The 112,046-nt window shown below is 35.1% G+C and overlaps 1 protein-coding gene, 2 long non-coding RNA genes and 1 other non-coding gene across 6 annotated transcripts; all 4 read right to left on the reverse strand.

The window, feature by feature from the left end:
* Window positions 1-13,267: 13,267 nt before the first annotated feature.
* LOC106173284 (uncharacterized) lies at window positions 13,268-101,264 on the reverse strand. Of its 3 annotated transcripts, XR_015333835.1 has the most exons (4): window positions 101,049-101,264; window positions 96,692-96,896; window positions 94,956-95,128; window positions 13,268-14,770 (listed from the first exon to the last, which is right to left on the reverse strand). It is a non-coding gene; the product is annotated as an uncharacterized LOC106173284 (long non-coding RNA). The 3 variants fall into 3 exon arrangements; XR_015333837.1 differs by lacking the exon at window positions 13,268-14,770 and having other exon boundaries at window positions 93,735-95,128; window positions 96,673-96,896; XR_015333836.1 differs by lacking the exons at window positions 94,956-95,128; window positions 96,692-96,896; window positions 101,049-101,264 and adding an exon at window positions 15,662-15,864.
* Window positions 27,383-30,329, reverse strand: LOC147762173 (uncharacterized). Its single transcript, XR_015333871.1, has 2 exons — window positions 29,130-30,329; window positions 27,383-28,758 (listed from the first exon to the last, which is right to left on the reverse strand). It is a non-coding gene; the product is annotated as an uncharacterized LOC147762173 (long non-coding RNA).
* LOC147762174 (uncharacterized) lies at window positions 51,433-60,843 on the reverse strand. The gene is made up of 3 exons (XM_087010704.1): window positions 58,815-60,843; window positions 57,952-58,093; window positions 51,433-52,003 (listed from the first exon to the last, which is right to left on the reverse strand). The coding sequence occupies exons 1-3, from the start codon at window positions 60,772-60,774 to the stop codon at window positions 51,988-51,990; spliced, it is 2,118 nt and encodes a 705-aa protein (XP_086866830.1). The 5' UTR covers window positions 60,775-60,843; the 3' UTR covers window positions 51,433-51,987.
* Window positions 101,265-107,080: 5,816 nt separating the features above from the next.
* Window positions 107,081-107,220, reverse strand: LOC112041785 (U4 spliceosomal RNA). The gene has a single exon (XR_002886343.1). It is a non-coding gene; the product is annotated as a U4 spliceosomal RNA (small nuclear RNA).
* Between the last annotated feature and the right edge of the window lie 4,826 nt (window positions 107,221-112,046).

Genomic DNA, 112,046 nt, shown 5'->3' on the forward strand with positions numbered 1-112,046 from the left:
GTTTTCCAGTCTCTCAAGAGGTGGGAAGAATGTCAGAAATTCAAAAGAATGGAAGTCAAAATCATCCCTCCCCCCCAAAAAGACTTCCCAATACTGTCCAAAAATCATTGCAAAGGGCCACTGCCAGACTCTCTCCAGTTGGCCAGTCAGTTTGGAAAGGCTCAATTAGAAAAATTCTCAATTGACATTACCAATAAAGACAGTTGCATTCATGTTGATGGAAAAGCCAGCATAGTGAAAAACATTGTGCAAAAAGATGACAGTATACGGCCGTATATGTTATTTACCAGTGTTTCAAATACTTTGATGATATTTTAACATACCACTACTATCCAGTTACCTTGGCATTGGCAAAGTTTTTGGTTCAGAGAATACCAACGGGTATGAAGCAATATCATAAGTAGAAGCAAAATGTGTCCTTCTGCCATTTGCCTTATACATATAGACCATAATACTTTGTGCGCAACAGGAGTTCCGGTATTTTTTTTCCCATATCAAAACTATAGATGCGCAAAAAAAATGCTGTACAGGTAAGTGAAAAAATGATTATTTAATATTAAATAAAACAGATATGCATAAAACTAATATTTCTCCTCATAATTATCACATTTTGCAATGAAATTGGTCGTTTTTTAATATAGTTTTTTATTTAGACGATAGGCTGACTTGGGGCGCATTTGCGCACCGCTGTGTGTTAGATGTGTTGAGAGGAGATTGCGTTCGTGGTTGTCTTGGTTGACCCATTTTTTAAGCCATGTTGGTTTGTTTTGTTTTTCAGCGAGTTCAATCTGAGTCTGATGTTCATTTTGTATACCATAGCCAGACCAAATTTACCCAAGTTAAAACCTTGAGACACTGAGAGGGAATTGATTTGTCAGGAAAGTCGTATACCCATTTATCTTTATGGTGCCCTAGCTATGTCAGTTGTTACGTTAATCTTAGACCAAAACATTTGTTTTTTAAAACAAAAAGTATATTATAGTAAGACTTAAAAGTAATGATACTAAAATGTACAAGAAGAAAAGGGTAATTCTGGTCAGAACAATATGTCTAATAAAGGCAAATAAATTCAGCGCTCCCACTATCATGCTTGTGGGCTGATTTGATAGTTGTCAGCGCCTCTAGCTTGATTTTTGTGGAACATTGTTTTGAGGCAGTGGACATTGGTCAGGTTAAGTGGCAGTGAAATATCACAGGAGAGCAAGCTCAGTGGCAGAGCGTTCACCTTGTGTGGAAGGTCTTGGGTTTGATTCCAAAGCTCTCCTTATTCCAAAGTTACCAATAGCCTACCAGTAACTGCATGCATTCCTGTCCAATACTGCGCATATTCATGCTCTCAAACAACTATTTTAAATTGCATACAATATTTAATCGTATCTTCTTTTAAATAGCATACATTGCTGAGCTACAAAGCATTTGGCGAAAAATTTATCCATTATATATAAGCATATCTTGGTTAAATATATTTAATACTAAATGTGCTCATCTTTCCCTAAAGTCTACTCTAGTGAAACTCAAAATTATTGCCAAGTTATTGTTTTTTTTTTTCTGTAAACACAGTGTGTTGTACCATCATTTTTTCCATAATTTTCTACAGGGAATAAAGTGATTCAGGTAAATGAAGAAGGCATATGTGGGCGACTACTGCTGTGTGCCTGGATGCACAAACTCCCGTGGGAAATGTAATCGGGAGGAGCAAGCAATAAGCTTTTACCAATTCCCCAAAGATGTCAGACGTAAACACAACTGGCTGTGCCACATACCTGTAGATAAAGATTTTGTGCCTACAACATCCACAAGGATATGTTCTGTGCATTTTGAAGAAGTTATATATATATATATATATATATATATATATATATATATATATATATATATATATATATATATATATATATATATATATCCTCTGTGGATCTGCAAGTTAACTGGTTGGGGAAAGGGGGAAAGTTGGCTTTTTCAGAGCTGAAGCAAATCAGACATTTTGTGGCAAGGAAGTGGAAAATAAGTGTTCAAATAAAATGTACTAGACATGACTATCCAAAACTGCACTTGGCTTCTTTTCTTAAAATTTATTTAATTGTCTATCTTTATTGAATCTATTTTATATTAATTTTCAGGGAAAAGTGTGTTAATGATGCTTCTTATTACTCAATTTTTTATTCTATACACCTAAAAAAACATTTTATGTTTTATTGAAATTCACTGAGTAACAGGTACCTATTTCAATAATTTACTTAAAAATGTTTATTGTACAAACTGTAAAATGTTTAAAACTGGAATGAAATTATTTTGTTTGAGAGTTAAATGCATAATTTTTATTTTAACCATATATTGCATAATACATTCACTGACATTAACACTCTATGACATTTAACTATTTTATTGTTTCAAGTGAACCATGCAGTCATGTGATAAGACATCCCTTCAGTGTTTATATATGTCACAAAGTAGGGATTTCTGGGAAGTTAACATCTTTCATATCTGTAAGCTGGGGTACATTTAAATAAGCAGCTGATATTTGCAAAGATGCATGCTACAATGCAATCAAGAGTTACTGGCAAGATGGGCCAGTTGAAGCATATTACAGAGCTTGTTACCAAGATTACACCAACACGGAACACCTTACAAGGCTGAAAAAGAAAAGGTCAAGAACTGATGCTGACAATTTTACATATTGCATGTTGGTTTCTTCATTGCTTTCCATTTTTAAGCTACATCCTTTCTTTTCTTTGCTAGCTTTTGTCTTGAAAAAGGCTCCACCAAAGTTCGTGCTGTACAACAAACTTGCATTTGCATTCATCTGATCTTTTTTGGGACTTATGTTTCTCAGCATGAGCTATGTTATTTGGCTTAATTGGAAGAAGGTACTTAAACAAAATTTTGTGTTGCACTTGGCCACTTTGATAATAAACTCCAACTGTGATCCATCTAAAATTTTGTTAAAAATGATGAACCACAAGAAAACATTCCAAAAGAACACTGAAGAGGATTCAGCAGCTTTAAAACGTCAACAAGATTTTAAGTAAAGAAAAACAACCTGCAAATGGGGGAAAAATGGTTATTCTGGGAGTAATGCTAAAATTGACAAACAATACTTTACTTACTGTTTTACTTGAAGTCCAAACCAGATTATTATCAATGGCAAAGGAAATTGAAAAAAAAAATCAATCTGTTCTCAATATAGCATCTTTTGACCCTGTCAAATTCAATTTTGAGTTTACAGACCCTTTTGCCTGGAGTGTAATTAGTTTTCTATGTATTACTAATAATGAATTAGTAATACATAGAAGAATGATTTTACCTGTAATTTTTTTGATGATATTTAAGAAACTCAAACAGAATTCTCAGAGTTTACTAGAGAGTTATCCCACAAAATAAAACATGGTCTTTTTGGTTTAATTTTGTTCACAGAAATTGCTTTTTATACATTTCTTTATATCTAATCTAAGAAATTTTTATTTGAAAAACCTATGAGGCAAAAATGAAGGCTAGAAGGTTTGTGCCCAATTTTTTAAATCAAAAGCACTAGAATAGAGGACTTGACTAATGATACATTTAAATCTTCTTATTCTATCCTCCACTTAATTACTTCTTTTATAAACATAGGGAATTACATCATTACGCACAGCATATTGAAGAGAATTGGAAGCATTAATGTGAAGTTAAAGGGTTCTTGGTGAATAATGGAACATACATCGGTCTCTATCTTCTTGCTTGTAGCGTCAACAGTGTGTCCAAAGTTCCCCGAGACAACGCAAGTGTACATAAGAAATGGATAGATTTATGTTCCAAGACAAAACACACAGAAAAACAACGGAGAAAGTATGGGGAAGACAGGGGGCGGTCCCTGCCCAAAGAACTGTCCCCTTTAGAACAAAAGGTATGTTTTAAATATAATTGTAAAAAAAAAAATAAATAAATAAATAAAAATAATGAAAAAGGCAAGGTGTTATAAACAAAACTGATTACCTATTGCTGTATATTACTTAAAGTGAGGTGTATCATTATTTTGTTTATTAAATTTCAGTTAATTGAGATTATAGGGGAATCGGTCCTTGAAGGTGTTGTTGGGGGCCAAGAAACAGAAGAACCCCCATCTACCTGTATGTAATATTTCTTACTAATATATTTCCTTCATCTGAGGAATCACCAAGAAATAATAAGCATTTGTTTACTATAACACATACATTTGTATTTTGTTTGTGTTACATCTATTAGCACATTATTTATGAGAATTACCCTATTGTATGACATATTCCACGTGTTAGATTTTAACATGACATTAACAATTTTCTGTAATCATTGTAGGTAATGAACCTCTAGTGGCCACAAAAACATAAGTCCGATTGTTGCAAGGAAATTGCCTTTTTTTAAATTGCCTTTCTATTGCGGATCAGAGTGGTCTCTTGCAGAAATGTGCAACTTTTTACTCTTACAATTTACATTAGAATTATTTTTACAATTATTGCAATATCCAATTATCCAACCAACTATCCTTAAATTCCAGACAGGAAGGATGTTGATCTGTTCTACGAAGAAGCCCCATTCCCGGGTCTGCTCAACAAAGAGAACTTCAAAATCCATCAACAGCTAGGGTAGAGAGCCTTTGGCAGCGTCTTCTTAGACTCTGAGCTGTCATTGGGCAACTTGGTGGCCATTAAATTCCTCAACAAAATGGACAGCCAGGTGTTAGAAGATTTGTTTTATAAGGGACTACTCCTCTATGGCATAAATGAGGCAGTATCGGGGATCAAGATAGCGACCAGGTTTATTTTATGCCTTTCTACCTACCTTCAATGCTTTTTAAATTTTTTTAACTGTTCAAAAATTTGTTTGTTTGCTTTTTCTTTACTATGACAAAGGCAATAAGTGGCTAATCATTGTTTGTGATCAACATTTTGATCGCTTTATTCTTACATGCAGTGCTGATTAAAAGAAGAATCTCACAATGACTTGAGGATAAAAGATGTTCATTTTTTATATTAGCCCCTGCCTCAGACAAGCTAATTATTCACGGTTGAAAAGACATGAATATAAGGTGAGATATATGTGAAAATCAGGTTGGGCTTGATATCTACTCAAAACTTATGTGGACATTTTCAGTCCATATGCTAGCAGGCGGCCATGTTTATTCCTGCCATAAGGTAGCTGCTACATGCTTACATAGGACAGATAGATGGAAGTGTAACTTTTCTACAAAAAGAACAACTCAAAAGAAAAAAAAAGTATAGGGGTCTTTGAAAGGGAAGCAGGGGTTGGAATTAGTAAAATATTTTCAGTGGCAAGCAGAAAAAGAAAATTCATTTTCATATTATGCATGCTATCAAAAACGGAAAATATGGACGAGAAATGGAGTCTAAATGCAGTTAGTATATTTTATTTCTATTCTTATTTCTTAGGTTTAAATAGTCCAAACAAGAGACCACCAGCCTATAATTAATATTACCAGAAGTTTACCAGTTAAAGGAAGCTAACCAATATACTGATGAGCATCTGCTAGACGGCCAGTTTGAAATCAGTGTATGCAAGGATGCACCCGATTTAATCAGAGCCAAAATAGTTAAGTAAGGCACACATCTAGCCACCAGTACACATTATGGATTCAGACCTCCCATAGCAGATGGAGGGGTCATGTGACATGTGTATGCTATAGACACTAGTGTAAACGATCTGCTGTTTTCTGTAGATAAAATCTCTCCTTGGACACTGATCGAAATAACAAAGTTACAGGTAGACTATAAAGGTACATTGTATCAGGTAACTCACTTCATTATAGAGAAAACGATCATTATAATGCGAAGATTTGGAATCTTTTCATTTGAACTATATATCTATACATATACATATGATTTTTTTGTTGTTGTTACTGTAACAACCTTTTGCTTTTAGCATTTTTTACTATTCCTTAGATCCTTGTACAAAATGTGTATTGGTTAACAATACAATTACTTAGACCAACAAATGCTGGTCTGTGAGAAAAGTTATATAAAATTAATGAATATGCTGAAACAAGTTTTCCTAGTTACAAGACTTTTATAAAGTAGAATGAAATCAGTGATGGTTTCTTTGATAAAATACTGTAATACACCACCCCTCCCTCTCTTCTATATAGCTAGGATTTAAAAGAAAATTACAATTACTTTCCCATTTACTTGTGCCACACCACAAATATTTAACATATAACACGTTATTGTGTAATCGACTGTCTGCTTACCTGAATAACAATAACTTACATGCAGATGAGCAAAATGGTTTCAGGAAACATACATCATGTGAAGATCATGTCTTTGCACTCAATAGTATTGTTAAGAATAACACACAGATAATCGCAGCGTTTATTGATCTAAAAATAAGTTTCGATTACATGGACAGAGATATTATGTTGTATAAGTTATTGATAAATGGATTAGATGGAAATTTTATCGAGTACTGAAAAACATATACTATCAAACAACTGCCTGTGTCAAAATCAATGACACATATACTGACTGGTTCAACTGTCGTACTGGTGTAAGGCAAGGCAACAACATCTCGCCAACTTTATTCTCTATTTTTGCAAGTGATATAGTAAGTGAAAGTCATAATCTAGGAGTTGGAATAACGTGGATAGATCTCTATCAACTACCCAAAATGAAATGATCTTCGAAACCATTGCAAATTTTCCACTCGAAAACCTTGACATCACTCAATAAGCACTATCTTTTCTCTACTTGACTGAACTGATTTCATTTTCTGATTTCATGTAATTTTCTTTGTTATTAATGTAATCCAAATTGTATTTAGTTGTGTTGTATACGTAAATTAGTTACGATCCTTTTCTTCTGCCTTTTATTTTCTTTCTTTCTGTATTTAATTATTTCTGGTAACTTTTGTGTTCCAATACTGAAATCTGATCTCTAATGTTTGTACTTAGTTGTGTACGTTAACTAGTTATGACCTCCTTTGATCTCTTTTTTTTGCTATTATATATATATATATTTTTTTTTTCTGTGCTTCTTGTGTATATGCATATACATATCTGTTTGTTTTATTTATTTACTTATTTAATTTTGTTTTACGTGGAGAGCATCTAATGCTTTTAGCGCTTTGCCTCCATTTCCCTTGAATAAACATTGTTAAAAAAAGTGTTGCAGCCTATCAAAGTTGTTGGCAAATGGGAGACTGTTGGCACTGACCTGATAGGCCCTCTGCCGTTATCAGAGAATGGCAATAAATATGTCCTCACTCTGTCAGACTACTACACCAAGTGGATGGAGACATACCTAATTCTTTTTTAGATCTATTGTATTGAATTCATTTTAAGGTTTGGACTAAGGATAGGCACTAGCCCGCACCATGACTTCTTTGTTCAAGGACTAATTTTGGCAGCTCAATTTTTAAAATAAATCACCAATAATATAGACTCGCCCTTCAAGAAATCGACGCCTTCAAGAAATCGACGAAAACCGGAAGTGCATGTTTTTTGCACTGTTTTTCCTGTCATGCCCATCGTAAACACTGTGTTGTCAAGTAAAACGAAGCATCTGATACAAAGTATCAAACGCGGCATTCACGTGCTTGCTTTCGATGCGTTCAGTACACTTTGTTTACACTGACAAGTCGAGGTCAGGAATGCACAATGTTTTTCTATGTAATTACGCAGTTTCAATTTTGATTAGTGAATTTTCTTTTATCTGCATGGTCATTTTCCGAACATTTGTATAAGCCACGAAATATTTCTCATCGAAAAATCACCCAGCAGCTTTCCAAGTAGAAGCGAGTGACGTCATGACGCACTTCCGGTTTTCGTCGAGATCTTGAAGGGATTAGCGTTACGGTTTGCTGCACATTTAAAGCGTTCTGTCTCAAAATGTACTCAACTGCTTGGATTGAAATTTACAGAACTTATTCTTCACATGATATCACACATATGTGCTTAATTTGAGAGCTTTAGCTGTTATATGTTTTCTACAGTGCCCATTCAAAATTGAAAAAGAGCTATTTTCCGTCGATTTCTTGAAGGGCAAGTCTATGATCTAATGACCTGAACCTAGAAGTAAAACTGATCTGCAATAGGTCATGTCATTATTTTGTTTATTACATTTTAGGCAATTCCTGCATTATAAATCTTATAACTTAAGAAAATTGCACTGTGTAATCATTCAAAAGATAAACCTATACATTATCCTCCCTTGTTGTGATAGATTTGATAAAGTTTCATATCGATAGATATACAGTTTCACTAAAAGAAAAAATGCCCAAAGATCGTCAGTACGGAGCTGTCACCAGCATACTTATTTTCACAGCGTACTTATTTTGGCAGCTTCAGTGCCAAATAGTGCAGCACGTACATATTTTGGCAGCGTACATATTTTGGCACAACAACGGGTGAGAACTTTAGAGGTGTGCATCAGAGGCTGGATGACCTCTACAATAATGGTTTTAACTTTTCATACAAGGAAGAGGATTTGGAAGATTTCAAGAAGAATGCAAGTTCATGTCATACTACTACTCCAAAAAGTGGCACACAACAGGACCTCCAAAAGCTAGAATACCTAAGCACCCCGCACCACACCACGAGGAGGTGAGGAAGACCAAACAGTACATTGCTGGATGTACAGAGTGGGCTTACCACTGAGCTCTCCATGTACCTCTAACAACCCACACCATGAGGAGATGAGGGAGACCAAATAATACATTGCTGGATGTACAGAGTGGGCTAACCACATCAACAGACAGCTGGCAAGGACAGCGCACAAGGTCAGAGCCAGAGTAGACTTCAAAGGATGCCCTGGCTATGTAGAATTGAACAAAGCTGACATGGAGCAAAGTCTTAAAAACCTAAGTCACATTCAGAATCTCAGAGGGTATGAATGACAGCCCAGCAGTGGAAGGAGATGGGAGATACAATAATAGCCTGTTCACCGGAGGGAACAAAAAAACTTACCAACTCAGACTGTTTACACTGTGGCAGAGAATGTGACCAGCCAGAAAGACATCATTGGTGTTTACACTGGTAACAAGTTATGCCATACTGCTCACCTGCTCAGAAGTAGAGGGGAACATGTCTCTTGTCCAGAGCAGTGGAGTGTGCACAGCCAATCTACGAGAAGAAAACTAAGGCAATCACAACCCATTACAAGTCAATAAAACAGCCTAACAAAAACTAAGAAATTAAATGCACATTAATAGTTCTATTAAATCTGTCAAGCAATAATCATGTTATTGTATCATTCTTTAAATATTATGAATATTTCATTTTATGTGTGTGACTGTAACTTTTAATAATTAAACAACTGTCAATACTCTTACTACTATCTTACTTGCAGTGAGAATGAACAACCTAACAGAAGCTGATAATGAGGGCTTTGGTACAATTGACCTAAGCTGGTTGGAGAGAAGTCAAGGTATTTTTTATAATGTGCACTGCATGTTATAATAATAATAATTATTATTATAGCATTGGGGACAAGTTTAACCACTGATGGGGACAGCTGAGCCCAGCTGCATGTGACAATGTTGAAAATCTTTGGAACACATGAAACTTTACCAAAGCTCTGAAAAAACAAATAGAAAAAGCACCATTTTCTGGTCAAGTGATTCCAGCAAAAACAATACACTAGAGACAAAATGCAAAAATGTTTTGCTCAGTGCATAGCAATATGCGCTGCTATTCTGAATTTGATGCTTGTTTTAGAGCAAATAAAGGGAACACAGAGTTGATTAAAAGTACTGAGTTACGTCATTGACTCTATAGTTAATCTTTACAGCAGTGACCGTCAAAATTGTTTAAAGTATTCATATGAATGAAAAGGTGGCTCAGAAACTATTTTCCCCTGTTTTTCATCTTTCTCCAGGAGGCTCTGGCCCGGGAAGCCAAAGCAGATTTTTTCAAGGCACATGGAACTTAAAAGATCCACTCCAGCATCCAACCAACATCCAATGCCACAAATTAATGTACACATACATGGATATGCATTCTATAAGCAAAAGGTGTAACAGCTGTTTTTTTTTCTATTTTATGATGTATATTTTATTTTTCAGAGGACTCCAGAATGGACATGGTGATAGATGTGGAAAATGAAAAACTTTTATGTTTGAATAGACTGGTAGAGATTGAAGAAGAAAAATTGAAATTGAAGAAAGAAGTTTTTTAATTCAGAAAGAGAAAATTGGAGGTAAATTTGCCCAAATCGATTTACAGTCAATTTAAATTAAATGCCAATAAATAGTTAGTTACATGAACATGGCTCCTAGTTGTTTCATTCAATAACTAGCAAAATGAAGGATTTCAAAATCAAATAAAATATCCCGTGACCATTTTACTCAGACAATAAGACCATAAAACCCAATAATTGTGCTCAAGAAAAATAATAATACTTAATAACATCTGTCCAAAGCTGGGGCTTTATGGGGCCATGAACATACGGATAGCAGATCTGGGGCTACACCATTCTAACAGACAGGTCTCCATTGGAAAAACTAAACCTCAGTTTTTGTAAACAACTTTTATCATTAGACCATGCAGTAAGAAGAGAGACTGGAAGAAATCCTGCTCACATAAAGATTAAAATGCAATTATTAAAATTTTGGCTTAAAATATAACACTTGGATGATAACAACCTACTTAAACAAGCATACCTATAGATGAATTACAATATTACAAATTATTCTCAACAAAAAGCCTGTCAAATCTGAAAGATGATAACTTCTCATGGAGTGAAGGTATCATGAAACTCCTATTCGAAACGGATTTGGAGATGTATGGTTAAAACAGAATCTTCACATAAAATTCCCTAGCACATTAAAAAACACATCATCAGTGGTTTTGTACAAAACTTGCACAGTTAGAATGAGGACAAATCTAAATCCAGCACCTATTGCCAATTCAAAAATACATTTAAAAAAGAAAAATATCATGACGTTGTTCAAGATGATGAAAAAAAGAAAAAGCCTTAGTTGTTCTCGTCCATGCAGTGGGCATAAACTCCACATTGAAACAGGCAGATACACTAACACCACTCCTGATGCACAAACACATCTACATTGCTGCTTTAATTTGATATACTCAGGAAATACTGTAGCATCATATTCAAACTGCTTAAGATAACAAAACAATATCATAAAATAATCCAATCATGGAACTAAGATTAAAAAATCCAAAATGCAGTTTATCAGTTATAGTGTAAACAACAAATGTGTCACAAAGTGCTGACTATGGCAATGACACTGGACAGACACAGTGATCAGAATATAGACAGACTGAAAGTGTCTGTATATAATAAATATGTGATAAAATTTGCATAATACAACTTCATGACCTCACAATAACAGAGATCATCTATAACACATCATATATGACCTGAAATATATGTATTTGCATTAAAACATTTTCACAGAAGTCTTGTTCTCTTCAGTGATGGCTTATTGTCTACTACAATCTCACTGTACATGTATATGCTACCTCTACTAGTACTGTAACAGTTTCCATGCATATGGGGAAAATTATTATAACACATCACAACTGAGCTGAAATATCAATTCACTTTTAAAGACAGTCTCAGCGCGTTAAACCCTTAAAATAGCACGAAAATGAATTTTCCTGAAAATCTCACCAATTTCCCCATAATGACCAAGGTATATCCTATCCAAAACCGTTCAGAAAATGAAGCTACCTAATACCGTTTTTAAGTTCCATTAAATAATAAAAGACGACTCGTCTTAAATACTCAGCTACCACCTCACAGTACGGCTTCAGAACGCGCAATTTCTCGCTAAGTCTCGCGGTTTACTATGAATGAAGTACTACGGCTGAGACCCGGATATTACTATTTGGCGCCAAAACAGCAAACATGGAGACGCGTGTCAAGTCTGAAGAGGAGAGCGACAAAAGGGGACGAAAGAAAATAGCCACTCCAGTTCGAAAGATACGAAAGAAAATTACAGACAGACGAAGAAGCACTCAGACTGTGTATGTTGGGAGGGAGGTGGGGCGGTGGAGGACACTAAAAGCTGAGTTAGGAGGCAATGGCGAAACTACTCCTCGACACGTGAGTATGCGCTTCACAGGTCTCAAGTGTGTCTCATTATCATATTATCCTGTTCACAATAAATGACAATATTTGTGCTCATACAAAGTTGGTTACGTGTATAAGAGCGTTTTGGGCTTTACGTTTTCTGTTTTTGATCGGTACATGTACCGAAAAGGTGGACAGGCGGCATTTACATGTTTGACAAGTTTCGCTCTGTAGTCGTGACGTATATCTCATTCTGACTGAAGCCTGCTGTGATTGGTCGTAAGCGTGGGAAAATCGAGGTCGTGACCTTGAGCCGGAGGTACTTCCGGCTGTGCTCCGAAATCATGATAAATAGTTTTCGTTTTCTAATTTTTTATTCTAGTTGTCTAAACAGAACTTTTGTGACCCAGACTTATTAATATAATAATAAACAATCTCACAAAACACAAATTTGACCAAAGTTTTACATAGAACCTGCTTCTATACATTAATCTAACCCACTGAGACTGTCTTTAAACATTTCATTGTTTATTCGTCTTCAGTGACAGGGTATTGTCCAACACAATCTCCTTCCTTTATATACCCTGCCTCTATAGTTTCCATGCATATGGGAGAAATTGATTCTTTGTGTTACCTGGAACCCACATTTGTTGTGTAATTGTACTGTTCCATATAACTGGCTCCACAGGATCTGCTGTGTTGGGAAGTCTTGTTCTGGGTGGTTCTGGCATCACTCTCTCTCACTCAGTATAAAACTGACCTCTTGGTCTGCCAGCAACTCTTTATAGAATTCCAGAAATGTATTTGCTAAAAAATGTAGATGAAATGAGTGTAACTGTTTGCAATGTAACTGGGTCATCTCTGTAATATAGTGCAAACTATTATTTAATAGGAACCATTTAATGATAGATACACTATTCATATAAAGGATGCTTTTGTAAAATGCACCAAATCATTTTTGTATCTTGTGTGTACAAGATGAATTGGTTCAAATTCCTAACAAATGACAGGTGTGATTAATAAAGCACTTGATAAATATCATAATTCAATTTGGGTGGTTCTGGCAGCATATCAGTTGAATGTGCCTTGTAGAAGTATACTTTATGAGGAGTAACATGAAAGATGTGAACATTTTACTTAAATTCAAAGGAAACACAAAATATGATAACTGATTCGTTGATCTTCACGGGAAGTATAGAAGACAAATTATCTATTGTAACACAACTACTAGTACAAAACCAATCAATAATTTTGTGCACTACCTGCAAGGTGTTTTGTGGCATGGTGATGGGTGACGGTGGGTAATGACCACTGCTCCACCTTGGGTTGAATACATATCACCTGTTATTACCAGGTGCCGTGGGTCTCACTCGCCATGTGCTTCTTTCACACTTGTTCCCATTACCACGTCATCCACCAGGTGGTGGCCCCTGTCAAGACGTGCCTGATCGACAGCCATGTATTGGATATAACATTCCTCCCAACCTTAATTTTTTTCTACAACATATAAACTTAAAAAATAGTCTTTGTCAATCATTATCCTTGAATATTCTGCATCCTAATGAATTTTCAGTTTCATATTGTATAAAGTCACATCTCGAGTGCTACATGCTCAAGTTTTTCAGGCCAGTGATCCGCCTTCATCCTGATTTAATATAAATAATCTAAGAATACTTTTTTCAGGACAGCGATCCGCCTTCATCCTGATTACATAGAAATAATCTCAGATTCTTTTTTTTTTTAGGACAGTGATCTGCCTTCATCCTGATTACACATAAATGATTTAACTGTCACTTTAATACATAATCTTTAAAGTAACCTGGTTGTCTGATTGTTCTCTCTGGTCAGGTGTAAATTGGTTCTTCAATATGATCACTGTTTTTCTCTTGCTGTGGCATCTTCTTTTCAACTGAATTCTCTGTATTTACTGCAATATCATCTAAGTTTGGAATATTCTGTGTGTCTGTTGCTGCAAAGTCACTTTTCACTGTAATATATCACTAAGTTGCAATTCACATGCATCATCTCGTCTTCTCATCTCATTTGTGTTTTCTTTCAAATACGAGTCTGCTGGAATTTCCATTACATCATCTGTTGTGTTTACCACATTGTTACACAGTTTGAATTGACTTGCGTCTCTGCAGATTGTTCTTCTGTCTGTAACTCTTCTGGCAGTAACTTGAGAACCATGTATTTCCATGAAGATATAGAAAATTGGTGTTGTGAGTTTCTTTCTTTTGTTCTGTTTAACTAAAACATAGTCACATATAATGAGTGTATTCTCCCTCCAAGTTTGATTAGTGTTGGGTCAGTGAGTGTTTTCTCTGCTATCTCACCGAGAATCGCTGCATTTTTAGATTTGACCATCCATCCGATCATCTTCTCTGTACTATGACCACCCATTTGTGGCAGTGGGTGTCTGGAGAGATAATCTGGGTCTGCATCATTCTTTCCTGGCTCATATACCACTTCATAGTCAATATCTTGTAAGTCCATCACCCATTTTTCTATTCTCGGTGGTAATTTTGCTTGTGCTTTGTTAAACCTGGGTACTAATGGTTTGAGTGCTTCAATAATACTAAATTCTTCTCTCATGTCCCAGTATGGTTCAATGTCCTCATCTTTTCTGTATAGATTGCTGATTCCAATCTCCTATTGAGATTCTCCCTCCAAGTTTGATTAGTGTTGGGTCAGTGAGGGTTTTCTCTGCTATCTCATTGAGAATCACTGCATTTTCAGGTTTGACCACTCTGCCAAACTGTGTGCCTGAGCTGAAAAAAACAAAAAAGAGAAACACTCATTATAAACACTCAACAGGCCTGTAGCCAGCTATTTCAAAAGGTTTTTCTTTTCCTAAAAAAAAGTGGTCATTTTACCATGAAACCATTGTCTACCTAAATAAAAATTTACCCAGAGGGAACCTTTTCCTGGCAATAAAGGGGTGTTTGTTCGCATGTCTAAACTGGCAGTGGTCCTGGGCACAGCAAAGTCAAACTTGGCAGCTTCCTCATATTTGCAGAAATTTTTACTTTAAAACAATTGCTAATGTGCATCTGATGTTTTGCCATGGCTTCATGTAAAAAAAAAAATCCAACTTAAAATTGGCATCATTTTATATTGGCAATTTAAGCTAAATTTAGAGGGACATTTGTTGTGACTTTGCATCTTAAGCGACCCGACATGCCTCAAAATGTGTCACAACACTATATTCAATGCAGGAATGGTGCAGTCCAGATGTAACATTGTAATAATGTGATGTTATACTTGGCTACATACTGGGGTATGTATGAATTCCTAACATGCAAAGCCATTACTTCACTGCAGTTGGAGGGCTATGGCTAAATAGAGAGTTATAAAGATACCTGATAGGACGAAGTGAACACTGCAAAAATCCCCAGAAATAACTTTTTAGACAACATATAGAAACCCTATTGCTCTCTAACTCTGCTAGAACTTTTTACGTTTTACCTCAGATATTTCCAGGAATCCAGATCTACTGAATAACACTTATAACACTCCCTTTATCTATCCTCTAGCTCTTGTATCTGCAGCTCTCTTTCTCTCTCTCCTCTCTCTCTCTCTCTCTCAAAAGCCCCGCCCAACTGTCGCTTTCAATCCCAAGACTTCCGGTACCAGATCACTGCAACAAAGTACTCATGCACCCTTTTGTCATCAAGAATGTGTTTGCATGCATTTAAAAGGATGCTGGAACCGTGGAATGTCCTACTGGTTCAGATCAAACTTTTATGGTAACCCATAAATATATCTTAGCCTTAGTATAACGTTATTTTATAACGTGTAAAATTTTCCCGCTCCGTCCGACTAAGTAGGTCAAAGAAAACCCGCAGTGAATACTGGGTCACATCTCGGTACATCCGGTCACATGAAGCGCGCCGCTGTTTTACTCTGATCTGCTTCCCAGTTATTATATCTTCTGATTTTTTGTTTAGATATGATATTATTGATTGAGAATAAATTATAACAAAAAAGGTAATTAAAAATTCTTTTTTTATTGTTATTATTATATATTTTCTTTTTGCTTCAACTTTTGCTGGATCTCAGCACTGCTAACACAACGTTCAATTTAAAGACCTTCGCATTTAGAGCAATTAGGTCCTACCATTAAAAGTATAATAAACAAGCTTGAAAATATTCTAAAGTCAATTTTGTCTGCACATCATCTAGTACCTGTATTTTACTTTTATAGACTGTGCTAGAGACTACGTACGCTAGTAAGCTTATAATTAGATGCGCGTTAATTTTTTTTTTCAAAACGTCTAAATGTTTCCCTCAATTCCAAGTATATTTTCTCAATGCCTGGTAACGAAGGTTTTTTGCAAATGGCTTTTTAAGAGAATGCAACTTATTCGTGTTTCGAGTAAAACATTTGACTGTGCCCTATTAACATATCGTCCAGCTAATCATGAGGGCCCGCTGGGAAGGGGGGGGGGGGAGGGGGGTAGTGATAACAGTTCAAGGCCACAGGAAATAAAATCATCAAATCACAAATCACATAAATTAATTAAAAACTTCATTCGTACTGTATCTCATTGAAAATTCTAGTCTGGCGAGCTGAAAATAACTATCATTGAGTATATTAATGACTTCGTTCCACTATGGACGAGAGATAGGCCCCTACATGTAGAAACCCGGCCGCAATTCACGATTCACAGGAATGGGGTGCTTCACATCTCGGGGAATGATAAGTGCATGTTACGAGTAAGGAAAATACCCAACGGGGCCTTCAGTCCTTGTCTTAACTAAAATGAAGATTTAATTAATGTCTAAAATATTTTAAAACATTAAAGCAACTAAAATTAATGATCTAGAGCAAAAATACGCCACGTAGGATTTTTCAGCTTTTAAAAGTAGCTGCTAGTTATTTATTGCGTTATTTAAGATGAACATTCTAGACATTTTCTGAGACGTTACACATTATACTTGCTTCCAAACAGGTACCTTATATTTCTACTTTATTTAAAATAAACTTGAAATAAACTCTCTCTCTCTCTCCGGTTGTCTCTGACCGAATTCACAATCAGTTGATCCTCGGACCAGAATCAGGTAACAAACCTCTTTTATGATAATTAACTGTTATGACTGATAAATGAAACTGCATTTTTTCATTCGACAGCATCTTCCGCAACTTTACGAAAAAAATAAAAAATAAATATTTATATTGAAAACACATCTGTAGAGATTAACTCTGAAAGATGAAAAAAATGCCCGAGCTTTTGGCTTGTGAACCTTCTTCAGGTACCAAAACAAGAATAAACAAGCAAACTACAGGGATGCGTGACGTACGATGCATGTAAAAGGGACACGAAGTTAGAAGTGCGTGATAAAGGTTAACGTCTTGAAGATTACATAATAATAAACCAAGAATAATATTCGTTTAGATACTCATTGTCTCTATAAAGTACTTTTTTGAAGTGTCTAATATTTTTATGAACTTCTTCTCGACAATCCGTCTTTGTCTTGTGTCGCGTATGTGTCCATTTAAAATGGTGACTGTTTGTACTGTGGTGGTTCTTGATGCGAGCTTTAAGGGCGTAAGACAGCTTTTTTTTCTATCGTTTTCACTTTTAATTACTATATTAGTTCTATTAATGTAGGCCTACATAGCTACCAATTATCTGCGCTTTAAGCTTGTACTTTTTATTACAGATACAAGCAAGGCAAGCAAAAAGTCTCTGGCAGTGAATTGTGAACTGTTGCTGCTACCACTCCTACATAAAGTAGATATTGCAAACATATATCGGCACATAAATCAATAAGATAGCAGACAACTTTCATGGAAAATAAACTGAAATTAAAGCTGGATATTCTTTTATCTATTATCATTTCGCACGTAAGCCTACGTCTTCATCACCATCATACTTCCGTTGCAGTCCGAAGCGACGAAGTTCAAACAGTGCACATATCCGCATAAATAGGAGATCCTTAGATCCATAAATAGGAGATCCTTACGTAGGAAACCACGCGCTAGAGAACGGCATTCTTGTTGGCGGTATTGTCACTAATTTATAGAATCATGAACAAATCTGGATGACTCTATCTATAACAAAGTAATTATTACGTAAAAATAAAAAAAATACTTTTCAGAATAATACAAGAAAAATTATTGAAAAGAACAAAGGCAAAATAATTTTAAATTAAAAATTGAACCTGAACAACAAATACAGCTTCAAGCAAATGGAAATGAAAATAGAATATAGGCCCTACACACCCTTGACTTACGAGTTTTAAAAGCTACAATTAATTTTTAAAATAATGTCGGTACCTTGTCAATGTATGGCAGGACTACGTGAAAACGACATACACCCTCCTCTACACATACACTAAACACACACACACACACGCACGCGCACACACACACACGCACAGGCTCATCGTCGAAGAGGGGGAGAACCAAATCCAATCATCGAAGTTGTACATCGGTTCACTATTTGTCCTAAGTAAATCATCATAAAATAAACGAATCAGATCAAAATTACAATAAAGCGCGGAATGTGCAGAGCAGCATAATCAACAACTGTGGGTTTGGATACAAAACTGCTCTTCCCCGTTGCCAACGCTCTCAATTAAGTTCTATCTTTTAAAATAAAATGTGTATTGTATATAAAAAAACATGTATAAAACAACATACTTCGGTCGATAATCTAGCAGTGTGTAATACTGTGCATGAACCCAAATATGTTGTAGATGTAGCATAATCAAAATAGAAATACCATATCTTCTTGAACATGAAAAGTCACATTAGAATTCCCCCCCCCCCCCCCCCCCCCCCCCCCCCCCGTCCCACCAATACGCCCCATTTCTATTGATACCATACAAACTCAGCGTGTGTAGGAGTGTGAAAACTAAAGTAAATCAAAGTTCACGGAAAGGATATGCCATGTAATAATTCGTAGGGGAGATAGGTAATCTTCTTTTGCTCTTTTTTGTAACCTGTCAATTTTGAGTAGAAATACAGGGAATCGGTGTCTCTCATTGCACTTAGTCAATATAAATTCAAATATGTAAAAAACATCTTTCCTTTATCACGTAATTCGTCAGATGTAATAAAATACAGCATTTCCCTAGAAAACCTTTACCCCCTCTTGTGAATGCAATGTGCCGTCTGCAGAGCTCAGCGTCTGCTACCTCGCTGGATGCTTCGCGGTTCCCGGGATGTGAACAGTTAACGCGGTCCGAAAAATTTTAGGGAGAGTCAGATGAAATGTAGAGGGACCATGGCATCTATAAAGTTCTACAAGATGAAGCTGGAGATGGGGGCTAGTTTTACTCTTTTCTTTCAAAGTTTGCAATATACTCTGACTTTCAGTACCCGCATGCAACCAAAATATTTTGCTGGTATCTTGATACATCTCCCACTTGTGTCTCCCCCATAAAACGGTCCACACTAAAAAATTCAATAATCGTATGGCAATTTTATACAGGCAATTGACCTACTTTTATACCCGTACAGCTATTGTCGAGTTTTATGGCTATGGAGTGAAAACGTGATACACGTCTGTGATATAAAAATTACTTCTAATTACATAATTTACAAACAGTGCATTTGGAATAAAGGTGTCCAGATTTGTGAGCAAAAGATGACATTGCTATTTGAAAATAATGAAAAAATTGGAGACAAGCCTAAATCAGAAAAAATGCATTTTTTTCTCTTATATGCAAATTAGGTTCCTTGAAGTAATATAAGACTGGCCGGAAGTGATGTTCAGAGATTTGTAACGATGGTGATCTTGATGATCTTAATGGTGGTTCAAAAATATTATCAAAGTTTTCAGTTGTCATCTGGTGAGAAAGAAATTTTCTGCACTAACACAATCATTCCACGAGTGAAAAATAATTAGTACACGCGCCTCAGAGATGCGCTGCAGACGTCACGGCTTTTGGGCGAAAATCACACGCGACATTTCGTCATAATTATTTGATATAGGTAAAAAACTGTGATTGAAAATGGATATCAGCAAAGCATTAAAATTTTGACAACTTTTCTGTTTATTTGTGTTCGACAAGGATGAATTTAATTAGAATACCCCCTCTCTCTCTTTTTAAGCGAATATAAAGGAGAAAGCCGAGCGAAAAAAAAAATAATGCGCATAACCGTCAAAATATTCAGAAGTAAAAAAATTCAGAGTTAAAAATCTTGTTGGCCACTACAGTTCCTCTTCATAGAGGATCACATGCAAAATTTAAAGGCAACTTGTGGCCAATTGACTTACACTTTCACTAACTTCAGATAAAGATTATAAACATTATAAAGGAATCAAACAAGTTAAAGGATAGGGAGTTATTGAGTGTTGCGCCGACAGACAACTCACAACGTAAATAACAACAATAACAACAACAACAATCTACACGCAATATGGTAATGTGCATATCGGTAACGCAGTGGTGGATTAAGAGGTTTCTGAAAAATATATCGCACCAATATTCCCCTCTAGAAATTAAAATTTTGTCTAGCCTTTGTATATTTTTAATTGGAAAATCTACTTATTGATATATTATTATTCCATTTTTTCACAAAAATTATTTGTTTTTCTAATAAAAATTAAAGTGAAAGGGAAAAGATTAGAAGGAGAAAAAGAGCAACAATTGAACATACATATTTTCCCCCCAAATATCCTTTATTACAGTGAAATAATGAAGAACATACATACTATTGGCATGCATGTACCAAAAACAAAAAGACTTTCACTAGTATCTAAAAATGAAAACCAATATATCTTCAAACATAAAGAACAATGCACCACCTCCAAAAGAATTAACAAAATTTCAAGCATGGCATTACAGTATGGACAGACCTCTATTCAAACAAATAAAAAATACATCAATAGAACAATTTTAAATATCTAATTTCCTTGATCTGAAAACAGTAAAGGAACGAATCTGACAAACTACACTGATATAATTTTATTTCCATTTCTTATTCTTTATTTCACAATACACACTAACAGATTTACCATCATTTTAATATAAACAACTAACAAAATTGTTAAGATGCAGAAAATGTCAAAAGAACGTGTTTACATATGCAACTAAAAAAGCACTCGGAGAGCGCAGACCTCTGCCAAGTCAGCAAAGTCTCCACCCAATGCCATTTCACCCCTAAATTTTCATTCTAAAATGATTAAGTCTTTTACTTTTGATTATTGATTGATTATTGTTCCGGATCACCACCAAAAACTATTCATCTGTTCTTTGGCCCATTCTGACAGTTCCTGAAAATTTCATCAAAATCGGCTTTTTGAGTTATGTGGATGACAGACAAACAGGGGTGAAAACATAACCTTTTTGGCGGAGGTAATTAGTTCAATAATGAGACGGTTAACATGCCAAAGAATTGAAAGTAGCATAGGTGACAGCAATGTACGGACATGGCTGAAAATAAAAATCATATTTAAGTGAATGTTGCAATGGTGTGGGACAAATTTTCTTCCAGCCTTAATTTCTTAAAGCTTTTTTATTTGTACAACATTAATGAAATTTCTATCTGAAGACGTCTATACAAATGTCACATGACATACAGTTTAAAGCCAGAAGGAAAAAGCATTATTATGTCTTGTATATTGTAAAATTAAAATTGATCTTCTACCCTTTTCTGAACCAAGACAACAGTTCTTGGAATGTTGAGTACACCAAGGAAGCCAACACAGATGTATTTCTAGGATAATGTATTAAAACAAACTGCAAAATGCTATTTTGGATTTTCACCTGGATTCTTAATTTCAACTCCGCTTTTACATTAACTAAGCTGTATCATCTCCCTCACATTTTTAAATACAACAAAAATATCATTATTACGGGTCAGATTATACTTGTCATGGAACTTTTTTGTTGGTTGTATTTGCCTTAGCACTTCTTTTAATTCAGTCCCTTAATCCAGTTAATATATGTGCTAACTACTATGTAATAATACAGTCTCATGGTTACGTCTTGCAATCTGTAAAGCCTACAGATTAATCAAGATTTTAAAAATCTGTTAACTGATTTCTTGTTGTTAAATTAGCAACAAATAAACCAAATATTGGTATGAGAGTTCTTTGAGGAATATTTTATGTGCAAGCATGTGGGCTAAAGTTTCTGCAAACAGAACATCAGCACAAACACTATATTCAAACAGGAGGACTGACTCTTTAATAGCGTAACATTTTATCTGGAATTGGAAAGCTTCACCCATAAAAGAACAAATATATTATATGGGTTTAATATAACACTTCATAATAAAGTTCTATCATAACTACCAACAACTATTCTGCTTTGTGCGAGACATATTTCCTCTCGACACATGGATAAGACAAAGTGCTGCTCTTGGTGCTGTCTTTCACTGCCTGCTTTTTCATGGTAAGGGTACTCTGAAAAAAGAACAATATAACTGAAAAAACTGAAAATTACATTGGAAAGACTAGCAAATCCAAGGACTAAAAATAGTTAAACGTTAATAATTTTGTCAAATCTTGTCTAATATTTCTGAAATTTGTACAAATGATGCTTAACAATAATAAAAATCTGTGATAAGATGATCTGTTGACTGTATCTAATGAAAAGTGTTTTTTGGGACAATTAATTTAGGACAACTGAAATTTACATTGAAAAGACTGGCAAATCCCATGACTTAAAATAGTTAAACGTTAATAATTTTGTCAAATCTTGTCCAATATTTCTGAAATTTGTACAAATGATGCTTAACAACAATAAAAATCTGTGATTAGATGATCTGTTGACTGCATCTAATGAAAAGTGTTTTTTGGGACAACATATTTGGGAAAACTGAAATTTACATTGAAAAGACTGGCAAATCTCATGGCTTAAAATAGTTAAACATTATTAATTTTGTCAAATCTGGTCAAATGTTTCTGAAATTTGTACAAATGATGCTTAACAACAATAAAAATCTGTGATAAGCTGATCAGTTGACTGTGTCAAATGAAAAGTGTCTTTTTGTGACAATATATTTGGGAAAACTGAAATTTACATTAAAAAGACTGGCAAATCCAAGGACTTCAAATAGTTAAACGTTAATAATTTTGTCAAATCTAGTCCAGTGTTTATGAAATTTGTACAAATGATGCTTAACAACAATAAAAACCTGTGATAAGCTGATCAAATGACTGTGTCTAATGAAAAATATCTTCTATCGACAATATCCTTGAAAAAACTGAAAAGTACACTGAAAAATCTGGCAAATTCCATGGCTTAAAATAGTTAAATGTTAATAATTTTGCAATGTGATTATCAAATAAAATAGCAAACGTGATGATTTGAGGTTGTTTGTGTAGGAGGTTGCAAATTACCTATAACTGTTATCTGAAAAACAATATATACCCATACAAGACTTCTCCTTACTATCAATGCCAGATGCAGCTTACTCCTTACAATGGGTTTCTGGAATGGGTTGTTGCTATCACAGTATTTGACAATGTCCTAAATCTTGCCTCATATCATGTATTGTACACATGGATAAGACATAGTGCTGCTCTTGGTGCTGTCTTTCACTGCCTGCATCTTCATGGTAAGGGTACTCTGGAAAAAGAAGAATATAACTGAAAAAACTGAAAATAACATAGAAAACGCTGGCAAATTCCATGACATAAAATAGTTAAACGTTAATAATTTTGTCAAATCTTGTCCAATATTTCTGAAATTTGTACAAATGATGCTTAACAACAATAAAAATCTGTGATTAGATGATCTCTTGACTGCATTTAATGAAAAGTGTTTTTTGGGACAACATATTTGGGACAACTGAAATTTACATTGAAAAGACTGGCAAATCCAAGGACTTCAAATAGTTAAACGTTAATAATTTTGTCAAATCTAGTCCAGTGTTTCTGAAATTTGTACAAATGATGCATAACAACAATAAAAATCAGTGATTAGATGATCTGTTGACCGTATCTAATGAAAAGTGTTTTTTGGGGCAACATATTTGGGAAAACTGAAATTTACATTGAAAAGACTGGCAAATCTCATGGCTTAAAATAGTTAAACATTATTAATTTTGTCAAATCTGGTCAAATGTTTCTGAAATTTGTACAAATGATGCTTAACAACAATAAAAATCTGTGATAAGCTGATCAGTTGACTGTGTCAAATGAAAAGTGTCTTTTTGTGACAATATATTTGGGAAAACTGAAATTTACATTGAAAAGACTGGCAAATCCAAGGACTTCAAATAGTTAAACGTTAATAATTTTGTCAAATCTACTCCAGTGTTTCTGAAATTTGTACAAATGATGCTTAACAACAATAAAAACCTGTGATAAGCTGATCAAATGACTGTGTTTAATGAAAAGTATCTTCTTTTGACAATATCCTTGAAAAAACTGAAAATTACACTGAAAAATCTGGCAAATTCCATGGCTTAAAATAGTTAAATGTTAATAATTTTGCAATGTGATTATAAAATAAAATAGCAAATGTGATAATTTGAGGTTGTTTGTGTAGGAGGTTGCAAATTACCTATAACTGTCATCTGGAAAACAATATATACCCAAACATGACTTCTCCTTACTATCAATGCCAGATGCAAATTACTCCTTACAATCGGTTTCTGGAATGGGTTGTTGTTATCACAACATTTGACAATGTCCTAAATCTTGCCACATATCATGTATTGTACACATGGATAAGACATAGTGCTGCTCTTGGTGCTGTCTTTCACTGCCTGCATCTTCATAGTAAGGGTAACTCTGGAAAAAGAACAATATAACTGAAAAAACTGAAAATAACATAGAAAACGCTGGCAAATTCCATGACATAAAATAGTTAAACGTTAATAATTTTGTCAAATCTTGTCCAATATTTCTGAAATTTGTACAAATGATGCTTAACAACAATAAAAATCTGTGATTAGATGATCTGTTGACTGCATCTAATGAAAAGTGTTTTTTGGGACAACATATTTGGGACAACTGAAATTTACATTGAAAAGACTGGCAAATCCAAGGACTTCAAATAGTTAAATGTTAATAATTTTGTCAAATCTTGTCCAATATTTCTGAAATTTGTACAAATGATGCATAACAACAATAAAAATCAGTGATTAGATGATCTGTTGACTGTATCTAATGAAAAGTGTTTTTGGGGCAACATATTTGGGAAAACTGAAATTTACATTGAAAAGACTGGCAAATCTCATGGCTTAAAATAGTTAAACATTATTAATTTTGTCAAATCTGGTCAAATGTTTCTGAAATTTGTACAAATGATGCTTAACAACAATAAAAATCTGTGATAAGCTGATCAGTTGACTGTGTCAAATGAAAAGTGTCTTTTTGTGACAATATATTTGGGAAAACTGAAATTTACATTAAAAAGACTGGCAAATCCAAGGACTTCAAATAGTTAAACGTTAATAATTTTGTCAAATCTAGTCCAGTGTTTCTGAAATTTGTACAAATGATGCTTAACAACAATAAAAACCTGTGATAAGCTGATCAAATGACTGTGTTTAATGAAAAGTATCTTCTTTTGACAATATCCTTGAAAAAACTGAAAATTACATTGAAAAATCTGGCAAATTCCATGGCTTAAAATAGTTAAATGTTAATAATTTTGCAATGTGATTATAAAATAAAATAGTAAATGTGATGATTTGAGGTTGTTTGTGTAGGAGGTTGCAAATTACCTATAACTGTTATCTGAAAAAACAATATATACCCAAACAAGACTTCTCCTTACTATCAATGCCAGATGCAGATTACTCCTTACAATCGGTTTCTGGAATGGGTTGTTGTTATCACAATATTTGACAATGTCCTAAATCTTGCCACATATCATGTATTGTACACATGGATAAGACATAGTGCTGCTCTTGGTGCTGTCTTTCACTGCCTGCATCTTCATGGTAAGGGTACTCTGGAAAAAGAACAATATAACTGAAAAAACTGAAAATAACATAGAAAACGCTGGCAAATTCCATGACATAAAATAGTTAAACATTAATAATTTTGTCAAATTTTGTCCAATATTTCTGAAATTTGTACAAATGATGCTTAACAACAATAAAAATCTGTGATTAGATGATCTGTTGACTGCATCTAATGAAAAGTGTTTTTTGGGACAACATATTTGGGAAAACTGAAATTTACATTGAAGGACTGGCAAATCCAAGGACTTCAAATAGTTAAAGGTTAATAATTTTGTCAAATCTAGTCCAGTGTTTCTGAAATTTGTACAAATGATGCTTAACAACAATAAAAACCTGTGATAAGCTGATCAAATGACTGTGTCTAATGAAAAATATCTTCTATCGACAATATCCTTGATAAAACTGAAAAGTACACTGAAAAATCTGGCAAATTCCATGGCTTAAAATAGTTAAATGTTAATAATTTTGCAATGTGATTATAAAATAAAATAGCAAACGTGATGATTTGAGGTTGTTTGTGTAGGAGGTTGCAAATTACCTATAACTGTTATCTGAAAAACAATATATACCCATACAAGACTTCTCCTTACTATCAATGCCAGATGCAGATTACTCCTTACAATGGGTTTCTGGAATGGGTTGTTGCTATCACAGTATTTGACAATGTCCTAAATCTTGCCTCATATCATGTATTGTACACATGGATAAGACATAGTGCTGCTCTTGGTGCTGTCTTTCACTGCCTGCATCTTCATGGTAAGGGTACTCTGGAAAAAGAACAATATAACTGAAAAAACTGAAAATAACATAGAAAACGCTGGCAAATTCCATGACATAAAATAGTTAAATGTTAATAATTTTGTCAAATCTAGTCCAATGTTTCTAAAATTTGTACAAATGATGCTTAACAATAATTTAAATATATGTTGGAATTTACAACAGGTGACTATATACAACTTTTTCAATAGCAGTATATGAATCAGCTGTGCAACAATTTTTGAAATGGAATAATATCTGTAATTTAAAAGCTGGAACATAATTTATATCTTATTTTCTAACACAGAAATTTTAATTTTCTGCATAAAATGAACCCACTACCTGTCTCTCAATCCATGAGTGTGCTAAATTGACAAGCAATCTTTACAGCTTCATGAAGGCCATTACCCAGTGCACTACCTGACAACCCATTTCTTTGATATCATCTTCATTCTAAGCAATACTTACTACACCCTTCCTCATCACTGTTATCTCTACAGTCATTGTCCTGGTCACATCTTTATTCTAAGCAATACTTACTACACCCTTCCTCATCACTGATAGCTCTACAGTCATTGTTGTGGTCACATCTTCATTCTAAGCAATACTTACTACACCCTTCCTCATCACTGTTATCTTTACAGTCATTGTCCTGGTCACATCTTCATGATAAGTTGTTACAGCAGCCATTATCACATACAAACTTATATGGAGGACATGTGTGATCCACAATAAAAAATACATCTTTAAAACAATCTACTTTATTTTCAAGTGTCTTAAAAACTGTTCCTTCAATTTCTTTGACAAAGCAATAAAATATCCGAGAGATTTATTTAAAAATTCTTACATCAGTAGCAACACAAAATTACTCAAATATCAGGTATTACATTGAACAAGATGAAAAACTTGCTGAAAGGCTGTAATTAAGCAGCATTACAGATTCAAAAACTCACTGAAATATGTCAAAAATCTAGAAGACAATGCAATCACCTTATGACGATTTATGAAACTCTATTGTTATCTGACCATCTTGAAAATAAGTCTGGAGTCATTGTGTTTTTTTTTTTATTTTAGTATAGTCCTGTGTCTCCTAGTACAGTGTAGTAGTCTGGAGTCATTGTGTCCCATTGTGGCAGTATAGTCTTGTGCCTCCTAGTGCAGTGTAGTAGTCTGGAGTCATTGTGTCCCATTGTGGCAGTATAGTCTTGTGCCTCCTAGTGCAGTGTAGTAGTCTGGAGTCATTGTGTCCCATTGTGGCAGTATAGTCTTGTGCCTCCTAGTGCAGTGTAGTAGTCTTGAGTCATTGTGTTCCATTGTGGCAGTATAGTCCTGTGCCTCCTAGTACAGTGTAGTAGTCTGGAGTCATTGTGTTCCATTGTGGCAGTATAGTCCTGTGCCTCCTAGTACAGTGTAGTAGTCTGGAGTCATTGTGTTCCATTGTGGCAGTATAGTCCTGTGCCTCCTAGTGCAGTGTAGTAGTCTGGAGTCATTGTGTCCCATTGTGGCAGTATAGTCTTGTGCCTCCTAGTACAGTGTAGTATTCTGGAATCATTGTGTCCCATTGTGGCAGTATAGTCTTGTGCCTCCTAGTGCAGTGTAGTAGTCTTGAGTCATTGTGTTCCATTGTGGCAGTATAGTCCTGTGCCTCCTAGTACAGTGTAGTAGTCTGGAGTCATTGTGTTCCATTGTGGCAGTATAGTCCTGTGCCTCCTAGTACAGTGTAGTAGTCTGGAGTCATTGTGTTCCATTGTGGCAGTATAGTCCTGTGCCTCCTAGTACAGTGTAGTAGTCTGGAGTCATTGTGTTCCATTGTGGCAGTATAGTCCTGTGCCTCCTAGTACAGTGTAGTAGTCTGGAGTCATTGTGTTCCATTGTGGCAGTATAGTCCTGTGCCTCCTAGTACAGTGTAGTAGTCTGGAGTCATTGTGTTCCATTGTGGCAGTATAGTCCTGTGCCTCCTAGTACAGTGTAGTAGTCTGGAGTCATTGTGTTCCATTGTGGCAGTATAGTCCTGTGCCTCCTAGTACAGTGTAGTAGTCTGGAGTCATTGTGTTCCATTGTGGCAGTATGGTCCTGTGCCTCCTAGTACAGTGTGGAGTCAGTGTGGAGTCAGATAATGGACTGGAAAAGACAAAGAAGTCAGTGATCAGGCACAAGATCCAGAATATTAGAGTAATAAAATTTCATTGGGTTTATTACATTAAATAAACTGCAAAGAAATATTTAAAAAAATAAACTTTCAAAAGTTAAGTCAAGGTTGAAGCATACACTGTACCAGTACTGATATTAAAGAGATGGGTTTATGGTGCTTTCTGAAACTCGGGATGGTAGTGCTAGTTCACGTAAGTGGACACGCCATGGGAAGTTTTAGTTGTTCATAGTTAAGTTCATATAATACTATTTCGACAGATGACTCAAAAGAAACAAGAAAAAGGCCCACTTAAAAATTATGTAAGCAGGAATAACATCAGTTCTTCATTTTATTGCCTCACCTTCATAAGGCATTGGGTAATTGCAGATGAAACGGGAATGGCAAAACTGAAGTAGATGACTGCGTGCAATCTTGCTAGATCTCCAAGAGCGCTTTTAATCTGCAGCGTCAACATTCTGAAGCATTTTGTAAAATCTTCACCAGCATTGCATCGTGATGTGAACAATGAACAACTGACACAGTCGATACCATATGTGTCCGTCACTTTAGATGTCTCCTCCTGAATTCACCGATTAAATTTGTCAATAGAATCTATAACAAAACCATCTAAGAAAAGTGTCCTGATGTATGGTGAAACTCAGTGTGCAGAACGTTTGATGAAAATTCCGACTTTTCAGCGTCACCCTTTGCCTAGTCTACGCCATATAAAAATTGTTTAGTATAGATGGCGCTATGCAAGAGGTGAGACTTAGGATTTGTAAAGGACTGTGGCCAGTATCAACAACAAGTTCACCGCCTGCTTTCTAAGAAACTCTTGCGAGGAGGGAGAGAGTTCTGGAACCGCAATAGAAATGACCAGGGTCCAGGCACTGTGATATATATTACGATAAATTGTGAATTCTGTTATGTAGAAAGACTCAAGGTCGAGAGCTTCAACGAAGTGTCAATCTGATTGGTTTAAAGTTAAGGAAACAATACAGGAACTGTCCAATGAAATTCTTTTATACAATAATTATTCCTGTTTATTGTTTTAGTAAACAAAGCAAAGAGACAATGTCTACACAGTCGCTGGTAAGTTTTATTTTTTATTCAAAACTGAAATTCTGTAGCAAGTTCAATGTAAGCCCACACAGCGCCTTTTTACTTTTTCATGATTTTTTATGTGGTTAATTTTTATTCTTAAAAAAATCATGTCACACGTTTTGCTGATCATTCTGATAATGGTACAAATGCAAACATCACAAACTACCAAATAAAGATACAGGGGGCGTATTCTCAAAACTTCGTAACTTACAACAATTTGTAACTATTTCGAGAATACGGCCCCAGAACTCCATGATTTGTATCTTGTTTAAGATGATTTCATTTATTTATTGTACATATTGCAGATGACAGCTGATATGGGAATTGAAATTAATAAAGAAGAACAGTGTGCTCGTAAGTTGTGTGTGTGTTTGTATAATCAGACTGTATATGTTTTATAATACAATATGGGCCAAAAACTACTCTTGCAATTATTTTGTTGTTACTAAAAAAAAAAAAAAAAAAAAAAAAAAAAATTTTATTTGCTCATAATATGAAAATAAGATAGATAGATATCTTTCTTTAGTCACATTTATTAAAGGGATAATAATTAACTCTTTGTATGAGATCTATATTTTACAATAAAAACATTGTGAACAACTCATATATAATATAATATAATATAATATAATATAATATAATATAATATAATATAATCTGTTTTACCTCAAAAACAGAAGTTATAGCTATTATTCTGATATCTGAGCTTGTCAGTGGACCATGTGAACTCCATATATGGCTATACTCTGTAATATGAGATTATAACAAAAAAAAAAAAACAGGGACTAACTCTGAATGTAGAAATGGATTCATTAACCATTGGTAAGTATGGGAAAACTGTTGTCTACCCCAGGAAAATTCATTTTTTGGCCAAGACGAACAGTTATTATCCCAGTGATCAATTTGAATGTCTGTAGTGTAAATATCAAAAAGATATATTGATAGGATTTCTTTCTGTTTTATTTTATTTCTTCTTTTTATTTTTAACAGCCATGGCCACAGTCAGAATTGTTTTAAAAAACAATTTATTGAAAGCAAAAGTGGTGGGCAGGGGAACTGCCCTTGGGGGATGGGACCCCCAGCGAGGAGTGAACCTGTCAAGGTTCACTGATATGGGAGTCCCATCTCTCAGGGCAGAGTATCTCCTGCCCAAGGGCTCAAATATGGTATGGAAATTCATTAAGCCACAAAATGTAAGTATGAAACTTTTTTTTTTTTTTTTTTTTTTTTACAAAATTAATGATCTGAGGTAAAAATGATAACCTTTCAAATTGAAAAGAAAATTTAAAGTCCAATACGTTTAAGTGTTTATTTATTCATACCTTCATTCATTTCTTCTGGTGTATTTGATTTATCATTTATTGTATATATATATATATTAACATTTTACTTTTCATTTTAGACATTAACATATCATCAAGTAATTTATTTGTTTGTTTGTTTGTTTGTTTGTTTGTTTGAGTGTTTGTTTGTTTGTTTGTTTGTTCATTCGTTCATTTATTCATTCATTCATTCAGCCTTACCACCCTGGGTCTGGCTGGACATGGGAGCCTGAACCCTTTAGGAACAGGTGCCTCCAGGTGACCACCAAAGACAGCATGGAAGTGACCTGTACTTGGGGAGAACTGGACATGGAAATAAAAGGTGCTTGATCTTATAATTCTCTCTCATATAACCAATGGAAATCAAAGGTGAATAAACCTTTTAATTTTTTCATGCATAACATATTGAAATAATTATGATTTGATCCAACAATCCTATAAAGTATAACCTATGGGAAGAAATGATGAAATGGTCCTTTAATATTGCCAAATAAATTTTGGACTATATTTTAATCTATATCATAACTTGTGAATAACAAATAAATGTGTCATCCTATTCCAGAGTGGGACTACATGTACAAGCCTGAAGTCCACACAAGTGGTAAGTCCACACCATTGCTCTATTCAATCAACTTGATGCATTTCTTAATCTTTTAGCAAGGATTTATGAAATATAATTACAACAACACCCTGACTCTCAGGGTGCAAGTCCAGACCCTCAGGGGCTGTTGACAATGAATTTGGAGACCTAGCTAATGTGCACTAACTCCATGGAAACTCTCACTGAATACAATCAGATTAACAGACTAACATGCTTCTTTTTGTCTCCAACATACTCCAACATACTCACATAAATGGTATTCCTTAATATTCAATTCTGTTCTTTCAGGTGATACTAAAGAAGAGAATAATGTAGCAATTGTTAAGACCCCAAGCATTGAGGAACTAGGTAAGGCTGGAATCTTAGTAAAATAATCATGAATTTTAATATACTTGCACACACACATGCACTAACAAACACACATGCACATACACAAGTTGCAAGCATGTTGCTCAAGCAATGTCTATTTTTTAAAATACTTAAGAAGATAATTTATTTATTTTTAAGTCAATTAAATCTTTGAATGTGTCTTCATCAAAGTGTAATGGGCCTACTGAATCTTTTTTGAACATGCACAGATATAGAATGTGAAGTTTGTATTTTTAAATATTAAAATATTATTAAAATATCATTTTTTCTTTAGCTGATATCAAAGACACAAAGAGTATGTCAGATGCTGAGGGCAGATAGGAGAGAGGTAAGACAGTAAGATCAATTTAACAGGTGTCCATTTAACACACTTAAAAAATTTACACACACACAAACAGGCTCCCAGGCACAAACAGCGGCAAATTGAGGCCATCTTCTGGGTCTTCTGGAAGATGGTCAGAATTTTACATTGATGGGGATTTAATTTTTTGTCAGAAGACAGTCCACAATGGAGGATGGATCAACAAACATAATTTGCAAGACTGTCAGAAAATCTCTTTAGATCCGCCCCTTACAAACATTGTGTTTTTATTCCCTGTTCAGTGATCTAAATCTTTGAATACATCTTTGACTATGGTATTGAATCCTTGTTGTGCATGGGCATGGGATGTTGAACTTGTGTTCCTTTTTTTCCTTCAGTTGATGTCAAAGACACAACAATTACTGTGACAGAGCTCGTGAAGGAGAGAGGTAAGACAGCAGGGACAATAGAATAGGGATCTATTTATTACATTGATGACACGTATACACACACACACAAAGGTACTGTACTTGCATGCATCTTCTGAAAAATTAAGGCTTTTGCTGTGTGTTGAACACACATAATGTTGTCTTGAAAATAAAATTAAATTCTGTTCTTTCAGTTGATACCAAACTAAAAGACAAGAACAATGTAACACCTGTAAAGACCCAAAGTATTGAGGAGATAGGTACAAGAATCTCAGTTAAATAGTTATGACTTTTAATATACTTATGAAACATGCATGCACACACACATACACTAACAAACACACATACACGCACATACACACCACAAGCATGTTGCTCCAGCAAAATCTTTAGCATACTTAAGAAGATAATTTATTTTTTAAGTCATTTAAATATTTGAATGTGTCTTCCATAAATTGTAATACTGAATCCTATTTGAACATGCACAGATAGGAAATGTTAAGTTTTTATTTGATATCATTTTTTCTTCAGACAATATCAAAGATACAAAGATTGAGTCAGATGCTGAGGGCATCAAAGAAAAAGGTAAGACAATAAGCTTAGGACAATTTAATGGGAATTCATTTAACACACTTAAAAATGTAGACACACACAGATGGACTTTAGAGGGGAGACTCATGCACAAAAACTGAGTTTAAAATTCTCTGTTCAGTGATCTAAATCTTTGAATGTATCTATGACATTGTTAAGTAATGTATTGAATGCTTGTTGTGCACAGGTATGAAATGTTTAATTTGTTTTACTGTTTTTCTTCAGTCAGTATCAATGACACAACAACTGTGAAAGCAGACGTGAAGGAGAGAGGTAAGACAGTAGGGTCAATAGAATAGTAGGGTCAATATTTATTACACTGATGGAATGTGATTGTGCATGTACACACACGCACACACACACACACACACACACTCCTTATGTTGTGCCAACACGGTTTGTGCTTTTGGCAAGTTTAAAATAATATTGGCAGAATTGTTTATTCCAAATACTGGTAAAAGTGTTTCATTGAAGCTTCATACATGAAATATGATGTTGCACTGACTCATTGAACATTTTATACTTTTACCTCTTAGCAAGGAGTTATAACTCCTTGCTCTTAGTAAGTATTATACATTTCAGCTCCAAAGAATCGCCGCCAATCTAGGTGGAGGAGGGTATTGAATCTGTTCACGTCTTGCTTCAGACGGAGGGCACGAACATAAATGGTTACTATTATTATTATTATTATTATTATTATTAATTAAATAATTCTAAACACTTCAGACATTAAGAAATGAAGAAAAGTCAACAGTATTTTTAAAAGAATAGATTTATTATACATTTATAGAGAAGTTCTTTTTGTTTGTCTCTTTGTTTTGATGGTATCATAACTAAGTAAGCTTTCAGTTTTTTAGAGGAAAACTTAGTCAAACAGCTGGTAAAACTGTACATGAAAGCAGTAATTATATGATAGCAGCCAGGAGCTGGTGGTTGTAGAGTTGCTGACAACATCTATTTACACCTAACTGAATGCACATTTTAACTGAATTACATTGTAATATTTTCATCTTTTATTTTTCAGGGTCGTCAGTGCAGAACTATCATTGCCTCTGTAGAAGCCAGTTAAAGCCTGCAAAATGTCATTCTCTTAATTTTACAATATGATATTAAATTTTTGTAATCAGATGAGTTTTGTTTTTATTTTCTTAATTGAATACCATTAGGGAGGGGTGATCATAGTTCATGGGAAATAAAACCATTAATTTACAAATCTCAGTAAACAAAACTTTATGCATATCTCACCAACAATGCTAGTTGAAAACTGTGAAAATTACAAATTACCAGGTATAAGGCTTAGTTTCACGAAGGGCAAAGAATAAAAAGCCACATTTGCGAGTCAGGAATGAGGTGCTTCACGGAATATTGACATTTCACGCATCTCTAGGAAATAAAAAGTGGCTTTTACGGTTAACAAAATACTCAGTGGGAATCTTTTAATTAAAAAAGTTTGAAAAAGCAAAATAAAGCAATTTCTGTTTAAAGGCATTTGGGACTTTTATTGCAATAAATGAAGCACTACAATACGACTCAATTACTGATAACTTCACTTTCGATTTCATATTCCAGTATGTCCATGTTTAAATACATACATATATATATATATATATATATATATATATATATATATATATATATATATATATATATATATATATATATGTAGTTCAAACTCCTATAGGAATTCACATGAAAAGTAAACTTACTTTAGGAAAAAAAAAACTTTTTTTAGATCACTTGCAAATAAGGATCCTGTTTTAGTTTATTTTTATAGATAATTATAATATTAAGAGTATTTTAACGTTTGAGCATCTGGTGGTTACAGTGGAGAAATGGGGAAAAAAACTTCTCAGTGTTATTAACACCGCCAGTAAAATAATTGGGAGAGATCTCCCCCAACTGGATGATATCTTGAAAGACAGAATGGTGAAAACGACAAAATGAATTATGGGGATCCCACCCATACAGGAAGTTCTCTTTTTAAATTCTCACCCAGCAATAGCAGACTGCTGACTTTTAAGGGCAGTAAACGGTTTTAAGTAGGTCTCTCTATGTACAGTATTTTAATTAAACTTTTAGGCCTAGTTCATAATTTTTTATTGTCCAGTGTTTTATTTTAGTTTTATCTCTCAAAGGATAACAAATGCCGATATTTATATTTTAATATTTTTATTGGCTGAATAAATTCTTACTTTGTCTTACCATACTTGTACTATTGCCATAGCCATGTTACATGTATTATCATAAAAAAATATTGTAAATAGCAGGAACAATCCCTTTGTTGTCATTTTTCAAAATGACTAAAGGATTTAAAATATTTTACAGACTGCTCTTCCCTGTTGCCAACGCTCTCAATATTCAGGTCTATCATATAAAATCAAGTATTTTATTGTATAAAATATAACATGTATAAAGCCAAAGACTTCGTCCAATAATCTAGCTTTGTTTAATACTGTGCAAGAACCCAAAATTAAGCTATAGTATGATCAAAATAGAAATATCAAGACTTCTTGAACAAGATGGATCACATTAGAAATCTCCCCCCCCCCCCCCCCATCCTGCCCCCTTTCTACTGATACCATACAAATACTAGCCACCTCTCAAACAGCGTGGGTTGGAGTGTGAAGCAGGTCAAAAGCTCGGATATGCCATGTAAGGGTTCTTAGGGGAGATAGGTGATGTCCTTTTGCGTTTTTTTTTTTTATTATTCTGCCAAATTTGAGAAAAATAACAGTATCTTTCATGGCAATTAGTCAGTATAAATTCAGAAAAGTCGTTTCTTTCCTTTATCACATAATTCGTCAGATGAAGTTAAATACAACAAATTCCTAGAAAACCTTTACCCCCTCTTGTGAATGCGATATGTCGCCTGCAGAGCATCAGCGTCTGCCACCACGCTGGATGCTTCGCGATTCCCGGGAGCTGAACAGTTAACGCGGTCTGAAAAATTTTAGGGAGAGTCAGATGAAATAGAGAGAGACCGTGGCATCTATAAAGTTTTACATGGTGAAGCGGGAGTTGTGAGCTGGTTTTACTCTTTTCTTTAAAAGTTTGTAATATACTCTACCTTTTAGTTACTCTATGATACCAAAATATTTCGTTGGCATCTTAATACATTTCCCCCTTCTGACTCCCCCTAAAACGGTCCACACTAAAAAATCAATAATCGTATGGCAATTTTATACAGGCAATTAACCTACTTTTATACCCATGCAGCTATCGACGAGTTTTATGGCTGAGGGGTGAAGACGTGATACACGTCTGTGATATAAAATTTATTTCTAATTACACAATTTACAATCAGTGCATATGACTCAAAAGTGTCCCGATTTGTGAGCCTAAGGGGACATTACTTTTTGAAAGTAATGAAAAAACTGGAAACAAGCCAAAATCAGACAAAAATAATTTTTTCTCTTATATGCAAATTAGGTCCCATGAAGTAATATATGACTGGCCGGAAGTGATGTTCATATCAGAGATTTGTAATGATGATGATCTTAATGATAATTAATGATGCTTAAAAAAATCTTATTAAAGTTTTCAGTTGTCATCTGGTGTGAAAGAAATTTTCTGCACTAACACAATCATTCCACAAGTGAAAAATAGATAGTAAACGCGCCTCAGAGATGCACTGCATACGTCCCAGCTTTTGGGTGAAAATCGCACGCCTAAGATATTAGGTGATAATTATGATATACATGTTAAAATATGCGTATCTAAGGCTTCCATTAAAATTTTGACTGCATTTCTATTTATCTGGTTCGACAAGAGTGGCTTTTATTGGGATATTTTCTTTCTCTTTTTTTAAGCGAAAACAAGGCATAAAAGTCAAAATATTCAGAAGTAAAAAACGTTCAAAGTTTCAAATCTTCTTGGTCACTCGTCGTGGTGGTTCACGGAGAAATTTTCAGACAACTTACATTGGTATAAATTGATAATCATCCGACTACGCGCTTTTTAATTATGTTCGTGATACACATGTAAATCATGCTCAAAACCGCCTTGACTTGTGTCAAAATTACATTTTACATTAGACAATTACATTTTTGGATTGTGTCAAAATGTGTTTTTTAGTCTTCTCTTACTGTTTAAGTGCGGAAAACAGGCCTGTTTGTTGTAAATAAAGTTTAATATAAGCAACATTTGGATTTTTTACCTACGTAATTTTTTAAACAAAGTCAAGTTGTTCCGTTGTCTATGATCAAACTAACAAATATCATATTCCATACATAGATATACTTTATAAACCTGTCTGCAGCTGCCACCACTTAAATTTCTCTGTTTAGGAAACTCGCTGATGTAAAGCATATGGTACATATTTAAATACAGGTGTACATGTGCTTGTCTACATGTAGATACAGGTAATCTACATGTACAGGAAGAAGAAGGTCTTTTCGATATTTCGGCTACACGTAAGACTTGACGAAACACCCCTTGATGACTTTTATTTTATAAGTTTTTCTGTCTACGTGTACTTTGTGATAGCCCTGTAAAAATGTAAGCATGATTTAATTATGAATTTTCGGAAAAAAACTAGTAGAATACTACGCAAAAATAAGTTAACACAAAAAGGAACAAAAGAAATAAGATGATTGATATATCCTTCCAAAACCTTTGCTGTTGCTTTCAACAGGATTTTTAAAATATTAAAATAGGAGGCGGTCTATCGATACTACACTGAAGGCATAGATCTGTAAATGTTTTTTTTTTTTTTTTTTTGTATCGAAATACTTTAGATGCAGCAGAATCATCATATCAAAAACACCAAAAAAAGTGATAACTCATATCCACCGGAGAAGTGTATTTTCATTTCATTTCCGTTATTAGATCATAAATTTAATTCTCATGCCTAGATTACATTTGAAAAGCGTACTGCGCGATGAAATCCTAAACGAGTTTCCATGGGGTTTTTTAATTTTTATTTTGCATCGTAAGTGGCTACGGGCTACGGCGAAGACGTTTACGTTACGAAACAGTGTTACTTTTTATACAGATAATAAGGAATTGAATCTTGAGATGGTCCAACCATTGTACTTCATATCTGCTCATTAATGACAAACTCCCCGCAATACTACTGGCACACAACAAGTAGACTGTCCTGTAGGTAGCTGCAAATCAGTCAATGGTACACAATGCTTTAAGGACTTCTTTAAAGACTTCTGCTGCTGTTACACAGAGACGAAGTAAATATAAAAAATTGATGCATGTATCAGACTATCTCAAAAATAGATTATTTACCAGAATAAAATGGGGATTGTTTTATTTATTATGACTTTTACATTAGACAGAGGTTAAACTGAACAGATGAACAGGTTCAATAATGCTGTATCATCCTCACCGGTCTTCTCTTGATGGATGACGGCGCCCTCCTTGTGAAAAATATTGAGTTGTTCCCAAAGAAAAACGCAAACCGTGTACTGGGGTTGCCAGACACCTTTTTTTTTCTAGACCTTCTTCATGCCATTTTCTTTAGTTTTTTTTTCTTTTACAGATCTTGTATCAGTGCCCCAACTTGAACATTCCCGGGCCCATCATAATACGTTGATAAAAAACGAATAAAGCAATGAAAGATTGGTGAGGGCACTTTCTACAATAAAACACCAACACTAAAAGTAATTTTTGCTCACTGTTGTCTTTTCCCCGTCATTCGTTTTAGTCTAAATCATCATTTTGTGCATTGTCTTCAAATATTCATGAAGCCCAGATTTTGGTAGAGGAGCAACTGCCGCAATGAAGCCCACGCAATCCTCTAGCTAATTTCATTTACGAGCACACTTACCACATCGTCACCATAATAACAATATAAGCTCTTTCTGTAAAATAGCAAAATTTCTGTCCACATTCAAATGATTTTGTGAGAATGAAAACATCAATTGAATAACATGACTATAAACCAATATCTCATAACATTGGTTTATAGTCATGTTATTCAAATGATTTTGTAAGAATGAAAACATCAATTGAATAACATGACTATAAACCAATGTTATGAGATATGGTATGTTTAACCTGAAGCTAGGGGATGAACAAGGACAGTGAGAAGTCGTTCTCTGTAATGGGTTCCTGACCACTCCTCTAGGCCCAACCTTATCAGCAAAATACGTCAGGGGGTGTTCCATGCCAAGTAAGTGTCTCGTCTGTCAAGCTGCAGGCAAATATGACATCAGTGCAAACACTGAATCGCCGAGTAGGAGAAGGGGTTGGAGGCAACGAAAAAATCACTCACTTGAAGTTGGCCATCGACTGACTGGGGTCTCGGTCCTTGATGCAATGTATCAAGAACTTGTTTATAAATATGTAAAGTGGTAAAGAAATGAACAAGGCCCATCATCCTCTTCTCCGCTAAGAACTGACGTGGCTAAAAATGTAAGGGCGGGGTGGGGGAGGGGAATAGGCTCCTATGGGGACAGGAGTGGGTCACATTTTTTGTCTACTACAAGGCTAGGGGTGGACCCCAAAAATTGAGCCAATTGGGCAACAAGCTAACTAAGCTTTATCTTAGGCACCAACTATGATACACTTGAAGTATAACAACCTGAAAGAAGTCTGTGTTTTGTGTCCGGGTCTTCATTTGTACAAGCATTATTTAGAACAAACAACAAAAATTACTTGTAGCTATTAAAGAATAGTTTTTGAAATTTTTTTTATTTTTTTTAAATTTTTTTATTTATTTTTTTTTTTTATTCACGAAAATTACAACACAATGAGAGACAAAGACACTTTCCACCATTCACGAACTGCAAAAAAAGTTCTTACAAATGATTAAAAATACATGTAGAATTTTTTTAAATAAAGGAATCTTAGTAGGCCTAGGCCATGACAAATGTTCTTTCCTATTCATATAAATATTTTTTCTACACATTCCCATTTTTTCTTAGATCATCTGCCTTTTGAGGACCCAGTAGGTATAAAGACTGAATTCTATTTTCTTTTGCTTTTCCAAATACTTTTTGCAGCATTCCAGAGAGGTGTAATTTTATTCTGTCTACATAGAGTTAAATATTTCTTTATATAAAGAAGTAGTAGATTAATACCTAAGAGGGGGCTGTCATCCAGGATTCCAAATATAAACAGGCAAGGTTGTTGTTGTAATTCAACAGAGTACTGTGTACGTAGGTTATGAATGAGATAAGTCCAAATAGCTTGACCATGTGTACAATCCCAGAAAATATGTAATAAAGTTTCTTTTGGGTCATTACAGAAAGTGCATCACTCATGTCCTAACATATTATATTTAAAAAGCATCGAATTCGTGAAATAAATTCTATGTAAAATTCTAAATTGCAATGTGAGAAGTTGATGATCATTTGTTTCTCGAAAGGACAAAGCATGAACTTGCTTCCACTAGTTTTAGGATTGACAGGCCGCGGATGCGAAGCTAAGCCTCTTAGTCTACCCCCTCCTCCACCCTCATTGAAATATTGTGCTATTTCAGAGTGCGAACGGTGTCATTTGATACGGTTTAGAACTATAATTCAGCTGGTCAAAATTCTAATTTCAATAGTGTTTTTTTTTCAGAAATCAAAGGAGGGTGGAATCAGGACACTGAACTTTCACCTTCATCTTTATTATATTGATATAACCAGTAGAAAAATAACGATATGAAAGGCAAATGAAGTCGTAAACAATATATCGTCAACACAGATTACACAAAAATTACCTTTTTCACTGGAAAAAAATTAAGCTTTGTGCCCATTTACAGTGTAATGTTAGTGTAGCATCTCTCTCTCTCTTTCTATCTGTGTGTGTGTGTGTGTGTGTGTGTGATATATAGAGCTGTATTCTGACATTAGAGGCTACAAAGAAAAATGTCAGCACGACAAAGGTGAAGCAAGTAAATTCAACATTTGTCTTCATCATTATTCCAGGACTTTAATCTCCTCCGAAATTACATTAATCTGCAAAAATTTGCCAAGTTTTGACAATTATTCGAGATTTTTTATTTTAGGCCAGCGAGTTCTTAGTAGGCCACCTTCTTGGCTGGACCCATTTAACCTCCTAAGGGGTAATATTCAGGGAAATTTCAGAAGAATGACTCCCTTTCTTAAAGTAACACATAAAGCCGTGTGAATATCTGTGCCAGCAGAAAAACTAACATTTATCTGTACAAAGCTCAGGAAAGGTTGCCATAGTTACTGTAGGTGCACAGGGAATAGGTGTAGTCTGTCTGTGACTTTGTTGCTTTTGAATGCGAGTACGTACGCGCGCTCGAGAGAGAGAGAGAGAGAGAGTACTTATTTAACGTTAGATCGTGGTATTACACTACAATGTAATATTTTTGACTTTTTTTGAAAAAAGGATGTCCTTTTTGAATGTGGTAGCATCATTTTTGTAGAATGTGGCGTCACTTACAATGACCAGTTCGAAAGAAAGTTGAAATAACAAGATTTTGCAAATTAGATAGATAATAGATAATAATTTATTAAACCAATAAAATACAAATGTATAACATCTGGAATTTTTTGCCCTGTAATAGCACCATTATTGAATAAAACTTTTTAAATGTACTAAAATGAAATTACGTATTAGCGTTAAAAAGAGCTACTGCTGAAGGATAAAAGCTAGATAAAAATCGCTTACTGCCCTTAAAAACTAAAAGCCTTGAGTTACTGTAAAAATTTGAATAGGGTTTGAGCTGGATCAGTCATGATGGAAGCTGTTTTATTTTTAACCCCATCGAGATAAATGGAATGAATGGGAGTAAGATTCGTTCCAGTTACATTACCTGCCGTTTCAACAATCTTTTCTAGTTGTTTTTTATCCTCTACAGTTGCACGCCCATACCAAACAGTTACAGTGTAAATTAAAATACTTTTTCAAAACACATCTATAAAAGTTCGTTAAAATAGACACATTCCTGGTAAAAGCTTTCAATTTCCTTAAAAAGTACATTCGCTGTCTTGCCTTTTTAAATCATTTTGTGAAGACACTCATCAATATAAAATGTGTCTCTCTTTGCTCGGCAAATGTAAAACAGTGTAGTATGACACAAATGAAAAACACAGTCAAAAAATAAGGTATTATACATTGTAAATAATACTTCTTATTGCAGATATATGAACAACTTCATTCTACATTTGTACAGAATGATCTTCTGTTATTTCGGATCGGTAGATGGAGGAACTGACGTGCCAAGAGACGTTCATTAAAAACCTTTTAACGATATTCTTTAGTGAGATAAATGGTGATTTTATGGCCTCCTATATGTTCATATTTACAGTGGCCAACGGCTTGTCACATCAGGACCATTTCCCCCCGGACAGTTCCCCCCTGGACCCCCCCTCCCCCCCCCCCCCCCCCCAAGAAATATATATTTATGTAAAATTATAAAGGAAAGAGTATAAAGTTCATATCTTTTCATTCATTTTATGAATATTTCTTAGTGTGATGATGCAACTCAGGCCCGTAGCCAGGGGGATTCGGGGGGGTTCAAGAGAACCCCCCTTTTTGCTGGAAAAAGGTCCACTCTGGGTAAAATTTGACCTAGGTACATGGGGATTATATGGTAAAAGGTCCACTTTTTCAAAAAAAGACCCCCCCTTTCAAATTGCTGGCTACGGCCTGCAACTCAAGGATAGAGAATGCTAATTTCATTAAACAAATCATTTTCATGGAGTACAAGTACAGAAAATTTCTGATCAAAGTATATTTCCAGGTAAAAATTGGGGTAAACAGATGATCTCACTCATCCAGGTAACCCTTTGATGAATTCACTGTTACTTTTAATTGCTCCCTCTTACTCCCCCTTTGATTAAGTAAGCCTTGAATCTCTAGGGAGAGAAGGGGATTCTCGCTTATCTAGGTATCCCTTTGGTTATCTGTCACTTTTAATTGCTTGACTACTACCCACCTACCCACTACCCACCTACCTGCTACCCACCTACCCACTACCTACTACCCACCTACCCACTACCTACCTACCCACTACCTACTACCCACCTACCTACTACCCACCTACCCACTACCTACTACCCACCTACCTACTACCCACTACCTACCTACCCACTACCCACTACCTACTACCCACCTACCCACTACCTACTACCCACCTACCCACTACCTGTCACACTGAAAATATTCATAAAATATCTGTTTACCTGTTCACCTGCTTTCCCCATCTTTACCTGGAGGATAGGTGGTTATACTTTGATTAGATTTTTGATAATACTTTCTGTACTTGTACTCAACAAAAAAGGAATTTGTTATGAAGTAATTTGTTTAATGATGAAGTTTTATTATCATGCTAAAATATTAATAAATTGGATGAAATGTTTTGAACTTAACACTAATTTACTTTATATTTGTATATAAATATATATATATATTTCTTGGGGGAACAAATCGTCCAGGGGAGAATTGTCCTGGGGGGAAATTGTCCTGGGGGGGGGGGGGATTGTCTTGGGGGAGGGGGAGGAATGTCCTGGGGGGTATTTTCTGGGGGGGGGGATTTGTCCAAGAATCTACTAAAGCTCAGGGTATATCTACCGCTATCGATTTAATAAATATCTCATGAATAAAGGCTAATTATCAAAACCAAGCCAATTGTCTGTTTGATGAGAACAATATGACAACAACATGGCATATTTAAAGACATAAGGGGTGAACTGTTGATGCAAAAAATCAATGCAACTCAATCAATGGAACTTGAGTGAGTTTTGACTCTTTCTTTTCATGTGCAACTAAATAAATTGATAATAATAATTTAAATTATTATTATTTAGAGTCTAAAATCCCAATCTGTTCAGTACACCTTATAATGCAACTTGGATGAATAATAAAAAAGGCCAATAATGTAAAGAAAAATATTAATTAAAACACAATTGTACACAGTGGCAGATTGGTCAGGAGGATCCTTGAAAAAGTCAACACGTGAAAAATGAAAATTTCACAAAAATCTGCATTTTTTCAATAAAAGAATTCTATTACTGATAGGCTGTTTTTTTTAAATCAAGCTGTATATCAGCCCTATTAATCTTTTCTTTGAGTATGAGAATAATTAGTAAGAAGGTTTTCCTTAATATAAATGGTCTTCATTACCCTCTACCAGGGTGGCAGATATTATAGGGACATTTTCACATTTCCAGAGAATCAAATGACCATCTAATTATCTAAAGACATATCTGTGAATATCTTGTGAAAAAGCAACCTGTGGCCCTGGTAGAGGGTAGGTTTTTATAGTGTCAGTGACCAAAATAGGGGTTTTGTCAATTTTAATGTAATATTACAAAATGCTTAACAGCATAATCACCACCAGTTTTAATTATGCACAGCAGGTAACCTAGATATTCAGGAATTGTGACAAGCAAAAGGTCTTCAGGAACACGGAATTTCCAGGTCAAACCTAAATTAGTAAAAAAAATAGGCCAAATAGTTTTTCCTCAAAATGTGTTATCTGTATTCCATTCATGTTGAAACTAGAGGATCAGAGAGGCGATACCGCCTCCGAATATTGTACCACCAGCTGGAGCAAGCGCATTCGTATAGACCCCCACATACACAAAATAAGGGACACAGCCACCAGTTTTGTGCTTGACAAGCTGTAAAAATTCAATCAACAAGAATTTTTAAACTATTGCAAAAAATATATATGGTACAATCAAATTTAAGTTCTTTGTAAGATAGGTCAAGGGTCAATTTCAAGGTCACAGTAAATTGCCAGTATATGACTTCCTATTCAAGTTCAAGAGTAACTATGGACCTATCTCTGTCAAGTTTGAAGTTAAAAGAGAAACAAATTAGCAGAGTTCACTTCATGATAAAAAGTAGGTCAAAGGTCAATTTCAAGGTCACACTTAGATTGCCAGTATAGGACTTCCTATTCAAGTTCAATAGTAACTATGGACCTATCTCTGCCAGTTTTGGAGATAAAAGGGAAGTAAATTTGCAAAATTCAGTTCATGGTGAAAAGTAGGTCAAAGGTCAATTTCAAGGTCACATTTAGATTGCCAGTATATGACTTTCTTATCAAGTTCAATAGTAACTATGGAACTATCTCTGCCAGTTTTGGAGATAAAAGGAAAGCAAAATTTGCAAAGTTCATTTCATGGTAAAAAGTAGGTCAAAAGTCAATTTTAAGGTCACATTTTGATTGCCAGTATATGACTTCTTATTCAAGTTCAATAGTTACTATGGACCTATCTCTGCCAGTTTTGGAGATAAAAGGGAAGCAAAATTTGCAAAGTTCAGTTCATGGTGAAAAGTAGGTCAAAGGTCAATTTTAAGGTCACATTTAGATTGCCAGTATATAACTTCCTATTCAAGTTCAATAGTAACTATGGACCTATCTCTGCCAGTTTTGGAGATAAAAGGGAAGCAAAATTTGCAAAGTTCAGTTTATGATTAAAAGTAGGTCAAAGGTCAATTTTAAGGTCACATTTAGATTGCCAGTATATGACTTCCTATTCAAGTTCAATAGTAACTACGGACCTATATCTGCCAGTTTTGGAGATAAAAGGAAAGCAAAATTTGCAAAGTTCAGTTCATGGTGAAAAGTAGGTGAAAGGTCAATTTTAAGGTCACATTTAGATTGCCAGTATATGACTTCCTATTCAAGTTCAATAGTAACTATGGACCTATCTCTGCCAGTTTTGGAAATAAAAGGGAAGCAAAATTTGCAAAGTTCAGTTTATGGTGAAAAGTAGGTCAAAGGTCAATTTTAATGTCACATTTATATTGCCAGTATATGACTTCCTATTCAAGTTCAATAGTAACTATGGACCTATCTCTGCCAGTTTGGAGATAAAAGGAAAGCAAAATTTGCAAAGTTCAGTTCATGGTGAAAAGTAGGTCAAAGGTCAATTTTAAGGTCACATTTAGATTGCCAGTATATGACTTCCTATTCAACTTCAATAGTAACTATGGACCTATCTCTGCCAGTTTTGGAGATATAAGGGACTAAATGTTATAATATTGGAGTTACCATAATGTGCCTTAAATTTCGTACAGAAAAAATTAATTAAAATAAAGAAAATGTCATTTTGGTCAAAATTCTTGAAATAGGAGGTGCTCTGAAGTTTCAGAAGTTTAAATTTGATGAAATAATGTTATTTTTGAACACAAGTTGTCTGCTTTGCCAAGCCTTGTTTTATTTTTCCAGAGTTCAAAATTTATTATCCATTACCATACTGCACATTTTGCTTTTACCACCAATATGTACTTTTTGATACAGCGTAACTCGAAAACCGTATGGAATACAAAAAAACCGAGACCACTTCCAGTGTTGGGCTTTACATGCTCTACAAAATGCAAAAAAGAATGGGTCTCTAGCATTAACGGTTCCTGAATTAGAGACAGTTTTCAGTTTCGGTATCTTATGGCCGCTACTCCCGTGAAAATGCACCGATTGACCCCAAATTCATGGAGATGAAAGATGACCTGAAGGGTAACACTTTCCAATAATATTATTGGTTAAGTCTGTGTAGTGTCTGAATAACAGGGCAAAAAAATTTTTTTTCGTAAAAAATTTCATTTTTTTGAAAATTTTGACCCATTTGACCTTGAAGTAAAGGTCAAAGGTCAAATCTAAGGGTATATTTGAAATCTACACATATGACTTTTGGAAAGCCGTCTATAGAAATTTTTCCCATAACTCCTTCCGTAGGGTAGATAATTAGCATTTAATTTTGCCATTTTTAGACAAGGGTGCATTGTAATGAATGCCACACCCAGACCCCAATACCGACAAAGCCCAAATTTTACGTGGAACGAGTTGACATTATAGGTGACCTAAATCCATGAGATGGGTACGGGGGCCCTTACCGTCTAGGAGGAGAAGCCGTAACGGTAGTCGTCCGGCGGAGCCGGCAGAGCCAGCGGAACGATCCGGACGGGACCGAAACCATGTGTACCGCCAGCACTAATGCTGGTGGTACAATAAAAACAGAAACCAGCATGATTTTTGAAAAAAATGTAAAATCAAGTGGATTTTCTAACTAGATTTCTCAGTTCCTAAGTTTGAAGACATGAGTTCAAACAGTTTTCTAATAATAATATTTCAGTTAAACCATTACTTGAAATGCACTGCCACTTTTTGTTCAAGATCTTACATTTCCTCTGTAGCTGCTGCTTTAACTGCAACACCTCATGTGAGATGGCTTCAGAATAGATGGTTATTTACTGTGTAAGAAATCAAGAAAGTCTTCTATGTATTTTGTTTCATTTAGTTTTTATGGACATTTTTAAATATGATTTTTTAAAATTATCCTAGTATTAGAAGTAAACAAGGCAGCAAAGCTGTCAAATGTACAGACAAAAAACAGAAAATAAAGATGCAAAAAAGGTCATTTTGTCAATTTTCATGCAATAATAAATAATGCTTATAATAGCACTGTCAGTCAACACTGAATTTTAATCTTGCACAACAGGTAACATGGTCAATAACAGGAGCAGACCCAGAGATATTTTCTGACAGTATTACAAAGTATCTATGTCTTCCAACAGAAAAAAATAGATACCAGTCAATATAAACTTAATAACCTGACTGTCTTCCGGAAGACCCAGAAGATGGTCTCAATCCACCCCTTCAATAAGATTACAGTTTCAGGACCATGAGAGTTCAAATTCACATTATGAAAGTCTCAATATTTGCAAAATGATGACAGTGCATAAAATAATATTACATAATGTTTAAAGACATAAAAAACAATACAACTGCTTATGTAGAAATACAGAAAATGTGCAGAGCCCCAGGCAGAAGAGAGTTAAAAGTCACAAATGCAAGTGTTTGAGAAAAAATTATAAAGGAAAACAACAAAACTAGAAAAGCACTTTGAGAGTGCAGACCTCTGCCAAGGCAGCAATTGTTGATTATTATTGATAATTGATTGATTATTGATCCGGACCACCACCAAAAATTAATCATTGTCCTCTTTGGCCCACTTCCGACAGTTCCTGAAAATTTCTGCAAAATCGGTCCATAACTTTTTGTGTTATGTGGATGACAAACAAACAGGGGTGAAAATATAACCCCCTTGGCAGAGCTTGAGGTAAATATAATTCCAATGAAGATGCTATTCAAACTTTTAATCTCTCAGTTTGATATATATATATATATATATATATATATATATATATATATATATATATATATATAAAACTTATTTGCAATATTAAACAAAATTTACCTGCATAATTATCACTGCTTCCTTATTATTAATCTAGCAGAGAGCTTTACCTTTGGGAGTTTACAGGGAAATATCAACAAGTGTGCTTTACGTAATCTCATTTAATGGCCTATTAAAGCAAATGACTTTATAACTCTGAAATTAATCTACTGATACCCAAGGGTAATTTACAGACTGACCCACTCAAAGGTCTTCAGGCCCATAAGTCACACCTTAAGAAAAGCACAAAACCATAATGCCCAAAATAGGAGACTACCAATCCTGATGCAATAATACATTATGTTTAACTGCACAGTCAACATCAACTTATGCACAACAGGTAAAACAGACGAAAGTAAAAGCATAAGGCTCCAGGCCCATCAGAGTTCAAGTTTATACTTAGAAAGTGCCAGAATGAGAAAAATGAAAATTTCACAAAAAATGCATAAATACAATAAACATGATAATCCAATAGAGCTGGTTTTCTCATAAGCTGAAGGCCAATCCTAAAAATCGTACTTGTAAGTTTAAAATTATAATAAGTAGCACAGTTTTCTTTTCATAATGTTTGCAGTAGCAGTGCAAAAAGATTGTTGTCAATTTTGATGTAACATTACATAATAAATTAGAGAATAATTATCACCAATTTTTGTTTATTGACTATAAATAGGATGGACATGTAGAAAATATGATTACCATTTGGCTTCATGTCCATGGGAGCTCCGAGTCCCACAATGAATATGCCAAAAAGATAATGAATATTACACTAAAATGTATAACTTCCAGAAAAAGAAGCCAATTAGACTGCTTTTCTAACTCAGGCTACATTTTAGTCCTGTGTTTCTTTTTTGAAAGTTTGACAGTCATAAGTAACACGGTTTTCCCATAATGGTCATCAAGGCAGCAGCACCAAAAATTGTGTTTTCTTCTATTTTGATGCAACATTACATAATGCTTAAAAGCATACTGACCATCGATTTTTAAAAATAAAATATAAGTGTCATGGATTTTCAGAAAATGTGACTAGCATGGGTCTTCAAGCCTGTGGAGGTTCTAAGTCACACCTTGGAAATGCCAATATGTGAAAAATTAAATTTTCACAAAAAACTGTTTAATTGCCAGAAAAATTTACCAAACAGACTGCATTGCCTACTGAAGCTGTATTTTAGTCCCATGTTTCTTTCCTGTAAGTTTGAGAACAGTAAGTGACATGATTTTCCTTAAATGGTCATCATGAGAGCAGTGCCCAAAATAGGGGTTTCTTCAAATTTTGATGTAATATTACATAATGTTTAATCATAAAATATTAGTATCATGGATATTCAGAAAATGTGATTAGCAAAGGTCTGCAGGCTCATGAAACTTCAAAGTCAATGAAAGTTCAAAATGTAAACAAGACAGCACTGTTCTGAAATGGGTTTACTTCCATTTTTAACATTTTTTTAACATAAAACAAAATAAACAGTTTGTTGCCATTTTTATATGACCAACTAAGAAAATTGATGAGATGGGAAAAATATCAATAGAACAGTGTTTAATGTCCAATTTCCTCCATTCTGAGTTTCTGAACATAGTGGATGAATGCATCTGACAAACTGCAATGATATGAGTTTATTTCCATTTTTGACACTTTATTACACAATACATGATAACAAGTTTACCATCATTTTTACAAAATCAACTAACAATGTTGTAAAGATGCAGGAAATGTCAAACAAACACTTTTACGTATCTTATTAGTTCAATAATGAGACTGTTAACATGCCTAAGAATTGAATGTGAGGAAATGTGAAAAAACAGCATAACTTCTAAAATAATGGACTGATTATGCTGATTTTCAAACTCAACCTGCGTTTTAGTAAGATTGGCCCCTCCTGTGAGTATAATGACAATTGGCCAATCTGTTTTTCTTATATTGTGTTATCAGTGTTGCATATATACTGAAAACTTGACCTGCGTATTAAGAATTTTCATCAGTTCTGTAAGTTTCAAGCCAAAAGGTAAAATGGTTTTCCACTTATTGTGTTATCGGTGCTGCATATATACTGAAAAAAGTGAAAAAACAGCATAAATTCCCTATAAGTGACCCGATCGTGCTGATTTTCGAACTTGGCCTGCGTATTATGAATATTCATCAGTTCTGTAAGTTTCAAATCAAAAGGCAAAATGGTTTTCCACTTATCGTGTTATCGGTAAAAGTGCACGGCGACGACGGCGACGACAGCGACGACAGCAATGACAGACGCAGATGATGGCTATATGTACAGACACATCTGTGTCTGTACATAAAAATTTAGCTTATAAAATCTTCAAAGCTTAGACAATAACCCATTTCACACTATTCAATTTGGATCATTTCATTTTGTTAGTACATCTTTAGGTTTACTATTTGGAAAATGATTTCCCTATCATATTTGATCTGATGTTTCTGATGTTTCTTGAGTGTACTGTGGGTAAAAGAGACAAAATGTCACAACTACTTAGACCCCATTCCCAGAGATAAGATCGATCTGCATTAGATCGACCCAACTCCCTGGGGGTTCATGCTAAATAGCTGTCAGCGGAGCGGGCACGAAAGTTAATTACCCCCTTACAGCTTGTAGTAGGCGGGACGGACATTTAAGCCGGATTATCTGACAGTAATCTAGTGAGACTCCTCGCGGGGATAGATCGATCTAAAAGCTCTGGGAATACACCCTTAGTTTACCTTTTCAATATAGTTTTAGGTTGAAAATGGCTTTTTCACTGTCGTTTTACTAAATTTGAGCAATTTTATATAATTCTGATGAATATGCATTAAAGAACAGTCATCACCTACAGTGATTAAATGAAATATTTCTAATAAAATATTTTTAACATATTTTATTTCCAGACAACATAAAAAGGTGTACAATGCTTTACACCTCTAATAATTCAATTAGTGAGATAACAAATCTAACATCAGAACATTCAACATAATTCACCATAAACATTTTCCCTTCTGCAAGCATTTGCCTCATTTTCAATTTCCATATTACTGTGATTACAGGACCAACCTGGAAGGGGGTGATTAAGACACCCCTGCACACCCCTTAAACAATCAGAGTGTGCCCCAATAGCTTTAACACTGTCTTCACACCAAATGCCAGTCACTATGTCAGTGCTCAAAGACAATATAAGAAAACAGAATTCATTACTTTTTAAAGTCACATGTGCATATTCTCAACCATGAATATGCACTATTATGATATGGCCTTGTTTATATTACTAGCAAGACCAAGAATAAAAAGGCCTAGTTTACAGCTAGTGAACTTGGTTTCAGATTATTGTTCAACATTCATTGGCTCACTCCATTCTTTTTTTATGTCAGTGGAGAGTTATCAAATCCTCTTCAATGCTGTCAGGAAGCACTCCAAAGGTCTCCTAATTATTGGGTAACCTGTAAAAAAGCAAATGAAAAACTTCAATATTTCAAGATGAAACACTAGAGCCATGCAGTATTCTACAGCAAAAACCTTATAATCTTATTTAAAAAAATATCTAAGTCCACATAGAGCTGAAAAATGTTAATTTTGAAAATATTGTACCTAAAACCCTTTAAACTGGACAGTGTCCTTTCTGCTTCCTTTGCGCAACCATGAAACTGGCAATATTGCTGTGGTCATAGAAAGGAGGCACAAGCATCACTTTGATTGCAAAATGAATGCTCAATGATCAGCCAGTTGTCAGAACGTAAGTTATTTAAATTTTAAACACGGCCGTACTACAGAACACAGAAAGGACTCCACCCAATGTAAAGGGGGCTTAAGAAAAAAGACAGAAAAACTGGCAAATGTACAGGCACCAGTCTTAGTAAAAATAGCCACACAGCAAATATGAAGTAAAAGCAAGGCAGCAAAGCTGTCAAATGTAGAGACACAATAATAAACAAGGCAGCAAAGCTGTCAAATGTACAGACAAAAAGCAGGAAATAACAAAATAGGCTACTGTCAATTCTGATGCAAAAGTACATTATGTTAAACTGCAAATTCAACATCAAATTCTAATTATGCTCAACAGGTAATACCAATGTAAGTAAAATGTGTAACAAACATAAGGCTTCAGGCCCATGGGAGTTCAAGTTCACCCTTTGAAAATGTAAAACTTCCAGAAAAAGATGTCAATTAGACTGCTTTTCCAACTCAGGCTGCATTTTAGTCCTGTATTTCTTTTTTGAAAGTTTGGCAATCATAAGTAACATGGTTTTCCCATAATGGTCATCATGGCAGCAGCACCCAAGATTGTGTTTTCTTCTATTCTGATGTAATATTACATAATGGTTACCAGCATAATGACAATCAATTTTTAATAATAAAATATACGTATCATGGATTTTCAAAAATTGTGACAAGCATGGGTCTTCAAGCCTGTGGAGCTTCAAAGTCACACCTTGAATATGCCAATATGTGAAAAATTAAAATTTCACAAAAAAAATGTTTAACTGGCAGATTGCATTGCCTACTGAAGCTATATTTTAGTCCCATGTTTCTTTCCTGTAAGTTTGAGAACAGTAAGTGACATGGTTTTTCTTAAATGGTCATCATGGGAGCAGTGCCCAAAATAGGTTTTTTTCAAATTTTGATGCAATATTACATAATGTTTAACAGCATAATGACCATCAATTTTTGATAATAAAATGTGACTAGCAAAGGTCTTCAGGCCCATGGAACTTCAAAGTCACAACTTGAAAATGCCAAAATGTAAACAAGACAGCACTGTTCTGAAATGGTTTTTTTTTCTCCATTTTTAACAATTTTTAACATAAAACAAAATTAACAGTTTACTGCCATTTTTATATGATCAACTAAAAAAATTGATGAGATGGGAAAAATATCAATAGAACAGTGTTAAATGTCCAATTTCCTCCATTCTGAGATTCTGAACATAGTGAATGATTGAATCTGACAAACTGCAATGATATGAGTTTATTTCCATTTTTGAAACTTTATTACACAATACACGATATCAAATTAACCATCATTTTTACAAAATCAACTAACAATGTTGTAAAGATGCAGGAAATGTCAAACAAACACTTTTAATATCTTATTAATTAAATAATGAAACTGTTAACATGCCTAAGAATTGAACTTGAGAAAATGTGAATAAACAACATAACTTCTAAAATAATGGCCCGATTATGCTGATCTTTTAACTCAACCTGCGTTTTAGAAGGATTGACCACTCCTGTGAGTTTAATGACAATTGGCCTATCTGTTTTTCTTATATTGTGTTAACAGTGTTGCATATATGCTGAAAAGTGAAAAAAAAAAGCATAACTACTAAAATAGTGGCCTGATCATGCCGATTTTCTAACTTGACCTGCGTTGTAGTAAGATAGATTACTCCTGTGAGTTTCATGACAACAGGCCAATCGGTTTTCCTTGGAATGTGTTAACAGTGTTGCATATATGCTGAAAAGTGAAAAATTAAGCATAACTTCTACAATAATGACCCGATCATGCTGATTTTCGAACTTGACCTGCATTTTATGAATATTCATCAGCTCTGTAAATATAAAGCCAAAAAGTAAAGCTGCCTTCCACTTATCGTGTTTACAATGAAAGTGCAAGGCGCCGGCGACGGCGATGACGGGGACGACAGACGCAGGTGATGGCAATATGTACAGACACATCTATATATATTTACTGTACTGTTTGAGAACAGTAAGTGACATGGTTTTTCTTAAATGGTCATCATGGGAGCAGTGCCCAAAATAGGTTTTTTTCAAATTTTGATGCAATATTACATAATGTTTAACAGCATAATGACCATCAATTTTTAATAATAAAATATTAGTATCATGGATATTCAGAAAATGTGACTAGCAAAGGTCTTCAGGCCCATGGAACTTCAAAGTCACAACTTGAAAATGCCAAAATGTAAACAAGACAGCACTGTTCTGAAATGTTTTTTTTTTTCCATTTTTAACAATTTTTAACATAAAACAAAATTAACAGTTTACTGCCATTTTTATATGATCAACTAAGAAAATTGATGAGATGGGAAAAATATCAATAGAGCAGTGTTAAATGTCCAATTTCTTCCATTCTGAGATTCTGAACATAGTGAATGATTGAATCTGACAAACTGCAATGATATGAGTTTATTTCCATTTTTGAAACTTTATTACACAATACACGATAACAAGTTTACCATCATTTTTACAAAATCAACTAACAATGTTGTAAAGATGCAGGAAATGTCAAACAAAAACTTTTACGTATCTTATTAGTTTAATAATGAGACTGTTAACATGCCTAAGAATTGAATCTGAGGAAATGTGAAAAATATGCTGAAAAGTGAAAAAACAGCATAACTTCTACAATAATGGCCCGATCATGCTGATTTTCGAACTTGACCTGCGTTTTATGAATATTCATCAGCTCTGTAAATATGAAGCCAAAAAGTAAAACTGCCATCCACTTATCGTGTTTACAAGGAAAGTGCACGGCGCCGGCATCGGCATCGGCATCGGCATCGCCATCGCCATCGGCGACGACAGACGCAGGTGATGGCAATATGTACAGACACATCTGTGTCTGTACATAATAATGTTTATAACAGCACAGTCAATCAACACTAAAATTTAAACAATAGGTAACGTGGTCAATAAGATTACAGTTTCAGGATCATCAGAGTTCAAACATTTACCTTTAAACATTATACAAAATCAATTTATGCAATATCACCATTTTTCACATATTGTGAAAAATGAGAAAAATGACAGTGCATAAAATATTTTTGTATAATGTTTAAAGGTATTAACACCAATATTATAGCTTATGTGGAAATACAGAAAATGTACAAAGCTTTGGGTCGGAGGGAGTTAAAAGTCACATCTTTAAGATGCCAGTGTTTGAAAAAAAATTAAAATAAAAAATAACAAAAAATATTCCAATAAAGCTGCTATTCAAACTTTTAATCTAGTTATATTAACACGATATGAATAACCCCAGTGAGTATGAGGATAATAAGGCACTGTTATTCATCTATAGCATTTATGTTCGCATTACACAAAATATTTTTTTTTTTTTGTAAAATTATTTGCAATATTAAGCAACATTTACCAGCATAATTATCACTGATTCCTAATTATGTGACACTGTTAATTTTAGACTTTTACAAACTATATCTGGCAGAGAACTAAACATGTTTACAGGGAAATCTCAACATATGTGTAATGTATGTTTACTAATGTAATCTCATTCAATGGCCAGAAAAATCAACCAATCAGACTTGTTTTCCAGCTGAAGCTGTATTTAAGACCTGGGCTCCGTATCTCGAAAGGTTCGCTATGTTGCGCACGCGTGTTAGTGTCTTGATTCCATAACCGATTCTATTTCGAGATACGGGCCATGAAATCGAGACAATTGTGTACGTGCAAGTGAGTCTCAATTTCATGGCCCCGTATCTCGAAATAGAATCGGTTATGGAATCGAGACACTAACACGCGTGCGCAACATAGCGAACCTTTCGAGATACGGAGCCCTGTTTCTTTCCTGTAATTTCAGTCATGCTGAAACAGTAGGTCTGATCGCTGATGACCAGCCAAAACTTGTCAAGATGGTAAAAAATTGAACTTCGGCAGTCCAAAGGACCAGCAAGATTTTTTAGTGTCACCATTTTGAATTTACAGTCATCATTTGACATACTTCACTAATAAAATTATATATAACCCACAGGGTTTTTTTCCCCCCTCCATTTACTTATCAGGCAAGATATAAAAAATGATAACATTCACAGACAAAGTAAGCTAGCCAATCATAGTATCTGTCTCAAACAAATAGAGTGATTCCCTATGGGGAAGCCCCCTGCTCCCGATATTACTTGCTCCGGCATTGTCTACTGCTCACGACACACAGACAGCTATCAAGAGAGTGGTCCATGCTGCCGAGCATATGTTAACACGGCAGGGCAAATGTTTCCTGATTAACTTTTTTTTTGAAAATAACGTTGTTAGCATAGAAATGAGGTCACCTGATTAACTCAGTAAATTTGATTTCTCAGTTATTGGTACTTCTGCAGGGGCGGATTGAGGCCGTCTTCTGGGTCTTCCGGAAGACGGTCAGTTTTTACGTTTACATTGACGGGTATACATTTTTTCTGTCGGAAGACGGTCAAAAATGGAGGATGGACTAACAAAGATAATTTGGAAGACTGTCAGAAAATATCTCTGGATCTGCCCCTGTTCTGTTTATATTCAGCCTGCGGCATATCACCGTTTTACGTAATGATGGTTTAAAAGTTTGGTCGCTTCTTCGAACGCGATTTGTGGTGAAAGAACATAAGGCCACACTTTTTTTTTATGGATGACATCCTCTGGAGACCCCGAAATCGGTGTGAGAGGGTGAAAAAAAAAAAAAAACTTTCCAAAAAAAAAAAAAAAAAAATACTGCTTAAGTAAAGGAATGCTGTAAGTTTCTTGCTAAAAGGTAAAACAGTTTTCCACTTATCATGTTATTGGTGTTGGATACATGCTAAAAAAAAAAAAAAGCGAAAAAAACAGCCTTACTTTTGACAAAATGGCCCAATCATGCTGATTTTTTAGCTTGACCCACGTTTTATGAATATTCATCAGTTCTGTAAGTTTCAAGCAAAAAAGTAAAATGGCTTTCCACTAATCGTGCTAACGGTGAAAGTGCATGGCGACGACGACAACGACAGACGCAGGAAACTGCTATATGTAGAGACACATCTGTGTTTGTACATAAAAGACTGCTGAGATGAGAAAAATATCAATAGAACAATTTTAAATTTCCAATTTGCACCATTTTGAGATTCTGAACATAGTGAGATTGAAACTGCACTGATGTGACTTTATTGCCATTTTTGACACTATTACACACTACAAGATAACAGATTAACTATCAGTAGTCCAAACAGACTGATTTTAAAACTTGACCTGAATATTCATCAATTCTGTAAGTTTGAAGACAAAAGGTGAAATGGTTTTCATTTTATTTGTATAACCATGGATTAAATATCCCGAATTGACAGCCAACCTGCTATGAATGGATGGCACCCAGTGATGATGAAGTACACTCAATTTATAGAACAATTTTGGGTAAATAGCTTTCAGGCCCAGATCTCAAAACAAGGATGACTTTTATTGTGTTATCAATATCTGCATTCTTAGCTTAGTTATGCCAAAAAATTTTACTTTGTGCAAAACAGGCAGCAAGCACCCCCCCCCCCCCCCCCCCAATAGAAATAAGATTCTATCACAAAGTGTTACGTCTACTTTAGCCTCTTTCACAATATTTTTAAAAAATTACTCTATGACCTCTTTCACAATATTTTTAAAAAATTACTCTGTTCAGAAAACTTATAGTGTTACTTCCTTACCTTATGTGAGGGATTTTTTCCAATTCCTCCTTCAAAAACTTGTACAAACTTGCAGATTTCTCTTTCACCATAAAAAAAGGCACCTCTAGAACCTCTCTGTATCCTGCTTGATATAGGAAGTGTTTCTTTGCCTTTGTTTCACCTGGTGAATAAAGAAAACCAAATCAATGTTAACATAAAACATATTTCAATGTCTTACTGAGAGGAAATGTGTGCCTGAATGCACTGAAATATTAATATTTACACAAAGAAAACCTATTCATGTCAAAACTTTATCACATAGACATATAACACATTCAAATTAAGATGGCCTCTGTTTAAAGTGTGAGATAATATACTGTTACCTGGGAAATATATACCACAACATGTTGAGATTTACTGAGGCAGTGGATTATAGTACTTATTATTTGACATACGTACAGAGAGAAAGTACTCATTCCCCCCCCCCCCCCCATAAAAAATTACCAAAAACCAAAAAAGGTACATAGCCATAGTCAAATAACATCTTTAGGTATTACTGATAAATGCTGATTGAAATCAACAAGGCAGGTGCACAGTTTGCTACTTAAATATGTTGAATTTATATGAGAAGTGTATTATACAAGCGTCAGTTGTCAAGACATTACTCTCTATCGATACACTATTGTTGTCCTTTGTACCCTATTGTTATTCCCAGTACCCCATTGTTGTTATGGCTATCTAAGCTGGCTCTCAGTGCGTAACCAGCAAGTATATAGAAGAAATAGGCTCAGTACAGTGCACTGAAGTCAAGCTTGTGTTAGTTATAATCTAAAGCCACTCATGGCAGCAGGGTGGGCTTACTAAAGCTATCTCTACATACAACAACCACATTTTTAACTCACCAGTTAACATTGGCTTGTTGATTAAGAAATCTTCATCATGAAGAATCCACACTGCTATTCTTCTCCATCTTTCTGGCAAGGCAGACATATTTTCCATTTTGAGGAACCCATTTTCATCAAAGACTCTGGGCACCAGCTTCATGTCTACAGGCTCATTCAATTCATTCAAACAGAACTCCACAATAGGACGATATATGGGAAGTACTGGCGTGACTCTTGCCATGTGGGGACCACCAAGAATCCTCCGTACAGCTGCTGAAACAGCCTGTGTTGAGAAATGCTGACATCTATTTCTCAATTTATCTGCACAGTATTGAATACCATCTGCTTTGTAAAGACTTGGTGGAATCTTCTTAACATACTTGTCAATTTGCTCTATTTCTAACCTTCCACACAACTCCACAATATTTAAAAACCCTTTTGGCTTCATAACATTTAATGATTCCTCCTTCATCAGACCAGACTGGAAACAACTATCAAGTATTCCACTGAAGACTTCATAATAGCCATGACGGCACATCAAATCACAAGAAATGGAAAGCAATTTGAAAGGGGGGATATTTCTCCCTTGGTTTTGCACTAAATCAACCACTTTTTTTAAAAAAGCAATATTTGTATTGCAATCCATTCGTAGGTAAGCATGAACTAATCTATAACCATCCTCCCCATCGATATCTTGTGCATTAGCCACAAAGTTCTCAGCAACTTTCAACAGCATTTCATGATCAGAATAATACATTACACTAAATTGCCATGTAATACCAATTTGCTGTCTCAATGGCAACAAAGACGCATGCTTCTTAAATATCTCAGCAAGTTCTGTAACATATTGTACATCCATGAAACCTTTATTCAACTTCTGCTTTTGGGCTAAGCCCAACATCCACTTAATGCACAGAAATGCACATCTCTTGTATTCTTCAGTTCCATCACAAAGCAGAATCTCCAACCCCTTCCATAAAATGTCAGAGGGCACCAAATATTCAACACTTTTACAGAGGCTGACATACCTGTACACTTCTTTCGGCTCAGAGAATTCACTGTCGAATTTCAGCTCCTGTAAAAAATGTCTTACATCATTTGCATCCACCCATTTTCCACCCAGTTCACAAGAATAGTATATTGCAGATTGTAGAACACTAACAAGCCAGTGAACTTCTTTGCCTCCAAGTTCTTTCCTCTCTAGCTCTGCCTCATTCATCAACTGCTTCAAGAAAATCCTTATCTGCTCTTCAAAGTACTTCTGCTTGTGTAGTAAAGACAGATGTAACCATCCGTGACAGGCCTCTTTCCTAGACTTAACATGCCATTCGGACCATACCTGTGACATGTGTCTCTCCAGTTCCTTATAAAACTGAAGGATTTCTGGAGATGGCTGAATTAAAACCCCAACTAACAACAATCTGTTTAACTGACGTGGAACACTTCCCTCCATCAAACCTTTGTTCATGATGGTTAGCAGGGCTGATGATAACCTGTCATCTTGTAAAAGATGAGTGTTTTGATATCTTGGCGAATCCCTCAAACATTTAAGACTAACAGCATATATATACGGAAGCACTCCGTCAAGGTCCTTTTCAGCTTCCCGAGCTCCGTTCTCGTAATCACTAATAATCTCTCCTTCGCTCCTTCCATCTTGAATGAGGTACCACTTCGCGATTTTTTCAAAACGTATTTTTGTGTCTCTGATGATGGCGTTACATTCATCTTTCATCTTGATGCCCTCATATTCATTGATTGTTTTTGTAGTAGAGTATGACAGCTCAGTCCCAGTGGTAACTCTCCCTAACGACCAACCCCATATCTTGTGAGGGCTTCGCCTTCGTAGTTGAGAGACGGCACATGTAAATCGCAGCGATTGATGGCATTGTGAGGGTTGCGCCAAACACTGAGCTATTCTACCAACAAAACTGTGTCGACTACAACTTCGGTAGACATATCTCAGTGCCGAATAAAACATGATTACATGATTAAAATGTTCCCAGTACTGAACACGTCTCCACCACGACCACGAGGCGGTTGAGGCAAGCTCGCATTTGTAGAAACGGCAGGTCAGGTCACAAAATGGCGGAAAACGGCATTTCAGGCTACAAGAAAAAATGACATAAAAAGCGGAACCTTATACTAGGGAATAAACACCCCTTTCAACGCAATTTGACGTGAACAGCCAAGACCCGTATCTTTTATATCATGTTACCTTTTCTTGAGCATCTTCCCTGCCTATAAGGACACGAGTTCTTGTAAAAACTTAAAGGGATAAGAACTGTTCATTTTGGCCAAAAAATGAATTTTGCTGGGGTAAACAACAATTTTCCCAGTCTTACTAATGGTAAATGAATACATTCCGACATTCAAAGTTAGTCCGTGTTTTTTCCTTAAAAGTTTAGTTTTTTTTAATATTCTCTTAAGCATAAGAGATTATTACAGAGTTTAGCCTTCTATGGAGGTCACTTGGTGTGATGGCAAGCACAAATCCCAGAATAATTGCGTTAACTGCCGTTTTTTTGTGGTAAAAAAGAATTTATTACATTTCTATGAGTTGTTTACAATGTATTTATTATGAAATATAGATATCATGCGAACAGTTGTTATCCCTTTAAAGTAGGTCCTACATGCTGACGCCACAAGATAATAATGAATATGACTCTTGTTAATTACATGTATGTGGACTTTTCTTTTAACAGCAACAATTTCTACATAGAATTGACGTCATCTCTCAGCTGGCCTATGGTAGAAATTAAAAATAAATATATATATATAGAATTGACGTAGAAATTAAATATATATATATATATATATATATATATATATATATATATATATATATATATATATATATATATATATATATATATATATATAGAGAGAGAGAGAGAGAGAGAGAGAGAGAGAGAGAGAGAGAGAGAGAGAGAGAGAGAGAATTGACGTCATCACTCAGCTGGCTCTGGTACAAAGTAATGTTGTAAAGGCACTATCAATTGACGAAAAATGTCTCTTTTAGTTGGAAAGGCATCCTTTAAAAAAGAATTTGTCAGTGGAGATTTTGGGGGGTAGTGAAGAAACAATTAAAACTGACAGCTCATCAAAGGGATTCCTCGATAAATGAGATTATCTGTTATCAATATCTCTACCTGGTGAACATTTTGATCTAAGGCAGGCATTTATAATTTTTCTTAGTGTCACACTGTTTATTCTTAGTATTATATTCATTACAGGGGGAATTGTCCGGGTGTCGGTTGTCCAGGGGGTAATACCCAGAGGTGGAGGATTGTCCCGGGGGGGGGGGGGGGTCCCTGATACCTGCGACCACGACGGAGGGTGTCTTGGGGAATGCGAATATTCTATAACTTTTGGTATAATAAATGATTTGGTTTATGATCTTCCATACATGCTCTTCCATACACATACATACATACACACATGAATATTTAACTACTTAAACCATTGCTCTGTTTTGCACAGGAATGGAATTTGTCTCTTTAGGGCCGGGGTTAACTGGGTGTTTGGATACAGTATCTTAAATACGTAGTGATACATATAGGTAGGACACAAAAAGTTCTAGTAGAAAACAAAATAATTCTCATTTATTGCAATTAATATAACAAAAAATCCACATTTGTATGTTTATGTCAGACGAAATGTCACAGTTACAATCTACACGTGTTTGCAAGGACACTCTTGTTTTTAGTCAATTCCTTTTCCATTAAAAGGAAGTTTTTTTACCCACTAATCTCCAAGACTCCGAAGTTAAACATTGTATTCGGCTGACATAAATTGAAATACAGAGTGTCCCAGTATAAACGTAACCCAAAAATGTGAACGCCGTTTATTTTCTGTTTACAAATTATATACAATTCATATATATTTGAAAACTGCAGAAGTTAGCAAATCTACTGCTACAAACAACATGTCACGTGCTCTACTGGCAAAGATTTTGTCGTCATTTATAGAAAATACTCCAAATATGCTCTGTTATACATTGCACAGTGTCTTTCAATTCAAAATGTAGTTTTATTAAGTAGTAAACATCAGAATGACAATTCGAGGACTAGCGAAAACGTTCTTCAAAGTTGTAAAGTGTATTGAACGAAACTAATCTGGGCACTCAGTCGTATGTATGCAGTCACAGACTACATATTCCTCCGTTTAAATCGCACCGCACGCACAGTCTGTTGTCACGTGGTCTTCTGACCCACCTGTCCATCAATCATCACTGTACTAAATATAAACATATCAATCATACTCTGTAAATCTACAAAGTTCATTAAGTTTCTTGTTATAACCTCTCAGCAAAATTGAACTAAATGTAACGTACACCATCCCACCAAGGAAAATTTCAAAATTTATATTAAAAGAAAAAAAAACAATAAAAAAACAAGGGCAAATAGAAAAGATCTCACGTTGAGCGATCTTTCAATATTTGATTTAAGCTTTCAAGTAAGACAATATTTTTTATCAGTGATAAGACAAAAAGAAGATATCCTCCAACAGAAATAAATATTACTGCAAATAAAAGTACTAAGGACTAAGTCGGTTATAAAAACTTTATTTAATTGGGGCCTACCAAAAGTCGCATGCTTTGTATACATGTATGTGTGGATATAGCTGTAGAAGTAAAGCTATCGCCTGCGTCTGTCGTCGTCGCCCTGCATATTTCACTGTTATAGCAATAAATTGATAGTCGTGTGGCTTTTTTTTTTTAATACTCAAACTTACTGGAGTAATTCACGTTAAAATGGCAGATATAGTGGGTCTTTTTTCCTTAAATTATCCCGCTTTTTTTTTTTACTTTTCTGTTATAGGCCTATATTGTAATGTAAGATTTGTTAACGCAATAAAAGGAAAACCCCGTGACTTACTGTATCATACTGAAATTTACAGAATCACTTTTTATATGAGTATTAAAATACAGGCCAAGGGCAAATGTCAACTTTATCGGACCATTTTTGGCGAAGGTTATCACATGTCCCTCTTTCCTTCGAATGGAATGTGTCGTCTCTCCTGGTCGACGCTCTGCTTTCCGTAGTTGTTATAACTACAGCTTGCTAGAGTCCGTCTTAACACTTTCTTGCAAAAATAATTTGTAATTGGATATACATAAATATTCTGTCGTTAAAGAGTCTAGATTTATGATTTTAGTCGCTACGAGAGAAAATAATAAAGCTTGATAAAAGTATTGATCAAATAGGCCCATGATCATTAATATAAAGCATGTTATTATAAATAGGTAATAATTTACAAATAATTAGCTTCACTTGTTTCGGCTTCTTGATCCTAGACAACGTCTCGACATGCATTCCCAGAGAAAAAAATGTATCGCCTGCAGGGCCTCAAGTACGGTTACCACTGTTACATGGCACTCTTTTTTCATATAAATGAAATTCATGACATTTGGACACTCTTGAAATATGTGCATTCAGTATAAAAAGTTTTGAGTATTTAAAAAAATTATTATGATACTTCGGAGAAATTATATGAAAATGATCATATCAGCGTCCTCTGTCATTTATCGCTGTCTTCAAGACATATTAGACGAGTATGTAAGCTTCACTTTAATTCATTGGGACAACATTTCAGAGGAAGAATTTGATAGAGTAAATCAGCGCTTAATTATAATGTCACGATGATTTTCTAGCATAACGTCAGCATAACATTTGCTGGAACTTATTTTAATTTTAGTTCCTTTCGTAGCGTTGACGCTTTGCCAGTTAATTTTCTAGCGCTGCGTTTTTAGTAATGACGCTCTTTCTCAATAGACGTCATCTTTGAATTCAAAGTCCATCTTTGTGAATTACTATAGTTGAAACATACGGTAGTTATATAAGTAGAAAAGATAAATCTGAACAGGTTTTTTTAAGAGACAAAAGTTGTAAAAGTTTGTATAACCTGGTGTGTTAACGTTTAAGGACAACAGTAAACACCCAAACGCACTCAAAACTCAATTTCCCCGACTCTCCCAAACCTTTTATACCATCATCATACCCTCCCCCCCATAATATTTGTGCCGTTTTATTTCATCATATTTCTTTTTAATCCAACTTTCTCTATTAAAGGGTTCGTAGACATCTAATTTAAACTAAAATAACATATTGTCATTTCCAATGGCTTATTAGGTAATTTATTTCTGAACTTTTTATCCCCCCTCCCCGCCTCGCGTTATGTCTTCACTAACACAATGGGGTGATATTTTGTGGAGTCCGTCACAATCATGGTTGAGACAGCATCAGAATCAAAACACCGCAGTCACTATCGTAAGGTCTAGTTGGTCAAACATAGCAAAAACTGTTCAGATATTCAAATCAGTGAACCACATTGAGTCATGTCAAGAAAGCCAGTGACCTACATAATGTCGTTTCAATTTTATTTGGGGTTGATAAGGATCTGAAGTTAATTTTCGTCTGGCATTTTTTGAAATATACTGAACACAATTAAAAGTCGTCCAATGTATTTTTAATGTTGTAAAGTACAAATGAAGTTTCATCCATAAAATATTGGTTAGAGTTGAGAAGGAAAGGCGGTCACTTCAGCCTGTCACCTCCCCCTACCATGAATGTAATGGGATGGACAGCCTGGAAGGAGACGTCACTACCTCAGTGCTGAGTGATCAGGAAGTGGAGCGAAGGCGGCTTAGATATTAAGTATACGATTATCGTAATTTCAGCCATATCAGTATAACGTTTTAAGAAATCAATGTTAGGTATTTGGTGATAAGTTACTTGTGATTTATTTTTGAAAAGTATTTTGACACCCATTTGCTTAAAAGTGGTTTTGACCATTTCCCAACATTTTCCCCCACGTACCATTTATTTCCTCCTTCACGTCATCTCATCACGTCTCATAAAACAAAGGAAGATGCAGTTGCAATTCATGTTCAGTATTTTGAACTTCGTCGGTAGAAATAATAGTGGCAGACGAAGTTTACCGTGAGAAATGGCCAAGGAGGGGAAAATGCTGTGAAATGTCTTGTGAGAGTCTGGCTATTGGCATGTTGATATTTAGTGAGCGGTTGGTAGTGGAATTATAGAATAAGACATAGGTATAGTAATAAACGTCCGTTTCCTAAGTAAAGAATATAATTCAAGTATTAAGGGGATATAGTAATACACTTCCATTTCGAATATTGGCAAGATTCGTAAATTAAAATTTAACATTTCATTTCAATAAAATGTGTGAGCTAAACTGTGGTTGTATTGATTTCTGCGTGACATGTTATAAGATGAATCCTTCAAGACATAAGGGGCGAACTGATGACCCGAAATGCTGTTCTGAACGGGTTTGAAAAGGCTTTATCCAAAGGTGTCTTTTACGTGTTTCATATCAATATAGCATCACGAATTTGAGGTGATTTACGAATTAAATGTTACATATTTAAAACGTAATCATATATCAGAAAGCATGATCATCAGTTAAAAAAATGCTTTATTGTATTGAAATATCAGGCCTACCCAACTACCAGACTTGGCACCTGAGGATCCTGAATTAACCGGTATATCGGACCACGCTACCCGTTTTCAAGGTGTGTGTCAGATCGCATTTCGGAGTATCATACCCCAGAACAAATTTTGTAGCACGACTGCGGGCTCATCCACGCTCTTCTGAACAACCTTAAACTGTACTCTTACTTTAGAGTACTCTATTTTATTGTCTCTATGGGGATATATGGGGGCTTTACGACATTCGGTTTGAATGTTTTAACCACTTTTGATAGGGCTTTTTTTGCATTGTATGAGGTTAATGTGGCAGTCTAAGGTTCATCTAGGTGGCTTTCAAATTTATGCACCCGGTTTTAAAATCATATAGCGATTTTACGACAATCGTTTACTATCCAATCAAGGTGACAGCCGAGCATGCCAGGGCTCATCCTGTCGGTGTTCTGGCTGATACTCCGAAATGCGATCTGACACACACCTTGAAAACGGGTAGTGTGGTCCGATATACCGGTTAATTCAGGATCCTTAGGTGCCGAGTCTGGTAGTTGGGTAGGCCTGAATATATTGTATACTATCGAAGTTTCAAGATTGGAACAAGTGACATTTGTGAAATGGTACTATATGTGGTATTCTTCAGCAAGACAGCAAGGGATGACTTTCTAGTTTGGATGAGAATTAAGTACGCAAAAATACACAAATTTTATGCCGGTTTAAAGCCAAATATTTTTCTGTAATATTCAACAATTTCATCTAAATCACCAATGAACACATTATCGAATCCATTAATAAATTCTACAAGTCCGGTGTCGAATTCTTAATTTCTGTTTTTACCGGCTGCGGTGAGAGTAAACTTCAGTCTCATTCTCTAAATGTACTGAAATAAAAAACGAGACGACTTACGCTCATTGTGTGTCTTTCAATGTTCAGAAGGGAAAAAAGGATTATCGTCTCTTGAAATTTGAGTATTTGCTGTCTTGTTGATTAAGAGATGCCATTTTACGAATCAAGATCGATCATTTTGTGTCTCAGGTGAAGTATGTAGAATTAAGAAATTTCATTTCTATTTGAGAAAAATCCTTTCTTGAAAAGCTGATTTCGTTCATGTAAATACCATTCATATGACGGAAAAGAAACTACTTTCGTGTTTTACTTATCTCTGAACATAGTTCTTACAATGTAAAATATGTACACGTTTTGTCCTGAAATATAATTTTTTGCCATTAATCTGTTGAACAAATACATTTATGGGAATGAAAATTGCTTTATTTTCCAAATTTAACAATTTCGGCAATTCTGTCTTAACAGCATCATTATCTACCGACCAGATGATACAGATATTATTAATATTTATTCGAATTTAGAACAATATATGTTCAGAAGGTTTTTTTTCGAATTGAAAATGCATGTAGGAAATATGAGAAAATCGTGATCTGTCCCTTGGTTTTTAAGCCAGATTTCATGTAAATGTAATATGTTATCTAATTGAAAATGGATGTAGGAAATTTGATCTGCTCATTGGATTTTAACCCAAATTTTATAAGTGAACATGTAGTTTGTTCTTTAAGTAGTTTTTTCAAGGAATTTTTTTAAAATTTCATATTCATTTTACTATCTTATGTTCATTAGTCTTTCCAGTTTGGCAATAGCTGTATAAACGTAGTATATGTTTTTATGTAGAACTTTTGACACTTTTTTTGCCAAACATAACGAAAATGCGTGTCCGTTTTTTTGCTCCCAACGATAAGTGTCTGACTGAAAAAAGCGTGCAATTTTAAACAGAGCATTTAATAAATATCTCATAATTTTCATTTTTATATAGAGAAAAACAATGGCGGAGCCAGAACATTTGAAAGGAGTCAGATGTTGACATTTGGGGCGAGATGGAGTATTTTGAGAACTTGATCATGTGAATCCAGAATGGGAGAGGGCGGAGACTAGATCCACCATTTTTTTTTCTATTTTAATGAAGAAGTTGAAATATATTGTTTTTGTCATTAAGTACAAACATAACACCGTTAGTATAGTAGATAATTTATTTGTCAAGTCGAATATATTAGAATGTTATATTTTTACACCTATAAGTGAATTTAATAATAATAATAATAATAATATAATATACATCATAATATTATACTATGATAGCATAATATTCTTTAAGATACTAAACGCTTTTTAACTTGTAAAAAAACTGAAGACGATGACATTTTACAGATATATGTTTTATAAATAATTGAATACAAAAAAGCAATCTGTATTGCTCTTAATAAAAAACTTATTGAATATACAAAACGTCTTAGCGTTTTTACTGATGGCTAAATTGCTCAGTGGTAGCCTGGGGTTGGGGTTCGATTCCTGGCTCGGGCACTTTGGAATTACAATGAGGTGCTATTAGAATTTTTCTTTGGTTACTATAAGAAGAAAGTCTACCAGGGGAGGGTGGGTGGGAACATTTAGAGGAATAGGTAACGCGCTTGCCTCTGAGACAGAAGGTCCCCAGTTCGATTCCTGGCGCTTCTAGGTCCTAGCAAATTACCTTTTGCAAAAAATAAACCCAAATGAACAATTTAAACTACTATAAGAGGATCATACGAATGAGGAAAAACGCGAACTGAGATAGTGGCTCAGTAGGTAAGGCGACAGACTAGGAAGTAGAAAAGGGTGAGCTAGGAGTTGAAAACCTAAGGTTCAAGTCGAGCTGAAGAAAAGAAAGTTAAGAATAAACATGTGACATTTTGCACATCATCTATTACAACTTTTATGTACATTTATTATAACAAATACAAACAACTACACCATACAGATGTATGCAAAATCCGAACATTACGTTTTGGCTCTACATAAAAAGTAATTTTCATAACGACTGCACAATTTGAGATATAACTCAATCTTAAATACAACTATCTACAACTAAATGTGTTGGAGATTCTACGCATTTTGAAAAGTGTCGCTCAAGATCAATCGTTTTGGTTTTAATAAAGAACATGAAATCTCCCTTTTTTATATTTTTGCCCAAAGTTAAATGAGAAAGTTGTAGATTCGCAGGGAAGTATTTTACAGCAATCGTTCAAAGTTGACATTGGAGTATTTGTCTTATGAGTGAGCCAAAATTTCACCAAGGGACATTTTTATCCAAAATTCAAGGGTGGTGGCAGTATGGAAAATTCAAAATGCATATGATCTCATGTAATCGTTTCCCCCGCACACGGGTACACACTCATGACCCGTCAACTAACTGTATGTCACCATGCTGATGATCGCGCACAACACCAAACAGCAGTCAAACATTATTCAATTCTGTTAATTTGATGAGTGCTTTTCTTATAGATAAATGGATATGTACCTTATATTTTGCGTCATTTTTCTTCTCTTAAAATCTTAAAATAGGATTTAGGTGGCACAATTTTGAGTGAACACTTAAATTTATGCGTCGTGCGAATCAAGACCAGCATGAAGACATGGTCAGTTTACAACCTTATTCCAGTCATAGTCATTTTTAAGAACAATATGTACACCAAATTAGAAAAGGTTATGCAAAAACAAGTTTACTTGAAATAATTAAGCACATTTACTCAGAAAATGCTAATAAACTCAACGGTCTCTGGTTTTCAGTGGTCAAGAAACACTCAACAAAAATAACCCAACAGCACGTGCAGGACTGGCACCTAATCAGGCCTTTTGTTCTCAATCACTCCTTGATCCCGATCGAAATATAGAATTAAGAAAGTACCAAGTACAAGATCAACATTAAGTCAAACACTGACCTTCCAATTTTGTGGAAATCTTTTACTCTAACCAATCAAAGTGTCATTTTTGAAATAAATTTTTTGTTTTTTCATGTTTGATTAGAAAAAAAAAAAAAAAAATTAGGCGATTAACTGACCAAGCTTTTTTAATTACTAGGAAATACCCATATCCCCCAAATCAGAACTTTGCGACAACTTTAGTTTCGGATTTTTCAAAATTTCAACTTGTAAAAGATTCGATAAATGCCAGTTCTACATGTACATTTTAATTGACGCAAAAGGAAACACTTTCTGCTGATCACAGTTTCTCTTTGTGAGTATTTCCGCTGTGTAATGAAGGTATAAAGTTAATTTCCCTTCTTTAATAAAAAACTTATTAATTGCGAAAAAAACTAACCCAACCCCTGACTTGATTTACTGAAAACGAACATTTCTACCCCCTCCCAGCAATAAAACTATGGGTCTGTCACTGATCAGACATAGTACTAGTATATCAAAATACCGGGAACCCAAGGAAGTTTATTCTTACCATGCGACATAACCGCATATTCACAATTTTAGAAAGTCCCGTTTTAATACGTGTGGGCAATTCTGTAATAGCTCTTAAAAGTGTCATAATTTGGATTACAGCGTTTACAGTTTATTGTAAATTTACGTTTCGCTCATTTCATCCAATGAACCCACAATAAAAGATTCCTGAATGCATTTTACGTATTTTTCTATTCTAGATTTAACTTCATAAAAATTAATATTTGTATTCAATTTTATATGAATAATCATGCATTTTTAAGTGCACAACAAAGCGTCTTATTACATATTTGCCCATACATATAATTTTACAATCAAACATTGAACCGGTCGTACTAGCACTGTGCTCTGCCTGGACTTTACTTAATGATAATTTTACAATTACTTTCATTTTCATAGATCACTTAAGCAAGACATTTTAGTATAACCTCAAAAGTGTCGTTTCAGATTCGAAAACTGGTCGGTATAAACAAAAATTTAAATTACAATAAAAACATCGTGCGAGGATAGAGTGCTGTACTACAACTTTTTTTACACATGTATAATAATAAACCAGCGACGTGCAAGGTTGACGCTTGGATTTAGTCCATTTTATCGGAAGTTTCATGAAAAAACCACTCGTTACAAGCTGCACTTCATTTGATACACGTTTTGATGCAGAATATTACAACCCAAAGCACACATTTCAAACCAAAGCAAATGTCAACCCTGCAAGTTGACTATACGACAAACTTAGGCACACAAGACAGCGTTGACATGGGTGCGGGCGCTGGCGAACACGAATCTGATGTCTTTTCTGGGAGTGCGTCCATTCTCATCGTAGACGGTTGTTATGAGGCACTGAAATTAAATGAAAATGAAATGGATTAAACAAAATTCATAACAATATCTTAAGATTTGACAAAGTGAAATACATAATGATAATAACAATGATCTTGTTTGGTTTTTGACTTTCTTAGTTATACATTATTTTGCGTATTTTGTGGGTAGTGTGATATAAATTCAGGATTTTATTGCTACATGTGCTTATTAAAACCTCTTCAGAATGATTCTACCAATTACTTTATTCCCTTGCATCCACACTTAAATAAATTCGTAATCCGAATTCTGGCACTTTAGCTCAACTTTTTAAAAATCAAATACTTTATGCAAACAATTTATTTCAGATTATAATATCAAGGACGGTATGTAATGGAAATTGCAATCAGAAAAAAAATGAAGTCAAGGGAGGTCGACAGTGTCCAGCAAATATACGTTTGCTTTCCTGGTCGCGGCTAGTTCTCTATAAAATAATTTGTTTATTGTCAGTTAACTTTAATAAACAGGATATATTTGTACAGGTCACTGTCAAAAAATAAAAAAGGCACCCATTGGGAGCTGAGAATGTTACAGTAGTTACCTGCTTTGTCGTCTTGCTTTGTTTAAGACGGAATAACGCGTTCAGACCTTTGGACGGCTGGAATAATCTTCTCACTTCTTCATGAGTAAATACTTTCCTTCTGGAAAAAGCAATATAAAAAGTTATTAAACTTTCCAAGCTCATTTCAGCATTCATGTGAATGAAATATATCCAAGAGCCATTACGCCTGAAGTGGGAAATGCATACTTTTGGATAAAATATCGTCAACATAAACCTATCAGTGTTGCCTTATATCATCTATACAGTACTTACAACAAACTACAGCAGTTCTCAGTGCCAAAATTTCAGTCTACGTGTGGAAATTGTGGCAATGTGGCACGTGAAGCTTCTTCCTCTTCCTTCTGACCTTGGTCCTATCTGAATACCTCTCACCAAAATGCTCACCTGGTTTACATAATAATAGCACTGACTGTGGGATTGTGTTAGAGAAGACACGATGCGGTTTAACGCAATCCAAACGTTATCATCAGGTTATTGCACAAACAAACTATTTTGTTTTGTCCATCTATAGACCTTCATCCCAAATAAATGAGGTTTTTATTATTAAAAAGTATCCCAATTAAAACATGCTATCGCCTATTGCTCTAGCACTGTAAATATTTAACACTAGAGTTGTGGCGACTTAGGTTTGTACATGTATATCTAACATTTTTATTTTTATGCAGCAGTACATATGAACCCAAATATGCTTCTTAGAAAAAATAAATCACATAAGAATCAGTTTACTGAGTTACGCATCATTCGTGAAAGTCTTGTTTCCTGATTTCATTGTTTGTTCTCTGTTGTCGCGACTCTGTGGTTGCGTGCGACGTTGTATATGTGCGCACGCTTGTTTTTACGTCGCTTATTCTTCTTTGTTACGTTAAAATGATACATACGTTACCGATACATACGTTACCATGAAGCGTGTAAATATTTATTCTATTTTCATTGGTTTTTTTTCGCTTTGTGGGCCAACACTTATGTCTTTTATTTGTGTTTCATTAAAATAGTGTTGGCGCACAAAAGGAGAGACAACCAATGAAAATAGAATAAAAAATATTTACATGCTTTATGGTAACGTATGTATCATTTTAACGTAACAAAGAAGAATGAGCGACGTAATAACATGCGTGCACACATATACAATGTCGCACGCAACCACAGACTCACGACAACAGAGAACAAATACAATAAACTCAGAAAACAGTACCTTCACATTATTTGGTACCGTATGTATCGGTGACGTATGTATCATATAAACAATTTCAACAAACGGTTTCAAGACAAGTAATCTTTACTTGCCCTGCTTTTCCTTCTTATTGTAATGTTGTATACCGTAAGAATAAGGCGTTTGCTCACAAAACGGACAACAAACAATTAAAAAATAAAAGTATTTACAAGCCACATGGTAACTATTTTCATTGGTTGTCTTTCGTTTTGTGCGCCAACACCTATGTCTTAATGTTACATAAAAATGAAAGAAAAAGAGACAAATAAGATTTCTTGCCTTCAACTATCTGTGAAAATTGTTCATATGATACATACGTTACCGATATATACATAGCCAAATAATATGAAGGTGTTGTTTTCTGATTCCATTGATTGTTTTCTTTTGTCACGGCTTTGTTAGTGCGTGCGACTTTGTACATGTATATGTGCGCACGTTTGTACGTCGTTCATTCTCTACGTTACCGATATATATGCACGTGACCAAATGTCACGACTTTGTGAGTGGGTGTGACTTTGTACATGTGCGCACTACGTTTTACGGCCTTCATTCTTATTTGTTACGTAAATATGATACATATACGTTACCAAATAACGTGAAGGTATTGTTTTCTGATTTCATTGTTTGTTCTCTGTTGTCGCGACTCTGTGGTTGCGTGCGACGTTGTATATGTGCGCACGCTTGTTTTTACGTGGCTTTTTCTTCTTTGTTATGTTAAAATGATACATACGTTACCGATACATACGTTACCATGAAGCGTGTAAATATTTATTCTATTTTCATTGGTTTTCTTTCGCTTTGTGGGCCAACACTTATGTCTTTTATTTGTGTTTCATTAAAATAGTGTTGGCGCACAAAAGGAGAGACAACCAATGAAAATAGAATAAAAAATATTTACACGCTTTATGGTAACGTATGTATCATTTTAACGTAACAAAGAATGAGCGACGTAATAAAATGCGTGCGCACATATACAACGTCGCTGACTTGATATCTGTAAGATTCTGCAGGGAGAAATGGGAGACATGGCCTACTTTTTTACCTCTCAAAAAGTTTGCAATATACTTTGTCTTTCAGTGGTCCCCGATTCTTTAATATTACCAATGTTATCACTTTGAACCGCATAAAACACTTTTGGAAGTAAAAGCATCATATTAGAAACTATCACTACGCTTTCTTTTTATCATTTTATTTTTATTCATCTTAGTATTGCCACTGACATATCTACTAGTGCCTTAATTTAGGACTCATTCCCAATGACACTATTGATCTATGTAAATCGATCCAACTCCACAGGGACTCTTGCTGAATGCAATTGGATTGGCTCGCCTCCTTTTGTTTATAACATGCTTGTTTTCCATTTTCTACTCAAAACTAGGGGGTGGTATGCTAATCTCTTAATCTGATTACATTCAGCAAGAGTCCCCCTGAATTGATCTACCTAGACAGATAAAGCACTGAATGCACTCTTATTTTTATTGGGAGTGAGTTCTTAGACCTAAATATTCTTACACAGTCATATAAATAAAACAACAACAACAACACACAATAATAATATCATTTAATATTTATTTAAAATAAAAAGTTGGTTGGTACATTTATTATGTTGAAATGATAATTCTAAGAAAAACAAAGGTCAAATAAATGTTCAAGAAGTGCATTAAAATTGAAAGTTATGAATACAGTTGATGAAATCATATAATTACCTAACATAATATGTAAGATTGAAAAATAATGACACAAACTGCATTGTAGACTTTCAATTTAATTTTCAGGCTTACAAAACTGTATTTGTACAACATCTGCACAGTACTTTTTAATTACATTTGTGCATTAAAAAGTAAAGGTATATGAGTCTGAAATTTTCTTAGTATTTAATTTCTCTTTCTCCCTTCTCTTTATCTATGCCTCTCTACAATTTCAACCCCACTTTCTCTTAAATAAAAATTCTGCACTAATGAGCTTAATTAAATAAATAAACATTCTTTGATTACAAACAGCTCCAGAATTACCAGGTGAGAATTTACTAGGTACCAGTACTTATAACAGGCATTAACAATGTGATGATTCAGTCATCATTCTGACTTGCTTAATCCAGTATTGGTTTATTAGCACTACATGTACTTTAGGCAAGCTCAATAAATAACTTTGGATATTTAAGATAAGAAAAAAATTGTCTTTTCATTCAATTTTATTTTTAAAAATCAACATAAAATTACAAAGTAAGCAACAAAAGTAATAATAAGTGCTTATCTTTTATTAAGACTACTATGACATCACAACAGTACTGTACATATTAGTATAAAAGCTTCAATATATTTATTGCCAAAATTTGCTAAATTCTTTATTTTAAAGAAATATTAATGAAATGATTTCCTCCATATTACTTACACAAAATTGCTGCAGGCATCTTTTATACTACTGGCAAACCATAAGATGAGCACTAACATAAGACTAGACAGCAAAGCTGGCAAAATATACAGACACAAAACACAAAACAAGGTGCAACAATAGAGTTAAATATATTTTTTTCTGTGACAGCACCGAATATGGGCCAAGGCCTATGGGTTTGCAAATTCACCAGTTTTACCATTAGTTATATAATAGCTTGTTTCAATACTTATAAAACTGTGCACACGTATTGGTAAAAATAGTCAAATCCTGTTAGTTTTTAACTCAAACAGCTTTTTTTTACTAAACAAAACCTCTCTGCATATTTGATGTAAAACAAAAACATGGTTTGGTATCTATGGTAAGACAGTCACCAAAATACTTGCAAAAAATTAAATAAATAAATAAATAAATAAATAAATAAATAAATAATGATATTTTAAAATTTTTTTACTCAGTCAAAGTGGGGGGAGGGGGGGGGGGGGTGCACCATGTTCAGAATGAACACCAGTGGATGTCTGGGGATGGCTACAGGAACATGGACCCTATCTCCTGATGTCAGGGAGGGAAAAAAATGGTTGGAGCCTGGTACACAAATCTTGACTGCATTGAGACAAATCATCTCCAACAAAAGATTTCAGGACATTATGTCAGGAACCTTGGTTACAGGCACTGCAAAACTTCTAGAACACAGGATTGGGATGAGAAGATCTCCTTATTCCTCATGTCCTACCGCAGCTCACAACACGACAGCACTGGCTAAACCCCAAATCTAATGGTATTAGTTAGAAAAATTGATTTACCGGCCTATATTGTTTCTGGATGGCCATGTTACATGAGGTAGATAATTTTAATTTGGTGATGATTTTCCACTTTTCAGTATTTACAACTAATGGGTGTGAATGAAAATTTTATACCATGTGAGACTCATGAATGATTGAAAAACTTGAGTAAAAGCCTAAATAGATCCTATGAAATGGCTCGAGAAAAACTGAAAAGTGTGCAGAAATGTCAAAAAACAGTTGTATGATGCAAAGTTGAGAGAGAGTGAATATACTTGTGGTCAGAAGGTATATTTGAGGGATGAAAGTCATAAAAATTGAGAAAGTAAGAAACTTAGACCCTTATATAGAGGACCATATGATGTTATCAAAGCATCCCCACCTCTCTATACAATTAAAGATAAAAAAGGAAAAATCCAGGTGGTACATCATGATAGATTGAGAAAATTTGTTGAAAGAGAGAGTGATTTTCAGTTGAATGAACCACAATTGGTGGAACCAATTGTAAAAAGATCAAGATTTGGTAGACAAATTAAGATGCCATCTCATTTAAGAGATTTCGCCTTAGAATGATTATATTGATATATGTTTTGTTTATTAGTTAAGATATAATTGTATATAGATACTTCCTTAATTTTCGGCAGTGCTGAAATAAAAGGAACTTAATTTATTTATTTGTATTTTTTATTTTTTTTTAGACCATGGATGAATCAAACATATACAATATTCTCGCAGAGAAAGAGTATAATTGGTGCAGAAATTGGATCGAACAACCAAACACTCTGCTCAACATATCAATTAACAATATAATACCACAAAATTTACCACAGTCCAGAATGTCAATGTACATGGGAACTCTACTTAATGAAAGAGTGCTATTAGAGAAAGGAATGGATTGGATGATTGAAAATATCTATTCATATCAAAACAATATAACGAAAGAAGAATGTGTAGATATCATACTTTACTTGAGAGATAAATTGTATGGCTATTAAAAAAAATCCATAATAAAGATATATTTAATAAAGTATATTATAGTTTGTACTTCCTATTATATTTCAGGTAATTTGATCAAAACAACAGTCCAAGTTGGTATAGGTTTTTTAAATATTTGTTTGAATTTTGTTGTTGAGCATAATACATTGAGCACTGCATGAATAGGTTGATAGCTACTTTTGTCTTTTTTGGATTATGGTTATTAAAAAAAAACAAGGCAGCAAAGCTGTCAAATGTACAGACAAAAAACAGAAAATAAAGATGCAAAATAGGTCATTTTGTCAATTTTGATGCAATAATAAATAATGCTTATAACAGCACTGTCAGTCAACACTGAATTCTAATCATGCACAACAGGTACCATGGTCAATAACAGGAGCGAACCCAGAGATATTTTCTGACAGTATTCCAAAGTATCTATGTTGATCCATCCCCCATTTTTATGGTCTTCCAACAGAAAAAAAATAGATACCAGTCAATATAAACTTAATAATCTGACCGTCTTCTGGAAGACCCAGAAGATGGTCTCAATCCACCCCTTCAATAAGATTACAGTTTCAGGACCATGAGAGTTCAAATTCACATGATGAAAGTCTCAATTTTTGAAAAATGATGACAGTGCATAAAATAATATTACATAATGTTTGAAGACATAAAAAACAATACAACTGCTTATGTGGAAATATAGAAAATGTGCAGAGCCTCAGGCGGATGAGAGTTAAAAGTCACAAATGCCAGTGTTTGAAAATTAAAAAGGAAAACATAACAAAACAAGAAAAGCACTCTGAGAGCGCAGACCTCTGCCTAGACAGCAATTGTTGATTATTATTGCTTATTGATTGATTATTGATCTGGACCACCAACACCAATAACTAATCATTGTCCTCCTTGCCCACTTCCAACAGTTCCTGAATATTTCATCAAAATCGATCCATAACTTTTTGAGTTATGTTGATGACAGACAAGCAGGGGTGAAAACATAACCTCCTTGGCAGAGGTAAATATAATTCCAATGAAGCTGCTATTCAAACCTTTAATCTTCAAGTTATATATATATATATATATATATATATATATATATATATATATATATAAACTTATTTGCAATATTAAACAAAATTTACCTGCATAATTATCACTGCTTCCTTATTATTAATCTAGCGGAGAGCTTAACCTTTGGGAGTTTACAGGGAAATATCAACAAGTGTGCTTTATGTAATCTCATTTAAAGACCTATTAATTAGGCAAATGATTTTATAACTCTGAAATTAGCTAAGTGATACCCAAGGGAAATACACAATATTACATAATGTTTAACAACATAATGACCATCAATTATTAATACTAAAATAGTAGTATCATGGATATTCAGAAAATGTGACTAGCAAAGGTCTTCAGGACCATGGAACTTCAAAGTCACATCTTGAAAATGCCAAAATGTAAACAAGACAGCTCTTTTCTGAAATGGGTTTATTTCCATTTTTGTAAAATTATGTTTATAATGTAATATGTTAATATTCATTTGAAAGAAAAGATCATTATCATGTATGTTCATTCAAGAAAATAAACCATTGTATTAGTTTATTTCAGATATGGATGATCTAGACATGCTAGATGAAGCCTGTTTTGTCCCGGATTATGATGACACTGATTTGGTGGAAGATCCTACTGTCCTAATTGGTGAAGAGGGGAAGGAAGTTATCCACTCAAATTGCAGAAGGAAGAAACAGAGGAAAGAAGTTCAGTGTGGTTTGTGTCTGGTGTCCAGTGCTGACCTGAGCAGACATCTTGGACGTCATGTGAAATCTGTTCATTTGCCATGGTATATGACTCCAGGATTGGTGTGCTGGTATTGCAGATCGATGGAGAAGGACAATTCGCTTTTGCGTAAACGTCATGGTGATGATCATTCGTATGGAACTGGTGAATTCGAGGAAAAACTGTGGATCCAATTGGTGAATGGATTTATACATTTCCTGATATTAACATTAAATATGAGAAATATATGGGAACTGATGGACTATGTGAAAAGTGAAGGACTAGTAATGTTGCCAGATAACTGTTCCAAGGAGGACATTGACTTTGTAAAAATATACATTTATGGAAATGGTATGGAGCCTAAGACTGAGATTCTGAATTCTTTGTTGACTTTGTTTCACTGGAAAACTTTGTATCATCTGTTACAAAAACTTTCATCAGAGGATCGTGAACTCAGTAGTCATTGGTATCGGCGGATGGAATTTACTTTGCTATATGGATAAAAAATGAACTATATAATGATTTGACATTTCACACTGACATTGTTATCATTACTTATGTTGTTTTGAGCAACTTTGAGTTAAAATCACTTTGTTTGCTTTTAGAGTTGATTTAAAGTGATAATGGATTTAAAACTTTGTTTTGCATTCCTAAGGATGAACATTTATGCTGAGAGATGGACTTGATTGACTTTACTTGTGTTAAAGTTAAATGTTGAATCTTGGCATAACAAGAATGAACTTAATTGCATTACTTGCTCATTTTAAAGGTAAAGTACGATTACATTTGTTAAATTATAGTAATTGTTAGTTTAACAATTTAAAGTAATGGTTTATATTGTAATAATAGGGGGGAGTTTTGTTCGACAAAAGGGGGGAGAGTGTGACGATGTAGTGTGTTAGATGAGATTATTTTATATTGCTACCGGTAGATGTCTCTATAAGTAAAGTGTTACACAGTGCAAGTTTGAATCTCTCTTGTGATTAGTAACCTAAAGGTAAAACTGTTCACTGTATAGTTGGTTCTGATTGGTAAACGTGTACTATCTGAACTTGTATATAAGGTCCGACTTGAAATAAATCGGTCTCTTTGTTGGGACTTTTGGCTCTAGCCTCTGTGTTCTTGGCTCTTTTGGTCCTCTTTGCGGCTCTCTTTGGCTCTTTACTGCTCTTAACTCTGAGATACCAGTAAGTACATTGTTATTTGTACCTTCATAAGGCACTCGGCCGTGAAGGCGTAACAGCATGACTGACGTTGGAAGGCAGCTTGATGTCAATATGGAGAATATATAAGTACCTATGTTGATAACATCATATTATTGCTATCGTCTGTTATTTGGTACAATCATTTTTACAAGGCTTTTACTGGTTTCCTTCAAAGGGACAACAGTATTTAAATGAACAGTATAGGCCAATTCCGTTCATTATTGGAAAGTCTCCGAGGTTGGTAAGACAAAATTGAATGATGAGCACAAGAAAATGATAAGAATAGGAGCCATTGGAAAACAAAAAAGCGTTCAAAAAAGCTGTTCACCAACAGACTAAGTCCACGTCGTAGAAGTGAAATAGATGGAAATGTGATGATTATTTTTGTAGCTGATTTGAAGTAGCAATCTGTCCCCCAACAAAATGATTTAGTTCATGTAGAAGTGAATAGACAGAAACACGCTGATCATTTTTTTAAAAATGTTTTTGCAGCAGATTTGCAGTAGTAACCTATTCCCCAACAAAATAACTAAGTTCACGTAGTAGTATAGTGGTATTAATTAAGTTATTCATGAACATTTCTCTTGCACCCCATTCTCATAGATTAGATCGACCTACATTGGATCGACCTAACTCCCTGGGGGTTCACGCTAAATAGCTGTCAGCCGGGCGGACACGAAAGTTAATTACCCCTTAAAGCTTGTAGTAGGCGGGGACGGACACTTAAGGGAGATTATCTGACAGTAATCTAGTGAGACTCCCCGCGGTGATAGATCGATCTAAAAGTTGTGAGAACAGAGCCTTGGATTACTGCTTATCATTACGGCACAAATGTTACATACCACCTTGCATGATATTAGGTAGTTCTGCATAAAAAAAAGAATACAGAATATTTATATAGGCCAAATTATATTATGGTGATGACATAGAAGTCACTTTTCTTACAGCTAAGGACAAATAATATTCATTTTGCATTACAAATCTAGCTCAACGTCATGCACTTGCAAGATTCAAAGTACAGTTCCTGTATACATGTGACAGCACACTGTGTGTTATGAAGTATGTCATGTAATTCAAAGTACAGTTCCTGTATACATGTGGCAGCACACTGTGTGTTATGAAGTATGTCATGTAATTCAAAGTACAGCTCCTGTATACATGTGGCAGCATACTGTGTCATGAAGTATGTCATGTAATTCAGACAATTAAAATACTTCAATGAAAGGAATTACTGTTTTTACCTTTTAAAATATAGCTTATGTGTGTTGAAATCAGTCCTTATCTTTACAGCAGCAGGCAACGAGACCATAAAACCAAATATTTGTGTTCAAGAAACAATGGAAATTACAGATAAAGTAACACCTGTTCAAATCATGGGCATTATGGAGTAACGACCAGTCATTAAAAACATTAACGCCGTCAGCAGAATCACGTCATTGCTATATTACACCATACACAATTCATACTTTGGGACTTTAGAACCTTTGGACCATGAAACATCAAGCAAGTGAACCTATTGACTAGCAAACCTTTGGAACAACGGTACATTTGCATTATCAAACTATCAGACCAATGAACCTTCTGACCATTGAACCTTTGGAATCATTGGATCTTGGCATCATCAAACTATAAGTAGGGGGGGCCAAAAATTCAAGTCATCGATTCAGTTATGTTTCGTAGATTCACTGCCTTCCCATCAATTCAGTTTTAAGTTTAAACGAGCCTATCATAAATTCAACATCTACTTTCGTCAATTCAATTGTCAAACATTTCTCATCTACGGTGTATTAAAACCAATGCTCTCACTATTTTCGTTAATTGTCTAACTATTCACGTCGATCCCGTAACGTCATTTCATCATTCATCAATCTATCACCGAGGGCGCTGCAGTAGTAACATGTGTTTCCGTCTGTCTGTCACGCGGTAATTTTTAAGTCGGCAGCCATAGCCATTGTCAGAGGTGAAAATTTTCACATACATTTCCATAATTATCGGACACTTCACTGCCCTTTGGCACATTGTATGGCAACCTCACTAGGCCTACTTGGATTTTAACATCTCAGATTACTCGAGTTTCACCTTTTTATTCAACTAGAATATATATATAATGTCCCGCAACCAAACAGAGTCAATAGATAGAACCTTTCTTCAATCTATTGGAGGACTCCTCAACCAAGCGGTGACACTTATTGATGGTGTTGTTGACAGGTCCAGATCCACAACTTCTACTTCTCATGACCAGGAAAACGAGGGAGAGGAGATATGCTGGTTAAGATTTATGAAAATCTTTCTCCTTGTGTTTTGCAAGAAACTTTCAAAAAAATTGAGAGAGGCCTAATCAATGAAAAACCCTCTGCTCTGGCTCTGCTGCTACACTGTCTTCAGACTTATTCTAATTTAAAATTAATTAGCTACACCTAAAAAAATGTAATGAATAAAATAAATGAATGAGTAATATAAGACATTTAAGAAAAAGAATAGGCCTGTACAATAAATCTTTTCATGTTTTGTTGAAAAATTAGGCCAGGTCATTTTGAAAGAGGGGGAGATTATGAAGGTGGGGACAATGAAAGACGAGGGTGAAGAGGGCAATGACAGACAAGAGGGTGAAGAGGACAATGACAGACAAGGGGGTGAAGAGGACAATGCCAGTATGTAGCATGCTGCCTATAGATAGGGCATACATATCCCTTTCAGCAAGAAGCAGACAGAAAGCAGTTATCAAAAGCTTTTTTTTAAATTTTTTTTTTCTAAATCTGTACGGTTTTTGGATTGATCTTTTTTTCTAAATCTGTATTTTTTTATAAAAAGTTTTGAAATATCATAGAGAAGACAGAGTATCGGTGAATGTGGTAACCAATTAGATGGAAGGTTTTTCAGAACATACTCATTCTTTAATTGAATTCTTTTTTTTTTTTCAGAAAGCCAAAAGAAGGCTGAAGGCGCTGCAGATCCTGTCAGCCCAAGGGTGGCAGACTAAGGTGATTCTGTCAGCCCAAGGGTGGCAGACTAAGGTGCGGCGTGCGCAAAGCAAGAGCGCCACTGATATCAAGTACACATCTAGAGATGAAGAGTGTGATGAAGGATTCATCACACGCACCCCTGGCAAAGTGACAAATTTGCCCAGGTTATACGTACCTTAGGTGTTTTATTGAAAACAGCTTGTACAAAAGCAGAAGGTTGCTGCAAAACAGGAAGACTGGAGCAACTCACATCAAATCTGTCCCTAATTGTCCAGAGGATATCTCATGGATTGTAAAAAGAAATTAAACATTTCAACTGTTTTCAGTTTACCTGACCAAATGCTGTGTAATTTCAAATAGTATAGAATTTGGTTATTATTTTTTTGGTTTTATATGAAGTTTCATCACAGACTGGAGGGACGGCTATGTACGTCGAGTTTACACCCGAAATGAAGTTGCAGTTTCATAGCCAGCTGTTTTTTTTTATTGGCCATTTTTTGTGTCACATACGTATTGCCAGAAGTGATTTAATTTGAATATGTTCCAGGAAATGCATCTTATCTGAGAGTGAAACCTATTCATTTGACACAGAATAAATGATATAAGTTGATGTCATGTGTTTTTTGTCTTATCAAAATATGATTTTATGCCTGCAACTAATATTACATTTAATAAGCTACAAAAAAAGCTATTGTTAAAAGACATAAAAAGCTGATCTTTCCTGTGTTAAAAAGGTGTAAAAAATGAAGCCATTTGCATACCTTTTATATAGCGAAATATCACATGTTTGTAGTAAAAAAGATATCTAAAAGTTGATTTTGTGACACAAAATGGTAAGGGAAGTTGGCCGTTCATATGCCTTTCGACGTGCAAAAGTCTTAAGAATGTTGATCTTTATAATGCCTTTTTTGTCAAACAAAAGATCAATTTTGTTGCAAAAGAAAAGTTAACCTTTTGTGTATAAAAAAGGAGAAGAAAAGAGAGCCATTTGTACATCTTTTTCTCTCTATAAAAGCCATAAAAAAGATGCGCTTTAACACCTTTCCTAAAAATTCAAAAAGTCTAGGAAAGGTGTAGAAAGATGGATAAAAGAGGGCCTTTTAGGAACTTTCAGGAAATACAAAAGCCAAGTTTTCATGCAGTGTAAGATACACTCCTCTTGGCCTCTGGTTTGGGGCTGTGAAACAATCTCTTTGCGAGTACATGTCTTACAACATAAGATTTATTTGTTTTACTTAGTATTTTGGTACAAAAAATACATAGCATTTTTATTTTCTTGATTTGTAGGCACACAGAAGTGCTTGGGATAATCTCTTAGCTTGTTTTGGACTGAGAAGAGGCTCTGGTAAGTTAATAGCTTTTCTAGTCTAACAAGCGCTTTGAAGGAGGTAATACTGTATGTTTTAACTAACAGTTGATACTCATCTTATTGTAAACGTTTTAAATGTTGTAACTGCACCTTACCAAGCTGTATACTTTACCTGGGCAGGCCTGCAAGCTGTAGTTACAGCTGGAATTCACATTCATCATGTTGGATCACATTGGGTTGTATCTGCAAGTTTTAGAACTTGTGTATGGCTCTCTAACTCCAAGAATGACACAGGGATATGAACATAAAGAAATACCACAATTACAGGTCCTAGAACCAGATGGAACCCTCATGGACACAAAAAAATTTAAGAAGGACCTAGAAAAGTGTAAAATGGAACTGACCCAGGATAACACACAGATTTTTAGATGATGGGGTAATTTTTTTAAATCAAGAGAAGACTACAAGTCTTCATTTCCTCTACCTCCCACTGTTGAATCTACATGTAAGTTATCATATACACCATTGAATTTCATAAATAAGCATTGGTCATTTAACAGATTTTTACCATCTTCATTTGCCAAAGGACCCACGTATATTAAAGAAAACAACTACCCAATATGACATTATAAGTAAATGTGGTGGAGAATTCAGTGCATATCTGACAATTTTGTTCTTAGCCTCGAAATAAATGTAGATGGGCTACCTCTGTACTAGTCATAATTTCTGGCCTATAATGGGGAGAACTGTAAATATTCCTAACCAAAACAGTAAGCCTTTTATCATTGCATTATATTTAGGCACAGCAAAGCCCAATGATATCAATGAATATTTTCATAATTTTATTGATGAATTTAAACAAATTCAGGGAGGTTTCCCCTGTCATGGGAAACGTTTATTTATTGCTATCCTTTCATTCATTTGTGATACACCTGGACTTGCCTCTTCCAAATTCCTGTCATGGGGCTGATGGTGCACTGTGTGAAGAGATGTATTCTCCACAGAGACAAGTTGGTGGTCAGGATTGTGGCCTATTTGCTACTGCAACAGCTGTGTGTTTAGCTAACAAGGTTGACCTGTATGACATTGTTTTCAGTCAAGAGCAGATGAGAATTCGAAGACACTTGTATGAGAGTTTTTGTAGGGGGAAAATGGTAATGTTTCCATGTGAGGTTAAGACCCAATCAGTAAAGGTGACATATATAACTATATCAAAAAAGTAGTTTTACAATCACTACATGGTTTTAAAATAAAATAAAATAAATACAGGTAGACCTCTAAACAACTTATCTTAGGACCTAATATAATATTTTGGCATTTATTTTAAGACAAGTGTGACATTAATGTTGAAAAAGATGTCCTAACTGACCCTGCTGTTAAAATTGCCAATAGAAACCCATCACTGGCACTGGACATTGAGAAAATTCTAAATGACAATATCCCTGGGTCTAGTGGACAGCCAGTCTTCCTGACAAAGTGGCCAGAAGCAGAAGTAATTTCAAGCAAGAAAGCCTCAGTTATTGCTGTATCTATAATGAAAGTTGTGTGCTGTTATGCTAGTTTCAAGGTGCTAATTTCCGACCAAGGGCGCGAATTCCGTAACCAAGTATACGAGAGATTATGTCAGCAACTTGGCATTGATCATCATGGTACAACAGCCTGCCACCCCCAGGTGAATGGACAATGTGAAAGCTACAACAGCAAAAAACCAAACATGGAATCATGTCAGGAAGTATTTCTCTTGCAAGCATCTCTTTGGAAAACCACAAGCAAAGGATTGGTGGCACACTATAACAAGGAAAAAGAGGAATGACCGAATTCCAAACAGAGTGAAAGAGCAGGTAAGGGAATTCCTCTTCAGCCCTGATATCAGCCGAGAAGTTCCAGCTAAGAGTGAAGCCATGAAAATCAAAGAGAAGATGGTTCAGTTCAGTTACAAGCCAAACACAACCTGGTTTTTACCACTGAAGAAGCTTTCTGGCAGTACAAAGAAACATTTTCTTATGATAAGATTGGCCTCACTTTGTTTCAAGCTTTAATTCCCCCTAATCTTAAAAAAATCTCTGAAATAGGCCATCGCAAGTAAGGGAAGTTGTTCAAGATTATAATGGTTACTTGAATCCGAAAGATTGGTTAAAAGATATGCTTTTAAAAACATTACGGGGATAAAATTGTACTTAAAACAATCAAAGAAAATGCATTTTTGGGGACTTTGATAATAAACTCCAACTGGGATCCATCTAAAATTTTGGTAAAAATGATGAACGACAAGATAACATGCCAAAAGAACACTGAAGAGGATTCAACAGCTTTAAAACATCAACAAGATTTTTATTAAGGAAAAATAACCTGCAAATGGGAAAATATGGTCATTCTGGGAGTAATGACAAAACTGATTCCAATACTTTACGTACTGTTTTACTTAAAGTTCAAACCAGGGCCAGCTTTCACAAAACATTTCACAATCTGCGTATTCACTACAGTTTGCGCACTTGTACTAATTTTTTTGCCTAGCTTTCTCGAAACCATTCGCACTTTTCTTCGCTATAACCGCACGGCGTTTTGCCCGGAAGTAAATATTGTAATCTCAAACCCCAACTCTTTTGGCTGCAGAGAAAAGAAACATAACAACAAATGCTCACGCTCTGTGGGCATTTGCACAGCTGTCACAATGGAGGACCCAATAGGGTTCCCGAAGAAGCGCAATAGATTTTCTGACGAGGAGATTGATATCATCGTGGAAGAAGTGTCTTCTAATCCAACTCTTTTTTACCAACTGTCAAACAATGTTACACAAAAATCGAAGGAGGAGATTTGGAAAAGGGTAACTCGAAAGTTAGTAGCCACTTTCATTTTCATACTTAATCGAAACCCCCTAATAGTACCCCCTGCCCCTTTTAGTGTGGAAAGAGGGGGTGGATGTCTAGCAAGCAAAGCATCCTGTGTTACTTGTGTAATTTCGTCACAGCAAATCCTAACCTAGTAATATTATATATAATAATATCACTTTATAAGATGAAATTTTTATTTGTGATTTTTAATTCCTAAAAAACTGGGGAAAGTTTAAAGAAATAAATTAATTACTGTTATTTATACAGGTATACATTGTTATTTTTTTTAAAATCAGGATCAACAGTGTTTCCTTGAATGTAAGGAAATTTACTGAAGTAAGAATGAAGTGGTACGACTACTCTAGTCGTACCAAAAGAAAAGAAGTGGAGAGAAGAAAGGAGATGAGGAGGACTGGGGGAGGGCCAGAACCTCCCCAGCTTACACTGAGGAAGCAAAAAGTATGTTTATAAAAATTAATTTCAAATTATTATTTTTTTTAAAAAGTGTGTCCTGTTTCTATTATTATAATTATTATATAATTTTTTTAATGTATTTTGTCTAGGTCATAGAGATCATTGGAGATGTGGCGGTGGAGGGTGTTTGGGGCTTTGCAAACGCCAAATTACGCATGCGCAAAGACTTAACGACTGGGTCGGAGCTGCACCAAATATCTTGCGCAAATAGCGCATGATTTTGCGCAAAATTACATTGCGAAATGTTTGTGAAAGGGTCTGTTCGCAAAAAGGGACTTTGCGCAATTGCCCATATTGTGAAATGTTTTGTGATAGCCGGCCCAGATTCTTATTAATGGCTAAGGAAATTGAAAAAATTGATCTGTTTTCAACATAACATCTTTTGACCCTGTCAAATTTAATTTTGAGTTTACAGACCCTTTTGCTTGGAATGTAATAATTTTTAATGTGTTACTAATAATGAATTTTATGAGTTAAAGAAGGAAATGACAGATATGGCTTTGTGGTTAGAGTGTCTGCCTCCAGAGCGGGAGGGTTCAACCCTGTCCAGGCACATACCAGTCCTTTATAAATGGTAATTTTTTGATGATATTTAAGAAACTCGAAGGGAATTCTCAGAGTTTACCAGAGAGTTATCCCACAAAATAAAACCTGGTCTTTCTGGTTAAATTTTGTTCATAGAAATTGCTTTTTATACATTTCTCTATAAATTATCTAAGAAATTTTTGTTTGAAAAACCTATGAGGCAAAAATGAAGGCATGCAGGAAATTACTAGAAGGTTTGTGCCCAATTTTTTTAAATCAAAAGCACTACAATAGAGGACTTGACAAATGATATATTTTTATCTTCTTATTCTGTCCTCCACTTAATTACTTCTTTTATAAACATAGGCAATTGCATCATTATGCACAACATATTGAAGAGAATTGGAAACATTAAATTAATGTGAAGTTAAAGGGTTCTTGGTGAATAACGGAACATACATCGGTCTCTATCTTCCTGCTTGTAGCGTCAACAGTGTGTCCAAAGTTCCCCGAGACAACGCAAGTGTACGTAGGAAATGAATAGATTTATGTTCCAAGACAAAACACACAGAAAAACAACGGAGAAAGTATGGGGAAGACAGGGGGCGGTCCCTGCCCAAAGAACTGTCCCCTTTAGAACAAAAGGTATGTTTTAAATATAATTGTAAAAAAATAAAATAAATAAATAAAAATAATGAAAAAGGCAAGGTGTTATAAACAAAACTGATTACCTATTGCTGTATATTACTTAAAGTGAGGTGTATCTTTATTTTGTTTATTAAATTTCAGATAATTGAGATTATAGGGGAATTGGTCCTCGAAGGTGTTGTTGGGGGCCAAGAAACAGAAGAACCACCATCTACCTGTATGTAATATTTCTTACTAATATATTTCCTACATCTAAAGAATCACCAAGAAATAATAAGCATTTGTTTACTATACCACCTACATTTGTAGTTTGTTTGTGTTACATCTATTAGCACATTATTTATGAGAATTACCCTATTGTATGACATATTCCAGGTGTTAGATTTTAACATGACATTAACAATTTCCTGTAATCATTGTAGCTAATGAACCTCTAGTGGCTGCAGAGTACAGAAATAAATTGAATTTATTAATATATATCATTTACTCTTTAAAAATTATATATTTTGGTTACTCTTTCTTCTTATTTAGACTTATTTAAAAACCCTTTTAACACTTATACCATTACTATGTATGAAGGCAGTGTTTCTAAAATAAGTAAGATGCTGAAGTTGAATAAAATTCAAATCTGAAGATAAACTAAATTTTTCAGCTTGGGGGAGTTGGGGGAATACGATATAGTCGTGCCAGGAGAGGAAGAAACCAGTCATCTGAGAGAGGAACTGGAAGGTACTCTATTAATATCAGTAATCTTAAGGCCTATTTTTTACAGGCACAGATCATTTTTATTACTAATATTTTAACACATTTTTTTTTGTTAGCAAAATAAATGTTTTGTGTATCTGTTTTTTTTTATAAGAAGTCCTAGACAGGTACAACCAAGAAAGGCAACAAAGATACAAGTACAAATTTTTAAATATTATTTCATCTTGCATAATGAAGAATGATTTGGAAAAAGCAAGGTACCATTTTATAAAATTTAATATAGGCCTATACAAACTATATGGGGAGAGGTATTTTACCTTTAATGCACATTGTTTATTGCATTTAGTCTCAAAAGTCAAAGATTTGGGGCCACTGTGGGCACACAGCTCTTTTTGTTTACGAAAACTTAAATGGTGACCTGAGAAAACAATTTCATGGAACCCAGCAGGTAGAATTGCAAATAGTCACAGTGGTGTACATTCAACAAAAATTACCAGAGCTAATTGAACAAGTAAAGGATGGTACTGTGTAGGCCCTGGTGCAGCAGATGACTTAATGGCCAAGTTTGAAATTTTCAGGCAGGATAGGTAATTCCTCTCATATCCTGTTCCAACCACGCAAGGGTTGTTACAGTTAAAAGTGAAATCTAAGGGGCCCGAGTAATTTTTGCGTTCTGTTAATGGGCAGAATATATTCTAAAGAAGAACGCCTTGACCCAATGAGGAACATGGGGGGCTCAAGGACAGCGCAATATAACAAAAGACCAATCTGCCCACAAGGACTAGACTATATAGCAAAAACCAGCGTTCAGAAATTGTATCCATCTGTAATGAACAAGGAGCTATGGAGACCATGTATCTCGGCGATGAACACTGCCAATCGAAATTTGAGGTGTTCACATAAGATCAACGTATAAGAAAGCTAACACGTGTTTCCCTACATTACGCCAAAGGCTTTGTTTGTCTGCAGATAAATGTGATCACATTCTTGGCTGATTGAGGCAACGTTTGAAAGAGCAACCAATTAACTTACAGACCATGGCGCACCGTGGTAGAAAATGAAGAAGAAAAGCAGACAATTATCAAACATATGCACAGTGACATTGAGTGAAATTTACAGATATTACTATTCTTTTACAACCTTTGGATTTATATTACTGTGAATGGAGTGTTAGTGATATGCATATACTGATATTACAATGTACTTCCAGGTGCTTTGTGCTTTCTTGTTGGGAAATGTTGTATGAAAATACAACATTTCCCAACAAGAAAGCACAAAGCACAGTCCTTATAATTACTATTTAATGTTTGGCACATAAGTAAATGATAAAGTAGACCCCATTTTAAAGTAACATCAAGTAAACTATTGTCCTCACTCTCTGAAATACAAGTGGTGTTTAATTCTGAACACTAAGTCCCATATTATAATATTGCCCTATTGAAATGGTCCGTATGATAATCATGTTTTTGGTTGGTTTTAATGCCATTTCATTTTGAATTGTCAGGTGGGGAGCACCAAAAAGGCTCCTGTCAGACCAAGGAAGAGAGTTTGTGGCTGAAATAAATACAGAGGTTTGCCGCTCCCTCAGCATAGAGAGGTCTGTGACAAGTGCCTATCATCCTCAGACCAATGGTCTGGATGAGAGAACAAACCAGACACTGAAGACTCAAATGAGCAAGCTCATTAATGAACACCAGATCGACTGGGATACTTATTTGGAGGATGTGGTGTATTTGATCAGGACACAAAAGCAAACGTCCACAAAGTTCACCCCTTTTTTTCTTATGTTTGGGAGGCACCCTAGGTCTCTGAAGGAGGTAATTCTAGATTAAAATTTTTAATGATTTAGACAAGATAAAATTTGGAACATTTTTATTATGATTTTCTGACATCTCAGTAATAGGTTTGTTACATCACTGAAATTGTGTTTGAAAAGCAGTCTATGTGCAGCCAAAATGTGTATTAACTATGATATGCTTTGGTCTTGTCATTTATATCAAACCTATTTAATCTTTTATATCATGTAGACCTTTTTTTGATTATCAGTTATTTCTATACTGTATATGCTTAAATGGCTGCACTACAAATATTTTATTTACCTACCTATTTTTCATTCATCTGATTATTTTACTTAACAGGCTGTCTGCTAGTCATGCTACTGATCCTGTCTTTATCTTAAATGAAGTAGGAAGCATGAAACATTGCTCCTGTGTTAAAAAAAATAACATGATGAATTTTAAAGAGGTTTTCTAATTTCAATTGTGATTTCCATTTTTAGATGATTGCCAAAGTACTGAAGTTCTGGAAGACATGGTCAACCATAGAGAGGCACTGTTAGATGTCACCAATAAAGTTGTAAGTACAAAGACACACATAATGTGCTTCATTAAAGGGTTCTAGCATGTTACAGTTGTATCAAAATTGTATTTGAATATGAAATACTCTTCTTGTTTTATGACTGCCTATAGGTGTTATATTTGTGTCTCTAATAAGCAACTGTGCATTCATTACTAGGACATAGTACATGTATTTTAATGTACAGACACCGTGTACGTAGCCATCACCTGCCTCTGTCATGGTGCACTTTTTTTCATTGTTACTTCACTAACCTAAATACTGATATAGCTTTTTGCCTCAAAGTTATTAGTTAATTTGATGCCTGTATATGTGCCATCTTCACTGTCTATATTTTTCTTATGTGTTTTTCTTAGGTACAAGAGAATGTGGAAAAGGCCCAAACAAAACAGAAGGAGAATTTTGCAAAGAGAAAGGCAAATGGCGTCAAATCCTTTGACCTTTCAGTTGGAGACATGGTCATGAAAAGGGCTATGAAAAACATTGGAAGGAAGGGAGGAAAAATGGAGCATCTGTGGACTGGGCCTTATCGGTATGTATTTCTGCCAGAACTTTTCTTTTAATGAGTTACTTGCTGCTCTTGATACTGTACACGTGATTTGTGATTTCTAATACTTCCACCATAATACATGTACATCTTAACACAACAAAACAATAATTCAATATCTCAGAAGTAGAGGGGAAGATGTCTCTTGTCCAGAGCACAGTGGAGTCTGCACAGCCAATCTACGAGAAGACGACACCATTGGGGACAAGCTTAACCACTGATGGGGATCGACAGCCGAGCCCAGCTGCATGTGACAATGTTGAAATTTTTTGGGACACATGACACTTTACCAAAGCTCTGAAAAAACAAATAGAAAAAGCACCATTTTCTGGTCAAGTGTTTCCAGGAAAAACAAAATACACTAGAGACAAAATGCAAAAACGTTTTGCTCAGTGCATAGCAATATGTGCTGCTATTCTGAATTTGATGCTTGCTTTAGAGCAAATCAAGGGAACATAGAGTTGACTAAAAGAGCACTGAGTTATGTCATTTACTATATATAATTAGTTGTTACAGTGTTGATTGTCAAAATTGTTTAAAGTACTCAAAAAAATGTAAAACCTTAAGGTGGCTCAGAAACTATTTTCCCTGTTTTTCCATCTTTCTCCAGGAGGCTCTGGCCTGGGAAGCAAAGCAGAAGATTTTTTCAAGGCACATGGAACTTACAATATTCGCTCTGGCACCCAACCAACACTTAGTGCCAATCCTGATATCCTAGAACAAGTCTGGGCTCTGCTCCTTTCTATGAAAGCAAAGACGAAGATAGTCACCTCAATCAAGGTGAAATGCCCAACAGTAGCTATCCTAAAACGCCTTTAGTAAACCTGGACACTGTTCACAATGATGAAAGAAGAAAAAGCCTAAGTCCTTTGGTACCAGTGGGCATTACCTCCACATTGAAACAGGCAGATACACTAACACTCCTCAGCCCTACAGAATATCTTCTAAAGACAAAATTGAAGATGAAAAACTTTCTCCCAACATGCCCTCTATACAACAAACCTGTAACCATATATTGTACCAGGTATTTACAGAACACTATACACACTTTGGCCTCAGAACAATTGATGAAAAATTTATTATCATTATTGTAACATGTATATATATGAGGTTGCGTATGTATGATTGTGGTTGTGTTAGTGTAGAGTAGTGTGTTTGTGCCTTTTCGTTTGTGTTCGTGCGTCTCTGTTTCTTTATATAACATGCCCCTATTTCTTACATGGCACGTTCGTTTCTGGTTTCTGCCACGTCAACTTACAGGTGAGATAGACTTGATTGGTTTGCTTTTAATTTTCTTTGTGTTAAAATTTTATAATTCTTTAAGATATTTTGTTTGATATTTTCAGTGCTTGTAATTTCTTTTCATCCTTATTTTGTTTAGAAGTTTAGTTTAATCAACCTTCTGACTAGCAAACCTTTGGAACAGCTGGGACATCATCAAACTATCAGACCAATGAACCTTCTGACTATTGAACCTTTTGAACCATTGGATCTTGGCAACATCAAACTATCAGACCAATGAACCTTCTGACTATTGAACCTTTTGAATCATTGGATCTGGGTATCATCAAACTATCAGACCAATGAACCTTCTGACTACTGTCATGCAATTGACAAATAATTTAACAATGAACTAATAATAATTTCATAAATTCACAAGATGACAATATTTAGTAATTAAAATAAATATCAGAATCAGAAATTACTTGAATTTGATATACTCAGGAAATACTGCAGCATCATATCCAAACTGCTAACGATAACAAAACAATATCATAAAATAATCAAATCATACAGAGTTTCTAGAGGAATTCAAAACAAAAATACAGTTTACCAGTTTTAGGGTAAACAACAGATGTGTCACAAAGTGCTGACTATGGCAATGACACTGGGCAGACACAGTGATCAGAATATAGACAGACTGAATGTGTCTGTATATAATAAATATGTGATAAAATTTGCAATTGCACCTTAATGACCTCACAATAACAGAGATCATCTATAACACATGATATCTGCATTGAAATATATATTCACTTTTAAACATTTTCACTGGTGCCCTTTTCTCTTCAGTGACAGCTTATTGTCTACCAAAATCTCACTGTATATGCTACCTCTACTAGTACTGTAACAGTTTCCATGCATATGGGGAAAATTAATATAACACATCACAACTGAGCTGAAATATATCAATTTTAAACATTTCCAATGTGTCTATTCGTCTTCAGTGATAGAGTATTGTCCAAAACAATCTCCTTGCTTTATATACCCTGCCTCTATAGTTTTCATGCATATGGGGGAAAATTGATTCTTTGTGTTACCTGGAACGCACAGTTGTTGTGTAATTGTACTGTTCCATATAACTGGCTCCACAGGATCTGCCATGTTTGGAAGTCTTGTTCTGGGTGGTTCTGGCAGCACTCTCTCTCACTCAGTATAAAATTGACCTCTTGGTCTGCCAGCAGCTCTTTACACAATTCCAGAAGTGTATTTGCTAAAAACATAAATAAAATGAGTGTAACTGTTTGCAATGCAATTGAATCATCTCTGTAATATAGTGCAAACTATTATTAGGAACCATCTAATGATACATTATTCATATGTAGGATGCTTTTGTAGGATGCACAAGATCATTTTTGCATCACCATACTTAATATTTATATCTTGATAATGCTCACATGTAATGATGATCAAATTAAAATATAGGGATTCATTTATGTGTTTTGTGTGTACAAGATGAATTGGTTCAAATTCTTAACAAATGACAAGAAATATTCATTTATATGTTTTGTGCATATAAGATTAATGGTTTAAACTAAACAAATGCATTAGTAACAAATGAGAGATGTGGGTTGAAAATGGCATCAGTGACTATAAAGCTGGGGTGCACATTACAATTAAAAGTTTGTTTTAAATAAACATGTGTGGACGATTATAATAAATCATATTTTTCAAGTCATGTTGGTCACGAAATCCAAAAAATAAAAAACTGTGATAATTGGTGTTTGGATCTCTACAAAGATAAGAAAGAGGACCAATTATACCAGGCCTTCCCAACTACCAGACTCGGCACCTACGGGTCCAGAATAAACCGGTATATCTGACCACACTACCCGTTTTCAAGGTGTGTGTCAGATCGCATAAAAGAGTATCATACCCTTTCACAAATTCTGTAAGCCTACCTGTCATCCGGGTATCGCGCCTCGTTTTCGTCAGGTAGGAGTCGTATGAATACAACAGACGACTCCCTCAATCAGGGGGTGGAAACGCGCTACTTATATGATTAAGACGAGCCTAGCCGTCAGTACCGGTTATTGTTTTGTGACCTTGAGGAGCAATTAGGTTTGGTCGTTGCGGCACGCATGAACAGTTGTTGAACTACCACACCTGGGTCTTTTGTTTTTGACGACTGTTCACGACTACAGGCTGATATCTACTAGTACTACCAGTGGCTTCATTAGTAACGTTCCCACGTCCAATACTTAAGTTTTCTGTCCGTGCATACAAACCCTGAAAAAGGACAGCCTCGCTGACGAGAACAATAGACGTTTCTCACCCCTCTCTAGGATTACCCCTGCCCTCAATCTCGTCCATCCCGGTAGTCATGAAAATAATTTAACACAGAATATGCTTCTGCTATCAAAATTAAGTCTACTTTTCTAAATTAATATATAAGTTTGCAAGTTCTTATTTACAAAACATCATTGGCTATGTCCGAACCTAAATTTTATGTTAAAAATTGCGGTACTGTCAGATTTTAGTATAAACAGAGAAAATTGCAGCAGCGCATGAATCTAGATGAGATGCACTACTTTCCAACCCCGCTTAGGATCATTGCTATCACATCGCGCACCAGGCAAAATCGGTGTGGTGGCTGATACCCTGTAATGCGATCTGACACACACCTTGAAAACGGGTAGTGTGGTCTGATAAACCGGTTTATACTGGACCCGTAGGTGCCGAGTCTGGTAGTTGGGAAGGCCTGTATACCCACTGTTACTTGAAAAAGAAAAACCAACTGTTCATTTTGTGTACTACCTGCAAGAAGTCCAGTTACCCGTTTACCATGGCTGTCCTGTCTCTGGCTCTTCACAACTCATTCATCCTTAAACTTTCTGTGTCTTCCACAACTGTGTGAGATGAAGGGATATTCCTGCAGCTGTTATTTCCTGTCTATTTTCATATTAAAAATGCATGTCTCTCATGTCCAGCCAGGTAAAGTCTGTTCATCTAGAAGACACCATGCTGTATGGAGACTGGAGCTGGAAAAAGAGACAAAAGATTATATGAATGAAGTGACATAAATTATCTTAATAAAAAGACAAAACCCTGACAGTGCACAAGAAACAGCAGAATATTAAACCTACAATATACTGCCCAATGTCTACTAAATATGGCAGACATCACAGTTGTAGTGACTGAACAGAGAAAAGTTTAAATGTCTTTTGGAGGCTGCTGGGCGCAATTGTGACTGGTGCAACTGTCACAATCGCAGATTGAACACAGTTAAATAAACAGAACTGCCAAATCTGTGGGAATTATTGTGATATCTGCACACAAATTGCCTATAAACAATGGCTGTAATAATCTGGGATAAGTATATCAGTTGACTGTGCCTTGTTAAAGTACATTTTGTAAAGAGTAACATAAGAAAAGTGAAAAAAACTATTTAAATTTAAAGGAAACACAAAATATGATGACTGGTTTGTTGATCTACAATGGAAGGATAGAAGACCAATTATCTATTGTAACACAACTAGTAAAACAAAACCAAGCAATAATGTGTTCTACAAGGAGGTGTTTTTGGCATGGTGATGGGTGACGGTGGGTAATGACCACTGCTCCGCCTTGGGTCCAATACATATCATCCCAAACTGACCACATCAAGCAGGCCACTACAGAGAAACATGACCCTGTACAACAGCTGTCAAACTGTGTGTGAACTAGAAAAAAAGAAAAGCATTCATTATAAACATTCAACCACTAATGATCAGAAGCTAAAAAATATCAGAATACACAGATGGGGAAAGGTAGCAGACTTTCACTTTACTGTATCCGCCAGAAGATACTCTGTTATCAGACAAGGCCTTCCCAGGCCACGACCTAATCACCCAGTTTAATGCGAGCGTGCATTGCAATTTGGGTTATATTCAAATAGAAGGGCGCAACATACCAATGCAACAAATCGAGTTGCGTGCACAAGACATAAAGATAGCCCAGGTTAGCGTGTCAAGAAATGTGGTAGTACCCCTAAATTCAGCACTTAGGATAACGAGCGAGATCGACGAAAAGTTGGAAAAATACGTCGTTGAAGGTAAAGAAGAAGAGGGACTACTAATACCGAGAACTGTCTTGTCTGAAAATTCAAAACCAGTCGTGTGCCTCGTAAACCCATCTGATCAATACAAAAAATTAAAAAATTTAAGAAGAGGGACTACTAATACCGAGAACTGTCTTGTCTGAAAATTCAAAACCAGTCGTGTGTCTCGTAAACCCATCTGATCAATACAAAAAATTAAAAAGGGGTCATGTAGTCGCTATGGCTTGCGAAGTTTTGGAAATTTGAGAAAACCCTGTTTTGCACTTTGGTTTACAACGAGTGGGAGGGGGGTCTACTATAATTGATCAATCCAGCGCTCGTGTTGTCAGTACTATTGATGAGACAATGACTACCGATCTACTGGTGGGATTACCTGAAATTACGCATGTAAAATCAGCCGTCCCTAAAACCGGAAGGGATTCTACAACACACTTGTGGGATTCAATTTACCAGTGGAGGATTCAATTTACCCTCCTATAACTGGTAAAATCCCTAGAACAAGTGTGCACCCAAACAGGACAAAACTTGTGGTATTAAATTCTACAAGGGTTTGTGGTGTTAATTCCCCTAATTCGTAGAATATCCCTAAAACAAGTACCCGATTTAAAAATGACACAAAAAGTAAACAACCTCTGAAGGTGGGTGGAAGTACTCAGGGCCCTTTAAGTGCCCCATCTGCCGGAAAGGGGTTAGTTGAAGAAAAATTTAACACCGAAATTTTCAAGTCACTTGTAAAGGGGTCACCTCAGGCGCGGAATTTTCAACAAATCGCTGGTGAAGTTCACGCCGGACTAGATTCTTCTGGATGCGTCGCTAGCAAAACATCAGAAATTCCTGATCATGTAAAAGTGGTTTGTGAAACATCTAAGGGGAATTTAAACAAAATTCAGAGGGAAAAATTAAAGAATATTCTATCTGAATTTCAGATAGAACCCTGGCTGCCTTTGGTCTTCCATACTCTGGCAAGTTAGAGGGTCTTAAGGGTTTGCTTCCTGTTTGCTCTGTGAAAGAGGTAGAGTTGGTGGGGATTGTAGCTATTTACTGCGATCCCAAGACATATTCCACTAAGGGGTATCTTTCCACTTTGTCTGGGGACGAGTATGTAGCTATTGGTTTTCACCCTAGGCTGGCCAGCAAGCTTTCTCAGGGCAATCTGGACTTTCGCAGAGTTGGTTAAGATGCTGCTAGTAAAAGCTTTTGGTGAGGTAGGTTTCGACCACACTGAAGCCATGTCTAAATGGCAGGATCAGGTTGAGTTGCTTCACAGACTGCTGCCTTTTCTAGAGGCCAGGCATGTCCTGGTTGTGCACTGTAGGGGAGTGAGGGGAGATTCTGGAGTTCTCCATAAGGTCACTTTTGTTTCACCTGAAACTGTGTGGCGTTCTGCAGTCCCAGAGGATTCATTTTCACTCCTTTACAGGCACATAGTAGCTTAATGAAATTTGGGGAAAGCAGCAACCAAACACCCTTTTTGGTTTTACTCGTGTTGCTGCCACCTTTAATAAAAACCAACTAGCAGCACTTAGGGCAGTACCTGACTCTAAACATTTTTTGGAATCTGATGCTTCCTATTTTGCTTGAAAAAAAGGAACCCTTTCTACACCCTTTACAATCTATGAAACTGCAGAGGTTCTGGAGGGGCACAGAGGGGTGGAAGCAGCTCACATTTTAAAAATCACAACTAAAAATGGTACTTCCTTATATAAAAGGGAGTAACCAGGGATCTGGAAATATATATATATACATGATGAAACTTCTTTAACTTTGGGCAATTCTAAAAAACTATGAAAACTTCTTGGCACTGAATTTAAAAAGAAAAATTCATATTTCCCTGAAGCCCCTCTCCTCCTCCTGATCTGGGAGTTCATCGGAAATATGAAAGTTACCATCAATATTTACAATATTCATTTATTTATTTGATTATCATTCATTATTTATTTGTATATATTATTTTATAGATACACTGATGCACCTGCAGCAGCACGTATATGTATCACTTGTCATGCATTATACACATGTATATATATGTGTATATATATACATATATATATATACACATATATATATACATGTGTATATGTATATGTATATATACATGTATATGTGTATTTCAATATCAGTAGCACTTATTGCATCATTGTGCATTCTATTGCAGGAAGCAATACAGCACCTTAGCACCAGTTTGTTACTAGGTACAGTGTACCAGCACAAGTATTTATTTCTATTTTAAATATTATTTATTTAGAATTTTGGTCTATCACCAAATCCTACATGAAGAAATGTCCCAAACTTTTAAAATTTCTTTTTTTTTTTTTTTTGGCTTTCCAGTATTTATATTTGTGGATAGACTATCACTGTATCACTGTCAGTGATATGACTAACTGCTAAATCAACAGTTGTCAAAGTTAATCCTATATTTTTTTTCTCGACAGACTATCACATATGTTAGAAATAAGGAACATTTTATTAAAGCTGCAATAAGCTCGTATCTGTTGTTTGATATTAAATATATTGTACACATTTCATGCAGTAAAGTTTGCATATGGTCTTCTTATGCAGCTTGAAGAGGGTATTTTGTACTATCAAAGAGAAAGAACACCAACTAATGTAGAAGTTGGTAAAAAAAAAAAAAAACGGTGTGGGGAGAGTGGAGAAAGGTAGTAGAAGATGAGGAGGAAATGACCACCATACAGCAGCTGCACAATTGAAACTGTTAAAAATCGACTTACAATAAATAAATGTTAGTTTTTTACTTATGTCTGACAGAAGATCGTGTCAAACCCTAAAATGCCCCAACTTCAAAATGCAAATTTCTTAAAATAACATAAGCGCATATATAACAGTCTTTAACTCTTACTCCATTATGGTTTACACTTGTTGATAAATAGTGTTATAATATTGTATTATAATATGATCATTTTTCTATTAAACATATGCTTTAATACAAAATTTCTATTTTACAGAACACTGCCAGAAGAGACGAAGATGAACCACAGCCATTTACTAGTGGAATAAATGAAAATTAACCCATTAAGTCAGATTGAATAAAATTGATTGTCATACCGGTACCAGATCGCTACAAAAAAGTACTCACCCTTCTGTCATCAAGAATGTCTTTGCATGCATTTAAAAGGATGCCAAAACCGTGGAATGTCTTACTGCTTCAGATGAAACTTGAATGGTAGCTCATAAATATGTCTTGTCCTTGGTATAAAGCTATTTCATACAAACGTGTAAAAATGTTCCCGCTGCGCAGAACTAAGCCCGACTAAGTAGGTCAACGAAAACCCGCAGTGAATACTGGGTCACATCTCGGCACATCCGGTCACACGAAGCGCGCCGCAGTTTTACTCTGCGTCCAAGTTATTATATCTTTTGATTTTTTGTTTAGATATGATATTATTGATTATTGATTGAGAATAAATTATTACAAAAAGGTAATTATAAATTCTTTTTTTATTTTTATTTTATATGTTTTCTTTTTGCTTCAACCTTTGCTGGTTCTCAGCACTGCTACATGTAACACAACGTTCAATTTGAGCAAATGGAGCATTTAATATCACCTTATATAAAACCTTCGCATTTAGAGTAATTACCATTAAAAGTATAATAAACGTACTTGAAAGTATTCTAAAGTCAATTTTTGCCTGCACAGCAACTAGTAGGGCTACCTGTATTTTACTTTTATAGACTGCGCTAGAGACTAGTAAGCTCATAGGCCTATTAGATGCGAGTTAATTTATTTTTCAAAACGTCTAAATTTTTCACTCAGTTCCAAGAAGGCCTATATTTTCTCAATTCCTGGTAACGAAGCTTTTGCAAATGGTTTTTTAAGAGAATGCAACTTTGTCGTGTTTCGTGTAAAACATATGACTGTGCCCTATTAACATATCGTCCAGCTAATCATGAGGGCCCGCTGGAAGGGGGAGGGGGGGAGTGATTACAGTTCACGGCCACAGGAAATAAAATCATCAAATCACATAAATTAATAAAAACTTTATTCGTATCTCGTTGAAAATGCTAGTCTGGCGAGCTGAAAATAACTATCATCGAGTATAATGACTTCGTTCCACTAAGGACGAAGGATAGAAACCCGCAATTCACGATTCACAGGAATGGGGTGCTTCACATCTCGGGGAATGATAAGTGGGTGTTACGGGTAAGGAAAATACCCAACGGGGCTTTCAGTCATTGTCTCAACTAAAATGAAAATTTAATTGATGTCTAAAATATTTCAAAACATTAAAGCAACTAAAATTAATGATCTGGAACAAAAATACGCCATCTTTTAAAAGTAGCTGCAGGCTATTTATTGCGTTATTAAAGATAAAATTTCTAAACATTTTCTGAGACTTTAGACATTATACTTGCTTCCAAACAAGTACCTTATTTTTCTACTTCATTGAAAATAAACTTAAAGGCAAATGTGAGATGGTGTTGCGAGCGTCAGTAACGAAGGTCTAAAAATGAGTCTGAATTTCGTGTTTGTTAAAAATATGATTAGCACAGGTGCTAAGCTAACTTATGCAGTGATTTTCGTGTGCATCGAAAGACTCACCAAAGGAAGAGCGAGAGAGACAAAATGTTATTATTATTATTAATCTACACAACGTACCTCCGACGAACCAACTCCGACCGTGTTGGGAGTTCGACCCCTTTGAGGACTCAGATGGTAGCTGTCGTCAATAAGTTGCTTTTACATAACGTAATAAACGCGATCGTCCTTTACGCTCAAATCATAAACAGGAATATTTCTTTAAAAATTATTAAAGACATCCTAACATTTTATACATATCTGTGAATATCTAGTGAAAACTGCATCTGTGACTCTGGCTCTCTCTCTCACTCTCCGGCCATTCCTCTCTCTCTCTTCGGCTACCCCCCCCCCCCCCCCACCTCTCTCTCTCTCTCTCTCTCTCTCTCTCTCTCCGGTTGTCTCTGGCCGAATTCGCAATCAATTTATCCTCGGACCAGAATCAGATTACAAACCTCTTTTATGTTAATTAATTGTTATGACTGATAAATAAAACTGCATATTTTCATTCGACCGCATTTTCCGTATCTTTACGGAAAAAGATATATAGGCCCTATATTGATAACGCATCCATAAAGGTTAACTCTGAACTAAGATCTAATAAAGTATATTAGATCTTAGCTCTGAAAGATAAAAAAATGCCCGAGCTTTTGCTTGTGAACCTTCTTCAGGCACCAAAACAAGAATAAACAAGCAAACTACAGGGATGCGTGACGTATGATGCATGTAAAAGGGACATGAAGTGCGTGACAAAGGTTAACGTCTTGAAGATTACGTAATAATAAAACAAGAATAATATTCGTTGTGATATTCATTGTCTCTATAAAGTCCCTTTTGAAGTGTCTAATATTTTTATAACTTCTTCTCGACAATCCGTCTTTGTCTTGTGTAGCGTATATGTCCTTTTAAAATGGTGACTATTTGTACTGTGGTGGTTCATGATGCGAGCTTTAAGGGCGTAAGACAGCTTTTTTCTATCGTTTTCATTTTTAATTACTGTTATTTCTATTACAGTACATAGCTATGCAGTGCGCTTTAAGCTTGTACTTTTTATTACAGATACAAGCAAGGCAAGCAAAAAGTCTCTGGCAGTGAATTGTGAACTGTTGCTGCTACCACTCCTACATAAAGTAGATATTGCAAACATACATCGGCACGTGAATCAATAAGATATCAGACAACTTTCATGGAAAATAAACTGAAATTAAAGCTGGTTATTCTTTTATCTATTATCATTTCGAATTTACGTTAAATCTCGGCACGTTCGTCTTCATCACCATCATACTTCCGTCGCAGTCCGAATAAGTTCAAACAGTGCACATCAAAACCATAAATAGGAGTCCTTAGGTAGGAAACCACGCGCTAGAGAACGGGTTTAATTAAGGCATTCTTGTTGGCGGTATTGTCACTAATTTATAGAATCATGAACAAATTTGGATGACTCTATCTATAACAAAGTAATTATTACCTAAAAATAAAAAATTACTTTTCAGTATAATACAAGAAAAATTAATGAAAAGAACAAAGGCAAAATAATTTTAAATTAAAAATGGAACCTGAACAACAAATACAGCTTCAAGCAAATGAAAATAAAAATAGAATATACACACCCTTGACTTACGAGTTAAGCTACAATTAAATTTTAAAATAATGTAGGTACCTTGTCAATGTATGGCAGGACTACGTGACAACGACATACACCCTCCCCTACACATACACCAAACACGCGCGCGCGCGCACACACACACGCACAGGCTCATCGTCGAAGAGAGGGAGAGCCAAATTCAATCATTGAAGTTGTACATCGGTTCACTATTTGTCCTAAGTAAATCATCATAAAATAAACGAATCAGATCAAAATTACAATAAAGCGCGGAATGTGCAGACCAGCATAATCAACAACTGTGGGTTTGGATACAAAACTGCTCTTCCCCGTTGCCAACGCTCTCAATTCAGTTCTATCTTTTAAAATAAAATGTTGTATTGTATATAAAAAAAAACATGTATAAAACAACATACTTCGGTCAATAATCTAGCAGTGTGTAATACTGTGCATGAACCCAAATATGTTGTAGATGTAGCATTATCAAAATAGAAATACCATATCTTCTTGAACATGAAAAGTCACATTAGAATTCTCCCCCCCCCCCCATCCCACCAATACGCCTCATTTCTATTGATACTATACAAACTCACAAACTCAGCGTGTGTAGGGTTGTGAAAACTAAAGTAGATCAAAAGTTCACGGATAGGATATGCCATGTAAGAATTCATAGGGGAGATAGGTAATCTCCTTTTGTTCTTTTTTTTTTAACCTGTCAATTTTGAGAAGAAATACAGTGAATCGGTGTCTCTCATTGCACTTAGTCAATATAAATTCAAATATGTAAAAAACATCTTTCCTTTATCACGTAATTCGTCAGATGTAATAAAATACAGCATTTCCCTAGAAAACCTTTACCCCCTCTTGAGAATGCAATGAGCCGTCTGCAGAGCTCAGCGTCTGCTACCACGCTGGATGCTTCGCGGTTCCCGGGAGCTGAACAGTTAACGCGGTCTGAAAAATTTTAGGGAGAGTCAGATGAAAAAGAGATGGACCTTGGTATCTATGAAATTCTACATGATGGAGCTGGAAATTTGGGTTAGTTTTACTATTTTCTGTAAAAGTTTGTAAAGTACTCTGTCTTTCGGTAACTTTATGCAACAAAATATTTGGCTGGCATCTTAATACATTTATCCTTCTGTCTCCCCCTAAAACGGTCCACGCTAAAAAAAAAAAAAAAATCAATAATCGTATGGCAATTTAATACAGGCAATTGACCTACTTTTATACCCATGCAGCTATCAACGAGTTTTATGGCTGTGGAGTGAAATCGTGATACACGTCTGTGATATAAAAGTTATTTCAAATTACATTATTTATAAACAGTGCGTGTGGATCAAAAGTGTCCCGATTTGTGACCAAAAGAGGACAGTACTTTTTGAAAAATAATGAAAAAATTGGAGACAAGCCAAAATCAGAAAAAATGCATTTTTTCTTTAATATGCAAATTAGGTCCCCTGAAGTAATATATGACTGGCCGGAAATGATGTTCATATCAGACATTTGTAATGATGATGATCTTGATGGCCTTGATGATTTTAATGGTGATTCAGAGTTGCGATGCATACGGATTTTGGGTGAAAACGAACGCCCTAGATATAAGTTATTATTATGAAATATAGGTGAAAAAACTGCGTGTCTAAGGTTTCCAAGAGTGTAAACGGATATCGACAATCCATTAAAATTTTGACTGCATTTCTATTAAGGCCTATTTGTGTCTGACAATTGTCAATTTTATTGGGATATTTTCTCTCTTTTTTATCTCTCTTTCTCCCTCTTTCTCTTTTTTTACTTTTTTAGAAGCGAAAATTAAGGTGAAAACCGAGAGAAAACGTAATAACTGTAACGCCCCCTTCCACCCAACCACCCACTATCGCCACATTAGGTGAAATGAGCGCTGAAAAATAACGTGGAAAACGCAGGAGGTGGGTTGCCAAAATACGAATTTCTACCCGTTGACGCCATGACGCACTTACTTGTGTGCGCTATTCAAAGTTTAAGTCCTTGAGAGAACGGCAGCCAAGATTAGTATTAGAATTCATTTTTATTTTACATGGATTTTATGCCTTTTACGGGCATTTTCTAAACAGTCCGTCGTCTGCTGACAGTTTCCGCCTTCGAGCTTAGCTTTGATTTTTTTTTACAGGATGGTTGTCTGAAAAAGAAATGAAATATGCCCATATCACTTGTATGTGCACCTTTTTTTACAAATCCATGTCCAGGGTGACAAATTGATTATTCATAAGATATTCACAGATATGTCTTTAGATAAATAGACAGTCATCTGATTCTCTGACTTTTTGAAAATTTGCCTATAATATCTCCCACGCTGGCCTACATCAGTAACAAATATCCGTATTAGAGGGTGATCAAAGAAAAAAAAAACCGGACCCATAAAAATTTCATTTTAATTTTAAAATCCTACAAATATGTATCAAATCTCAAGAAATTTGCTTGACTTTAACTACAATATGTGCATGATCATCCCCCAAAGTTTCAGTTTTCTTGGTCACTTTGGATAAAAGTTATGTTTTTTTTTAAATATGCGCCAAATGGCTTCCGAGGCATTGGATGCTCATCATTTGCATGCGTCGTGAAAAAAATGTAAATTTCTCAAGCACATTCCTCCTTCGGCATTTCCCTGATTTTTTTTATTATTGAGTCTAAAATCCAACTTTGTTCAGTACACTTTATAATAAAGATAAGACACTGTCACGCCTGGCCATGCGTATATGTTACAGCTCTACTCTGGTCCTTATACATCCCCAGTGTAGAAATGTTTATGTACGTTCGCATCCATGTACTCAGTGGGAGATCAAATGCACTGAACATGTTCAAAACAATGTCATGCGCTGCTTATATCTTCATTTTAATACGCTGGAATCGAGTGTTGGGAGATCGAATATAGCAATAATAACGTTGTAGGGATAGGAAAATATTGATAGACCTTTAACTAAGGAAGGGGGATCGTGATACAAGTTGCTGTTAGCCCCCGTAGAGGCGTTCAAAAATTGTGCTACCGTCGGTATTTCACGACGTCAGCACGGGGTATTGGGTATAGTTTTCAACTAGCAATAACCACGCCTCGGATAAACCTCATTGGCTATGGTACCGCCACTGCGCAAAGCTGAATAAATTGGGCTTCATTTACCTATGTATAGAAAAGCAGGCTACCTTTCGCAATGGTGTTTCATGTCTACAAGGTAACAGAAACAACGCGTATAATTTCACATTGTAATCAAACAAAGTAACGGTAATAAATATCTGACAGAAATCAATTTACTCTTAAAATTGATTTCAGACAAAAATTCTTTTAAAACAAAAAATTAGGTAGCCTTCACCTCCATTAAGTGAATGTAATGTGACGTTTGCAGCACATCGCTCCCTGGCGCTCTTCTGACGCACTGCGTTGTATGGCGGTTGAAATCAACTACAGTGTGCTATAGAAAATGATCTGTATCTAATAATAGACTGTGTCAATAAATTTCTATTTTTTTAAATCAAGAGAATTCAATTGGAAATATAATTTTGCTTAACAGGATGTAGGTTAAATTTTTTGTCATTGTATAGGAAGTAAAATAGTATGAAAATTAACCTTATATGACGAAAAATGACTTCTGATCTCTAAGAAAAGCTAGAAATGAATGTGTGAAGACCGACTTGTGATCAGAACTCTTTTATAAGATTGTGCTCTTTTCCACCCAACCACTTACTATTGCCACATTAGATGAAATGGCCACTGAAAAATAACCCGGAAAACGTAAGAGGTGAGTTGCCAAAATACGAATTTCTACCCCTTGACGCCATAAAGCACTTACTTGTAAACGTTGTTTCAAATTAAAGTCCTTGAGAGAACGACAGCCAAGATATTTTAATTTTAAGGCAAAAATGAATTCATCTTTATTTTTATTTTACATGGCTTTTATGCATTTTAGCTAAATAGATTACGAGGAAAAAAGCTCCAGAACAGCATATTTGTATCTTATGATCTACTAGTGTATTCATTATGGACAAAAACGATGCATAAATTCTCTTTTATTTTCTTATCTATGCTGAGTTTTAGTTTCTAATTTTTAAAAGCATTGCAATATGTGATACATGTATGCGGGTTCTCAGTTTACGAACTTTGATTGTGTCAGTTCCAAAAGACTGTTAACTAGAATGACAGGTGAGAGTTATCGTTTGAGTCTGGATTGAGGTCGTCTTCCGAAGAGCGGTACTTTTTACTGGACCAGTCCATTTCTTAAAAGAGACAATTCAATGGCTTGGAATGTACGCAAGAGAGTCACTTAAATTGTGAATAATGGCGTGCATCAGCCCAATGTTAAGTTTTGTTTCCATGTCTGTTTCAGATAACGTTTAGAAGTATATATATATTGATGCACCTTGAAAGATCTACATTATAGTTGTTAAATACAATCCGAGCTTTCGGCCCCTGGGCCTTCTTCGGGGATTATTGATATTTCGGCTCCTGGGCCTTCTTCGGGGATTATCGATAATCCCCGAAGAAGGCCTAGGGGCCGAAAGCTCGGATTGTATTTAACAACTATAATGTAGATCTTTCAAGGTGCATCAATATATATACTTCTATTTTTATCAAGATCTATACGGTGAATCAACATGAATCCTCAAGATAACGTTTAGTTCACGATCCCAGCGACAGATAACCGCAGCTCTGGGATCATGCCCATGGATTCTGCCTTCAACTTGTCCCAAACCACAGACTAATAGGACTCGGCAGCTCACCACGCTGTGTATCTACCAAGAAGATCACTGTCGAAACACACGGAATGCTTCATTTGCACGTACGCTGTACTTTTCCTTGACATCTGACCAAAACGGACAGGATCTAAAGAGAAAATCTGGTTCCTGTGAAGGAGTACAGCATTGATGTGAGGGTGTCTGGAGACAGTGACATTCCATACTGACTGCAAAAACCTGTATGCATAAAGATTAAAATTTTGAATAAAATACGTGCTCTATCAGGAAGCTAGTGCAACTGTTTTAAAATAGGTGTGATATGAGTCTCACTGGGTTAAAATACGCGCTGAATTCTTTTGAAATTGCTGCAGTAATTTTTTTCTTTCTTAGAGTAAAGAGTTGCAGTAGTCTAACTATATTATTATCTTTTATTGCGCTAATATCATTATGCGTATTTCATATTAGAGATATTGGAAAAATGTTTTTTCAAACTTTGGCCTTAATAACGTATCGAACCCCCCAAACAAGGGTGACAGCGGTACGTAAACAGCTCTCATAGTTTGAAGATAACCTATATCTTTACTGTTTTGTCTATTACTTTATTTTTGATAAATCGTTCATCGTAGAGAATCAAATCACCATTTGATTAGAGCATTTGCTAACAAAAGAGAACGCGCGCATGCGTGCGCGCACACATACGGATTCATGAGAGAATAAAGATGAGGAAATCACATGCATCAAAATTAATTTTATTGTGCAGATAAAAATATTAAAGCATTGTACATTCACAAATAATTCACTGGTTATTTTATGTCCGTAAAATTACAAATCCAAAACAAGGTGCCAATTTTCCGATTGCAGCATTTCTGTTTACCTCCAAACGGCTCAATCGCATGGTCTGCTGGTCACAACAAAAACTGCTCAGATATTAAAATCAGTTTGCAATATTATGTAATATCAAGAAAGCCGACGACCTACATAATGTCGCTTCAATTTGGGGTGGATAAGGATCTAAGGTTAATTTTCTTCTGGTGTGTTTTGAAATGTGCTGAACACAAATTCGTCCTGTGTATTTTTAATGTTGTAAATTACAAATGAAGTTCCTTCCGTAAAATATTGGTGAGAGTTGAAAAGGAAAGGCGGTCACTTCAGCCAGCCACTTCCCCCTACCATGAATGTAATGGGATGGACAGCCTGGAAGGAGACGTCACTGCCTCAGTGCTGAGTGACCAGGAAGTGGAGCGAAGGCGGCTTAGATATTAAGTATACGAATATCGTAATTTCAGCCATATCAATATAACGTTTTAAGAAACCAATGTTAGGTATTTGGTGATAAGTTAATTGTGATTTATTTTTGAAAAGTATTTTGACGCTCGTTTGCTTAAAAGTGGTTTTGAACATTTCCCAACATTTTCCCCACGTACTATTTATTTCATCCTTCACGTCATCTCATCACGTCTCATAAAACAAAGGAAGATGCAGTTGCAATACATGTTCAGTATTTTGAACTTCGTCGGTAGAAATAGTAATGGCTGTGGAAGTTTACCGTGAGAAATGGCCAAGGAGGGGAAAATGCTGTGAAATGTCTTGTGAGAGTCTGGCTATTGGCATGTTTATATTTAGTGAGCGGTTGGTAGTGGAATTATAGATATATTACATAGGTATAGTAATAAACGTCCGTTTCGGAAGTAAAGAGCATAATTCAAGTATTAAGGGTGTATATTAATATACCTCTATTTCGAATATTTGCAAGATTTGACAAATTAATATTTAATATTTCATTTCATTTCATTAAAATGTGTGAGCTAAATTGAAGTTATATTGATTTCTGCGTGACATATTATAAGATCAACCTCTCAAGACATAGGGGGCGAACTGATAGCCCGAAATGCTGTTTGAAACGGATTTGAAAAAGCTCTGTCCAAAGGTGTCTTTTACGTGTTTTTTTTTTTTTTTTTTCAATATAACATCAGGAATTTGAGGTTTTTGCAAATTAAATGTAACATATTTAAACGTAATGATATATCAGAATGCATGGCCATCAGTTAGAAAACTTGCTCTATTGTATTGAAGTATGTTCTATACTCCCGTAGTTTCAAGTTTGTCACACGCAACATTTGTGAAATGGTACAATGTACTATATTTGTGGTATTCTTCAGCAAGACAGCAAGGGGTGACTTTCTAGTTCAGATGCGAATTAAGTACGCAAAAATATACAGATTTTATGTTGCTTTAAAGCCAAATATTTTTCTATAATATTCAACAATTTCACCTAAATCACCAAGGAACACATTATCAAAACCGTTGATAAATTCGTCAAAGCCCGCTGTCGAATTCTTAATTTAATTTCTGTTTTACTGGCGTGACTATATTCTTCAGCCTCATTCTCCAAATGGATTGAAATCTAGAATGACGCTCATTGTGTGTCTTTCTTTTAAAGTTCAGATGAGAAAAAAGGCATGTCGTCTCTTAAAATTTGAACATTTGCTGTCTTGTTGAGTAAGAGATGTAATTTTACGAACCAAGATCGGTTATTTTGTTTTTCTTGTGAAGTATGTAGAATTTACAAATTTCAATTTCCATTTGCAAAAATTCCCTTCTTGAAAAGCTGATTTTGTTCATGTAAGTACCATTCATAGGAGCGAAATAAAACTTCTTTCGCTTTTTAGTATTTTTATCTGAATGTAGTTCTTACAATATAAGATATGACATGATTTATTCTGAAATATAAAATTTTGCAATTAATCTGTTGAACAAATACAGGTCCTGGGTAAAGATGATGGGACCATTTATGTAAATGAAAATTGGTTTATTGTTTTAAATTTAACTGTTTTCGGCAATTCTCGCTTACCAGCATCTTTCATTCAATAGACCAGATGATGCAGAAATAAGGGATATTATATCGTATTAAGAACATTTTATGTTCAGAAGGTTGCAAAACATTTATTACAAATCTTTTCAAATTGACAATGGATGTAGGAAATATGAGAAATACCGTGATCTGCCCATTGGATTTTAACCCAGATTTCATGTAAATGTAGTTTATTTTCTAATTGAAAATGGGTGTAGGAATTATAAGAAATATCGTGACCTAATCCTTGGATTTTAACCCAGATTTCATAAGTGAACGTGTAGTTTGTTTTCTAAATAGTTTTTGTAAACTATTTTTTTCAATTTCATATTCTTTTTATAATCTAATGTTCATTACTATTTCAATTTTGTCAAAAGCTGGGTAAACGCTGTATTTGTTTTTT

The sequence above is a fragment of the Lingula anatina genome, chromosome 4, assembly GCF_051362555.1.
Source record: "Lingula anatina isolate TDL-2025a chromosome 4, LinAna3.0, whole genome shotgun sequence".
Lineage (NCBI taxonomy): Eukaryota > Metazoa > Brachiopoda > Lingulata > Lingulida > Lingulidae > Lingula > Lingula anatina.

Coding starts and splice junctions, on each gene's coding strand:
- LOC147762174 (XM_087010704.1), bottom strand. CDS start 60,774: ATGTTTTATTCGGCACTGAGATATGTCTACCGAAGTTGTAGTCGACAC. Junction 58,094..58,814: donor CAACAAGCCAATGTTAACTG/GTGAGTTAAAAA, acceptor TTTATTCACCAG/GTGAAACAAAGGCAAAGAAA.